The sequence below is a fragment of the Dioscorea cayenensis genome, chromosome 4, assembly GCF_009730915.1.
Source record: "Dioscorea cayenensis subsp. rotundata cultivar TDr96_F1 chromosome 4, TDr96_F1_v2_PseudoChromosome.rev07_lg8_w22 25.fasta, whole genome shotgun sequence".
Classification (NCBI taxonomy): Eukaryota; Viridiplantae; Streptophyta; class Magnoliopsida; order Dioscoreales; family Dioscoreaceae; genus Dioscorea; species Dioscorea cayenensis.
The window spans coordinates 2,828,613-2,967,498 of NC_052474.1; the positions used below are offsets into that span (position 1 = coordinate 2,828,613).

Genomic DNA, 138,886 nt, shown 5'->3' on the forward strand with positions numbered 1-138,886 from the left:
ATACATGAACAAAAGTGTAATTTTATTTTTAGCAATAATCATAATTTATTTTGGTCCGTTAAAATTAAAACTATATATATTTTTATATATAAATAGTTTAAGATTATTTGAACATAAATTTATCTTTAGTGGTTTTTGTGAGATCAAATCCATCTAAAATAATATCAAGATAGCTTAAAATGAGCTCATGTTAATATGAAAAAAATCAATTAAAAAAGCATGAAAATAGTCTAATAATCAGATCCTTCTTTGTAGGATATGGAACAGTATGGGCAGAAAAATCCAGCTACTGGTTATTTCTTGTTCTTATTTATTCATTTCTTTGTTGTGGTCCTTTCCAATCATCATGTTTCTTTTCGTCCCCTGGGAAGTACCCAATGGATAAAGACTTATCTCTATAATTATTGTTCTTAATTTTATTTATTTTTTGTTTAAAAAAAACCAAAAAGCTTTACCACATTGGCTGATTATCTAATTGGCTGATTATCTAAAGACAGACAAATATAATAATACACTAATTATAAAAATTTATTGATTATCTAAAAAGATATAAATTCAGTCATTTATCACATAAGATAAAATAATAAAAATTTTACCAGATACGTACCCTGAAAATTCTGAAAATTTTCAAAAATCAAATTGATTTAATAAATTATTCAACATGTAATTGTGGAGGGAAATGGATACAATACTTTCCAGGGGGCCGATCAGGGCCAACTAAAATACCATGAACAACATATACAATGAAATGTATTGTTGCAGAATTACAATATAAATGAGGTTTTCTATCTTATGACTTGCCCATCACTACTTTGTGAAAGTATTGCCACAGTAATACTATATTACACCTCATCAAATTTTTGTCAAAAAAATAAAAATAAAAAAATCTAATATATATATATATATCATGATTTGAGATTTATTGATAATTTCTACTGTTTTAAATCCTAAAAAGATAAGCTAGATTGTTTAACATGAGAAATTTGTTGCAGAGAAAATTTCTCTTTATTTTTACTCTTTGTCTTTCTCATATTGAATCTATATATTAATTAACTAATATATATAAAGCTCCTAGTAAACAAACTAATCACTGTAATTTAAATATCAAATTCTCATGTAACTATCTAATCTTATATTATTAGCTACACTCAAATAATTAAATCAGATTAGAGCAGGCCAGGTGAGATTTGTGACAAGGTTAACTGGAAAATTAAAGAAACATGACAAAAGAATTGAGATCAGTAGGATTTAACTCTTTGTACTTTTGTCTTTTCCATTCAATAAATCAGTGATTTATTTATTTTTTTTTAAAAAAAAATTTGAGATTAGTTCTAAGAGGACTAGATGTGATGGAGCATATATCTTTTAGTTAAGCAAAGATTAAAATAAATCAAATACACAATAAACAAAACTTTCTCTTATATTGAGGCAACAACTCATTGATATTTGTGTGCCATTAGCAGTAGCTTAATATTATTATTTGGCAAGTTTTTGTCTGTGCTTACACTTGATCAATAATTGAAGCATTTGTCTTCGTTCCCAAATTTCCATGCAAGAATCCACACAAGGACAAGATTCTTGATGAATAATATATTAGGTGTGTGTGTATAATATATTATCAAAGGAGGAAGCAATATGCATGTCTAAGCTATGATATTCCACAAACATTTTGTTTCATAAAAATTACATTTGCAACATAGTGAAATTTATTATGAAATGGTACTAAAGAATATATTATTCTTGATGTAACAAATTTAAACTAGGCTGACATAAACATTTAAAATCACAAGTAGATTTGAATCTATATATCACCAACATAAGTACGATTTTATCCCATGAATAAGTATTCAGAAAAAGAGATTGTCTCCAATTAAATTTAAATTGATCATAAACTAACAAGACTTAAATCATAATCTCTGACCAAAACACCCTTGAAAAAGGGGGAAAAATCCAATTAAAAGCATGGTTCAGTTTATGGATAATTTGTTCTCTAATTATGATTATTTTTTTTTTACAAATATATTATAAGCTTGTGTCCTCGTTTACAATTGAGGACATATTAATTATCACCACCGCTTCTAACAGGACATGAACTTATTATCTTTTAAATGTCTTATACCAACACCTTTCAAATTGGGGCTGTAGCTCGACTGCGAAACCTTTGGCTATTTGATTGATTTCATAAATGGTCACACACTGTTATATGCGAGATTTATAATTTCTCTGATTTTAATGTCATATCATTATAAAAGCCACACATAATCACACAAATAATACAGAGAATCTCAAACCCAAAACACGCAAAGAGAAGCAACAAAATCTGCAAAAATCTTAATGCATGAATCCAACCAAAAGAATCAAAGAAGTAATTTATAGTGTAGAAGATGACTGAATAAGGCATGGAGTCTCATGCATTATATATATACACACATAATGGTGACATCTATGACGTCCATGCATGGGCCATGCATCAAGACAACACGTACATTGAACACTAAATCTCCAACTCCAAGCATGCACGTATACGTCCCCACAATGTCTCTCAATGCTTCCAATGAATGGAATGGATATGATGATCAAGTAAAGAGAAAGGGAGAGGGATCTCTGGAGGCCATACCTATTCCCATGCAAGCACTAAATTTCAAGCTAATGATAAGTTGGTCCATACCAATGAACAGTGGGCACAAAAGTTAGTCTATTCCATGGCCGGCAACCAGATTGAATGCTTTGGATCCTTGGCCATCAATGTGAGGACATGTGGGAGATGTTTGTTATGAAATAGCAAGTGCACCCACTGCCCAAATAGTATTCCAATGTTGGGGACCCGGGTGGCAGGGTTCTATCAATGACACTTATTTGCAGAGCAGGAAAGATGCTCTTCATCACTGCTGTATTAATTTTGTCGGCCAATCTCTTCTACACCATTCTCCTACTTCTTATTAACTTTCAATTATTAAGCTTCTTCATTAACTAGAGATAATATCATATATCAGTCAATGCATACACCTTTGTTTTTTCTTTATAATTAATTTTTACCATCAGAGAAAAAAAATGGCTCCAATGAGATTGACCATGATTTAATAATAACTAGATTATCCAATTCTTCTTCAATTCATATCTAGGGACAAATTAATTGATGTTGCATGTCTTGTGGTATTATCGAGTTGGCATTGACTTGAAATAGTAGTTATTATTTATATTCAAGGTACAAGAGATCTAGCTAGCTACACGTGCAAAACAGTAATAAAGTTTGGTGTAGCTTGTTAGAGGAGCAAGAAGACATGAGAAATTATTTTGTTAATGAATCAAGATTAATGGTGGATCTGGCCTTAATTCATTGACCTAAGCTGGCAACAAAATAGCTAAATTAATTAAGCATTAAGCTGCCTCCCTTCTTTCAGGGAAGGACATTTAGAGTACCAAAATATGTACATTCACAGAAGAAATTCCTCTTGCTTCTCTTATAGGAGACATTAGGAGGGAAATAATCACAAGTATGGCTTTATTTTATGATCATTAATTAGCATTATTTGATGGTGAGGATTGAGGTCTTATTATTTGTTTTGAAGGGAACATGGGAGATTTCAGGATTGTCCTATGGAGATGCTACACTAGTCTGGAGATCTCCACATATTTTGAGTTTATTCATAATTTAATTCAAGGAAGCATCACAGCTAATTCAAGACTTGCATTATTTTGGTGGTTGATATATCATAGGATTGATTATTTCTTTATGTAATGCAATTTGTGGAGCTTAAAATATAAATAGTGGAGACAATGTCTGATGAGTCAGTAATTAAAGAATGGGTATGTAGTAGCATCAAGGAAACTCATTACTGAAATATAAATAAAAAGACATGATTTGTTCCAGTGCATGCATGGTGAATGGCTAGCTTTCACGTGACTTCTATCAGTGAATAGATCTGAATCTAGTTACAAGAAACAAAATAAAAAGACAGAAATTAAAAGGTGAGCTGAGCCAGATACATTTCATTGCAGTGAAGTTATGAGTTTATCTGTTTATCAAGCAACTGGAGTCCATGCTGTGTTTGCCATGCTTGCTTGCTGCAAGGGCTGCATGAGTGCATTATCTGTTTGTAGTGATCATAAATTTTAATCAAGTCTTCTCTTTTTCTTTATGTTGAAGACTTGAGGATGGTTAATGTAACATGTGTGTGTGTGTGTGTGTATAATAATGTAAGGTGCTTGCAAATCTTTAATTTGCTGCAATATAGACATTCAATTAAAAAATAGAATTTAAGAAAATATGATATATATATATATATATATTCATGTATTTCAAATAAATTCACATAAATGGTAATTTAAGTAAAATAAAAGAATAATGTTCTTATTAAAAAGAAATCACAAAAAGTCAAACTCTATCAATAAAAAGTCTTTCCAGTCATAAATATATATAGACCTTGATTAATTTTATTTTTTCTTCTTCGAACTCAAGTATCTCTCATTTTATTTGAAGTCAAATGATACTTTTGCTGTGTACAGTCATTCAAAATAAATATACAGTATGTAATCACGTTTACAATGGAAAATACAGTTAATTAGACAAATTAAAATTGTGAAACATGTTTTTTACAACATAAAGTACAAAATAATAAGAGTTGTACAACATAAAGTAGCTAGGTTTTTTTCCTAATATTTATTTTCTTGAGATATTTTCTCCCTAACATATTTCACAATGCCTTAAACTTCCAAATTAACAAGAGTTGAAGTTAATTAAGCCGACATAAACATAGACAAGTGGATCTAATCGCCTTGAATCAGGGACCACAAATTAAAAGAAATCCAACTCAAACCCCGGCCAGCTCCACATGACACACCACGTAAACTTGCCAACTACTCTGATAGAGTACAGGCTCCCCCACAAACCCTCTATAAAATGAGCTGTTTGAGCACCAACCAGAGAACTCATCACACACACAAACAAAGAAAGAAAGAAGGAGAGAAAGGAAAGAAAAGATAAGAAAAGCTAAAGAGATGGCATGGTCTGCTGAAAACGCCACAAAAGCATTCCTCAGGACCTTGAAAACTGTAAGTTGAAAGATCACACCAACATGTATGATCCCTCATATGCATTAATATTCTTTGATCAATTAATTAATTAATTAATGATTCTTAATATACATATAACAGGGAAACAATGCAATGGAGCCAGACGTGGCAGAGTTCATATCAGCAATGGCAGGAGGGAGTGGAGCTAGACTCATGGTGGATGTCTGTGCGGACAGAGCTGGCTCAACCACGCTAGCGCTCATCGCGGCAGCGCAGCAAACAGGTGGTAGAGTGGTATGCATAGTCCCCGGAGCTGATGAGCTAAACTCATCAGTGATATCTCTTGGAATGCAAGCAGAGAACGTGGAGCTGGTAATGGGGGATGGTAGAGAGTTGTTGATGGGGGAGTACCGTGGAGCTGACTTTGTGCTGGTGGACTGTGATTTGGCCGGACATGAACGGGTGTTCAGGGCGGCGCAGGCAGGGGCAATGGAAGCGTGTGGAGGGGTGGTGGTGGGATATAATGCTTTTCATAAGGAGATGTGTGGGAGTGGGAGTGGAAGTGGAAGTGGGTTGAGAGTGGAGCTGTTGCCGATTGGAGAGGGGTTGAGAGTGAGTAGAGTGCCGCCGGCGGCGAAGAGGAGTCAGTGGGTGGTGCGTGTTGATGAGTGCACCGGAGAGGAGCATGTGTTCAGGGTCAGGTCTCCACGTAGGAAGTGGATTGAGGCTTGATTAATGGTATCATGTTGTATTATTATTATTATTAGTAGTAGTAGTAGTAGTAGTAGTAGTAGTAGTAGTGTATAAAGAGAGAAAGAGGCTGTGTTTGTTGGTATAACTTGGTAGAGAATTAAAGAGGAAGAGATGGTGGGTTGTCATAACTTGTATATTGATTTGGAGCTTGTTTTAACATGATTAAGTCTTAGTTGTCAGCTTTCTTTTTTTCTTTTTTTTTAAATAAAAAAATAGTGTGGACGAATTTTGCATAATGAGATATTAGCGATAATTGAGGTTATTTGGAGGCTTGATAGAGATGTTTCTTTCTTTGTTTGTTTTTTTAATAAAAATGGATAAAGTATAATTTATTAAAAAAATTGGAAAAAACTAGAAAACAGATAAATAAAGGAAAAAAATAGCATATCACAACTTTAATATAAAAAAAAACTAGAAATGATAAAATTAAAGATGTTTGCCATTCTTCTTCCTAAACATTATTATATATTATTATTATTAGTTAGTAAAAAATTGTAATCAATCGGTAAAATTTTCTTTTAAAAAAGGGGGAAAAAAATTTATAATACATGTAATAATAATAAAAATAAAAGTGATTATAAATCCACTCGTGCTGCTAAATCCTATATTGGTCATCATATTCACGAGGTTATCGATATTAATCTCAACATTAAAGTTAAAAAATTCAAGGCTTTATTTGACAATATAGATCAAATTCTTTAATTTGGTCCTCTTCTTATAAGAAACTGTGGATTTGTTTTTTCTCTCTCCTCGTCTTTTCTGCTCTTCGATTTCGATTTGTTTTCCTCATTCGCGGTGAGGAAAACAGTCTTTTTATTTTTATCTTAGTCTGACATCTTTAATTTATCTTGAGTGATTCTCTATTACCTTCTCTCTTTTTCTAATAAATATGTGATTTATTCACTTTATTCAAAAAAGAAAAAAGAAAAGAAACTGTGGATGCCTGGAGAAAAAATATGCAATCAATTTTTCTCATAATCTAGATTGGTGGAAAAGAGTTATAATTAATCATTCGATTATTTTTTATTTTTATTTCAGTCAAATATTCTAAATAAATAATAGCATGAAAGAAGAGTTCACATGGGTATAAAACTAGTACAACAGTGTCGTTGATTTTTTTTGCCTTTGCCTTGTGATACACATAACAGTATGGTCAAATTTTGGATAAGAAAATGATAAGATAGGATTAATTGTTTGTTTTTCATTCTTCATTGACGGCTAAAACAGTTGTATTTTTTTCCAAATGATAATCGGAGATGGATTAGTGGTTTTTTTATGTTCAATAATTTAGATTTGCATCCCAAACTTTAAAAGTCCAATTATTTAGGATTTTATTTTGGGTAAAAGAAGAGATTGCATTTTTTTTAAAAAGAAAGAAAGACATATATTATAAAAATTTGAAAAATTATAATAGAATTTCACTCTTGTATAATTCTAGAAATCTATGTTTTGTAGATAAAATTGTTTTTTTAAAATATTTTATATATAATAAATATTATTGAATATAGAGATTATATATATATATATATATTTGAAAAGGTGATCTCTGATCAATCACTTCAAATAAAAAAAGAGTACAACAACCCCACCAATCTGGTGAAAAAAATAAAAAATAAGCAACAAAAAAATCAATAGTTGTGATATATCTATAACAACAAACACAAATTAAAAAAACAAGGTTCTTCTGAGACAATTTCAAAAATCGCCCTAGCATGCACGTTGTCCTTGATATTTTGAATAATAATGATATCTGATATATTTTCGTGATATATTTATAATATTAAAATTTTTAAACATAAACATTGGTTTTTTTTACTAATAGCTCTCCATTAACCCTGTTTTGTTCATATACATCACATGACAAAAGTTGATAAGAGTAAAAATTTGCATGAAATGTAACGGATCACAAAGGGCCGTTCTGATCTGTCAGGTTTATCATAAATCATCATAATGGCAGGCTTTTTATCTAATAAATGCATCCCTTTTGGAAGATGAAAAGGTTATCTCTATTGGCTCTAGAATCACTCCACATATGTATATACACACATCAAGAGGCTAAAAACCCTTCATTTGCATAAACCAATTGTTTTAGTCATTGTTATTAATATTTGAATTTGATGAATTATATTCCACTTATATTTATGTTTGCTTTGAATTTCACGAATTATATCCCACTTATTGTGTTTATGACCATTGTTTATCATGGTAAAAATCTTTCCACTTCTACTCCCACTCTGCAGGTTTCTATATTTCTCCTTCTTCCATTCTTTCTTCAAATGTGTGCTTTCTTAAAAATGTTTGATCAAGTGACTAATCTTAACTCTAAACACAATTTAAAATGATATTCATGCATGCATAGACGAAATTAATCCACAATGCATACACAAAGAAGCAATAGTAAACATGAAAAATAACTGCATCATAGTTTCCTTCGCTGTATCAACAACCATTAGCTCCTCCATTGCATTTCTCTTGTTCTTTTGTCTGTCTGGTAATTCAACCGCTGGTAGTTAGAATGACCTTTTCAGTCTTTTATTTTGAATCTGTCCCATTGTGAAATTTTGAATTTGCATCTTTTGAGAAAATTCACAAAATAAATACATGCAAACTTGGACATTTTATTCTTAATTACATAAACTAGAAGCACAAAGTTATCTATTAATGGCACAGAGGAAGAGACCTCCATCTATTTGAAGAGTTAACATTGTTTTATACTTGACTGGTTTCCTCTCATCCCAGAGCTTGAATTTCAAGTAACACAATAAAGTAGCAGCAAAAATCTTCATTTGTCTGTAAGCAAACTCTTTTCCTAAGCATACACGAGGACCAGCCTGTCCACAAACAAACAATAGTTTTGTTAAGTATTAAAACATCCAATTTCCTTTTCTCAAATCAAGTTCAAATTCATATACTTCTTGCCACACAACAAACCTGAAAAGCTGTGAATTTGAAAGGATTCTCAGGTTCAAAAACTCCATCTTCATTGAGCCATCTCTCTGGCCTGAAAACCTCTGCATCCTCACCCCAAAGAAACTTCATCCTCCCCATAGCATAAGGCTGATAAATAATCATATCCCCTTCTCTCACATCAAAACCATCAGGCAATGTGTCATCCTTGCTACATAACTTTGGATCCTGTTAAGCATTTAACATTCAAATAACTTTAATTTGTTTCTTAAAAACAACATTCACATATCTGATACTATAAAAATTTTACCAGTGGGACTGCAGGGTATAGTCTGAGCGTTTCAGTTAGTGCTGCATGTAGATACTGCATTTTATTGAGAACTTCTTCAGTTAAACTTAATGAGAATTCACCAATTGGCACCTTGTCTCTCATGTTAGTAGCTTGTATCACTTCTTCTGCAACTTTCTCTTGTACATCAGGATGCTTGCATAGCATGTATAAGAACCATGACAAAGTCCCTGCAGTTGTGTCTCTGCCAGCAATCATGAAGTTCAGTATTATGTCTCGCAGATATCGGTTGTTCATGTTCACTGGATCCTTCTCCTTTTCGATCAAAAATCTCGATAAGATATCTTCTTTCTTCATCTGCAATACCAAGTAATATGATTGATTAAAAAGTTCAAGCAACGAGTTTGATGCATGTTCTTCATTTCGATTTGGCTTACAAAATCATCTTGATCTTCAGCAAGTTGCTTTAGCTTGGTGTCAATCAACTTGTATACAAAATCATCAATAATTTTAATGTTCTTCTTCATCATGGCCTCCGCACCAACATTCAGATACCTCTTGACCTTCCAAGTAACATCAAAGAAACGACGTGTGACTTGGATGCTAGAATCATCAAAAGCTTTAGCAAAAGCTTTTCCTTCCTCACTTGTTCCAGAGAGTGTCTTCAATTCCACTCCAAACCCAACTTTAAAGATAGAATCTAACGTTGTTTTCATTAATAAATCCTGGCATATATAACAATTAAAGCACACATAAAAAGTAAAAACATAAACCATAATTCAAAAACTAATTAAACACCAGTTACTTGAAAAACACATCCAGAGAGATACGCACAGAGTATCCATGCATCCATCCATTCTACTTACTTGGATATCAATCATTTGATTCAAAGTGGCAGCCTCTGAAACAAGTTGGCAAAGCATAGAAGCATTGGTTTTGAACACAACACTGCTGTAATCTCTCAAAACTTTAGTGGAGAACTCATAACTAGCCATCTTTCTCTGGTGACGCCACTTCTCACCATCCACAGCAAAAATCCCATCACCAAGTAAATCCTTCATCACATCATAGAAAGAATATCCCTGCAACGTAGTACTTAACAGTGTCATCAATGTTAAATAAAACATCAATCTCTAGAGGAACCACTGGATGATCCCTGACCTTGCCATAGTTGGTGAAGTTGGTCTTAAGGATGTACTCAACGTTGGAGGGGTCAACGATGTAGACATAGTTGATGGAGGGAGTGAGCATCCTGAAGGTTTTGTGGCGGCGGGAGATGTCGGCCATGAAATCAACAAGTCTAGGAAGGTTAAGTAGCTGGTGAAAGATGGTTCCAGCCACAGGAGGATAATTTCTCTTCTTGTTCTTGTTCTGGTTTTTCAACAGTGATGGAATAATTGGAAACCATTGAAGCAGATTGAGGACATAGAGAAGGAGAAGAAGAGAAGATGCTGCAGCCGCAGCTTGGAGGAATTCCATGGCCGGCGCTGTGAACGGTGAAATCCTCACGAATGGTTGGTTGGTTTCAGTAGTACGGTTAACGAAGCAATTGCTTTAGGTGTTAATATTTTATAAAGCGTCATTTTAAATTTTTTTAATAATAATTTTAATTTTTAGAGTTTATTTTTAAATTTTTTAATAATAATTTACTTTTAAAGTCTCATCTTTAAATTTTTTAATAATAATTTTATAAACTAAAAAAAGTTTTGAAAAACTGCCAATAATTATTATAATACAAAATATTTTAATTTAATATTTAATATAATCTTAACTAACTTTAAAATTTAAAATAAGATATTAAATATTTTTATTTTGATACTTAATCAACCACATATCTTCGTTAACTAACTTTTACAAAATTCAATTTTGATCTTCTATAATGGGTTTTTCACATGTATTTATTTCTCCAAAATTAATATAATATTTATTTTTTTAAATTATAAATAAGAGTTTTTATAGTTTTTATATTATTACATTTTTACTTTAGATTTATCTCTTCATGGAGAAACAAAAACAAACATGTATTTAATAAAACATAAATAAAATTTAACTTTATTAAATAAATTAGAGGATTTATTCTAAAATTCCGTTTTAGGTCTCTGGTTACCTTAAACCGCCATAGTTGGCTTCTTGTTCTGCAAGAGTTTTTTTTAAAAAAAAACTATTTGAACACGCACGAACCTCTACAAAACAAGTGAAGATGAATAGATCACTCTTTTGCACATAAGCTTTCTCACACATTACTACAATTCATACTTTAAAAATATGTGATCACATTTATCCTTTTTTTTTTTAATAAAAAAAGTGGCAAGCGGCACATGAGTTGGTTGCAACATCACCTATGAGTTAATTTCCCTAACGAAGATTCGAACCCTCACCATTTCACACACCACATGAGAGATTTATTTTGGTGCAGCTAACCATTTGAACAAAGTGGCTTTGACCAACTCTTGCCCTTCTTTCTTCCATAGTTTGTTGCTTTGTTTTTACTTATTTGATTAATTAATTAAGTTATTTTTCATGATAAAGAAAAAAAAATCAGGCTTGTCGCTTTCAGAATAAGTATATAAAACATTGGTAAACTATCTTGATTAATCAATGGAGCCATTTTTGTGGACTATGGATACATGTTTGAAATTTCAACTGATTTAATTATTTATATAACAAATATACCTCAAAATCGAATCTTGAATTAGTCTGATAATGTATGTACACTATGGTTAAAAATAAAGTTCACTTCTTTTAAACTTTTATTTATGTATCATAATTGATAATTGAATAAATATTAACCTACCATCAAAACACAACTCAATTTAATTTATTCTATATTATATCTGGGTCAAATTTATTTATAATTTTTTAATTAAAATCTTTTGGTTATTTTGGCTTATTAACTCACATGAGAGTTATTTATGTCTAAGAAATAGAAATCTAGCTTGCCTTTAATTATCATAAATATAATATATTTTATTTATTATTTATTATTTATTTAAATTAAATGGTATATATATTATATTTGACTTATCACATATAATTCAAGGTGTCACCTCTGCAATCACTTCTCTTCTAGTGGTTTATTTGATCTGAAAAATATAGTCAGGTTTTATTTATCATATAAGTGATTACCCCTAAATATCACGTTGGTTTAAGCGCTTACATACAATATAAATAATAAGATATAATATTTTTTAATTTAAAAAAATAAAAAAATTGTCCATGTTCCTCGTTAAAAAAACAATTTGTCACATGCATATAACTCAACTCATGACACATGATATTATTTTTTTTTAAAAAAATAATAATTTAAAATTAAAAAAATATAAAATTAGTTAACGAGTTATTCATGTATACATAAAAAACAAAAATCACATGCGCCATTGCGCATCACCGCTACAATAGTGATTTAGTGTTTCATTATTTTTCTTTATCAAAACGCGAGAGTTTGATGATCAAATTTGTATTTATCCAATTATATTTCCAAAAATAATTTTTATATAAATTTTTAATATAATTTTTTAAGATGAATAAATCATATTTATTGAAAATAAAAGGAGAACAATACAATGATACATTGATACAACTAGCTAAGGTAATTTATACAAGATAGAAGACAAACTGAGATAGGAGAAAATTAAAACAGAAAAATAAATCAGAAGTCAACTAGGGATGAATGTGAAAAAAACAAAAAAACTAGAATTCGACACAAACAACAGACTATTGCAACAAACAAATAGGACTGAACAAGATTGGACGAAACCGACAACTATTAAGTGATTGATTCAGGAGGATTAATGTGAGTAATTCCCAGGAGTTGAGCACAAAAGAAATGTGAAATCAAGACTTCTTTGTATCGTCAGAAAAGACTCTTCTAGCTTGGTCCCTTTAATGATCTAGAACATATTTTTCTAGGCAGTAAACATATAATCAATTTTGCATATAAACGAAAGATGTGATAATGCTATATATGAGAAAATGTTGTTATTCCGTTCGAGCTATATATTCCACTAAATCACTTGAAATAAAGAAGTTTTCTCAAATCATGAGAAGTAAAAACCCTATTTGAGCCCCTAAGAGATTAAGATCTCCCTAAGGATGGTCGGAATGGTTGGGACATTGAATAAAACGGAGTAGTGTGTCCAAATCCTTGTTGTGAATGGGACAATTTAATAGCAAACGGTCTATTGTTTCCATTAATGTATGGCATAAAACTCAAGTAGTTGTGGAAATTTTGTTACATCCTTATTTTGCCAAGTTGTCCATAGTTAGTATATTTTTTTGTCCAAGGGTAGTTGGCATAAGATTTTAATTTTAAAGGGGCAATGCACTTTGTAGAAATTGTTTGCTAAATGGGCCCCTAACTCCTAAGACCATTGTCTTTCAAAAAATAGTAAAAGAATTACAAGAAGTTCATTTTTTTCTTCCAACCCCAAGTCTTGGAGTCTGCGCCTTCAATAATCATTGTTAAGAGACATCCTTGAAGGTCAAGAGGATTAACGTCGATGATGGTGTCGGTTGATGTGAAAAAAATCAACTACGGTGAGCTACGTGCTTTGCCATTTGTGGAATAGAAAGGGCCAGGCATCCCTTAGCATTTGTTCATCAAGCCATCTATCTAGCCAGAACAAGGTAGATATATCCTTCTTTAGCTTAATATCAACGCCCAAAGGAAAGCCTTTTGACATTGAAGTATGCCTTTATAAAAGAACGATTCTTCTGTTCGGTGAAGTATGGAATAACAATTCTATGCTACGAAGCCAATCGTAATTGAATGAGATCACAAGAGACCAACAAGAGATGTTGATTTTGGAAAGCTTCCACCACAATTTGCTAAGATTTGCATTTCAAGCATGTAGAATCTGTATCATTCCATAAAAAGTCCCTACGAGTTTTATAAATTTCTTAGATCACCCATTTTGGAAGCTCAAACGGTGGGAATAGTGGAGAGTATTGAATTAATTAACAACCACCTAGAGTTTTCAAGAGGCTAGTCGGGCTTAACTAGCCTTGGTGATAGTAATATCTACCTGAAAATGAAATGGGAACATCGATCACTAAAGTGACCAAGAGTTGATGGTTTAAGGGTGAAAATGTCTGCTAAGTTTGATAACCTTCCACATTTTGTGGCTTTCATTTATAGGGAAGTGATCTGAAGTGAGGAAGTGGGGGAAGTGCTACTTCCCTAAAATGGAGAGGAGTGATTTCACTTCAAGTATTTATGATGTTCATTTATCATAAAGTGAGAATAAAATTAGAGAATTTATGTGTTTGGTGAAGTTCTATGAGTTCAAAAAGGACTTCGGGAGTGAAAGTAAATGAGTTTTTTTATAGATTGACTCACTTCCCTCCACTTTAGTAAAAAAAAATATACTGGGTTTAGTTCAAAATCCATTTCAGTCGGAAGTGAAGAAAGTGTCACTTCAACACAAATGAACACAAAAAAATAAGAAAAATCATACAACTTCTCCCACTTCCTCCAAAATGAACGCCCCTTGAGGAGTAGATACAGTTGTTGCTATAATAATTTAGGGAAAAACCTTTAATTTAATGGTTTCAATAATCTTTCTAAAAGGATAAATGGATGCAAGGGCCTCGCTAACCAAAGCCACGAGTTAGATTGGACCAAAGTGAATTCTCTTCCAACGAAAACCCCCGCCGCCCATCTCCCCTTTCACTGCTTCGTCCTCCCAAATCCGACATCCGACGTCGTTTCACGCTCGCGTTCTTCCCTTCCCGCTCGGAATTGGGACAATCAATGGCGAGCATACGCAGCGCTCTTCTTGTGAGGCAGTTCATTCGTGCGTCCCCCTTCGTGGGGCTTGCCCAGAGGTCTTCCATTCGGCTGGTTCAACCCCAAGTTGGGGCTTTGAGGATCAGGTGCGCGGCCTCCAATGCCGGAGATGGAGAAAAGAAGGTCTCTGCTCGCCTGGCGCTGATGCAGCAGTTGCTTCAGGGAGCTGAAGAGAGGGCACTCTCAGCTGGCTCCGAGCCGACCCCCAAGATCACCCTTGGTATTTAACTCCTTGTCTTTGAATTCATTGGATTCGATTCGGTGTCTTTTGGTTGGCTTTACTTTTGTCAAATATTTGTTCTGAGTTTTACTGCAATGAGACTTTTTTATGATCATAAGTAGGAAAAAAGATTGTTTGTGTTTTTTTGGTCTGTATTATTGCAGAAAGAGAGGATGGAGAGGATTATACAAATTTATGCTCTATATTTACACTAGTGTACATTGATAAATGGATAAATTGAGGAAAGAAAATGGCTTGTTATTTGTTCTTGTGAATTTGTTGTTTATGTGGGTTAATGAGTATGAAGATTTATAGAAGTGATGAACTACTGTTGTGCCTCTTCATTGGAATACATGGGAAGGATCCTGTGAATTGTTTTCAGTTTGGATTTTCCTATTAGATTTGGACAAATTTTCAATTCTTACTTTCCTTGGTATTGATTTTCAGTCACATATATGGTCCATTTAGATTTTATTGGTTATGGATAGTCAGCTATTTGATTTTTCAAACTTATAATTTTAGGGTTTTACATAACTTTTGGGTTATACTCTATGCTTGTTGAGAACATGCTGGTGAGAACTGTTTACTTTGCAGACCATGTTACTGTCAGCTTTGCGAGAAGTGGAGGACCTGGGGGGCAGAATGTGAACAAAGGTTTGTTAATGCTGTTCTATTTCATTGTGTTTTCTTCCTCTTTGTTGAATAATAGGACAATAGCTACAAAAGATATATTCCTGAATTAGCAATCTATGTTCTAGAGTTCATCAAACTAACTTGCTAATTCTTGGGCTTTTTGGAACAAGTGACTGTAAATGGCTTGCTAAATGGTGGTGTTTGTTGTTGTTCTATGGCCTCTGATAGTGGTTTACATCTAAAATCTTTATTTATGCAGTATATTGAAGTTTCTTTTCCTTCTCTAATAAGCTATGCTATAGTTTCTATTATGATTTGGATTGTGGAATTTTCTTTCACTAGAAAACAGATCCTTCAGAGTATTGCTATAATTCCCATTTCTGTTGCAGTGAACACTAAAGTGGACATGCGCTTCAATGTCAAAAATGCACATTGGCTCAGTGAAAGAGTGAGGGAGAGAATATTCCAAATGGTGATGGATTTATCAAACCTTTTAGTTGTTTCTGTTTCTTATAACTGTACTATTGATTCCGTTTTTCTAAGCAAAGGACCTTGAAATATTCATTTTTCTTTAACTTGTTTTAGTCCTCTTCTAAATTTCTTGACTACTTACCTGCAGGAAAAGAATCGTATCAACAAAGATGGGGAGATTGTCATTTCTTCAACCAAGACTCGAACTCAGAAGTTAACTTTCATTCCTTCTCCTTGTTTCTAGTCATGTTCTTTGTAATTGACAAAGCATGAGGCTATGTTCTGTTATTCTTCAGGGGTAATATTGAAGATGCTCTCGAGAAACTGCAGGTACAGTTGGGAATGATTTTTTTAAATTAGTTGTTCCAATCAATCAGATATGAATTGTTTGAATTAATTTATTTTATTTTTATGACGAGATCACTCCAATTTCCTTTCACTATTAACTTTTTTAATAGGCTATTATTGATGCTGCTTCGTATGTCCCACCTCCACCTTCAGAAGAGCAAAAGAAGAGGATCCAGAAATTGTTTGTTCAATTTGTCACTGTGCATTTCTTAGCTCATCTAATATTATCCATTGCTAATGATAACAAGCTTGAACATGTAGTAGATCCACAAGTGTTTCACTGGTGTTGCATTTGCATTATAATGCCTTTTGTGATTTAGTAATGACTGTGTAACCTTTGATGATTGAAGGGCTGCTATCGAAGAACAGAAGAGAATGCAGAACAAGAAAGCTCTCTCACAGAAGAAATCGATCAGGAGAAACAGAGACAGTTGGGACTGATCATCAGGTGAATCCATGATCACATAGCATGGCTTGAGCTCATAAAATCCTCTGATGTTTCTTTTGTTTCATTTATATTCTGAAGTTTCGACCATATGGTTTTAACATCCACTTAAACTACTCTTGAGAATTTTTCGAGAAAGATTAATATAAGATACCATCTATCAATCCCCTGCAGTTGCGTTGTCGACAATCTACAGCACTGCTATCATGCTGAAAGCTCTTTCATTTTAAGGTAAATGTACTTTAGCACCTGAAGTGAGTTTCATATATGGAGCCAACTGATATTTACACTGGAAAACGTATATATGTCTCCAGCAGGTTTGTCTTGACACATGCTGACAACTATTGTTATCTGTTGTGCCCATCTCCAGTTAGCACATTAAGTATATTGTGTTTATGTTCATGAAAGTTGTTTCTTGACTAATACTTTCCCTTTTTTGAATTGAAGGGAGAAAATTATACAGACTTATTTAGCATTCAAACTGGTTGAAATTATACAGTCATGTTTGATCTGGAATTCTGACAGTTGTAGCCTTCCTTGTGTGTTTGTTCACACTTTTTTGTTTAAACTCCAATCTAAACTTCTTTCTTAAGTTTACCAAATCTAATGTCGTGATGCTTACTGCTTTGTTTTCAAATACGCGTGCCTGTCAAGCAATCAAAATTGTTCTGCATTCTCGAATGTCTTTCTGATTCTAAAATAAATTTTCAAGAGTCAGGTTCTCTTAAGTCATTTTCTCACCGTTACAGACATCAACAACAACACAGAAAAAAAAAACCCCTTAAAAAAACAATTTGAAATCTAATCTTTATATATATATATATATAAAAGCAAAATTACATAATTTACATCAAATATCAAAATAATAATAATCATCATAATCAACGCGGTTTCACCGCCGGAAAACATGGAGCTCGCCGGTGGCACGATCAACACGTTTAATCCACCGACCACAACCACCCTGCAAACCCGGCCCTTTGCCAACACCAACATGAAGAATCTCCAACCCACCACCAATCGGCAAAAACGCAGTTCTCACCACCCTTGTCCCCCGCCCCATCATCCTCACAGCACCACCGTCCTTCCCGCCGGCGCTCTTGCAAACAACGACCATCCCTCTCAGCCCCGGCCTCGCACCACCCAACACCCTCGCCGCATCCCTTCTCCTCATATCCACCACCATAAAGTCCACACCTTCCAACTCCCTCACCCTCTCCTCCCCCTCCCCAACAACAACCTCCGCCGGTGCTACTCCGGCGTGCTCCATCGCCTGCTCGTATTCAACCCTTGTTCTCTCATCCGACACCATGCATACCCTCTTCCCACCAGTCTCCACGGCCGCTGTTGCAAGCCCAAGACTCGTAGCCACACCAGCACTCCACGCCTCAACTATGAACTCTGCACGCCATCCTCCGGCCATGGCCGAGACCATCTCAACCACGTTGCTATCCTCTATCTCTATCTCTCCATCGGCCAACGCCTTCACGGCTCCTATGTACGCCTTGGACGCCATCTCCGGACACCAGACAAGCTTCATTTGATCTTCTCTTTGGTTTTCTTCGTAGTGGGGGATTGGTAGGCTTATGCGGTGTTTTCTGTTGCTATATATAGACAAAAACAAGGTCCATGTGGTTGACTTTGGCACACCAAAAAGAAAACTATTAGATATATCAATGTTGCATTTACATTTTATACCATCAAACACATCCAATCTTTTGTTTTTTTTTTTTTATTAAGTTTATAAATTATAATATGGTCATCTAAAATGGTAAAGTTTGATAATGGGTTGTTATTTGTCCTGCATATATGGATGGATGGGGAAAGAGCTCAGAGAGCTGATTTTATTGATAAGAAAAAAAGTTTTACAATATTTAAGGATTACAAACCCAAATTAAAAGAACAGACAAAAAGAAAAACAGCTGAAAAAGCAAAAACTAGAAATAAAAACCATTTACAGAGAATGTTTTCATGATTAGGACATTGGTCAAGTAAGCTCCTTGCTTGCGTTCAAGGGTGATGTATTAATGAAGAGAGAGAGAGGGAAAAAAGGACATATATTGGAAGGCAGGTATAAGAAGGTAAAGGTGATGCCGTACTTATCTTTTTGAAGTTCGCCAACAGTTTTGTTCAGGTCAACGCTTCCGACCAACCAGAAGCAAATGATAGAACTTGTTTAGTGTGATATAGATCATCAAACTTCTTATTTAAATATTGTGTTTATTTTCAACTCTTGGGGTTTTTAGTCCATCTATTCGTACATAAACACATATACACAAGTTAATATCTTAAGTCATCCGCACAATTCAAACCAAAATAACCAAAAATATCAATCTTTTAGCCGCCAAAGATGGGGATGTAGAAGATCTAATAATGTTTTCTTTTCAGCAGCCCCAATGCTTGACTTCTTTCATACATACAAAAATGTGCTCTTTGGCCATATCCACTGTATTAGGATGAGACTAACGTGATAATCCAATAATCAACTAATAGTCAATGGTGGCCACTGATAAAAGTGGGGGACAAGCTAGCCTCATCCTTGTATCATTTGATGCTTAGTTAGATTACAAAAACAAGACCTTTTGTGATATTCAGCACTCATTGACATTGTTTAATAGTCTTAAAAAAAATAATATACCCTTAATTAAATAGATAAAGCTATCTTCTGCTTAATTTGCTCTATAGGTCACCCCTTGCGTGGTCCATCATAAAAAGCAATCCACTTGGGCGCAAGGTTGAGTTCTAATTAAAAGGTTTCATTTGTTTAATATAAGATTAGCTAGATGATAAACACTTAGATTGGCAGCAAGTAGGGTTGGTTATTAATTAATCAGGAATTCTCATGTGTCAATTTGAGCAACTTGCTTTTATATATAATGAACTTTGAGTAACTCTATTTTGTCTCATCTCTCAAGGGCTCCATGGACCATGACTTAGTCCGAGAGTACGTCCTCTGGGATGTGACTTGATTTCATATTTTTAACCACCTAAGACAAAAAAATGCAAGTCTTTTTCAGAGTTTGTTATCATTTCTCACAGCTTTATACTATCTATTAATCAACATATACATCCATTGTCCAAACAAAATTGTTTAAAAAACAATATAAAAACATTTTTTCTTCATGCTTATTGTATAAAAGATCATGACAGTTGACCTTGTCTTAGATAACTTTTGTCATGAAACTACATGAAAATTTCATTTATATCTTGCCTTAATATCATTTGATTATTTGAAGATTTATATATATATATCAAAATAAATCAACTTGTCCGAAAGTCCAGCAGAGAGAATTGAAATTTTCATGCTTGCCTTAGATATATATATATATATATACATACATACGGAGACACGCCCACCGGATAAGTACGGGCTTATATTCACCCCCCTTTTCCATAATTTTTTTTTCTATTTTTTTTCCTTGCCAGTTAAGTAAACATCTCAATTTAGGCAACTTAAATGCTTTCAATGCAAGTTAAATGAGATGAGCAGCCAGGTCACGGTCTTTATCACCACCAAGTCACCAATTTGATCCATTTAAGATTCCATTCATTTTCTCATATTTTCTAGTGCAATATATATATACATATACATATATCAACTATCAAGTCATAGTCTTTATTATATATATATATATATATATTTATATTTATATTTATATATTTGCACTAAGGACACAGACGCATCACGCATGTCACAATTACAATGAAGCTGGTTTGGTGTCCGGAGATGGCGGCCAAGGCCTACATAGACGCCGTGAAGGCGCTGGCGGATGGGGACATGGAGGGCAAGGACGTGGCCGAGTTGGTCTCGGGTATGGCCGGTGGTTGGCGCGCGGAGTTCATAGTCGAGGCATGGAGTGCTGGAGTCTCTACAAGTCTCGGGCTGGCCACCGTGGCAACGCACACTGGTGGGAAGCGTGTGTGCATGGTGTTGGACGAGAGAGCACAGGCTGAGTACGAGCAGGCGATGGAGCACGCCGGAGTATCGCCGGCGGAGGTTGTAGTTGGGGAGGGGGAGGAAAGGGTGAAGGAGTTGGAAGGGGTGGACTTCATGGTGGTGGATATGAGGAGAAGAGATGCCGCGCGGGTGCTGCGCGGTGTGAGGCCGGGACCGAGAGGGATGGTGGTCGTGTGCACGAGAGCTGTCGGGAAGGACGGCGGCGCTGCATGGATGATGGGGAGAGGGACAAGGGTGGTGAGAGCTGCGTTCTTGCCCATTGGTGGTGGGCTAGAGATTCTTCATGTTGGTGTTGGCAATGGACCTGGGTTGCAGGGTAGTTGTGGTGGCCGGTGGATCAAGTGTGTTGATCATGATACCGGGGAACTCCATGTTTTCCGGCGGTGAAACTGGCTTTTGTTTGTTTGTTTTGTTAGTTGTTGTTGTTGTTGGTTTTTTCTTAGTGATGTGATATGACTTTTTAGATAGTAAGTGGAACTGATTGCATGACAACAGTGTCGGTCACTAGACAATGGGTTAAAGTTGCTTACCATTATAATCTAATCTACCTAATTTTAGCATATGGATGGAAGAAGTGAATGAAATATTTGGCATGCTATCAGCCTCAGATATATAGTCTCATATATGATGAGCATATTCATTTTTAGTTTTGTGGTCAGTGATGACTTTACTGTACGTTCTATCTTTTTCAATCACTGCTTCTTTTCTACTTGTTTGCTTTTTTCTGTGGCTGCTTAATTATTAAGACTACTCATCTCCTTTTGCTGAAGAATCTCCTTGATATCTATCATCTACAACATCAACAAGGATTATATTTTGTTTAGCATAAAGCTAGTAAAGCAATATCAAGGAAAAAGATTTAATTACAAGAAAACTTCAAATGTTAATTTTGTGATGAACATTATTTAACCAAACTATTGTGAAACAAATATATCCACCATGTTAAACAAGACACTCTTGACAAACTAGAGTAAACCATATATATATATATATATATATATATATTCAATTTTTCAGCAAGCGATGAAGCTAACCAAGGAGTATTCGAGGAGAAAGCAAAATACCTGCAGAAAGGCTTTTCCAATCCCTTTCCCTTTCAATAGATTCTCTATTTTCGGTTTTGTGTGATGCATCTTGGGACTGACAATTAATTCTTTTGTGGACTAGCTAGGTTTCATCCTTGTTGTTGGGAACAAACACATTGTTCTTGCAGGTGGTTATATTGTCAGACATATGTTAATCAAGTTTACAAGTTGAAGTGACAGCAATTGGTGCAGTGTTGGAAGTTTGCAAACAGAAGAATTTAAATCCTGATCAAGTCTTATATGACTTTCCGGCGGTGATTGATTTAATAAAAAAGAATGACCTCCGACTATCTTGGTAATTCCGTGAGAAGCCATAGAAAACCCAGAGGCTAGTTGATTGCAACCCGACTATGGTTTTTGAAAATATTACCTGAGATCTCAATAGTGTTGCAGATGCTTTTTGCATCGTTTGGTAAGAGAAACCCAGGGCGTTACTTTTGTATCATAAGGGGTTCAATCTACCATGTTGGCTAATGGAGACGGTGTTTGAAGCATGGCTTTCATTTGACTGAGGGGTGTGTGTGTGTGTGTGTGTGTGTTTTTTGTTTTTTGTTAAAAAAAAAAAAAACAAGAGTAAATATGCAACTTTTGATTATGCACATATTTACCTGAATATATGTATTTGGTTTTCATTATTTAATTTAGGATTTTATGACGGGCCAAATCCACATAAAACGGTATAATAACCTCAGATGGATATATATATATATATATATATATATATATATGTGCAATTCTTTGTTCAATAATGCACAAACAGGAAATTATACTTCTAACAATAAAGTGAAGGCATTCATCAAATGTTTAAAAAGGTGAGCCAAAATGATAATCAATGATGAAATGAATCGGATTCTAAACAAAAGCAGGCTAATGAGACCCGTTGGCACTTCCATGCATGCTACCATTTTACACGGCGAGCCATCGTGTCCAAAGCAATTGGGATATTTCAATCACTTAATTAATCAGAAGCACTCCAAGCAATCTAAAGCACACAAATAAGGATTGAAGCAATGAAGAAGAGCACGCTGAATCACATTCATTTTTTTTTTTTAACAAAAAAAACACGAAGGTCAATTTATTGAATAAAAAAGAAAAGCAACAAAGAAGAGAGAGAGAATGTTTTATTTTAATTGAAGTGATTTAACCATATTTAAAAAAGAAAAAAAGAAGAAGAAGAACAATAAATCACCACACCCCTCAAGACAAACAACGAAAAAAAAAGCTTACTATCTATAACAAAAGATTTCATAATCCATTTAGGAAAATTCCTGCTTTAGTGAAATAAAGAGATATTGTGCAGGCTGGACCTGTGCATAGCAAATTTGAAAGCGGCACCAATTCTGCATCTGGGAATCGTGTATATCCTAGGATTGCCAGCTAAAATGAGGAGATTATAAATAGTATTGATCCAATGATTAGATCTCCAATCATTTAGATAGTATCCAGAGTTAATAGCAGTTAGGAGATCATGACAAGAGATGAAGATATGCTGAACTGAAAGATTATTATTGCTAAGTCTGGTAAGAGTTGATGCTAAAGCATTTGTTTCTGCATCCATTTTAGAAGAAGTCAGAAATGCATTCGGCCAAAATGATACTAATAATGAAAAATAATTTACTTGGTAACTTAGGATTAGGACTACAAGTCCGCATCCACAACAAAAAACCCGTTATTAGTTATTATCACTATATCTAATAGAACTTAAACTCAAAACTCTTAAATCTTCAAACTAATATCTTATGCGGTGAGACCAATGCTACTAAATTATTAACTTTTTCACAAATAAAACATTCATCATTAAAAATAAAAAATAAGCAAATCTCAATTAATCAAATATATCAACTTTGTTTTTAAATAATATGGACAAGCCCCAATACACAGACACATAATCCATTATACCTCAACGAGAGAGGTGAACTCTAGACCTAGAAATCAAGTGGTTTTTATGAGCATTAATTACACACACATACTGAGTTGGTTAATATATATATAATTGGGGGGTATATGTGAAAAGAAACAGATCCAAGAAAACGCAGCGGGATTGAAATGGCATCCTCCTACCTATGCGCTCGGGTTCCTCCGCCGCAACCCCGCTCCTCTCCTTCCTTCACTCGCCCAACCTCTTTCTCCTTCACCTCTCTAACCCTTCCCCATCTTCTCCCCCCCTCCACGTCTCTACTCCCATCTCCTTCTCCTTCTCCTCTCTTAGATGGCACCAACAATGGCGGGAGCAATCGCAACAACAACAACAACAACAACAATGGTTGGCTGTGGTCGTGGTGGAATCCTGATGACTGGTGGAATCCTGAAGAAGAAGAAGAAGAAGAAGAAGAAGAAGAAGAAGAAGAATCTTCGCTATTTCCGTCATCAGCAACGCTGCTCACCTTCCTTTGTTTGCTCTATATCTCGATCATCCCAGCACCGGCCCTAGCTAGGGCTATTTGGGAGGTGAAGGGCGGCAAGTGGACAAGACTCGTCCCGGATCCTTCTGGCTCCGATTTCTTGGTTGTCGAAAACGATGGCAGCCATTCTTCGTCCTACTTGGCTCTCCAGGCCTGGTGGCGGAGTTGTTGTGAGGTTGTCTCGAGGCTGTTGCTGCCCGAAGGGTATCCCCACAGCGTCAGCGACGACTACCTCGAGTACTCTCTATGGAGAGGCGTTCAGGGAGTCGCCAGCCAAGTCAGTGGCGTTCTCTCCACCCAGGTATATTTGAATCCCGTAATCCGTATTGATGAATGATTCCTCTCTCTATTTTCTTGTGATTCATTATATCTCAAGAATTGGGTTTAATGTATCTTATAGCTCAATTACATATCTAAAGCAGGGCATTCTTGAATGTGTGTGTTTGCGTTCTAAGAAATGGCATGCTCTTTGTTAGGCTCTTCTTTATGCTGTTGGATTGGGAAAAGGAGCAATTCCAACAGCAGCCGCTGTCAATTGGGTGCTCAAGGATGGAATTGGGTATCTCAGCAAGATAATGTTGTCAAAATTTGGTCGTCATTTTGATGTTAATCCTAAGGGATGGAGGCTGCTCGCAGATCTTCTCGAAAATGTAGCTTACGGGCTTGAGATCTTGACTCCTGCTTTTCCTCATCTGTTTGTTTTCATTGGAGCTGCAGCCGGTGCTGGTCGGTCTGCATCGTCTCTGATTCAGGTATGGGCGCTTGAACCTCTGCATATTTATAGCATTGTTAATGTCCATTTGGCTATCCTTGATGTAAGAATTCAGTTTAATTACTTTTTTCCCTGTCCTGTAAACTTATATGATTCTGATGACCTTGTAACAAGATTTCACATTCATTCTTCTCAAAGTAGTCTGATGATCTTCTTGCACTATTAACCGCAGAGATTCTAGAGAATATTCTTTGAATTGTAATCTATCAAAGTCGGCTTTTTTCATTTCTCTTATTTAAAAAATGGATGAAGGTCTTTATATGTATTAGCCCTCAACTTGCACTACCTCAAACCATTTGCAATCAATTGACTAGGTCTATATTGTTTATTTGGTAAGTTTCCATAACCATCAAATCAAACTCTATTTACCATACCAAGTGGCTTTGGATCTACTCCAAAGTCTCCAATTAAAATGTGTCCTTTTGTTCCTATAGGCTGCTACAAGGAGCTGTTTTTATGCAGGCTTTGCAGTGCAGAGGAATTTTGCAGAGGTGAGAAATGAATTACATTGAGGTCTTTTATTTCTATCTGATTAATAAAATTCACCATCAGTTTTATATTTAGCACTATGCAATAAATGCCTAAGTAAAGTGGGTTTCTCCACAAATTATTGCCTTGCATCTTTGCAGGTTATTGCAAAAGGTGAAGCTCAAGGAATGATTAGCAAGTTCCTTGGAATAATGCTTGGAATAGCCTTAGCTAATTATATCGGTTCCTCTGTACCATTAGCTATGGCTTCCTTTGTAGCAGTCTCTGGAATTCACATGTACTGCAATTTTAAATCCTATCAGTCAATTCAATTGAGGACACTAAATCCATATCGTGCAAGTAATTTCTATCACCCCTGTTCCCTTTGCATTAATTTGTGATCGCATACTTTCTTTATAGTTTAATATAGTGGGAACCAATGACATTGCTGCCAATGTAACAATAACTCATTCAATTTAAAAGCTTTTGCCTACATTAGAATAAAAATTGACAAATCCAGTTTCTCATGTACATCTGTACCTAATGAAACACTCAGCAGAGAGCAACCTTTTTTGAATATTGTTGGAATCTGTTTGTCATTTTTTATGTTATGCTTTTCAATTAAGTAGCCCTTGTAAATCGTCTTTCCTAACTATTAAACAGGTTTGGTTTTCAGCGAATATTTATTGACCGGGCAGGTTCCTTTGATCAAAGAAGTTAATGATGAAGAACCACTCTTCCCAGCTTTTGCTGCTTTTAACATTAAGCCACACAATGTAAGCAGTATTATCTTTTCTGCTGTATATATGAGAATTTGTGGGAGGCCACTGTTCTTATATGAGCTATTTCTATCTAGGCTTCATGTTATTTTGTAATCTTCAAGTGCCAATATTATTCATGTGAACTGTTGGGTGCTTATGCTAAAGAATGTCTAACAGCCTTCACATCCATTTCGTTGTATAAATCATGACCTTAATTCAGTCCAGAGAAATACCTACTTTGAGAATTTGAAAATGCACTTCCTTTTTGGGTTGGAGCTGATGATTTCTATTACCTTCTTACTGGTTTTATCTGCAGGGACAATCGCAAATTCTTTCTTCAGAAGCAAAAGATGCTGCTTCTGAGATTTGCCGCAGGCTGCAACTTGGTTGCAAGCTCAGTGAAGTTGTTAACAACAAAGAGGATTTTTTTGCTATGTTTGATCTGTTCAAAGATGAAGGGTATCTTCTTGCAGTGGAGAAAGGAAAATTTTGTGTGAGTTTTGCCTGTGTATTTCTTTGCTCATGTTAGATGGAACATAAAATTTCACTCTAGCTCATCTTTTGGCGGGTTTTCCTTTTCAGGTGATGCTCAAGGAAAGTTCATCTCCATTAGACATGATCAAATCCTTGTTTCACGTCAGTTATCTGTATTGGCTAGAGAGAAATATGTGGTTTGAATCAAGAGGCATTGCAGATGAATGCCGTCCCGGAGGTAGGTTGGAGATATCCTTAGATTATGTGAGAAGGGAATTCAATCACATCCAACGAGATGGCTCCGAACGTGGCTGGGCTACGGATGGGTTAATCGCAAGGCCACTACCAAACAGGATACGCTTGGGCCATGCTACAACAATGAAAACAATCTGACAATATATTCAGCTCTCTTTTGTGCTATTGTGAACATACCCACTCTCATTGTCAATTGTATTTCAAAGTAACAAAGACAGTAGTCCCTCATATGATGATTGATGAGATATCCAAAAATGCATTAGTCTTTTGTTATGGTTACTTGCTTGGCTTCTGAGAAAAAAACAAAAACAGACACAGGATGGAACAAGAACTGAAGAGCCTGTGGTCAGAGACCAGAGAGTTGAGCCTGGGATCATCCATTGATCGTCTGGACTCAGCTCCGTCTCCTCTCCATTTCCTAAGAGACTACGTCTCCGCTAACAAGCCCTGCATCATCTCAAGCTCCGCCACTCGTCATTGGCCGGCCATCTCCAACGCTCTCTGGTCCAACGACGCCTATCTCCGCCACACCGTTGCTTCCACCACTGTCTCCGTCCACCTCACCCCTCACGGCCGCGCAGACTCTGTCGTTCCCCTCCCCAACAAGAGCCTATGCTTCGCCTCCGCCTGTGTGCGCCCAATGCCCTTCTCGGACGCGCTGGATCTCATCACTTCCAGCGGCTCGCCCACTTCCCCTGTCGTAGCCTATGCGCAACAGCAAAACAACTGCTTTCACGAAGAGTACTCAGCGCTGGCTTCGGACGTGGATCCTCACATCCCGTGGGCAACCGAGGCTCTCGGCTGCCTTCCCGAAGCCGTCAATCTCTGGATCGGTAATGGCCGGTCCGAGACCTCCTTCCACAAGGACCACTACGAGAACATCTACGCTGTGATCACTGGAGAGAAACACTTTCTGCTCCTCCCTCCAACTGAACTCCATCGTCTATATGTCCGACCTTACCCCGCTGCCAGCTATTCATCCTTATCTCCGGTGTGTTCTCAGGCATGCCCTCCAATTGTTTGTTGAATTGCGCTTCTAAGAGACTTAATTATTTAGTGTATAACAGATAACAGATGGGCTGAGACTGGAATTGGAGCAGCCTGAGAGATTAGTGCCTTGGTGCAGCGTCGACCCTTACCCTCCTACCAATGAAGCCATGGATGAGCAAATGTCAGCCTTTCCTCTCTACTTCCAGGGGCCGAAGCCGTTCCAATGCACTATCAAGGCTGGAGAAATTCTATACCTGTGAGTGAACCCTACCTACCTTTATCATAGATTCATACTTATATATGAAATTGCTCTTCTTTTGATCACTGTTGGTTTGCTCATTGTGAGAACGCAGGCCTAGCATGTGGTTTCATCACGTAAGCCAAACTCCAGACCATAATGGCCGCACCATTGCTGTCAACTACTGTGAGTGTACCCTTTAATTTGCACATTGTTTTGGGATTTTGAGATTTGTTTTTGGTTTGATTTGATTGGTGATTTGCATGACAGGGTATGATATGCAGTTTGATATCAAGTACGCATACTTCAATTTTTTGTGTTCCATTGAATACCCTCCAACTTCAGAGGAGATGAAGAACCATGATGCTCATTCACCAGCTTCTGATCCTTGAGCGTTTTTGATGTTCATCATTTCATGGATCAAAATTTGCATTGAAGATCAAACAACATGGTTTTGGAAAAATCATTTTGGTTGTGTTGGTTTTTTTTTTTTAATCTCTTGGGTTTTGATTTCATCATTTAAGCCCATGCTCTTTGAGTTGGTTTTCAATTCTATCCCGAACTTGTTATATCTTCATCAATTTTGTCCTATGCCAGTTCCCACTAGTTATATACAAATATGTTATGAGAAATAAAATAAAAACAAATAAAAGAAAAACAAGTAACGTGGGTGTAAGATGTTTCAATGTTAAATTTTAAAAATAAAGTTAATTTACCGTTGCTTGTGGCTTTAAGAAAATTTAAAAAAAAAGGAAAATAATAGAAGATTCGGTAGATTTTTTTTTGGGTGGTTTTGTGTAATCTCTAAGATTGACCAAGTGCAATGACATCATACCTGATTTGAAACCATTAGTTTTTAAGCAGTGGCGAACCATAGTAGATTTTTTTGGAGGTCAAAGTCCCCCTAAAAAATTGAAAATTGTTTTACTTAATACATTTGTACGTGTATTAGTGTATATATATGTGTGTATATATATGCAAATACACCAAAATGTCCACGGTTGGGGAAAAGTAAATAATTGAAAAGACAGATAAATGAGCATGGTTGGTTTCGTGTTTTATAAATTTTTTGTGATGATGCTAATAAAAATCAGATTGAATGACTGGGATTGATTGAGTTACTATTATGATCACGATGTTTGATGGTTGGTATTTAGTTGGATCACTAAAATTGATTTATTGTTACGAACACAATGCCTGACGGTTGGGATTGATTAGTTCATATCAAAATATTGTACATCACATTTTTTACTGTATCACTGTTTATAATATTGTATATCCCTAATAGAAATTGGGTTATTTTCCACTATACTACTATTCATAATATTCACTATATTACTATTTATAGTAATATACATCCCATTTTGCACTATTTAAAAAATTGCTGAAATAATTATGCTTTAATATTGTGCATGATCATTGTTCACATAAAGAGATGTTTAACAGGGAATGGATTGAAATCCAACTGTTGTGCATGAATGTATGTAGAATTCAATTATATGGGAATACCGCTATATATATATATATATATATTATGTATATATTTATATTTAAAATTTAAAATTAATTTTTTTCTCTCTCCAATGTTTTATATTATATTTACAGTTGAACCCTTAAGACTCAATGTTTAACTCTGCCACTGTTTCAGAGCATCACAAAATAGCATTGTTATTAAACCTGGACCTGTTGATATGATGATTCCATACTTAAATTAGTCCGAATTTTTTTAATTAGATTATTTATGTAATTAACTCGCTTTGACTCAAGCTTGACTAGCTTTGACCAGGTCAAACCCAGTGAACTGATCGGGTTTCTATAACCTAGCAGGATCAATATATATATTTTTTAAATGTCGTTTTCATCCTTTTATTTTATTTTTATTTTTTTAATAAATTGAAGGGTATATATATAATTTTTGTCAAGTTTGAGATTTTTTTTTCTTTTCTACTATTTTCAAATAAAAGGGATTAACAATTGTTTTTTTATTTTTTTCATCAAATTATTTATTTGATAACTAATAATTCAGGTATATTATTATATATCATTATATAATTACAAATAATTTATAATTTTAAAAATAATATTTTAAAATATTTGTATTAACCCAACCCAATGATCTGAAGATTGAACCAAGTGACCCAAAACCCAGATCCCAGGTCGGATCTGATGACTATGTAAAATATTGATGGTCGTCGTCCTTTTACTTTCGATGGTATAACGTGAATAGTGGCACTGACTCATCGGCCATCCCTATCCATTATAAAAGTATCTATTGTTGCCTAGGATATATAGATATAGATATATAGATATATACTATATATCTGGCAAACATCCAATCCAACATCCTCTGGCTCTGTCCCAGTGCTCCACAACCGTGAGTTCCTGTAAAAATCCACAAATGGACCTACATGTGGATTCCATGAGTGCAAAATTAATCTCAACTGCAGCATTGAACACGGCATGGGACCATGTTTATTATTCCCATTCCATGGCTATAACCATGCATACAAGGGGAGATTTTTTCCTTCCCTTTGGACACTCCCTCAAATTATATGATGTCGGACACACTTGGTTTTCCACTCACTCTCAATATCATAATTATATCTATTATTATAAATTTATATTTATAATTATCAAAACCAATGCACTTTTGCACAACTCCAACTCCACCATGGATTCTCTTTTCCTCTACTTTCATCTGCTCCTTTTCCGGCCTTTTCTCCGGCCGTCCACCACCATTGCCTCGTCTCATCATCTCTGCTGTCAAGACCGTAGAGAAACCCAAAACCCAAAACCAACCTCAACCTCAGACCCAACCAAAACAATCAGATAGGAAAGAAACAAGCATAACTACCACCAAGACCAGCAAACAACCTCCACCACCATCCCCTTCACTGGCAGCCACCTTCTGCAACGCTTTAGATGATATCATAAACAACTTCATTGACCCACCTCTCCTTCGACCCTCCGTCGACCCCCGGAACGTCCTCTTCGACAACTTCGCCCCCGTCTCCGAGCTCCCCCCGTCCCCATGCCCCATCATTCACGGCCGTATACCACCTTGTCTCGCCGGCGGCGTCTACATCCGCAACGGCCCCAACCCTCAATATCTCCCTCGCGGTCCTCACCATCTCTTCGACGGCGACGGCATGCTCCACTCCCTCCTCCTCCCCTCCTCCTCCTCCTCCTCCTCTTCACCACCTCTTCTCTCCTCCCGCTTTGTCCGCACCTACAAGTATCTCACCGAGCTCCAAGCCGGCTCTCCCGTCCTTCCCAACGTCTTCTCCGGCTTCCACGGCTATGCCGGTGTTGCGCGCGGTGCCGTCACTGCCGCCAGCTTCCTCACTGGTCAAATGAGCGTGACTCAGGGAACTGGCTTAGCTAACACCAGTCTAAGCTTCTTCGCCGGCCGTCTCTACGCTCTCGGTGAGTCAGACCTCCCTTACTCCCTCCACCTTTCCACCACTGATGGCGACATCTCCACTCTCGGCCGTGAAGACTTCTCCGGCAAACTCTTCATGGGCATGACCGCTCATCCCAAGAAAGATCCTACCACCGGCGAGCTCTTCGCCTTCCGTTACGGCCCCATCCCTCCATTCCTCACCTACTTCCGGTTCGACAAGGACGGCAACAAGCTCGCCGACGTTCCCATCTTCTCCGTTCGTGAGCCGTCCTTCCTCCACGACTTCGCCATCACCGAGAACTACGCTATATTCCCTGACATCCAAATAGTAATGAAACCCATGGACATGTTGCTACGAGGAGGAGCTCCGGTCGGCTCCAACCGTGCTAAAGTCCCACGTCTTGGTCTCCTCCCGAGATACTCAACGTCGGACTCCGACATGCGGTGGTTCGAGGTTCCCGGCTTCAACATAATACACGCGCTGAACGCTTGGGAGGAGGACGACGGCGACACGGTGGTGCTAGTAGCTGCTAACGTGCTTTCCATCGAGCACGCTCTCGATCGCATGGACCTCGTCCACACCTGCGTCGAGCTTGTGCGCATCGACCTGAGAACCGGGGACGTCTCCCGGAAGCCACTGGCCGTCGACAACCTCGAATTCGGTGTCATCCACCCTGGCTATATCGGCAAGAAGAACCGCTATGGTTACCTCGGCATCGGCCACCCCATGCCTAAGATCTCAGGGGTCGTCAAACTAGACTTCTCCCTCGCCGGCACCGGAGACTGCGTGGTGGCCAAGAGGGAGTTCGGCCAGGGTTGTTACGGTGGCGAGCCGTTCTTCGTGCCGGAGCACGAGGCCGAGGAAGGAGAAGAGGATGATGGGTATTTGGTCTCGTATGTGCACAATGAGATCAGTGGGGAGTCGAGCTTCTTGGTGATGGATGCCCGGTCGCCGGAGCTGGAGATCGTGGCGGAGGTGCAGCTCCCTGTCCGTGTTCCTTATGGCTTTCATGGCCTCTTCGTCACCGCCGGCGAGCTCCGCTCGCAGCATCCCCCTCAAAAATACACATGAATAAGTAAATAAATAAATATTATTATTTTTAAAATACAAAATTGTCACATTCACGGATAGGCTACTTAATTATTACTTATTAGGACACTTTTTCAAAATCATGTTGATTGCTTTTATTGGTTATATATACCACTTTAAGTGCTTGTTTATATATGGATTATTTATATGTACTATATATATATATATATAAGAAAGTGATATGACAGGGAAGAGAAAATATTTCTGTATGGTGGAGATAAAACCTTATCAACCATCTCTACAAAAACCCTAATTTTAATTCAGTTTAAACTTTAGCTTTTATCTAGTTAAAAATGGTACTCTCTCCGTTATTTTTTATTTATCACAAATTTATGTGTTTTTTTATTTACTATTTTTTAACATCAAAAAATATTTATTATTTTTTTTTAAAAAAAATTACTTTTAACATTTTATTTAATTTTTTTTTGAAATTAAATATGAGAGAGGAATATGAAGATATAAATTAGAGGTATTTTTTTGAAAGATAACTAATTTTGTATAAAATTTTATAAAATAATTAAATTTTTTAATAAATAAAATTAAGTTAATCACAACAAATAAAAAACGAAGAAAGTAATTGATATATATATATATATATATATATATATATAATTAGCAGGTTATACAGGATTCCATTATTAAGTTAGGTGACGCGTAGAGTTAATCAAGCAACCGTAAGTGGCACCACCATTAATAAATGATAATGGCATAGATACAAAAGACATGCAAAAACAAATTGTTCCGTACCTTTTTTTTTTTTAATTAAAAAACGATAAGTGCTATCTATTTAAGAAATTATCAAAGTAACAAATAGGTATAAAAATATACTAGTTATAGTAGTTTATAAATAATATATAAATAATATTTGACCCAAGTGTATAATGTATGAACAGTATATAAACTATCAAAATTAAACAACCATTTAAATTAACATCAAGATAAACTATCAAAATTTATTTTTTTTTAAAAAAAAATTAGGTGGTAGTAGGTGGACATGAAATAACACATAAATGAAACACAACAATTAGAAAGCACAAAACACAAGGTTACAACCATAGAAAAGTAGAAAAAAAAACATGAGAGGTAAGACGCAACAACTAGAAGGTGCGATTAAACGGACATGAAATAACACATAAATAAGACATAACAATTAGAAAACACAAAAAAAAAAACTATAACCACATAAAATTGAAAAAAAAAACATGAGAAATAAGATAAAACTACTAGAAACCATGAAAATTGATCATTTATTCTTGTCATTGTTCTCAGCAGCTGTGGAGGGACAGAAAAAAAAACTGAAGGACTCCATTGTTACCATTCGTTACAGCTTGGAGTTAATAAAGTCCTTAAGTGTAGGAGTCTAGTGGGGCTTTTTATTTCGGGGAGGGCTAAGGTCAAACCGCAGGTTAGGGTGTTTGCGCCTTTATTGGGGGCTTGAAGAGGCCTATTCCTCGCTTTTTTTAGTTGTGTTGTATTTTCTATTTCCCTGTTTGTTTCTGGTTCCTTTATTGTTACCATGCCTAGTGGTATGTTGTCTGCTGTTATTTTGTCTATAATGTCTCTGGCGTGGGGTTTGTTAATATTTACTTTCGGAGAGTAGAGGTTGTTATATGATGTAGGCTTATAAGACATCTGACATCCGACATCCGTATTAATAAAAAATGAGTAGAATGATCTAATTACTGTTAATTAAAGTTTGAATTCCATCTAAACACCTAATTTTGGAGTCCCCCAACAATCAATTTTTTTTTTAATTAAAAGACGATAAGTGCTATCTATTTAAGAAATTATCAAAGTAACAAATAGGTATAAAAATATACTAGTTATAGTAGTTTATAAACAATATATAAATAATATTTGACCCAAGTGTATAATGTATGAACAGTATATAAACTATATTTTTCAGGTGTTAGATGTATATTTTGATGTATGTATATCTTATATATATATGTGTACATACATACATGTAGTTGTATATGTATATTTGTTTGTTCTATAAGTATGACCCAAAAGGGATCATATATAGTTATTCTGACTAAATACATATCCATCTTCTATCAGTTGACAACCATTCACATTTGTCAGGGGTGATAAATACTTAATATAAAATACATTAATTATAATTGAGCTTTGATCAAGTTCAAAATTATATAATTGATATATATATATATTGGATTATCTAATTATACAAAATTCCATTATTAAGTCAAGTGACAAGTGGAGTTAATCAAACAACACAAGTGGCACCACCATTTATGAATGATTATGACATAATACACAAAAGAGACACGCGAAAGCAAATGTTGTGTTTATAACCAGTGCAAATAATTAAATAAACCATAAAAACATGGTTTTGTATGGTTCTCAATAATCTAAGAAACCAATAAGACAGTGAAATGAAAGACTTACATTGTGATTGTTCGACAAATTACCAATTGTGATTAGACACATTAAAAAAACATGACATCTTACTTGAAATATAATTTGATTTTTTTTCTCACGTCTTGTTTGATTGCACCCTTATTTAAAGAAAGTGTCATCATTTTGAAATTTGGTCTCCGATTTTTTCAAAAAAAAACACACTACATGAGAGACCCAATATAAATAAATTAAAAGATCGTTGGCGTCTTATTTAATTTGTGAAATATGCTTAAATTCTCTTCTTTTTAATACCAAAAAAATTATTCTTGTAAAGCAAACTAAATCCCATTCAGCTAATATCATTCTTGAATGGCTAGATAACCACTTTTTTCCCAGTAAGTATAGATAGTGATCATTTGGAGATTTATTAATTTTTAACATGCAATTTTTTTAAAAAAATATGATTAGAATTAGTTTGTTTACACACAGGCCGGCCGATGTGAACCTCTGGAAAACCCCGCCAATGAACCCCATAACTCATATTCTCTCTTGTTATTATACAAACTCAGTAGTAGTAAAAATCAACATATGGATTCAAGGACACATACTAGAGACATAACTAAAGTCCGAGCAATTGGACGGAGTCTTCAATGTTGCAAGGATACCCAATTAAATTCAATTTTAAAAAACTTAAATATGTTTAGTCCTTATAAAGTGATAAGATCTGAGGGTCCATTTACATATATATATATATATATATATTATTTTTGTTCATGCGAGAAGAAGCTCATCCTATATAAATCAAGGAAGAAGCAAGAAACTAATCCATTCTTTACATCCACCCTTTACCCTTCTTCTCTTCTTATCAAAATGATGAAAAAGATTCAGTTCCTGCAAGCACTTAGCATTTTCCTCCTGCTACTAATGTGTTCAGCAGTTGAAACAACAAGGCCTATTGCTAGAATTCATGCAGGTGATCTAGTCTCCAAGATCATTTCTCATGACAAAATTACAACCAAAATGGTCTCCCAGGTACTCTTTCAGAGCATCATAATTTCCAATTTACATAGTCTAAGACAGTAAAAGTTAATCATAAAGAAATACTCGTACTGATGAACTCTTTGGGTTATCATATCATGTGCAGGTGGGTGCAGAAGAAGAGCTTAAAGAAAAGCACATCGACTACATATACAGTGAACATCCATGACAACTGCAAAAGCTATGTTCTGCTACGCTACGCATCTATGTAACAAATCACTCAAATCTTGTTAAACGCTTGAGTTATGTAACAATGTTCAATTCAATCTTGAATTGGATGACAAACACGAAAGCCACAGTCAACCGTTGGTTACGAATACGATGCCAGTAATTTTCAGAATAAAATACCTTAAAATTCCAAGCATACATAAAGAGATCATCTCTTTTAAATTTATTATTTATTTATTTGAGAAACTGTTCCATAATCATTAAAGCATTCTTCTTATTCTATAAATACAACAGTTCTCCCACACACAACAAGGTAGAACCAAATTACATAGTAAGGCCAGTTTCGATCTTCACTTGCCAGCAGGCGTTGTTTTGGGTGCTGCAACCTGTGCAAAATAATTTAAATTAAAAAATAAATAAAAGGTAGACAAATCAATCAAACAAGAATAAAAGAAAACACAAAGAAAAAAAAAAAAAACAACAACAAAGACCTTGGCTGTGTCCTTTGGCTTCTGCTCAACCTTCTTCGCAGCTGCTTTGGTTGCTGATGGCTTCGCTTGCTGAACTTTCGCTGCTGTTGCTGGTGTCGTGGGGTTGGCGCCCTGAGGTTTCGTGGCCTTCAGAGATGCCATTGCTCAAGAACTCAAGTCGATACTCAATTGCAGTATACACTTTGCAAGGCTGGTTATTTATAGTTTCTTTGTGAAGAACAGAACAAGTGACAAGTTGGTGAGTGGAGAATGCAAATAATGTTGAGGAACATAAAAAAAGCAGGTTATTCGTATTAAAACACTAGCAAATCAAATGCTTCTGAATCTCTTCCTTTATGATGTCCTCAAATACACGTAAACATTCACTATCGCTGTATGCTACTGTTAAATATCATAATAATCCATCACAACTCATGTGGTTCATTCCATGGCCTAGGAAATGCAATAGAGGGGCCGGAGAAAATGTTTGCTTTCTTTATCAAGGGCGGATCATCACTTGAAGGTTCAGAGGCGCATTTAGCATAAGGAATCACGGCCGCGGTCTGTCTCTCTCTGTAGCGGGCCCAAGTTACCATGTAGAGGCCAGAAATGATCAAAAGACCCCCAATAATGCTGCTAGCACACAAAAATATCAGTTCTGGATTGAACAGACATCCACAAACAAAAGCCTGAAGCTTTAGCCCATGATTGGACTAGGTGGTCCCTAAATAAGTGCACACAATCCAATACAGCATGTAATCACTTGAAATGTGTACTGTTTCATATCAGTATCAAAGCATCACAAGCAACTTGGAATTAGAATAATATAAAACCAAAAAAATACTCAAAATTTGTTCTCATAGAATTCTAATATAGCCTTATCCTGCACGTTCTAAATTTTATCTTTGCCAAGAAAGATAAATTTTCACAATATTATCATAACTAAAATATTCGTTGCAAGTCACTGCCAATCCAATAAAGCATCTATTCACTTGAAAGGTATATTGTATCACCTTCATAACAGGTGTCAAAGCATTCACAAGCAAAGCCGGAATCAAAATAATATAAATCAACGAAAATTCTCAAAATTCGCTCTCATAGAATTCTAATATAGCCTCCTCATCTGCACATTCTATTTTGAATTTTTGCTAAAAGAGAACAATTTATGACAATATATCATAATTGAAATATTCATTACAAGTCACTATCAATCACTAGCCTAGGAGAATATAATTCCACAAAAATTAATATTAATAACTAGACTTTGGTTCTAATGAGAAAACACATTGTTACTTCTGTAGTTCGCAACTCTATAAAAGTATACACACAAAGGTCATTGAATCTAGGGTAATGCATAATAAGGTGCCTAGCTTAAGTGAGAAACAATATATTTTCAGATGTCACCAGAAAATTTTGTCTAAGACATATATGAATACCATAAAATTCCTAAAAAGAGAATAATAAAGGCATCTTGTGGGCATAAGGTGAAGATTAAATATGTGAAGTTGTAACAGACCTTCCAAGATAAATGGGACTTCCAAGGAATATTCTTGACAATATGGCAGCCACAGCAGGTTGGAGAGGCATGTACAGAGCCACTAGTGCAGGTCCAAGCATCTTATTCGACCATGTCAGCAGCCCATAATTAAGTGCAGAAGCAGCAATACCCTGACAAAGGGAATAAAAATATTTTTTAATGAAGTGCATTCTGCAGTTCACAGATTAGGCAAGCAAAGCTTCATTCAAGATTGTGGAACAAGCTCCACTTTTGTATACTTGTTCCTTCTGCTCTTTCACCAGAAGATAAAGAAGCTAACTGGTGCGGTTTATCATTTACTTGATGTTGAGATTTGTGCACCACCAATATGTTTAACATTGCAAACTATGCTAATAGTCCGAGATTGTTCTTATGTATTAAAAATTCCTTTTACCGAGGCTAACAGCTTGAGATTGAGTCTCAAGTAAAAATATTTGTTTACTAAGTGACGCATTGCAATTAACAGATTATGCGAACAAAGCTTTATCCAAAATTGTAGAACAAGCTCCACTTGTGTTTTTTTGATCCCTTCTGCTCTTTCACCAGTAGCTCAAGAAACTAACTGCTGCAGTTTATCATTTCCGTGAGGTTGAGATTTGAGCACCACCAATTTGTTTGAAATTGCAAACTATGCTAATAGTCCAAGGTTGTTCTTATCTATTAAAAATTTCTTTTACTAAGGCTACTAGCTTAAGATTTGAGTCTTATGTAAAATATGCTTGCATCGGGACGAGCAATGCAAGAACAAATTCTCTTTTTAAATGAGAAATTCTAAATAAACTATATTGTAATAAAAAAAATCTACAACAAGACAAATGCACTGACCCAGCATTTATTATCAACTTTGTATGTGAAAAAGGATACGTGCTTTGGTAACTTACAGCATATAGCACAGCAATTATTTCAGATTGAGTCAGAGTCCAATCAGTGTAATCATTGGTCGCAAAAAATCCGCATAATATCATCAAGGTAACACCAAAAAAGTATGAGTATGCCGTCAAAGACAAACTGGCAGGATATTTTGATAGAACTGGAGCCTGAAATGTTAAACGTCATTTGATAAAATACAAGAAAACATCAAGCAACTGAAAACTTAAAGATTCCAAAATTTATTTCATTAACAATTCAAACCCTACAAATAATGCCATTAACAGTAACACATACACTTCAAAGACAATATTATGGTTTCTTGATGATTAACGGCAAAAGGTTATAATACAAAGTAGTCATACGAATAAGCTAAGGCATTGGTGTTCAAAGTGTTTGAAATTTGACATGAAGCCTTATAGTAATCCCATCATCGAAAACCTAACACTAGGTCTACAAAATTTATAATATATACAGCCCAAATTTAGGATTGGGGCCGAGTCAGTCAACCACAAGAATAACCAGTCAATTAACTAGGATAACCTGTCGTATCTTGTAGAAAACACTTCAAATTTAAAGAGAACTACTGTCAAGAAAACAACTTTGATTGTACCAACAAGTATCAGATAAACTTAACATCAATAAATGCATATTTGAGTAGATTAAATTAGTGGTTGAAAACTTGAAATAGGTCAACTGTAGAAAAGCTAAAATATTCACAAGCTCATTTGCAAATTACTGATACTAAAAATGAATCCAACTCAACCTTAAGAGTTTACCTTTGACAATTATATGCCTACCTAGCTACTATAGTTTGGGTTGAACTTTTAAAAATTTCTGACATTGGATTACAGGAGACACAAACCCTATCAAATCAACCCAAGTAGTGTGAGTCAAACATGATTCACTTCCAAACACACAGTTTGGCATGGATTGGATACTCAGACCCATTTCAGCAAGGAAACTACAGCTTTGCATATCTGGATTTTCCCAAACATTCAGAGAGCCAAATTCAGGCAATTCAAAGCATCAATTTTTTATTTGCATAAAAGTACATTATTTTTACTTAATAAATTGTATAAAAATATTTCATTACCATTTATTTCAATTGAACAGCTAAATGCCAAATACAATACTGCTACCAGGAATCATTGCTGACAGAAAAGAAAGCATTGATTTGAATGAAAAATGGCCCCTATAAAGATTTAACTCATGTATTTTTAAACAATGTTTCTATAAACCTAATAAAATACAATTTGCACCTTCCAATACCTGTAAAGCAAGATAAGTAGCCATGCACATGCAATTGCCAATTAAGCACAAAACACCAATATGCCACTTTTCAAGTCCAAACTCCATCAAACTAGACGCTAACCATCCAGCTGGCTCAGGCTGAGACTTTGCACTTATATCACTTAATGGGTCAAAAGCCATGCTGCCAATAACAGCTGGGCCTCTGTACAAGGCCATTAAAAGGGCACCTGAAACACAGATAAAAGTGCCTCCAATTTTCGCTCGACCTTCACTTGTCAGCAAGGTAACTGTTTCAGCACTGCATCCATCAACTTTTCAGAATAACAGAATACAGTTGGAAAGAATCAGAAGAGATCAGAAAAAATTAACAAACAAGAAACTCACCCCATTATTGCAGCCAATAAAAATGTAAATACTGGAATTGCAGGTTGAAAAGCTGCAGCATAAGTGGGAGTTGTATAACTAAGACCAATAAGAAACAAAAGCTGATTGCCAAAGATCCTACCACAACAAAGTCCTTCTGTAAATTATACAACTCAAAGTACACATAAATTACAAGTTTATAATCAGTGACGAGGAAATGGGAATTAGGAACTTCAAAAAGGCATATTCAGATCTTACCCAGTTAGTCCAAGAATGAAAAATGACACAAGTAGGCGAGGAGTAAGTGGAACACGGACTTTTCTGCCAAACATCAAATATGCCTATGAGAAGGTCTCTAAAGCAGAACCAAATTAACTGGTACATAAAAATGGTTAAACCAGTACATAAAAAGGGTAAAGCATTGTCCTAGCGTAAGTTTCAGAATAATACATGAGAACACAAAAATAAATATGATTAAGACATATAAATAAAGAAGACTACACATGTGCGTAGAAGGCATTCTATCAGGACTGAATCATGTTTTTAAAGATTGATTTTAGTAAAGGTCTCTGTTGATGAATTTATAAAAAAAAAAAAGATTTTATCATAATATGAATTTCCTTCGTCTCCAACAATATTTTCAAGTTAACTACCCTGCTCATCATCAAATTTTATCCTCAAAAGGCCAATAGAAGAAGTTCCACAAGAGGAAAAATAAAGGGGCAATTTTGAGCTATAATCCGCCATTTACTCATAGAGCAGCCCCATCTGGAATAGTAAGCAGAATCACAATAGAATCATTATGCCTTACAAGATGAAAGCACCTTGCCAGGAACAGAACTCCTAATTCAAGTCCATCACAATCTCCAACAACTCCAACAGATTGTCCTAATCTCTCTTTATAAGCTAATCGTGCACAATATCAATTTACTCTACCAACAAAAGTAATCCCCACGGAAACCTTTCCTTGACAAGACAGAACACTAAAAATCCAATCTTTTCCTAAAAATTCAGGAGAAATAAAACAACAGCATCTCGTCTTATCAAGACAAGGAATTGCGCTTGCGATTCATACATCAATTGAACACGAGGTAACAACGGATCCAAACAAACAGAAAAGAAAAGAAAATACAAATCAAAAAGAAAGAAGAGAACAGAAAGGAGATACCTATCGTAGAAGAACGCAAGTGGAGCGAGAATAGAGAGGGCAAGGATGTCCCGAAAGACACAGAAGACCAACTGGTTCATCCCCACATTCAACGCCAACTTTGTGATCACATGGTAGCCGGCACTTATCACCTGCCCCAACACCATCGCTCCATGAGCCCTCTTGATGAGATCCCCAGCCATTGCCGTCCTCCTCCTCCTCTCTCTCTCTCTCTCCTCACGATTTATTTTCTTAACCCCAAATGAAGAAGGCGAAACGTTTCTTATAAAATAATTAAACAAAAGTAGTGGAGTTCTCTTTGGTCTTTGCTTGCACTTGCAGGGTACGTGGCGGGACGACCAACCGGTGGATGTAAAATGGACATATGGCTCGCCCTACGATGTAAACCATGTCGTCTCTTGTGATCAAGTTCGTATCTCTTATAATAATCAATTAATTTATCTATCAATACCAAGGGGTAGTTTTATTATTATTATTTTTTAACATTAACATCATCTATATTTGAAAAAAATAAAATAAAATATCCACAATTTTAACAACCCATCTTATTATTCAATTAACAATGCTTTTAACTAATCACATTTTTAGTCTATTTCACATCATATTCATGTTTAAGATGTTCATATCTTCACAGTTCAAACCTCAACAAAAAAAATAAAAAATTCAAACCTCAACTCATACAATGTGAGGGCACATTCATATTGAATTGAGATATTTACTTTCACACCAGTACATATTCTGACAGTAGTTTATTCATTTTGTTAAAAAAAAAAACCTATCAGTGCTTTTGATCCAAAAATTAATGAACCTTACATTACACAGACACAAAATGATATATGGTTTGAGCGGCAAAACGAGTTTGCATAATGCTTTGATCATAAACACAGCTTATCATATAGGGTTAAATTTCCAAAATGGTTTTAATTTGGTCAGGTGAATGCCTCATCAATGACTTGGGGTCAGGGTAACCATTTTTAGGATCCATGATTGCTTGGTAGAAGAGGTCATAAGCTTCTGCTAATGCCCTCGCAACCCGGACACACGCATCCGAACGCAACTTGGGGACTTGCAGCTGATCAAACTCGGGGAGGAAACCTCCGGTTCCAGTCACTAGTCCAAAGAAATTCCTTAAGCACTCTGCAACTGCTGGAGGTGACAAGTCATCTATCTCCGCTAACAGCCTGTGTTCATCTTCAGCAGTAGGATTTTGAATGTAGGAGATCTTGCTTAGCAAACCGCATCTCCTAAGGATGCCATTGACTTCTTTCTCAGCGAGATCACTGATGTGAGTTTTGATCGTTGAGTTTAAGTTGTTTGCGTAGTTTGTGGCAACTTCATGCCCTAGTAATGGTTGTTGAATTGCTGATAAGCAGTTGACAAGGTAAATTTTTGATGAAGATTCAGCACTCTGCATTCAGTAAGGTTAGAGAACATTAAACATTGTCATAAAGAAGATAACTTAGAGATATGAAATTAGTCCACTGGAAGAAAATCATTACAAGAAAATGAGCTCTAGGCAAAGAATGGAACAACTAGGTAGAATTTCCTGATGTAAGGCACGACAGTGCAAACTTATTTTATCTAAGTGTACTGAATATCACAATGAACAGTATTCCTAGCCTTGCCTACACTCAGTACAGACAACAAGATAACTACTTCTTACATATGAAATATATATAATTATTTTAAATGATTTGTCAGTATTTACTCAAAAATTTCCATTTTATATAAACTCAAATGGATAAAAAGTAAGTTTAAATGACATCAATTTTGGTGTTAGGGAGGCTGGCTTTATGATGTCAATCACAACTTAGATTTCCATTTTAAATACTGGAAACAAACAGGTAGGCATCACACCAATGAAACCTACCAACCATAGCCTTACTATGTACACTTTGTACATGAATATGTATTTGCTCATTCTTTGTATCTACTATCTTCAGTATGAAATCAACAATCAGGGCTTAAAAAAATAAAGAACTTGTCTAGAACTTTTGGGAATATATAATCTTCAACTTGACAGCCAAACCTGGCGAGGATCTGAAATAAAATATGGCGTGGATTGTGCAATTTCATTTCCATTTACCCTAACTATTAATTGATGAAATTACTGCATCGCAACTGTAGTGCAGACAGATGTAACAAACCTGAGGTGAGATGGATGTTTTTCTGGACAGAATTGCATCAACTGATAAAGATTCTCTATTGCCAGAGCTTACGTCTGAATTTGTCCTGCTCCTCCTTGAAAGTGTTCCTTTAGACTTATGTGCTTCTGCTGCTTTTTCACACATCTACAAGGAAAGCATATTAACCAAACCTGAAGATACATAATAAATAGTTATACCGAACAGAAATTCCCTCAAACTTGAAAACTAGTTTGGTGAAGACCAGTGTAACCATAGTTATTAGGAAGAGAAATCAAGTACTTAAGGATCTAAATGTCATGAAGGGTGAGCTGGTTAATAATGATTTAATAGAAAAATAACTGGAACCTAAATTAAATTTGGCTGGGGAAAAGAGACTCTTCAAATGTGCATAAACACATCTTTCTAGTACTCCAAATTCTTTAAATTTATGTGAACGATAATAATACAACTATTCAGCCACTAAATGTAAATTTTGGCATAGAAACATAAAAGTATTGAAGGGCAAACCTGAATCATAGGATCAAGCAAAGCAGATAATACTGGATCAAAATCAGGTTTATTTCCAGAAGCAGGGAACATCATGCTGTTGTAAGTCTCAATCAGCTCAAGTAACAAAGAGACTCCTTCCCTTACAGCTGGTGGAGGGGATAGATCAACAGAAACTAGGGGAGGATATCTTAAGAGCTTATCCCCACGAGTCTTCAAAATATTAAAGAAGGTCTGTTGAGCAGCATCCTTTAGTAGCCAAAGTGTATTACAGAGAGCTGTTTCTCTCCCCAGCAAATCTGAAATCTACAAGCACATGAATAATTAAAAGGGAAACAAAAAACAAATATGGCAGGCAGCAGATAGAAACTTACAGTATAACAATAGAACTCCAAAGTGTTGCTAAGTTTGTAGGAAATTATAAGACTAGGTTGAGACTGTAAAACTTGCTCCACTCTGATTTTAAAAGGTCGGCATGCACCTTCAAATATTCTATCAAGAACAAAGGTCGTGCCAGGTTCTGTTTTTGCCAAATCACTTTCAGAGCCCTTGGAAAAGTGTTGAGCAGTGGGCCCAGTTTCAGTTATTGCATCAGGTTCGAGTAACGCAAGTACAAGTTCTCTTTCTGATGCCAAAGCCTTCTCAGGAAGCAAAACATGAAAAATTAACTTCAATACAATATAACAATAATTGTACCAAGCAGAAGCAAAGGCACTGACCTGATGTAGCCAACCCAACATATCTCCCACATAGCGCAAGGGGTCATGAGCATGGACTTCAATTGGTCTGGGAAGCCCTCCAGGTCCCCCTCGAGTCAGAGCACTTATAAATCGTCTAAACAATGCATGATGCCTCATATTTGCCACCTGCACAATCAACAAAATTATGTGCATCCACCATCATATGTACAAGATCAATCAGTCAGATAATGAATGCACAATACCTCTTCTGCACAGTATTTGAAAAGAACAGGCCTTTCTTTAAGGCATCGAACTGCTGTCTTCAAAAGATCATCGACTTCAGGATTATCACTATCACCCAACTTCTTGCACTCTCCTTGCACCCACCTTAAATCACAGAAGTCCTTAAATATATCAAGCCTCATGAATTTTTTAAAAAAAATCACAACAGAGGGAGTAATCGATTAATTGGTGCAGCTCCAACATAAAAATACTAAATCTTTCTAACCCAGAAAAATTTTTAGAGTAAAAAAATGAACACCAGCAAGAAGTTTGCTACCACACATGATATGAACAGACTACCAAAACTGATTTCGTTGCCTTTAATACTGACAGCTTATGCTTTGTAATCCATTTTGCATCCATCCCTATACGGGTTTTGTCCACTAGAATAACCAATTTATACAAATAATCATCCTTTCATCTCTCCTGAATTTTTGAACCATATGGAATCTGAGACACACATTAGCAGAGCCTATCAACATGTCATAAATGAGCCAATCTTTATGAAGCAGATACATGTTATAAACATATAAACAACAAAATTAAACAATTTTATCAGACATATCACCTGCAGAGTCTCTCATAGGCTCCTTCCTGGTATACAGACATCATGTCCATAAGCTCCAGACCAGCACGCTGTGGAATAAATAAAGTTCAAGAAAGAAGCACCATCAGATTTATATTTCAAGATAAGTAAAGTCATTCCCACATACAATTCACTTTATTATTCACATCTTCCTTTAAAAGCGATAGCATTGTAAGAACTCATATTCTAAAGACACACCACATTACAACATTGCCAACATCATACAAGCCTTTTTTTCTCCTTCATATTTGGTGATGAGAGTGATGATGAGTGTACAATGGTTAACTTTCTCGTTTTATGGCTTAACCAGCGAATGCAGGCTCACTTGAGCTAAACCACTTCTGTGATGAAACAAAACAAATATCAAAAAGAATAAAAGCAAACTACCTGGTGGTGCGTCCTCAGCAGTACTTTGCAGTTGGCATGAATTTCTTGAACATGTGCAAGTGCTTTGAAGAAATTTTCATTCAATTCTTCTTCTCTTAGTGCATTTATCTGAAACAGAGCACAATACAGAATTGGATCATTCAATTAGCATCTTGTGCTAAACATCCAATAAAAAGAAAATATTAACAATAAGAAAGATCTGTAAATCATACTAGAATACCTCTTCATTAGTCAGCTGGTAATCACGAAGAAAACAAGACACAATTTCTTGCCTTTGCGTAGTAATCTCAAGTTCCTGTTGTAGTCTCTCAGTGGTACTGATGATATCCCCTGTGGTTTCACTACAACTGCTTAATGCCTTTGCGATCCTGTAATTAAAATACTGCCCCATGCTTAGATATGAGGATTCAAAATGTTTATATCCGCACAACACCGAATTTATAATGGTAGAATAAATTTATGCAAATTGATGCAAATTCAACATCATCATTATCATCATCAACAACAACAGTAATAAAAAAATACTTGCCAGGGTAGAGTTCACATGCTAACCTGTGAAAATTAAGAAATAAATATGCACAAAACATAGTTTCACAAGCAATCGTGTGACCTGAGGAAAAATCAAGCAACTATGACAGGTATAAATCAAGTTATAATGCGCGAATCATACTGTCACGGACAGCTAAACAAAGAATTTCTCAAGTGAACTAACAAAAAAATCCAAGCCACTGCATATAGGTGAATCTTCAATCACTATTTAAAAAGAAATGAAAGATTGATCATAAGAACAAATCAAAGAAGGAACTACCCGTGTAGATCTATTTCCAAAGGATAAAGCATAAGGAAAAAAACTGCGCTATTTCCAAACCCCTTCAACCAGAGATTCAGATTCAGCTGTGAATCAAGTTAAACCATTGATTTGCGAAGGATGCCACAGTGGATATCTAGCGGCAATTCGCAAGAAAACACACAACTTTGGCCCAAAAAAAAGTAGATAAGCATATAAATCAACACCAAAATCATAACCCACAATACCCATAACGCTCAAAAGAAGAAGAAAAAGAAAAATGACTCACTGATCGCAGCATTCTGTAAGCGCATTCACCTCCTCCTCAACTCTATCCAGCGCCTGAAACACAATTATCAAAGAAAGGAACATAAAACCCTAGATTAAAGACAAAAGCCATTCAGAGGAGATGAAAGAAGGGAAGGCGGCAAGAAACCTGTTGAGCAGGAAGGGACGCGAGGAGGAAGGTGTGGTTGATGGCGAGGGCACGCTCCTCGATTGAGGACTTGAGGTTACGGCGAGATTGCGGGTTGTTGTCGCCGTAGAATGTGGAGAGCGCCGCCAGCGAGTCGAGCAGATCAGGGCTGTCTGTCCGTGTCTCTAGCACCTTCTTGAGCTTCCGCGAGAGCCCCGGCGCCAGCGTCGCCATTGTTCTTCTCTTCTCTAGCTCTGATCCTCTCGCGATGGATCTCTTCAGAGATCCCTCTTCCTCGCCGGGGTTGATCTTCGATTCTTGAAGTTCTTGTCTCTTGATTTGTTTTACAGGGAACCGTGACGAAGTCGTTTCCCACATTACATTGCCTTATATTACTATTTATTTTAATAAATTCTCATAGATAATATGAATATTTATACACAAGCCATTTTAAAAATATATGTCATATGTATATATATACTAAAAAAAATTTAGTACCAGAAGATGTAAAGAGTTTATTTCTAATTCTAAATTTTCTTTTTTTCTTTTGCTTTTTTATGTAAAACCCACTTTCAAAATAAAAATTACAATAAAATAAATTTATTTTTTTTATTTTTAATTTTTTTGATCAAAATGAACAAGTCACATTATAGATGTACAAAATTATAGAACTAATATTTTAACATATATGTACGCTTGCTCTACGTGACTTGAGATTTAAATTTGTCTAATGCCAATATACCAAGACGTCATTAGCAATAAATTTATCTTTAAAAAAAAATTATAAACACTTCAAACCTCACACATATATATAGTAAGACATTAATTTTCATAAAAATAAAATAAAAATATTATTTATTTATTTATTTAGAGAAAACTCTCTTATCAATTTATTATTTATAGAAATGTTTGACCCAATGAAGCTGGTGTGGCCACACCCACAGCAAGAAGCCCACAAGGCCACAAACCCAGCTCGCTGCAGTCTTCACCTCTGCGGTTCCAGGCCCCTGTTCCTCTCTCTCTCTCTCCACGTCTCCTTATCCACAGGCACAACACCGCTCATCCGGTGCGCGCACGCCCTCTCCTCCTTGGGGCAAAACAGCAAACACAAGAAGCGCACGCTGGATGGCATGCCTGGCGCCGCAGCTCAAGTGTCCTCCAGCCACCGACTCCCATCTCAGGCTATGCCACATCTCCTCCCTTCATTTCGGTATCCTTTCTCCTCTTGGTTATCTCCTTCTCTTTCATGGTTGCCTGGCTATCTTTGGCTTTCATATTAATAGAATCTAAGTTTCGTCATTCATAGGCCAAGATTAGGAGAAGTGGAATTCTCACATGTTGTGTCTGGATTTTCGCTCTCAAAACAATGTGTTTGCCTACTAACTAAAATTGATTCCCCATTGGCACCTGATTTTTGGCATTTGCCTCTAGACATCTGGTTGAGAATTGCCTGGCAAAAAAAAGGGAAATTTTGTTAAAGATTGCTGTTTTGGAATATTAGTTCTTGTCGATTCTGTCCATATGGTTTTGTTCAAGGTTTACCAATCTGGAATCACTCACTGTCTTTTTTTTTTTAGCTGGTGGTGACAATGGCCAAATGCCACACTTTTTTAATTCATTGGCTGCATAAGAAACATATTCTTGCTTTAGTTCTTTACGTCCAGGCTCCTTAAAATGCTGCCTTTGTCTTTTATTGTTTTGTGATGTATTCCTCGTCTTTTTTGTTTTAAGTACATGCCCAACTCAGCATGATTTGGGAAATGTCTTTTGATATATATATATATATATATATATGGGTTGATTGGAATTTGCCCCAAAATTATAGTCATCATGACCATCATTGTTACTTTCCTCAATTCAGTTCAATTTAATGACCTTCTTGTCAAAGCAAACTATGACGTTGTTTGTAAAGACACTTAAGCGGCACCTTTGTTAATGTGTTTGGCAATGTGTGTAGTTTGTCAGATTTTGATTTGCCAATACTCGCTATTTATTTGGATTTTGTATTCATGCAGTGAAATCGAAGGACCATGTTTGTGTTCGCAAGAATTGCATATTATCCTCAATGACTGCTGTGGTTGATGTTGACAAGCTCCAAATTCCTTCACTGGAAACTCATTCGACCTCACTTACTGCTGTGAGACCCTTGACTTATGTTGGGGCTATTGGTCCACCACCAAAGGTCATATTTATTTTCCTTGTATGTAAGTGGACTTGTAGAGATGCTTTATCTAGATCGCTGATTACAGATCATAGAAGACAAAATGGAGTTATAACCTATGCTTTAATTGTTGATTGCTCTTCAATATTTTACATCAGTAAAAACTGGTTTGACAAGCACCAATTGTCATACATTTTCTATCTTCCCATTTGTGTGAACCTCAAATTACAAGATTGTTTAGTCAGTTTTTTGTGATTTAGTGTACTTGTTGGCTTCAACTACATAAAGATATGATTTGACATCAGACAGATCTTGAAAAGTACTTCTATTAGTTTTTGTCAAATTTGTCAAAAATTTTTAGTAGCCAATATGTTTTTTTTCACTTCATTTGACAAACCATATTCCAGCCAGAGACGAACTTCCAAACTCAGGAACTGTCATTCCAAGTGTGTAATAATTTTATTGAAGTTCTTAATTATTTTTATTCATCCCTTCTTTGAAGAAATGAATATCTAATGTAGTCATAGAACTTTAAAGATGTTGATTTGAATGAGGAGAACATTTGTTGTGAGATGATATATTTTTTGGTTATTGTTTGTGTCTCACGGCATGATTTAATAATATCTCGGTCACCAGAGTTTGGGCACTTTCTTATATGACGATTTGCTTCAATTAAGAGATCGAACTTCTTAGCATAAATTAAATTCATAAGTATTCCCCTCCTTTATTTGTTCATTCAGAGGACTTCTGATGCAACACTGGCCACAGAGAAGCTGCTCAAAGATGAGGAGGCGGTAATAGCAGCAGCTGCAGCTGAAGCAGTTGCTCTTGCGAGAGCAGCACTTGAAGTTGCAAAAAGATGCTGCTCAGATCATCGGTACTAACGTAGTAGTCACATTAGAAAAGACTCAGGGTCTTCCAGCTGAGTCAAACCTTCTTCTGCGTGAGATGGTCAAACTGAGTGAACTAGAGGAGGCAGCCAAAGTTGATCACTCTCCTACATTTGAAGAAGAATCAAATGAAGATCTTAGCACTCAAGTTATGACGAAGTCAGATCTCTCTGATTTAACTCAAACCAAACTTGAAGATAATCCTCTGGATTTTCCTGAGAAAATAGCTGTGAGATCTGGGCGTCAATCTGAGAGAAGAGCTAGAAGAGCAAGAGCGACAACAAGGGCTACTGCTACTGTTCTTTCCATGAAGTCGGGCTCCTCTAGTCGTAGGAAACGCCCTCCTGTCCAGGATGTTGATTATACTGATCCATTACGTTATTTGAGGGGGACAACAAGCATTTCAAGGCTTCTCACAGCTAATGAAGAGCTAGAGTTGTCAAAAGCAATTCAGGTGAGCCTTTGTTCTTTGTCATAAATATTATCAAGGGCATTTTACTGCCTCAGAGGACTTGCCATCCCATGTTTGAGTTGCATGATTCCCTTCGTGGTTATTTTCCCTGGCTCTTGAACTTGTTATCGCTTACATTTTTGGCTAGAATTTGTGGTAGAAGATTACATTGGAGATAACTGTATCATGATTGTCGTTGGATAATAAATGTAATTTATATGCCTATTCCAGTCTTATTCTCAAATAAACTAGACAACCTAGCATTGCTACTATGCTAGATGCAAACTGAACATGCAACCCCAAATACAGAAGTTTATATCCCTTGAACTTGTTATCAGAGGGTGTATTAGGGTGATAGTCCCACATCATATAAGTCTGGGTTTTAATCCTATTAACTTAAGCTTTTGAGTTGCATTGGGGCTAGGTAATATTTGTTCAATTTGCATCAAACAATCATTTTGCTCTTGCTTCTAAATGTTCCTTGTGGTCACTCATTTTTAACTTTGCACTACCTGGTTCAAACATCATGTATTTAGAATCTTATGGCATTCCATCTTGCGCATGCACTTCTTTTGTTGCTTGTATTTATATATATATTTTTTTAATTTAGATATTATCATACATCCATCAGTTTTGGTTTCATGCAAGCGCATATTTTCCTAGACGGGAAGTTCCCAAATCTTGGTTGTAAGATGAAAATCTGATGTAATTGCAAGTGTCAAGAACCTCTTAATCTAAGCATCCTGCGCCCACTATTTTAGCCCTTTCACAGGGAGATGGATGATGATGCATGTGATGCAGGAGCTGTTGAAACTAGAAAATCTTCATGAGGAGCTTGTTGAACGCAATGGTGGACAACCCACTTTCGCTCAATGGGCAGCAGCAGCTGGAATAGACCAAAGGACACTGAGAAAGCGCTTAAGCTATGGTGCTGTTTGCAAGGATAAGATGATCAAAAGCAACATAAGACTGGTTATTTCTATTGCTAAAAATTATCAGGGTGCTGGGATGAACCTGCAAGATCTTGTTCAGGTACAACGATATGCTACCAGTTGAATTTCTGCTGTTTGTTTATTTCTTTTCCTGAGAAAAGGAGAAAGAGAAAAAGAGAACATACACAGTTACCACTTTTACTTCCATTGCTCTCATACATATCTTTAATCTTGTTGACAGGAAGGATGTCGAGGCCTTGTAAAAGGAGCTGAAAAATTCGATGCATCGAAAGGGTTCAAGTTTTCAACCTATGCACATTGGTGGATCAAGCAAGCGGTTCGCAAGTCTCTCTCAGACCAGTCTAGGACAATCCGTTTACCTGTAAGTAATTAATTGGCTATACACTATATAATTAAACTACCCAAAAAACTATATACTATATCTTGTTATTATTTGAGAATTAGTTATGATGATATTTGCTTAAAGAATGGAACTCAAAAGAAAAGAAAATAGTCATAGTAATTGGTGCTGTTAAACTGGTTCCTTAAACTTCCTAGTAGCTTCTGAAGTTCTAAGTATGCTTTTTTGAATATATTGATAAATTTCTTGGTACAACTTTATTTCTCATGATACAATGTCGTGTGAAACAGGCCAGAATTGTATAGTCTAATGTGAATGTATATGACAGCAGTCTCTAATCACTTTTATTAAGTGCTTCTTTATCATAACACCGTTCCTCTTTTTCGCTCACATTTGTCTCTGATGCTTGTTCTTTTTCATACAACAACCAGGTTTCCAGATTTAACTTTCTTGTGGGCCTAAAGAAATCTGAAATATCTTATATTTTTATTTATGAATCAGCTAGAAAACTTACATTAAAAGCTAGAAAACATGCATTATATTGAGATCATTATCTAAACACTGAAAATCTTTCTGATGTTGATGCTTTTCAAACTGAACAGTTTCATATGGTTGAGGCTACCTACCGAGTAAAAGAAGCTAAAAAGCAACTCTATAGTGAAAATGGAAGATATCCCGACACTCAAGAAATTGTGCAAGCAACAGGTTTGTCAATGAAGAGACTCACAGCAGTGATGCTAACTCCTAAAGCACCAAGGTCCCTAGACCAGAAAGTCGGGTTTAACCAGAATCTAAAACTTTCGGTCTGTCCTCTCTTGTATTGTGGTTTTCCAGAGGATTTAAAACTTCTTCTTTCTTGCCATTCTTATTGAAGTTTCCTGACATCGTCCTTTCTTGCAGGAAGTGATCGCAGATCCTGATGCTGAGTCATCGGAAGAAATATTAATGAAGGAATTCATGAAGCAGGATCTGAATAAAGTGCTCAATAGTTTAAACCCGAGGGAAAAACAAGTAATTAGATGGAGATTTGGCCTGGAAGATGGAAGAATGAAAACATTACAAGAAATTGGAGAATTGATGGGTATTAGCAGGGAAAGAGTGAGGCAAATTGAATCCTGCGCTTTCCGAAAGCTGAAGAATAAGAAGAGAATTAAGCATCTGAAGCAATACGTAGTATCATGACATCCATCTAATATGAAATTTGGAGCCGTAGGAATATGCAAGGCTTTTCTCTCTTCTTTCCAATTTGTTCCTTTGCAGTTAATCTATTTCTGCTGTGCTATATGCTCCTACTGGGGACCTGTAAAATCTGTTTGTGCAGCGGATTGAAATTCTTTCAACAAGTGAAAAGTTGCAGGAGTCAATGATGAGCCTCCTCTTTAAACATTGATTTATGTTCCTTTCTTGATTATTTATTGCCTGAATAACAGTCATTGGTTGATTGCATAATCATACATTCTTAATTTGCGGCCATGCATCTTTGCTGTGGAAAAGTGCAGTCAATATCAGGTAAAATCTCAATAGTAAAATTTGTTAAAAGAGTCTATGCTAGTAATTCTCATTTTGACGATATCTCTGTATTTATACAGGAATTTGATTGTGAACGCAGGAGGAGGTATGCAGGATTCATTCATCTGCAAGCAGCCAAAGCTAATTGTTTCCGGGCACTTGTAATGTCCCATTATCTATTTCTAGTTTCATCTCGATCACTGAAACAGTTGATATCGCCATTTTCCCGCTACATGCTATCTACCTTGGACTCAATCTGCGCAGAGCCAAGTAGGCGATGAGTCGATATCCGACCAGCATGAGAGCCATGATGCCGACATCCATCCAAACATCGGTGAACCCCACAGACTTGATCGCTGGGTAATCTGCCACCCTGCAAGTGGTCCCATCCGGGCATTGGTAGCGATCATTTTCATCAAACTGGACATTGAGAAGGAGCTTGTAGCAGTAGTAGCTGTAGCTCAAAGTACTTGAGCCACACAATGAATGATGGTATTTGTTGAACATAGTAGCCACCGGCCACGAGGAAAATGAGGGTGGTGACAGAGGCGAGTGTGGTGGCCTGTTTGACATCCATGAGAATTGCACCAACAGCCAAGCCAAGGCTCTGTGCGACAAGCACAGAGTACAGGACAACGATGAGCGAGAGGACAAAGGTGGCAGGATCGGCCTTAAGGCCACCCATCCAGTAGATGATCACGACAAATGCCGTGGGAAGACCGAGCTCCATCGGGAGGTCTCCAGCCGTGCGGGCAAGGAAGTATGATGAAAGACGGTACATGCCCGAGGACCGCTCTTTGATGAGCATGGAACGTTCTTGTGGGAAGGTGAATACGGCATTGTAGAGTGGGTAGAAGCCCCAGAACACAGAGAAGAAGAAGAGAAGAGATACCTGCAGAGAAAGTGAAAACTAGTTGGTTATATAAGAGGCTTGTTACTTATATGAGTAGTGTAATGTCATGATACTGAATTACATACCCTGTCTTGGATGTGGGATTGAGGGGTGTGCCACCAGAGGAGGCCACCAAGAGAGGCCACACTGATAACCTGGAATATCCTAAGATTGTTGAATGAATCATATCTTCTCTCCTTCAGCCCTCTTCTCAGTAGCACAGTGAATTGTTCCCACCAATTTGTGCACCATTCTTCCTTTCTCCTCTTCTTCTTCTTCTTCTCTGCATTACTCAAAACACTACTATTGCTGTTGTTCCTGTTGTCATTTATGGATAAGAGCTCTTCTTTCAATTTGTTTGATATGTTCTTATTATAAGCAGAGATGAGCTTCTCTTTCACTGATTTCCGGCATTCGAGCTCAACGCCATTCTCGACTGGTTGTTCCGAGTCCGGTGGAATACCTGCCATGATTCTTCAACAATGAAGATATTGACAATGCACACTCAATACTAAATTGCTTAATTATATAGACACACACATACTTACCATTAGCAAGATCAAGCAGTAATTCAGCAGGGTTGACAGAGACAGGGAAAGAAAAACCAATGGATGAAAAGTAGTCAAGAACTAAAGAACCCTGACCATAATATATAGGACTTCCTTCAGAAAGCACCACAAGCTTGTCAAACATGTTGTATATCCGGTTAGACGGTTGGTGAATGGTGACAACCACAGTCCGGCCACCGTCCACAGCAAGCCCCCGGAGAATTCTCATAATGCGCAAGGCCGTTGTTGAGTCCAAACCAGAGGTTGGTTCATCAACAAGAAGCAAACTTGGGTTCACCAGCATCTCCAATCCAATGCTGACCCGCTTACGTTCCCCGCCGGACAACCCACGGAACAACGGCCCACCGATCATGCTCTGTGCCACCCGGTCCAGCCCCAGCTGCTCCATAACACTCCTCGCTTGACTCACTTTCTCAGCCTTAGTCAAAGAACCAGGCAAGCGAAGCAATGCAGTGAAAACAAGTGTTTCAGTGACTGTAAGATGTGGGTAGAGAACATCATGTTGTGTGACAAATCCAGTCCTGCGCTTAACACTGCCGGAAAATGGCTGGCCATTGTACGTGATCTTGCCTGAAAGTTTGCCAGTTAGCCTACCACCAAGAGCTGTAAGTAGAGTGGTCTTACCACTCCCTGAAGGCCCAAGCATAGCCAGCATCTCCCCAGGTGACACCACCCCACTTATCCCATTAAGTATACTTTTCTCATTCACGTTCTTTTGCCCACCTCCATAGCAACTACTCAGCCACCCTTCTTCCCCAACTCTCACCTTGTATACCACCTCCTCAAACTGTCAACCAAGTTCACCATTCATTAACCATGCATACATACATACATACATATATACATCAAAAGAGAGAGAGAGAGAGAGGAGAAGGAGAAGTGGGAAATAAATGTATACTACCTTGAGAGTGAGAGGAAAGGAGAGAGGAGAGTTAGAGTCTGGCTTCATGTGAGACATGGGGGAGAAGAGAAGTGGCTTTTGGATGTAGTCTTTGTTTGGTGGATGTGGAGAGAAATGAGAGATGGGAACAAGTATATATAGATATAGATGAGAATGACTAGTATCATCAGTATGTCTATCTTTTTCTTTCTTTCTTTTTTTTTGTACAATTAAGTGGGTGGTGGCCCTTAACTCTTGCTCTCTTAGCACTCATGTAAAGATTTACCAACATATTAATTACACTGGTTAAATACCTTTTCTTGTGCTCTTTCTTTTTCATCTGTCATTGAAGATTCAGTGATGTTTTATCTTTATCATTATTATCATTATTAGCAAATGTATACTAAAATATTCAAGTTGTGGTTTTTTTCTTCTGTTTTTGGGGGTTTTTTTCTGGTGCTGAAATGATTGTGCTCATCTTTTTTTTTCTTTTTTTTTATTGCCACGTTAACTGGTTTTGGTGAAAAATAATGCTGTAACACAGTGAGTGAATTATTTGGTTAAAGTTTTAATAATAATAAAAAAATGGGGGATTTAGTGTTATTTAGTTGTGTCTTATGGGTTAAGTGCCATGTGGGTCGGTGAGGCTAAACTGTCCCAGGATGCTACGAAGACTTAGGGAGTTTATTATATCTCTCTTAAATCATGATAAACTTCTTAATTAAGTAATTTAAGTCAAGGTGGTGAACGTCTCCCACATGCTATCATCTTTTATTAATTAGAGAAAGAAATAGGTCCTTTTTTTTTATTCCATATGCACCCACTCTCTACAGTTTACGAACCCCCTAAACCCAGAGGGAGCGTGTGAAATGAAATGTCATTTATACCCTTTTATTGATCTTTTTAAAAACTTATTAAATTATGTATAAACTAGTTGATAAATAAATATTTATAACAAAAAACTATTCATAATAATCAAGTAATAACTCACAGTAAAATACGGAAAAAAAACGAGGGCTTCAAATCTGCTCACGTATTACATGTTTATTATTACTGTTTATGTACAATATATTATAAAATTTTATTGTTTATAAGTGAAACTTCTGAAAAAACAATTTTTTTTTTAAATTACATATTTATCTATATATGGTCATTAAATTACTGTAATTAATACATCTCTATAGTACTTTATTCTTTTTAAAGTGGTGATTGTTTTTGTCAATATAAATAAATAAATATTTATAAACTATGAATGGCAAAAATAGTTGGATTTAAAGCATGATTAGCTAAACCAAGATATGGGCAAAGGAGCAATATCAAGAATTCATAGGAGAATATATGTTAAAAGAAAAAGAAGAAGAAGAAAAGGAACTTGGAGAAAACATACAAAGCATATGAATGTCTTTTTATCATCATCAACTAAATTATTTTGATTTGATTTGTTACGTGAATGTTAGCAAAGGAGGTCAAGCGCAAAAAGGGGAGAGAATAATATCAATGAAAGAAGCAAAGAAAATCAAATCTCAGAGTTAAAGAGAAAGCATATATTTGTTCTTGTTCTTTCTCTGTTCTCTGAACAGGGAAAAGGAGAAAGAGAAAGCTAGGAAGGGAACAAAGAGAGGACTAAAAAAAATATAAATATAAATAAAAACGAAATAAAATAAAATAAATAAATAAAGTCCTCTGTTCTTATATTAATTCTCTCAAGTCAATTGATTCTCAAAAAAAGAAAACAATTTCCGTTTCCAAACTTTAGCTTCTTCTGTTCATCATATGATTTCAATAGTAGTAAGATAACATTATATCTATATCTATATCTATATCTATATTTATATTTATATAAAGAAGAGCATCAAGCACAAAAACAGAGTCTTACTTTAAAGAAAACAGGATGATATCTTTTCGTATCATTTCGTTAGTCTTAGCTACTATTAAATATAATCACAAGCTTCCCTCGAGACATGAACCACTATTTCTAACTTGCCAGCAAGATTCTGTTGGTCTTACTCCAATGCCTGTTTTTTCTTTTTCTTTTTATTTATTTATTTATTTATTTATTTTCTTTCTTTTAAGGTTTAGGGTTTCAGAAACTTTAACAGATATCTGCTGTATTTGTAGAAAATTCTAGAATTTCTTCGCAGTATTTGTAGAAGTCTTCCTGCCGACAATAAAACTTTACAAAACAAAAAAGAGGTTTTTTTTTCTTTTTTTTTTAGCATAAATTCTTCATAAGGTTTGTCAAAAAGTTTAAAATAACAATTTAATCATGTGTAAAGAATAAAAAATCAAACCATTTGAAAACAAGAGAATGAGATAATACCTACAATATGATACCATATGGTATTCATGGTTTTCCATTCTCCTCCCTACTCTATTCAAAGATTCAGAATTGGAATCCCTACCTGTGGTTTATATATATATATATAAATGACAAACATTATATATATCAAGAACATACGCATATACCGAAAATTTGGACAATAAATACGGACCCACAAATGATGACATATTATTACTACTAATGTTTCAACGAGTTTTAAACTCAAAATCTTTGAATGTTTCACCCTAGTTTTTCCTATAAAACCAAATACTCCATAATTAAATAAAAAATTAATAAATAAAATAAATAAATAAGAGAGAAAAGGTACGTGGGCAAATATTTCAGAATTATATACAATTACAAAGTAATCACTGAGTCTTGTTTTGTGCAAAACAAAACAAACAAAAAAATTCTTAAAAAGGTTTAGGAGTTTATGCATAAAAATATAGAGGAAATGCTTTGGTTCTGTTTGAAGGGGTGATCCATGCATCTTTCACTAACTTTGTCAGACTTATCTTCTTTTTTTTAAGCTTCTTGGCTTCCCAGATAAAGAGAGAGAGAGAGAGAGAAAGAACATATTGTTTGCATGATTAGTTCCAAAGCTGGCCTTTTCTTTTCAGTTGAAATCTTGAAAGTAAGCAGGAATAAGGATTCTGTAGATCTTCTGACACAAAGGGAAAAATACAATAACAATAATTTCACATCTCTCTGTACTTAATACATATGTCTAAAAGTAAGAACTACACACTGATGTAATAATAGCAAATATATATGCATTTTAGAGAAAAGGGATTTGCATGCTATGTGGAGCCCAAGAAACAATTTGGTAGCAGAAATAATTAAAGCAGTAATTACTAGTTATGTGGGGTTAATTAGCATCACAAGTTAACAAAAAAACAATCAACATGCACCAGGCTCTAGAGATTCCAATTTCAGTTGGTGAGATAAGAGAATTAATTAGCCTTTAGCTCAGTTGGAGGCAACCTAATTATAAATGTCATCCCACCATCATCTCTTCCAGCAAAAACATTTAACAAAAGGTGATTCCACTTGGCTGTTAAATTAAGCAAAAACCTAATTGGAAGTCACTAATGATTGAACCCCTAAACAAATATTTAAATTAAGGATGTTGCAAAAGGGCTAACTACTCAATGATCAAGAAGTATGTGTATATTTAAATTAAGGATGTTGCAAAAGACTAACTACTCACTTAATGGAACTGAGTGGAATGACATGGGCCATGGCAAAACCCACTTGCTTTTTTTTTCCTTGCTAGATTGTGATCCTTGTTCTTCTTCTTTTTTGTTCTCTTTTTCTTTTCTTTTCTTTTTTTGTTGTTGTTGTTGTTGTTGTTGAAATGAAAAAAAGTACAAGTCAGGTTGGTGTAGCTCCTCTCCCTTGGTCACCATTAATCCCATCTCATCACTCATCATGCAATCTCTTGTTGACACTTGATGCTGGTTTGTAACCCAGGAGAACATGATGAGATGATTAAACAAACACATCTTAGCTTTCAGGCCAGTTATTTATGTTGATATGTTTCATCTTTAAGCTAAACTTTATCTCAATTTGCACAAAGAGTGGGGGAGCATTGCCTTTTGTTGGAGCTCTGATGAGTGTCTCATGGCCACTAATTGCATCTGATGTGGCCCCTTTTATCACTTCATCCATCTCCACCAGTCCTCCTCCCCTTCAGTGGGAAGAGATGTGGACATTGCTGTTAAACAAACAAACAAACAAACAAATCACAAGAGAGCTAAATCAAATCTATTATCTCTATCTAAAAGTAAATAATATATAGAGAAAGTTGGTTTTACTTAAAACATACTCAGGCATTTGGAACATGAGTAGGATGAAGTGGTGATGGAGTAGTTCTAAGATTCCATGGAGATGTGAAGAGCATGAGGCACTTGAATTAGTGGAAGAAGATGGAGACTATCTTATCTCTTCCCTTGAAGGTGTTGCTCTCATCATTTTTGTCTTGACTTTGAGCTGAGTTGTTTGTGCTCAATCAGTCCTTCCACTTCCACAAGAACATCTCAATAGGACTCTTTCCCTTTCCTATGATCACAATCTTCTCCTCTTGGTCATGATTCAACTATTATTGCATTGTAATGGTCTTGTCTGAGGTAATCTGATTCGACACCTCATCTTTGGATGTGTAGTTTTTTGCAGAGACACGTTTGGTTAATATTGCTTTTGGTACCATGTTTGAACAGTCTTAGTCCCCTCCTCTTAAGTGAGAGCTCCTGCACACTCCTGCTCAGTGTTGTGGCCACTGGCCATCCTGAAAAATTCCCTGTTATATAACAAATATAAATAAAAAAATATATATCTTTTTAAGAGTGGTTACCTTCATGTCTGATTCACCAAACTTGCCAATGAGGGCCTTCAGTTCAAGTAGCATGCTTACATAATTTTCTCGTCAGCCAAGTATGTTTGTGTCTGAGTGCGTGCTTGCAACCTGTTGAGCGTTTAAACAGCTAGTCATTACACAGGGTAGTATGTCTTATTTTCCGGATGCTCACTAGTAATTGAAAAGAGTAAAGCAAACAATTCAATAACTTTTCCAAAAAAACAATAGATGAAGCTAGTTTGAATTTGCAAAGAAATGAAAGCATTGAAAAACCAAGGGTGGGGCAGAAATCTACACCACCAGAATTCAACAAGTTGCGATGGTTTATAATAGTGAGATAATAATCCATATAATAACAAGACTGCAAAGAAGCAAGTGGAAAAATAAAATGGAAGATATCATTAACTGTTGAGGGATGACATGAGTGGTATGAAGTCAACAGCACACTATCACTAAAAACAAAACCTAACCAGTTTCGATGAACCATATCATAAGCATGTCATTGTTCATATTGCATTTCCTGTCAGGATAAACCAGACAACCCATATAAATCCTCTAGTCATACATTGAATAGACAAACAAATCAGAGTGAGAACTGAGAAGAGACTCAAAAAAATTGCGTAACAGATATTCAACACTGCTGCAGGCAAGATATTCAAGAGGCATTATCATTGCATCATAAGAAAAGAGAGAACATGAAAGGGATATGCAAGATAGATCTGAACAAAAGATCTCTCAAGTGCACAAACGATATACATGTGGTAAAGCCCAATATAATGGAAAGGAAGCAAAGGCAGCAATGACTATAGTTGTCAATTTAGTTGCTTTGATGAAACCAGCATCCTTTCAAACCAAAAAAGGAATGGCACAATATACAACTTTTATGCAAAAATCCTGGCTTTATCAACATCCATATCCCCCTTGTGGCAATTCTCATCTACACCGCCAGCTTTTGGAGGAAAAGAAAATTGTCAGGAAAATCATGAAAATTAAATTGTGCTCATCTAACTATCACAATTTTACAGAAACTACAGCTTGATCAGAATAGAAGCTCTCATTAAAGATATATATATATATATATATATTTTTTTTCTGAAAGAAATATAGATAAATATGATGTAATTGCTGGAATAGGGGTATTCTGCATTTTAATTCCATAATAAAACAAGTAGAAGAAAGACCCTAAAAGGATATATGAGCATTTTGTTAAGTCATCTAAAAAAATGAACCCAACAATATCCAATTTAACAAACACTAATTTGACTGTATCTACTTTTTTTATGTTTTGAATAATATCATCAATGTTAAATTGGACATCGGTTGATGATATCTTTCTTTGCAGCCATAACCTCAGCAAAAGCCATTTGCAGTGCTTCCTTTGCAACATTATAAATTTCTCCAGATGTTGACCCCTCCCTTGCATATTTCATGGCATCACGACAAAGCTCATTGTATCTCACAGATTCGTCTAATACAAAACCACTCTTGGCATCTCTTGTCCAGCGTTTCAAGATATAATATTCTGGAAGAACACGCACATCAACGGTTAAGAAGACTCTCAATATATGCCTACATAAAATGCCAGATGTCTCAAACTTGCAACAACTGCAACTTGTTCGCTTTTCAGAGAAATCATAGCTGACAGTGCATGGTGCATGCGCATCTTCATCTCTTGTAACTCTATATTTGCTAACCATAGCATCCTCAATTTTATCAACATAGTAACCCAAAGATTCAACAAATTCCTCCTGAAATATATCAAATATTGTCCTTGTGTAGATTTCCGCAACTTGTTTTAACATGTTTGATGGGGTCTTCAGGAGTGGTCTTGTATATTGTGTAGCCAGATCTTCTAAAGCTTCCCTTTCATACCAACCTGCCATTGCTTGTTCAAACAGAGAGATAAAGACAAGTAAGTTTGTCTTTGAATTAAAGTATTTCTCAAAGAACTTGTTCAAGCTTTCTGGCCTGTGAACAACTGAGATTTCAGCCGTAAAAGTATCCTTAAGGTACACCGGCACCCATTTTTGCCGCAGGCTATATAAGAACTGCAACCATGAGTTCTCTCCCATGTCATACTTATCAAGGATAGACTTCCAACTTGCTTCAAATATTTCAACTGTTTCAGAATTATCGACACATTTTTCGAATTCTTCTTCAAAGGTGGCATGCACTGCATATAGGTTGGAGAGCTTTTCCTTGCATTTATTTAGAATATGCCTCTTGCAAATGCAGTGACGGGTCTCAGGGAACATCTTTGCAATGGCTGCTCCTATAGCCTCCTGTTGGTCAGTAATAAGTGAAACTGGAGGTCTCCCCCCACACATAGCCAGAAGCCAGTTCTCAAACAGCCAAACATATGATGCCTCAGTCTCATCAGTCATCAAGGCACATCCAAAAATGACAGACTGCAGATGATGGTTTACACCAGTGAACATGGCAAACGGTATCATGTTTTTGTTCCTTCTGTATGACATGTCAAGGGTAACAACGTCGCCAAAACAATAATAAGCCATTTTAGCTTTTGCATCCGCCCAGAATATATTCAAAAGGCAGTTATTTTTGTCCAGTTGAAATGCATAAGAGAATGTCGGGTTTTCACTTTGCATCCTCTTGAAATACTCCAAAAGACCCTGAGACTCTTCTACTCCGAAAGCATATTGGCGCACCTCTTTTGTATCAGTCCTGAGGTCTTGATCATTTGGAGGTGGATTACTAAATCCGGTGACTGGTTCAACAAGCTGGGGCTTTAAATTAGCTGGGGTAGCTGACTTATCACGATTAACAGTTCCACTTTTTGCAAGAACAACCACTTCACTCTGAGATTGGATGTAATGGACTTTGCTTGGAGCAACAGCCAGATCATGAGTATGCTCTGTGACAAGCTTAGAAACAACCCATTTGTCATAGTCCTTTTTAATTACTTCAAACATTGCTTTGCAACCCTCTCTTGTGGGTGTTCGAGATCTCTTTTTCTTGTTCTCATCATAACTTTCCTCAAATGGAGTAAAACCCTCCTTTGTACATACAAACCGCCGCATAACAAAAGAATCATCACGCGTAGAACGGCGAGAGAGCCTAATACGGACATCAAAACCAACACGACTGGCATATGCATAATAGAATGTCTGAGCTGCTTCATGTGAATGAAACTCCATGCCAAGAAATGGTTCGATGCCGGCATATTCCTCAGGTGCAATATACCGCACCCTACTCGGAGCCTCCACCAGATGGTTATGGTCTTTAACAAGCTTAGAGACAACCCACCTGCCATAATACTTTTGAATCACCTCAATCATCGCATTACAACCTTCCCTTATGGTTGCCCGCTTTCTCTTCTTCTTGCCATCATCAAAGTTTCCTTTTTTCATATGGAAGCCCTCTTTGGAACACACAAAACGTCGCATAATGATAGATTCATCATTCCTAGACCGACGAGACTTACTGATACGCACTGAAAACCCCACACGACTGGCATATGCCATATAGAAGGACTTGGCCGACTCCTCCGATTCAAACTCCATGCCTACAAATGGTTCAGGATTTTCAGCATTCTGCTGATGGGGCACAAAAAGGCCACCTTCTTCTGCCAAATGACTGCTAACCTCCAACCCCATATGCTGCTCCATGTTGTCATCATTAAGGTCCACATTGTTATCTCTCGTTGATCCTTCATCTTCACTCGACGAACTCTCCATGGATTACAACTTCTACTCCAAAATTACCACTTTTCAACTCTCCTGCAATAATCCAGTCATAAAAACCATTAACAATTCAAAACCACATCTTTTTCATCCAAAACCAATTCAACCATCAAATTTTCACACATACCCAAAACAACAACAACAATAACAACAAAAGAACACAAACACACAATTCATAGATAAACAAAATGAAATCGAGCAAAAACTCCAACTTTTCAACCAACCACTTTAAATTACACAAAGAAAAATCGAAATTGAGAAGCCAGGGACAATAAATGCTACCTTTCAGCTTCGTTTCTGAATTCAAAGAAGAAGAAAGGGCTATATCTCTCACGATCTCTTCTCGAGAAGGCGTTGGTCCGGCCTAAGCTATGGTGGATCGGAGGAACACCGGAATCGATCGCGCGTTTGGGAATTGATATCAGCTACCTCGCGGCTGAGCCCTAGCTTAACTGGGACTCCTCCATCCATCTCTCATCTTCGGATGGGGATATCAAATCTCAGCCGTCCATTATCTTGGCTCGCATCCAATTCGTTCGTTTTCATTCGGGTTCGGTGAGGTTCGTTGTATTCCACTGGACCTGGCTCGAACCAAACCACATCATTGCTTCTCTGATTTAATTAATTTAGACTTAATTGTTGTACAAGTTTTCCTGTAATTGTGTATTTTTTGTCCTTTCTAGTCCTTGCAATATTTTTAGGTACAATTAAGTCTTTTATATTTAATCGAAGCGACCCAATTCCCCTAAATATGAAGACTTAATTATACCTAAAAATATTAAAATGATTAAAAAGGCAGAAAATACACAATTATAGGGACATATATGATAATTAAACTATTAATTTATAACCAATTAAAAACGTTTGTTGTGATATATTTTACTCTTATATTTTTTTTTATAAAAAAATCAATATATTATGATTTTAAGTAAGTGTTGTTTTTTTAATGCACATGTTAAATTTGGAAATAATTATTGTTCTTGCATCCACATTAGACCATTTTCTAATTTAAATGATTAAAATGATAAAAATAATAATTTCTTTTCCTAAAAACAGTTTCTAGTGACCAAAGAAAGTTTGTTATTTTAAATTAAAATTTTAACTCATAATTTCTATTATTTTGGATATATAAGTGAAATAGTAATATATGCACTAACATGCTCACAAACGTGTATCCAACAACAAAATAAAAAGGCCGTTTATAACACAAATGAGAACAACATATATAACACAAAACAATACCAAATGATTGAGTTACAACATTAATATTTATATTATTTAATATTTAAATATCTAATAAATATCACAAAATTTTTATTATATTTTGTTAAAATTTAAATTTAACCATTTTTTTTTAAACAAAGATGATTTAATCTTTCACAAATAAGTGAAAAAAAACAAAATTATGTTGTGCGTTATATTTCAAATTCCCGCATATCAAATGTAAGAGACTGTTTGTGTTTCTAATTAATAAGCCAATCCTTGAAGCAGCTGTGTGAACCATTCCAGCAAAGCTATTTGAAGGAAGACCTGTAATGAAAACTCATATGCTCCGCTGCGTTTCTTTGATTAAAAAAAAAATAGTATACATGGTTCTATGATATGAGATTAACTCAAATTCAACGCAAGATAAACATAATCTATCTCAAGCGCACAATGTAGAATGAACAATAATACATGGTGGCACAAAGGTTAGAGATTCAGGCAAGGTGTAAAAATTAAAATTTCACACCTGAGAAATTGAGGTAAAATGAACTAATTCAGCTACCAAGGTGGATGATCTTCTTCCCTGCTTTTCGGTGGCTCCGGCTTCCACCCAGGTTTCTCGTCCCAGAACATGTCATAATATATGTGACCCGGGTCACGGGACAGCACACAACACCATATTCCGACGTATCTCTTCACGCGATTTCTAAACTTCTCCTCTTTTTCCTGATCATAGTTCATGAATGCAGTTCAGAGAGATTAGGGGGGCAAGATGTTTTATAACATACAAATGCACGCAAGGAAGAGAGAGATTGCCTTGTCGGTAAATCCCGCAAAAGCATCCTCCATTGATGAAAATTGTATGACTTTGACATCCTTGTATGAGGAGAACACTTGTAGTAACTGCAACATAAAGACCAATGAAGAGCTGAGTTATTCTATGTTTGCATTTTGCGATCAATTTAGACCTTAAGGAGAAAGTCCAGGAAAAGGCCAAGAGCCAAACAAAACCATTAACCACTAAATTACTCAGAGAACTGCTAATAGAAACACAAAGGTAACCAATATAATACAGTAAAAATATAGCTAAAAAACATATAAAAGATCAAATAAAATCAGGAATGGATGATTATGAACAACAATGTACCTTTTCTTGCTTGCTTTGTTTAGGAAAAGTAATTACACCAGGTTGAGTGGTTTCATTGTCCATGTTGCATTTTACTGATTGTCCATCACACAGTTGAACTTCAAGCACCGACTCCTTAACCTGAAAATCTTAATATATTTGTTTATTATATAATTAAAGTGAAAAACAACGTTTAAGGATCAAGAAGGACTGTATAACGTCACCTGGCTGGACACTAATGGGTTATTAAAAAAGGAGTACTCTCTAAAATCAATTTCTGGGCCAAATTCATCTTCAGGAAGTTCCTTCAGCATGACATGTACCTGCATAGTTGCAAGTCTTCAAGTCATGACAAAAGATGAGACAGCAAACTTAAGCAGCAGCAAAAGTAATAAAATTGATATGCTACAGATGTTTGGAAAATTTACAATTAGGTTTTTTTCATCAGGAATGTATAGCACTTATACTTCACCCTCTCAAGATACGTTTTAAACATATCAATTGATGAAATTTATTACCTCTGTCTGCATTACCCAATTATAAATTCAAAGTTGCATTACAGTTAAATAAAAAAGAGACATGAGTCGATATAAAAGGATTTGGTTCATAGAATCAATGACAAGCAGGCAAAGAGAGATTAAAAAAAAACACAAAAAAAAAAACAACCAAAACTTTGTGTTTTTTTAAAAAAGAACTATATATATAGGCAATTTTTTATAAACAGTGAAATTCAAGTGCTTGTGTAAAGTCAAATTTTGCAGTAAAATTTGATAAATTATAATAACACCATATGATCAACAGTGAGCATACTTCAAAAACATGGTCCATAGGGCAGAGGAAAGGCTGCCTAGTTATCGTCCCTTCCATAATTCCAGGATGTCCAAACCACATTCTATCAAACCTGCACCATATTGGAGGCATTACCTAAAATAAATGAAGAACGTTTGGTTATGAGCATTGATAATCACAAAAGATAAGATATCTGAAAATAAAAGATTTGAATGATCCACATACAAAAGAAAAAAAATAAAAAATCCTTTGTGCTACACAGTAATTCTTAGAAATTGTATAACACCTAATAAGCAGTATGTCTTTTGTATTATAAGAAATGTGCAGGTGAGCGGGTGGGTGTGTGAGTGTGAATCATGATTCCCAGTTTAGCTTCTTCTGAATAAGAAAGCAGTCAACGTCTCACTCACCAGCGTCCGGTTCAACAGCGAAGCAATAGCAAGTGCAGTCCTTATATTCTTCAACTGGAAGGTTTATAACAAGAGAGTAACTAGGTTATGATGACTAAAATCAATTAGTGAGACAGGATAATATAGGAATAAAACCAAATTCAATCATTGTTTACCTGGTAGTTGACTAAAGAAAAGTGAGATTCGAGTGTATGTGCACCATCCAGCAACAAGCTCTTGGGAATTCTTGGCTTGAATGACAGGAACCCCCTGCAAAATAAATTAAATAAGGAAGAAGGCAACATTGCAAGCAAGGAATCTGTAAATAATAAACAGAGAGGGAACAATAATTAAACTCATAAAGGAACCTACGACTCCAGCATTTACAGATATGGCAAGGTAATTTTTACATGTGCAGGGAGAACCTGCATAATGGTAAGCTTAATAGTAGTACATGCATTAAAGCCTCTAGCTCTAGCTCTTGCTCTTGTTCTTGCTCTGTATATTCTATCCAACTCTATTACTAACCAGAATATCTATAAATCTCGTGTTCCAAAAGGACACTCTTTGACCTTGTGCATAGCAATATATTCTGTCGATCCAGTCATTTGCGATTACCAGTCATTTTAAAAAAGCAAAAGCTTATAGAAGAATCTGCACATGCCCTCAATTATCCTCAAGAAAAAAAAATTTTGTTCTACACTTCCAATAAATAATCAGAGTGTGACACAATACTATAGATATTTTGATAAGATGTGGCTTAAAAAGATGTCAGGTTTGTACAACACCATATCATACCCATCAAAAATAAAATCCAAATACCTGGTGAATCATAATATTCTGGTGGATCATAAAAAGCCATGGCTTCTCGTAATCTATGTCGTTTTCCCTCAGTACCAGCATATTGAAAGGTGGTATGCACTGCATATGGCTCCAGACTAAGTTGTGCATACATGGCCTTCAAATTTCACATACAATTAAAGACACATGAGAACCAATCAAAAACTATCCAGAGATGGATAAAAATATCAAGGGTTAATCACAGTGCAGAGATAAATAAAGTATTGAATTAAATAAGTGCAAAGAAAGCCAGAAGAAGCACTACCTGGACAAAATATGTGTGACCACTGCAGAATATACTTGCCGGCAAAATGCCCAGTTTGAGTCTCCCATCATAAGCATATACAAGTCCTTTTCCCCCTTCAACAGATGGGCCTAAAACTCTATGCACAAGTTCATTAAAGACATGTTGGTCCCATATTTTTTCATCAGCTAAGAGCACCTCCTTCCACTCTTTAGCCAGTTTTTTAGAAGTTTCAGTGGGGCGCCAATGAAAAATCCCAATATTGTAAGCACCACTGACTGCCAGATTTGCAGGAATAGGACTAAATAAGCTGTTGATATTATTGTTTCAAAACTGAGAGAACACATTGAAAAGAACACCATCGTGATCAAACAACTTTTATTGATCATGTGTTTAGATTCTTTAGAATGCCTCAAAAAGTCATGCTTGTTGTAAACAAAGAACACGGAGAACAAAAATATCATCATGGGCAATAACATGGGAAAAAAACAGAGAAAGAATTTGTGCACATTTGTGATATTACAGACCCAGTATCCACGAAATTGTCAGCATTCCTACTAGATTATATGGTTATTTGAATAATTAATCTTCAACTGGTTGTTCTTAGCTTAGGCATATAGTTTAATTTTCTAAATAAGACAAATATGCACCATCATGTCTCCAGGAAAACTAAGATGTCAAGAGCTTGAAAACCTGCACCACATACCTCCTCTGAACAATATTAAAAAAAGGATAGAAATGCATCATGAGTTGCATCAGACCCATATCACATATCTATTAGATGATACCAATATATCCCACAACTACACTGAGATGCAAATCTAGCAATGATCTGATATAAGCAAACTAAGAAACAGACTTAAAGGTACTCGTGTGTGCTGTCTGCCCATAGGATTCTTTTACAATAGATGCCATCATTCATAGGTATAAACTTTGGATCTTCCGATTACCACGAATTATAGAGGAGAAAAATTTTTAATTTAAATATTTACCCTTTAAATCATGATAATCTTGCCAAAACAAAAGCTGAGTTAATAGCTTAAAGCTTAGAAACAAGCAGCATTTCAAAAACAAAATAAGACCCAGCAGAACCTTACCTTGCTGCCACAAATCTAAACTGTCATCGGTAACTGTTGGTACCACTTGATCACTTGATGTCAGAACATCTGCTTCAGGAAAACGAGCAAGATAGGGAAGTGGATTCTGTTTTAAAGCCAAAATTCACTATTAAAAAACTGATTGATTGCTATTACCAAAAAGATAATATCCATTGTCTATGGGGAGCTCACACCATTGAGTGAAAGTATATTTTATCGCATTAAATGCTAGATGATCAGATCAATAACAAGGCTTCCTAAGTAAAACCAAAGACGAGGGTATTGGTACACTGCAAATAACCAGAAATAAATATGTCTAAGTTCAAGTCCCTGCAGGCGTCATCTACAGCTAGCTGTCACAAGCTTGAATGGTTTCCTTGAAAAAATAAGAAATTTTGCACGAGCTTAATAGCCTAGGCTTTACACAGTGAAATAGGGCCCCCAATATGTCAGCAACTATCCTATGGAAAAGTACCTGATACAGGAAACAACTCAACTTTTTTTTCCTTGAAATCTAATATGTACTCAATGATTAGGTATCAGATACCTAAAGTAAGCATAATCTTTGATTAGTCAGAATGCATAGACATTAACACCTTAAATGTTCTCTTTTCTGAGAATTTTCTTTTGAAGTTCTTGATTTTCTTTGTTTTCCCCCATGTAGAGGACAAGCATTCTCCTCCACCACAAGATAAATGTTGTACCATGAACTTCAACAAACCTTTGTTTTGATAGTATACATATCAAGTGATACCTTGCCAAAAGATTAGCTATGTGAACAAGTGAGGCCTACCTTTAGCCAAACCATGTCTGTATCGCACATAAGCAGCTCATAGCCAAAGGGAAGCAGGGCATTTATCAGAAGAACTTTTTCTCTCCCCATCTTATGAAATGTAGGTGATCCCCAGCCAACATCCATTGTATTCATATTACTGCCCATGTCAAAGACAGGAACTCCTTTCCAATAAAGGGCCTCCAAAAGTTTGGAGTCCATTGCTCCTGTTTTTGGATTAGTGCCATTTTTAGTTGAACCAAAAGGTCTAGTATCTAAGATAAATCATAGGAGGAACATTTTACAGGGAGGAAAGCACACTTCCAAAAAGGATAAGAAATTACCAACAAGAAGGTTAAAGACATTGAGTTCTGTCAAGTGTCTAACCCAGTTTAAGATAAAGTCCATGAATGCAAAGTTCCCAAAAGTAATGATGATGACATTATCTTTTGCACGGTACTCAACCATCTCCTTTGTTAGCTGAAAGACCTTTGGATCTGGCATCTTCTTGTCAACCGGAACTTCCCATATAGCTTTTGTTAATATGTTTTGAGGTTTTTGTGCTGCATGAGAAGAATGATTTGTAGTGGTATGGGGAGTTGGTTCAGAGGCTGAACTTCCATTCTGGGATATCTCGCCAACTGCATCGAAGAACATCAACATTGGATATAAGTTTCACCCAGCCAAGCCATTTACGAATCAGACACTAGAGATATGATGGTAACTGATAAGAAAGATTAACAGAGAACACTCGTCGCAACATATGTTCAAATCACCAATTAATTTTCTCTTGATATAGGAACTTAAGGTACCAAGAAGGTTAATGAACTTTGAAGTACTACTCCGATGGGATCAGAAATATTACATAATAAACCCTCCATGTCGATAACCATAGAAACAACTGGATGGTAGTGGTGCCCAAAGGACACAACAAACAAAAGCATCTAAAATTTTATCACGATTATCAAGTCAAAATTAAAATTTTAACACATGGATGAGCAATATCTTAACTATCATATCCTAAGCATGTTCTATCCATCGATCTATCAATCAATCAGATAAACAAGAGTTACTATTCACCAAATCAAAACCAATCCTGATCTCCCCCACGCATTCGTGCTTCAATTATTAAACGACAGTCATAATGCACTTATTTAACAAGCAATTGCCCATCAAAGTCTATGAAACAGCTTGCCATGGATCCCAAACACTACAAATCACTTCCACAAATCAATGACGAATGAATTCACACATCCAAGGGAGAACAAAACAAGAAAAACAAAATATAAAATCAAGTAATAAATCAGTAAAATTCACCATGGAGAAGAGAAGACGGAGGAGATGGGGAGTGTGTGTAGCCAGCGACAGGGAAGGAGAACTTCACGCCAGAGTTCAAGTTAGAGAAGATGACGATCGCGGAGAAGACGGCCCCCGCCAAAACGGCCACGTAGATGGACATCAATAGCGGCTTCCCGCCCGATCCCTCACGGGAGGCGCACCACCCCGCCATCCTCACCGAAACCCTAGCCTCTCCGATCCCTCACCCCCACGCTCTGCTCACCAAGGTCAGCGAAACCACAAGCGTGGACTTGGATTGCCGGACGAGGAGCACATGGAGCTGCGAAATGATACGAGATCGCCAACCAAACTCACTCGAGGACTATAAGACTTTTGGAATTTTTTATATGTTATCATTTCCATTTTTTTTATATAATAATTGTTTATTTTAATCTTAAACTAGTGTTTTTTTTTTAAGTATTTATTGAAATTTCTGCCCTCACTGTTTTTAAGTATTTAATCATTTCCATTTATATGTTGGTCCGTGAGGGCATTTCTGCCCTCACTGTTTTTGTTATGTTTCAGTTTGTTCTTTGCCTTTTGTACCACTTCTTGTGGATCTCTATGTATCTTTTATTCTGATTCTAATATATATGGTTTATCCACTTTTTCAATTTCATTAAACTTGATATATTAATTTAATGATTTAATGAGTAAATCTCAATCTCCATCCTAATCATTCTATTATTACTCCTTTTCATCGTATGTGTGCACTTCCAAAAGCTTTTCCATGTAACAAATTATTTGTTTATATACTTTAATTTAAATATTAATTTTTTTAAAATTTAATCTTAGTAATTTATTTGAATGCATTGTTATTTATCATTATTATCTTAAATGCACAACCTTTTAAGAAGAAGAAGAGAAAAATTAACAAAATGAAAAAATATATATATATATTTATAAAAAAAATAATTTGAATTATTTTAAATGATTAAGTGGGCATTTATAAAAGAATAAAGGAAGTGGTGCCTTATCATTACTCGTTGAATATGAAAGCATTTAATAAAATATTTTTATTTATGAATTGTGCAGAGTACGTTTAACTTTAAAAAGCACTGACCATTTTTGGGTTTTTTTTTCACTAAATGAGAATTTGATCAACTCCTCACGTAGCATTAATTGAGGTAAAAAAAAACTTTAAAAAATTCAATCAATATACGTAAAAGGACAAACAAGCTAATAAATTGGAATTTTATGGTACTTGAAAAAAAATAATAAAATTTACCAGGAAAATAAACGAGCATGTAAAATAAAAAAATAAAAATAAAAATATGGTAGAAACTATAATTTTAAAAAGATAGTTAAATGTTTTAAGGAGATATGTAGATAAGTATTAATGTTTTGAGTGTGATTTTTTAGATTTTCTTTTTTTTACTTGTATACCTCTGTAAAATTGTGTAATTGTGTATACATGAAAAAAAAAATTATAAAAAGACATACCTCGCCCATATGTATGTTTTCAAATAAAATCAAATGTTTTGTGTGTATTTTAAAAAAAATTGCCATACATACTCCTCTATCTACATACTCCATTAATATATAAATATATATATTTTAATAAATGGTTAAAAAAAACTGTCCATGTATACTCTTAAAATTTTTTATTTCATTAAATTAAAGATTTTTCATATATGCCTCTTAAAAGATTAATCTCATTTTTTCTTTATTATAGTTAAATCCTATAAAAATTTCAAATGGTGATTCATTCAATACTTTTTGCATATGCCCCTAAAAACATTCAAGCTAATTTTACTGATTATATTAAAAAAAATTAACATTACCGAGCATATAGCTTAGGTATTAAAACAAATTTAATTTTTATAATTATAAAAAATTGTGTATCTGGGTGTGTGTGTGTGTGTTTATATATGCAAAGAAATTGAATTTTATAGATACACATGTTGTTTGGATTTATTGAGAAATATGTATACAAGAAAGCGAATTTTCTGAATTATATAGGTTTAAAAAAATTAGAATTTATATTTTTATTAAGAAGTGCATTAAATATTACTAATCCAAGAATAAAGACTTCACTTTCCATTTGATTCTTTTAAAATCACAAAACTCTCCGGAATTATAGAAGTGCTCATATTGATGGTGATTGATGATCAGTGGTCACGTTCATTGTAATATAATATACGTTCTTTTAATTAATATTAAAATTCATCGCAATCGTATAATAAACCATGGCACAGTATTAACATTAATGCACAATTTGCCAACATACACTCATACAAGCACTCAAAAGACTTATCAATGTTATCATAACTAAATTGAAAACTACATTTACAATGACTCCCAATCCAAACCTTCATTTAATTTAATTTTATTTTTATTTTTTTGTACAAATAGATAACAAATATCCCTTATTTAAATAGTGTTAAAAAAATAGACATGTGAAATGATAAACCGTGGCTCAACAATCTTTTAAAAACTTATAATAGAATAATGAAGATATGTCTTTGTGCGTCAAAAATTGACATATTAAAAATTATAATTTTAAAATATTAAATTTATTTTACTATGTAATTCTGGAGGGTTGAAGAATGTAACTTTTTTATAAACAATTCATACTTTAAATTAGTGTATAACACTTCATTTCAATAAATAATTATATAACCGGGTTTTAAACTTGTCTCTGCCTACTCACAATTAAAGTGAGAACAATAAATCACTCTGCAATGAAGGTTCTTAGGTTCTTCCTTCAATTTGTTATTTTCCCTATAATAATAATAATAATAATAATAATAATAATACAAACAAAATATTAAATAATAATTTCAAAAATGTATCAAGCTTAAAAAGGCATCACGTGAGAACCACGTGAGATTTAATTTTGGAAAGGGGAAAAATCTAAAACTCTGTGAAAATTAAACGGATTACGTCGCGCGTGCCAGGAACGCTCAAAGAAGACGAAGAAGAAGAAGCCGCCATGAGAGCTCCTCAAGCTCTGATGCTGCGATCCTCCTCTCCGATCGCCGCTTTCTTTCGGCGCCCTTCTACTTCTTTTCTCCCCGTCGTCTCCTCTCGTTTCGCCAACTCAATTTCATCGTCTTCATTCCAGGGTTTCTTGAACCCCATTCGTTTTTCACCTGCTACGAAGCTCGATCTCAAATCCGTTTCTTTATCTGAACCTGGACATGGATTCGGAGTGTCTCCGGCACGGAGGTTGTGTAGCGTGCGGGCATCGCCGGTGTCCGATTCGGGGTCCATCGACATGCCCTTGATGCAGTCCATGGAGAAGAAGGTCTTTCTTCTGACAGTCTCTTCTTTGATTTATTGTTGATTTATATTGGTTCTGTGTTTTATTGAAGTTTTTGAAGAGGTTCCACACTAATTGACATTAGTCTTAGTTTGATGAATAGATTGTTCTATTGAGACTAGCTGCAATTCTCTTACTAAGATGGAAAAATGGTAGCTTGAGTGATTTGGTGATGTATCTTTCGAACAGAGCTTGATTGGGTGATGCCAAAAACTCATATTAGGAGGCCGGATAGAAAAAAATTGATTGGTGAACTCATCGGAATGTTGTAAACTCTTAAGTGTTCCTTTGATGTCCTAGTGACCTTTTTGGTTTGTAAGTGTGAACAATTGAATAGACAGGGAAGTGCTTGTCTTTAGGTCTTCCAGGCGCTCCTAGTGAGCTACTGTTTATCCCTGGGAAGCTCATCATGTAACTTGCGCTAGTAAAATACAAATTTGGACATGATTGCATTGCCTATTTTTGCTTTCCTTGACTTTCTTGGGATACCTTATGTAGTATTATTAGTCTGTGGTATGATTGGATGACCATAAGATTTAATTCTTATATGAATAGTCCTAGCCATGTGATCTTTTGGTCAAACTATGTAAGATATGTAGCAAGCATCTTTCAGATACACGCATTCCTAACCTGTCAACCTCCTTCCTTTAAATGCTTGATACTTTAATATAATCTCCATGATCCTTTGCAAATTTCCCGATTTCCCTTCTTATCTGTCCATTTTTTGGATCCCTCATGAATGAACTCTGTAGATCTGACAATTAATGACAATAATTGTTTGTTTATGTACAGGTTATTTGCTTTTAAATAAATAATATATTGCTAAGTGCTTTATTACATTTTTTTTTGTGGTCAATAAATATGAAATGAAGTTTGCATGTGACTTTAATTTATGTGGTTACTTCTTTCTAAATTTTCATTGTGTGATTGAGTTTTATTCTTTGATAGTACCGCTTTTATGTTTCATTTGTTGTTATTCATAGGCATGAGAGTGTTTTTTTCCCTCTATTTATAAGGTATTTTACTGGTATTCAAAACCTTTGTCAAAAAAATTAGTCAGCATTTTATCCACCATTCTTCCCTAAAGTTTTCTAATCATTATTTGAATTCATCAAACCTGACCACTATTCCTCTTATTTTATTTTATTTTATTTTTTTTACAAACTCTCTCGTTTCAAACTGAATAATGTTTCATACAGTTTTTTCACTTTAAAAAGTGATGGTCTGTTGAAATGATTTCTTTGACTTATTTTAAATTTTTAATTAACCTGTTAAAGTAACTCCTCTTCTTTTTTTTTAATGATTCTTTACTCAACTCAGGCAGCCAGCCTGATGCTAAGTTGCTAACCGTTGCCAGCTGATATTTTGTAAAGTTACAGTGGTCTTGATAGCTACCACAGCCTATATAGATTGAATATAGATCCCTTAATCTTGTTCACTGTTGCTAAATGCTTTGTATAATGCTTCTTCACCTAGTAACCACTCACAATAACTGATTTAAATCCCTTCACTTTTTTTGTTTGATGTGCATAAATTTTTTCAGGAGGCAGTTGCTTCAAGTCATATTAGCTTTCAGAGTCATCGCTAATATACTTATTCCACTTAATGCTTTGATATTCCTCTTGCTTTCTATCATCAACATTTGTATATGTTTTTGCATGGTGGCTCTTTCAAAAAAGTTTTTTTTTTATTTGTTCCTTCTCTATTAGAACTCATCAATGTCTACCAGATTTGTATGCTTAGGAAATGTGCAAAACATGGATGCATTTTGATTGATCTAATAGAAGATTACTATGTTCATGCATTTCTTGCAATTCACATAATTTTCATTCTTGTTAATTTACGAGTTCATTCTTGATATGAAGAACAGATTAAAGAGCATCTGAATGCGGATTCGGTCACTGTCAAAGATGCATATGGAGATGGTCGGCATGTGAGGTCAGCTTCTATTTTTACTATAAACAACTGTATGAAAAGCTTATTTTAATTGTGGTTTTATACTCTCATTTCTGTGCAGCATATCTTGCATTATATGTGAGATATGTTGGTATATTCTATTATGCCTTTATTTTTATGCATGTGCTACATTATTCTTCTTTTGATCAGTTTTAATCTTAGGTAAACATGAAAACTTTTTCTTAACACTGATGTTCTTTCTTGTTCTGGGGACATGCATGCTGTAGCTGATTGGTCTAGTGAATTGATTAATCAAATGGAGTAAAGAAAAGAAATAAATGCAGTATTATAAAGTGGAGTAAGTAAGGCAATTAGTGTATATCATACTTCCCAGTTGTATAGAATTGCGCACATGAGTGGCCTATGAGGGAATGAGAATAAAACACTGGTTATGATTGATGATATTGGTTGGTGATGTGGCACTGGTATCTTTAGGTTTTTTTGGTGGGGGTGTGTGTGTGTGTGGGGGATGGGGGGGGACTATTTTTGTTTTTAATGTATAAAGATGTGATACTAGCATTAGTGGACAGATTAATTAATGATTTGTATAAAATTGATAATTGCTGGAGCCTGGATGGTTGTGATTTGATATGTAGGAGTTTTATTATGGTTTACTATCCAAATTACTGACAGAAAGTGATAATTATTAAGGACAAAGAAGATATTTGGCATAACCTTATATCATATTATTTGATATTTATTATTTAGTCTTCCTTTGATGTATGAAATTATGAAATGGCATGGAATGTTGTATGGGATAATTTCTTGGTTGCTCTCAGCAGGAATTTTGAAATGATATAGACTTTGCCTTGTTTTGTTCAAAAAGGCATGAAGATAGCCTTTATCACTCTTTGTTTTGTCACTCAAAACAATTTATATATATTCGTATTTTCAACAGAATCATTCACTTAAATTTAGGAGTGATTTGGTAGCTTTGAAATGATCACTGTTTTTTTTTTTGGCAGAGTTATTCGTGGAACATTATTTAATTAGATCGTTTGGCCTTTCTTTATTATGTAATGCATGCTCAACCTGTGAAGAATGTTAAGATCATTGCACTTTCATTCATTTACCATCATTTTGGTTTAATATATAATTTTCACTTCAAAGTGTTGGCGCTCTCACAGAAGCACCTCCTGATGAGTTTGGGATCAAAGCACAAAAGAATTTGGGTTGAAAAATATGATTTGTCTTGGCCTATTTTCTCATGTCTGCTAACATGTATAAAGGCATTCAACTCAATAGGTCTGGTTTGAGGCCTACCTGTGTCTACTATTGCTTATTCAAATGAAGGCCTGGCTCAAGCAGACCTTGAACCCATCAGTTCCAAATCTAGCATGTTTGTTGGTATTCTTTTGTCCTGGATTGCTTTTATTCATCTTTTGGGGAATTGTGCCTGGGCCTGGCTGCCCAAGTATTGGGGATTTGGTCTGATTTCTTTGACCTGGGTTTCTTTGGTTCGCTATTAAATCATGTCAGGGCATAGTGGTTATAAGCCTGTTGGACCCATGGACCTATTCTTAATATTAACCTTCTGAGCTATTACTGTTTCTATCACCTGGATGATACTCTGCTTTCTGAAGAAAGATTTTGGAAAGGCTTACATGGATGACAACAATTATTTCCAATTTTCCATATTATGTCTACTGCTTTTTTGTTTCACTTATTGGCGCCATGTCATCTCTGTTACTTTATGTTTACTGCTTGATTACCATATGCATCCAGGAATAATTTTATATAGATAGGTCTGATAACAATCTTCTGATCACCATTCTCTTTCTCTATGGATTCTATTTCAGAATCCTTCACCTCCTAATTCACCTAGTTATTTGACATGAAATCTTTGCTATGGTGAGTTGGTGCTTCAAATGAAATTATAAAATCACATCCCTGCTATAAGTGACAAACTCATTACTGTAATTAGTGAAATGAATCCAAGTGGGTTGAGTCTCTTGAAGGAAGGTTCATACATCCCCACTTGATCCATGCAACATGTCTGCATTGGACCAGTATGCATTCTATAACTTGTGGAAAGGGATAACTGGTGTTATTTTCTCAAACCTCTCTATGCAGACCATTGTGAGCTAATTTTATGAAGGCATTGCGCACCTAATACCATTGTCCTGTGATGAACAAATTCTCTCTCTTGCCATTTTTTGGGTATAAACTTAAGTTGAACAAAGGCAAATTTGTCTGGATGCAGCTCTTCTCAACATAGTGTTGCCATTAACCATATCTTAGCTTTTCAAATAGATCACGCCCTTATTAAGCAATTTTTTGTTACCCCTTAGACCTATGCAATGAAGAACTCATAATGTGGGCACCGACTTTAAGTTTGCATAGAACAATTGCAACACTTCAAAATGTTTGAGATGGAACAAGTGGGTGGGGATATCATAATGATGAGTGTAGGACTTTAATGTTTTTCTACTAATTTGTTCCATCGTCAGAGAAAAAATTATTAATAACCCACTGAACTTTATACATCTGCCTGTAGATTTTTTTTGTGGGAAAAGAACTGAACCACTATCATTGTCGAGTAGTATTTTTTTACTTTAGTTTACCATCTTTGGCCATATATTCAAGCTGCACGTCTTCTATGCTATCTTTTGAAGTTCTTTTTGGTTCCTCCATATTATTTTCACTTTTATCTTTCTAAGTTCATGAAATAAAGACTTACCATCAAACTTCATCTTCAAGTCCCCATTCTAGTACAACATTTTAGAATCCTTTTAGCCAGTTCATTCTTCTCGGAAATGCTCTCGGGCCTATTTTGAAACAGATATGAAGCTTTGGAATTAATTGTCAAAAAAGGGGGCCTATTTGTTGGTGTAAAGTTAGTTTCTTTTATGCTTTATCATGTTAATGTTGTCATTCGTGCTTGTTGATGTTGGTAGCCTTTGTCTTGTACATCTTGCATTCTTGATCAGCATTAGTTTTAGAGCAGGTCTCATAGACATTTTCTTTCACATTTAGAAAGATGAAACATGTGGGCCCCCTATACTAAATTCCTTCATCTGAGCCTGTTTGTATCTCTATCCTTGGGGAGATTTATGGTCAAACTAGACATTAAGTGATCAGGTCTTCTTTATGGGCCATTACTCTTTAATTACCTTTTTATGCATTTTTAGTGAGCCCATGGGTGTGCGCCTTTTCTATTTATTGAAAAACTTTGTAGCACCATTTAAAGAAAATTAAAGGTCTTGTTATCAAATCGTTCAGATGTGATTTGAAACCTAGTTTCAACAAAGTGAAATAGTTTGAAGCATGTGCTCTTGATTTTGAATTTGTTTAGGGTTTTCTGATATGCAGCAATATAAAGATTTATACTTCAGTATCTGTTCTGTTTGATCTGAAGACTGTCAGGATTCATAGAAACCTGCACTAATGCAAAGCCATTGCTTGGTTGCCTTGACAAACATGGTACCGTTAAGAGATTCATGATTCATCCTGCTCATGGCTTGACAGTCAATCTCTGGAAATGCGTGTGCTATTCCTTTTAGGCATTCATTGTGTGGATATTGTGGAATTGGCCTTTTTTGAAATTTCATTTATCATGTAAGGCTACTGTGTTTACTTCTCTCCTTTTTCACCTTGCAGCATTGATGTCATTTCAACAGCCTTCGAGGGACAATCGTCCGTAAATAGGCAGAGAATGGTGTACAAAGCAATCTGGGAGGAGCTTCAGAGCACGGTCCATGCCGTTGACCAAATGACCACCAGAACCCCCGCAGAAGCTGCAGAAAACCAGTAATAAATTTTTGGCTGAGGTACCATGAAATCTGAGTGTAACTTCCTCTGCACCATGCACTTCACATTTTACTATATTTTTTTTTTTATGCGAGAATTCCACCGAACAGACTTTTGATGCCACAGGCACAGATCAGTGGGCTTTCTTATGTGCTCTTAATCATTTTCTCAACTTTTTATCAAACTTTATCCTAGTCCTCTCTCAGCGAGTTCAACATCAATGCTTTCTAATATCCAGACTTAGCTTTCTTTCCAAAAGGTACATGCCCCCAGTAGTCAAAAGACATACACCTTTACTTTCATGCAATCCTCCTTGTAGATTTTGGAAACAATCCTCATTTACTGATATCCACCCAGAGTGCTTCTGTGCATCAGACTCTGTTAACTTTTCTTTGTTATCCAGCATGCTTATTATCTCAAAATCACTCTCAGTTATGTGCTGCTTCTAATTTCTTATACGCACTAATTATCCTTGGTAAATCATATCATCTGTTCTGCAGACTATGACAGGCAGAACTTCTCATCAGTTGAGCATTAATCCAAGCTACAGGTATACCACCTAAAAATCTTACTGACATGTTGGCATTTAGTTTGGGTCATTAGATCACCGAACTTTTTAGTCTCTTGTTCACCAAATTGTTGAGAAAGAAGTGGTAAATGATAACAAGCAAATGATCTCTGCTTTCACAGGTGTCCTTTTCAGTTTGTTTGGTGGGGGGGACTTTTTAAATTTTTTTATGATGCTATGCATCAGCTTCCACAATTGTTCATTTGAGCAGCAATCTATCTTATTCCATCTAAAGCCCTAATCAAGGAGTGGAAGTGGGGTGCAGGGCTTTTCTATCACTTCCTTTGAAGAAGAGATTACTTGTGTGCCTCTTTTTGTTGTGTTTGATCCTTCTCCTTCTCATCCTCTTCTCTGCCAACTTTGGATAACCATTCATTTTTCAAAGTTTCAGAGGAGTGAAATTATAGACACTTAAAAACACATGTTAATGTTTGCAAATCCCATTTATGAGTTTGACTTTATTATTATTATTTTTTTCCGAACAAGTGATTCAAGGAATGGTTGACTTTGTCAAACAGAGAATGGTATTAAGCTTTTGCCAAAACAAGCCATTGACAACGCTTTGTTGCCAAACGTACCGTGTTGTATTGCATTAGCAGCAACACACGCCCCACCCATTACTTTATTTCTAAATTCAATTCTCTTTTGCCCAAAGTTTTCTTCCCTGCAAAATAATCAATACCAAGATTTTTTGAACAAAAAAAGTAAAGTTGATGCGGTATGAGGCCCATGTTCATGACTTTGCCAGGAAGGTGTACAATTAGAAAAAACAAGTGTGTTTTCTGCTCCTCTTTCTTTCTTCCTTTCATTTTTTTTTAAATTTATGCATCTTTGTGTACTAGAGTTTAGGTGTGTTTTTTTAATATATATTTATATATAATAAAATAAAAAAGAGGAAGAAGAAGATGAAGCAATCCCTTTCATTATTCAAAAATAGCATAGACGCAAGCTACCTCCACTCTATCATATCTATCCACAAAGACACTAATGACCATCTAAAAAGTAAGGAGGAAAAAGCAAACGACGACACCTCACCTTTTTCAATTATTTCACGCATGTACAGCAGATAATAATCAATTTATGACATTATCCTTCCCAATTATTTCATAATTCGAAAATTTTCTACCATCTCACAGAGAGAACTTAATTAAAAAAAGAAACCAAAAAGAACAAAACCCATGTTCCTCTTCTTCAACCTGTATATTTATCTATGTCTTGAGTACCTTCATCTCCTCCATGCATGTCTTCAAATCATGGAGCTCCTCTAATGGTGGACCTGTGACCAATGGAGTTGTGCCTCTTTGATGGTCCTGAAGGAGGTATGGGGATGCCCCTTGGCAAAAAGTTAAAGGTTGGCAATCTTTGCATCCTAAATGACAGCTTCTTTTCATCAGTCTCAGCATTGCATGAAAAGGAGAAAATAGTAAGATTGATGATGATCATGAAGATGAAAAACAGGACTAAGAAAGAAGAATATTTCATGGCCATGGAGACTGAAAAAGCTGACAAAAACCAACCAGACTTGTTTATGAGAAAAGATTCATTTGTTTATGATGTAGCTAGCATGCTATCCTTTATATAAGTGCATGGCTCTGAGAAGTAAAGTGTGCACTTATATAAGAGTTTACTTTTTCTTTGATTTGACTTGGCTAACCAACTCTTATATACATAATAACACTGTTTTCCCTACTCTTTTCAACACCTACCTCTTGTTTTTTTCTTATTTGTTAGGCATTAGACACCTACCTAATAATTTCCCAGCTGAAACTGAAACTGAAACATTATATTGGTTCTCATACCATGTTTAAAAAGTATTGCTTCTCTTTATAGACCTTTTATTGTGGATTTCTCCCAACCAAAACAATCTTTTTCATGGCAAATTGCAAGACGAGTTGGGAATTTTGAAAAACAGAGTCTTTGCTTCATCTCTGTCACTTTGCAAATAAATATCTAGAGCAGTTACTAATGCATGGAATCTAATCACTGAGTGACTGTTACACCCTTCTACCCATAACTTGCAGCAGTTACTTACCAAAAGATGGCTGAGCATTTAAGGAACTTAATTCTCTGTTCTTGGGGTCAGAGATTGTGACATAACATTGATCTCATATCTGGTTTCATGCTCACTGGTTTAGAAAATGAGAATATTTGTTTCATTCCTGACCTAACTCAACAGTATCCTTATATATATATATATATATACACTTCTTTTAATTATTGTTTATCAAGAAAGTCATACATGAAAAATGATGGGAAACTTGTATGTTTTTGCTGATATTTCTGATTTCTTAGCAGTAGCAGTAGGGTGATTTAAGATGATGTGTGCCTTTTTAACAGTTAATGATGCTGAAGCTATGTCATGCATGCGTGCATGCATGCAAAGTTTGCAGTGCATGTCAGAGTTGGTTAAAATTTGAAACTCTTAAATCAAACCACTGGATTTCATTCAAGAGTAATTGGGGCTTTAATTAGAAACAAATTGTTCATTTTGCTTTCTGTTTTTGGGGGAAAATATATACCAAAATATGATTAATGAAACCGGAAAAGTAATGTTACCTTTTTTTTTTAATATATAGAAAGAAAACGTGTACAATATATATATATATATATATATGCTTTTAGGAAGAAAAAAAAAAAGTGCATTAGATTTGCATGATTTTTAAGTGCATGAACTTCGGAAAAAAAAGGATGAGATATATAAAAGCATTTTTTTAATGTAAAACAAGAGCAACATATGTGATATATATATATATATATAAACAATTGATTTTTGGAGTTCCATGTAAGTGATTCTAAGGAACTGATGATTAAGTCTGGTTGGCTATAGCTAAGATCCACTTCATCTCCGTTCTGCTATGTCACTTGGATGGACGTTAGATGATGGTGCCGCATGTTTCTTAATTGCTTTTTTGTTTTTATTTTTTTAATTATATTTTTTAATTTTTCACTTCTACAAGATTATTAACTTTTGCTTTTTTTTATATGCTTGTTTTTATTTTTATGAAGTAGTAGTTTAAAAAAAAAAAAATTCAGTGTTGTACAAGTAATGATAAGTCTAAAATCATATATATATGATTTCTATAATTTGTAAAATGAAAAACTCCAACAAAGTATGCTCGCATGAACATCAAAATGATTTTTTTTTCCCCTTAATTTTATTTTATCTCTCATTTATTCTCTACAAACGTGGTCAAAGAACAAAAATTCAACAAAAATGGGCTTGTGATCAAGAAAGGCCCATGGCTCAAATGGGCCCGGTTGTACAGCTACGAGTCCATTGACATATTAATCCAAATTAATGGAGTGAAAACAAGATAGGTGAATTTTTTTAAAAAAAAATTTATTTATTTTTATTTTTATTTTTATTTTTTTTTTGAGAATAATACAAAAGGCATTGAAATGAAGGAGAATACAAAAATCAAATAAGCATATGAATGTATTATAATATTCACATGTGATGTGTGTGTTAAAAGAGGTCCCCCATTTTCCATCTTATCTCTCTATCGCACATTGGAGACAATACACAACGTCTTTCTCTTAAGGCATGCCCTGTAGCCACGTCATCACTTCAATCAAACCACACATCAACAATCACCTTAGCATGAATGAGCCATCTTCACCATTGGCCAAACTTCACCATCATATTTTCACCACCCAAAATAAAAGATAAAAATAAATAAATAAATAAATCATCATCATCAAACACTCAACATCCATCTCATTGGTCTATAAATTCAAATAAATCATTTTGATACAAAACAAAGTTATAGTCTCAAATAGTATTCAAGATTTAGATCCAAGGTCTTGGCATAACATCCACTAAACATAAGAATCTAGTTTGTATGGACATGGATAAACATGAGAGATAGAGAGAAGGATATATAGAGAGAGTGTGAGTTTTAATTTAATGTTTAAGTGCTGGCCCACATGTCAGCTGTTTGGCAAGCTTGAGGCAGTAGCACTGAAGCTCACAGCTCACAGCTCACCATTGATGGAGACCTTGGTTTCAGGCTCTAATGGTAATGGGTGGTAGAGAAAGAAGACCTAAGCTAAACCAACACACTTGACACAACACAATTACTCTTCTCTTTCTCAACCAAACATCATCATTGATTCATTTTCACAAGCAGTCATATGAGAAAATAAAAAAAAGGACATAAAAATACATGGACGTAGTGAGTGGTACCATACTCTGTTTTTCTGTTTCTCTGTTTCTTGAAGATAAGCAGGTAGTCAATTTCACAGTTTTGAATTCAGTACAGCAATACTTATTGAAAACAGGAAAAAGAGAAGAGAAAGATACAAAGTTATTAATTATCATAATCTTTATTCTAAATGAAAATGAATTTCTTCATGTCTATCAAAGTTTGAGAGAAGTGGCCTTTGCAACGTTCCCCCATGAACATTCTCTAGTTTGAAGGTTTTATTTATCCCTTCATGTGTCTTTCTCCTTGTGAAGAACTTGTTTCTCTTTCCTATAAATTCAATACCATATATATATATATATATATATAGAGATTAATATATGTTTTTGATAAGTATTAAATTAAGTATATAGCCTCATGTTTTGAGGGAGAAGGAAATGGGCAAGCCATTGAGAGGGAGAGCAAAAGGACCAAACTGAATTCCTGCTTCAGAACCAGACAAAGACCACCTGAAAGAAAGGACAGAGAGACAGAGAATCACTGAAAAGATTTATTACCATTCTTTAACAATTAAAAACATGCTCTCATTTTCACAAAATTAACATCATTGTGGTTAAAAACTGAAGCTATGGTATTTACCTGTATCTGGTTGTGAGGTGGTGCAGTAGGACAAGCATCTCCAGCTTTGCAAGCTCATTTCCAGGGCAAGAATGGGTCCCATTCCCAAATGGCATGAAAGTGTTAGCCTTTGGAGACCTCTGCAGTACAATAGAGGAATTCAAGTGCATCTCTTGGACCACAAATGATTTCAACACCTATTTATCTATCTATCTATCTATATAAATGTATATATACATAAAGATATTATATATGATGTATACACACACGCACAAATAGTTCTTACCTCAAATCTAGAGGGATCAAACTTCTCAGGCTCTGGGAAGTTGTCTGGGCTATGGTGAATGTTTCTAAACAATGGCAATACTTTCCATCCTTTCGGTATGAGATATCCTGTTATACATGTTAGTATAATACGGTATAATTCAGTATTCAGTAAAATTCGGTATTCAGTATTAGATATTAAGTGAGTAGTAGTAATTAACCTTCAAAATTCACATCCTCCACAGCTTCTCTGAAAGTGAAGGATAAGATAGAAGCAACTCTCATGGTCTCTTGGATCACCCTTGAAGTCATTGGCATCAATTTAGTGTCATCCCAATTCAAGTACTTGTCCCCATCTATCTCTTTACTCCTCATTATCTCCTCTTGTTCTTCCTGTGCATTCCGCGTATTATTTGGACCAGATTCAACCCAAAAACTTAAACTAATAATAATAATAAATAATAGTAAAATTACTTACTGTGACCGCTTGTAAAACACTAGGATTTTCACCCAAGTACTTAACAATCCAAGTGAGTACACTCGCCGTTGTATCCCTTGCGGCGAAGATAACACCGATGATATTATCAGTTATTTGTTCATCAGTAAGTGCTTCTTTAGCTTCCATGAAAGAGCCAAGCAAGTCATTGAACTCAACCAGCTTCTTCCTTCTTGATGCTAGTATTTTACTCACAATCCTTTCAAGCTCTTTCCTTGCTTTCATTGCCTTGTGAAAGAGAGTGCCAGGGAGATTAATAGGCATGGAATTATAACCTTTCTCCAATCTATAATAACACTCTTTCAATTCCTCTATGTGCTCAATCTCATCCTTTCCAAATATTGACAACAGTGCCACATTGAAAGCATACTACAAACCCAATAAAATTAATTAATAAATAAATAAAACATAGACCACAAAACAATGAAAAATATCTTTGAAGTTTGAAGAAGAAGAAGAAGAAGAAGAAGAAGAGGAAGAAGTAAAAAATTCAAAACTAGTACAAAGTGCTCACCGTCTTCATCTCCTGAAAAGTATTAATTCTCCGGCCATCCCAAGCCCGGAGAGTCCTCACAGCAACAGCCTCAATATCAGCAACAGTCCTTCTGATAGCACTAGGCATGAAAGCTCTAAGAACCAACCTTCTCAAACGAGCATGATAATCACCTTGCTGAAAAAATATAGCCTGACGTCCGAGCATTCTCTCTTTGCTCGCCGGAAACGTTGGCTTAAACAAGTGTGCTCTAGTCACCAGCACAAACTTCGCTGCTTCCGGGCTTGAAACCATCACACATGGACATCCCAATATGTGTGTTTTGAATATGGATCCATACCTATATATATATATATATATATATATAAACATGAAATCAACCTTTTATTAATAATTTCAAACACTATATAACATGTAAATATGCATGGAACAAAGCAAAGCATGCATTGCAATGTTATATATTCAAACCTCTTCTGTTTGAGAGCAAAGAAAGTGTTGGGGTTCTTGGAATAAAGTTGGAAGGTTTCTCCTATGTAAGGCCAGCCCATAGAACCAGGTGGAAGTACTGGTTTTTTCCGGTCAGCCGGTCGAGTTTTTAAGAGTATAGAGTAAGTGAAGTAAGCAAGGGATAACAAAACTAGGAGTAACATGAGGATGAAGATGATCACAGTGGCAATGGGACTCATTGTCACCATTGCACACTGCTCTTTTGGCAATGAGAGATGAAGGTGGAGGTTGCGGAGGGGGGGAATGGAGGTATTTATAATGAGTGGAATGAAGAGGAAAACACACACACACACACTGATGATATTAATTAATATACAAAATTGATTAGTGTGAGTGACTAACAGGAGAAATATAAATATTGGATCGGCACGTGGCAGTGGTACGTGGCATTGAGAGGCTGTTGTTGTTGACCATGATGATGTTCTTAGCATAAGAAAAACATTTACTAATGAATTCCAACTCAAGTGTTGTTTGTCATGTTACGCAATAGCTAGGATCGATGTATTTTTATTTATTATATATATATATATGAGTTTGTGTTTTGTTGGTAAATGAGATTTTGATAAATTATTATTATTATTATTATTATTATTATTATTATTATGAAGGAAGTCTGATTGGGTTTTTGTAAAAGATTTGACATGCTTATAGTTAGGACTAAGCAACAGGGTTAATTAGTGGTATTTATTGAGGGGGTTTTAATTGAGAATAAATTAACACCTGATTGTCTTGTCACCATTTGAGTAATGGTATGCTTAATGACATCGTTCCTGCTTCTTAATAATTAGATTTTTATAGTTAGATGCAAGTAATAACAAAAGTATAATATATTTTTTTATAAAAACAATGATAAAAGTCATTTTTCCCTGTGTTGTTATTGGATAATTTTTTATATTTTTTTAATTGAATATCTATATATATTTTTTTAAAAAAATTATTAAAATTTTTAGATAAAATAACATATAAAATTTGAAAGACCTATTTGTACTATATCATTTATGTCATTGACTTCTTTTAAATGGGAGCAATATCTGTCACCTATTTGTAATATATATATATATATAAACTCTAAATATAAATATATACATATAAGTTTAAATTTATTATGAGTAGTTGTAACAAATCTTTATATACAAAAGTCAATACAGAGAAACAAAGACAATGATGTATTCCAACCATACTGAAATTTCAAACAAAAGAAAGCATTCTCAAAGTACATTAAAAATATATTAAAAAAATTAATCATGATAGTAATGTTGCATAACCAATACCATAATTAGAACCGTAAAATTTGACAACTCTGAATTAAAGGAAGAAATAATAAGCATAATAACTATTAAAAAAAAGATTAATTAAGTTAAGAATGTGGAAATTTGATCCCAAAAAGGGGGATAGGGTGAGAGCCGAGAGGGAACTCCACGGATCTTGGGGAGTAGTATTATAAATGTGTCTCTTAAACATTGATTGAATTCCATGTGGGGAAGCCATGATTCGTTAAGAGTAATGCCACACGTTCAAGTTTCATTCAAGACAGCTCACTGCATTAAACACTAATCCCATCACAACAAACCCACTTCTCTTTGCATTTTCATTGGATCAAACGTGATTCCACTTTTTGCCACTTTAACCTCTACTTTACTTGCCAAGTGTCCCTTCTCCTCCCCTTCTTTCTCATCATCTATCTACTCTAAAAGTCCATCCTACCTTACCATTTTTCTTTAAATTATAAAACAATTTATATAATTAAGTATTTAATTTTGGTAAATGTGGACGTTTGTCACTTTTTGATATATGTGGACGAGTCAATCTTTCAATGAAGAAAAAAAAATGAAATACCATTTTGTTAAAGTGTTTATATATATATCGTAAAAAAACATATATATATTTATATATATATACCATTTATAAAGGTAGAAGACAGAGTTGATATTTGATTGAGATTAAAATACAATAGATTTTAAGTGTTTTAGAAATTGGTGATTGAATTTGTTTTAATCACACTTTTTAAAATAATTAATATAGATATTATTTCTGTTTGATTAAATTTGTCAAGGAAAATGAATCTCGAACATGTGAGTTATAAGCTTTTATTCCATTTGTTAAAAAGAAAAAGAAATGGGGAGATGAGAAGGAACTAAATAACTTTTATTAATCACATGCTAATATATTGGAATCTATTAGTATATTGTACTATATTGAAAGATGAACAATCACTTATAATGGAATAGACTTCTCACACTCTCATGGGTTGGTAAACACACCCACACTAGAAATTAACACCAAACTACCATAACATGACACAGCTTTAATAAAGTCATAGATCATATAAATCAGGTTTTACTGAAACTCAAATTAACTACTATTCCAATTCAAATTAATTTTTGAATAACTAAATAAACATGATCTTCTGTTTATCATGAACTCCAACAAATAATTGTGGAGATTCATACTTGGAGAGAACGTTTACAGTAGCTTAGTCCTTAACTATGTGAATATTTTTTATTTTAAAAAAACTAATAGAATGAAAAATAAGAATAATTTTATTAATATGATGTTTTATATAAAAAAAAATGTATATATGTATTTATGTAATTTCATAGCGATACTTATATATATGTATAGCGAGAGACAGAGAGATTATAATCTTAACTCTAATAATATGTAACTAGTTTTCTATTGTATTTTCATTTTGGACAAATAAATTTTCACAAGTTATTTTACTTCTTTTAAAAATTTATTGACAAGTTGTGTTTAATGACAATGCAAGTATATTATTGGAAGTCTGGAATTATAAAATTATGTGTAAAATTATTAAATTATTAAATTTCTATTAAAGCTATAATAGAAATCACTTTTAAAAAATAATTATGTTTGGATTGATTTTTGGTAATATAAGCATATGTATTTCTTTTTATTGGTGTTATAGTGTATAAAGTGGTATTCAATGCTACATTTTTTATATGACAAAATCGATTACTTGCAAAACTAGAATGCTTTGTATTTTTCCATCATTTGTTTGAACATTGAAAGGATTTATCATAATTTCACTTCTAGAATTCAATAATCATATTATTACATTATTTTTATCTACTAAAAAAAGATAATTCTAAAGATTCAACGTTTGAAAAAAATGTTGTGGTTAAACCAATTTAGTCCGTGAACTTTTTTATTTTTTCAAAAATCTGATTAGATACAACATAATTAAAGAAGTGATGTAAAAAATAGTAATTTAATTTTTTTTTGTATATTTTAAAATGCTTATCAATTAATTTATAAGATGGTGCAAGTGTTTTAAAGAAATTACAAAATGACTATAAGATTGTTGAATTTTCACTACAACTTACTATCATAAAAATCACTTTCTAAAGAAATAAGTCATTTTTGGATTGGATTTTGTACCATAAGCATAAGGATTTCTCATTAATTGGATTGATATTCAATGGTAGGGACTTTCTTTTTCTTTTAATGTCAAAACTGATTACTTGTAAAATTAGAGTGTCACATGTTTTCAACCATTAGTTTGAAAATTAAGTACATTTTATAATAATTCATTTTTAGAATTCACTAATCGTATATAGTATTATATTAAATTTTTCTCTAAAATAATACGTTGTCACATTTAGATCAAACACAATGCTTACTAGATATAAACAGGCAAAAACTTTGACCATGTCTATCAATCAACTACAATTAATAGTACATTACATGATGCACACACTTGATAGCTCAATTAATGTTCATTATCTAAATTCCCTTGCTCTTAGGCTACCTTGATTAATTCAACATATATGAAGCTCTAGAGTCAAAAAACAATCAAGAGATTAATGGAATATTCCAAGTTCTGTGGTTTAATCGTAATTAAATAGTGTGAACACAAACAAAGTACTCTAGAAATAAAACATAGAGATTATTAAAGTATATATATGTATCATTAGATATTTTTGGTTTGTTGGGATAAATTAAATTGTGGTTTCTTGGCCACAAAAATGATCACAATCATTCTTGAAAGAGCCACCTATTAGTATTATTAGTGCAAAGTCTTCCAAGTTAGCCCAAAATCAATGAGAATCATCCACCTCATTAGACAACCAAATCATGCAAAAACTTAAATAACAAGATGCAAATCTCATCCCCTAGCTAATCATGGATGCAAGTCAGAAGTTCTTTGTGTATGCGTGTTCCATGACACATCTCTTCAATATATATATACAAATATATCCATATTTCTACATATTTGTTTTTGTAAAAAAAATAGTAATAATAAATAGTTACGGAAGTGCCATCACTTCTTAGAGGGCATATGATATATAATGTGCTTCTTGTTATCAAAGCAACATGTACAAACAAAAGATATATATATATATATATATAATTACTAAGACAAAGAAAAAGATGAGTGGAACAATTCTACAATAGAAAAAAGAGATCTTTATCATTCAAAAGTTATAAGTGTTTGGATTTCAATGCAAAAAGTCAAATTGATATATATATATGCCAAATTAAATGGTGCATGCATCTAAAAGTATGGTAACTTATTTGATTGTTCATGTAATTATTTAGACAAAGAAAAGAAAAAACCAAATGAAGGATTAGGAGAACATTTCTACATTGGAAAAGGAAAGTTTTATCATTCAAAAGTTTGTGTTTGGATTTCAATGCCAAAAAGTCAAATTGATGACTCTGATCAATTAGATGACATGTCCTAAAAGGTCCTAAAACAATTCTACCTTGAAATTTTCAAATTAACTTTTTTTTTATTATTTTAGTTTTATGAGACACGTGTAATCTTTGATCCTCAACTATTTGTCATAATTGGTCAATAATCATTATATATAAGTAACAATGTCAACTCATATGAATGATTTCATTTGTTTCCATCTCCTGTTAAAGTTTGACTATGTGCATTTATAGATTTTAGCCGTCTTATTTATTATTTTATCTACATCTCATGATTCTCATCTATATCAAAATTCAGCTATTCCTTAATTATAAACAACATATTAAAATCAGGCTCAAACACCTATGTAAAAATTGCTTTCTTGATTGAATTCTCATGTAGCTATGCATGACAATATATAATACAGGATATTTGAATACAAGGAAACAGATCCTATAATTGGGAATGACCAAATCAAAGGAATGTTCTATAATTGGATTGATTTGCTGAATTTTGATTGATGCCCAAATCTTTTCAATCATTTCCATGAATTGTGGGAAATGATTCATTTGCTTTAACACGCCCCCTCAAACTTGGCATCCTCTGGGTGACAAGTTTGTACCGTAGAAGCTGAAATCGTTGCTTGGATAAGCCTTTGGTAAAAATATCAGCAATTTGATCAATAGATGGGACAAAGCGCACATGATGAGTACCACCAGCAACACGTTCTCTGATGAAGTGATAATCTAGCTCGATATGTTTGGTACGAGCATGAAAAACAGGATTAGTAGCCAAATACGTTGCACTAATATTGTCACAATAAAGGATAGTAGGGGTCTGCAAAGCAAAGCCAAGCTCACGCAGCAAGTGTTGAACCCAGATTGTATCAGCACATGTTGTAGCAAGTGAGCGATATTCAGATTCAGTACTAGACTTGGAAACCGTTGGCTGCTTCTTGGCACTCCAAGAAACAAGGTTTGGTCCAAGATAAACACAGAAACCGGTGGTAGATCGGCGAGTATCTGGACAACCGGCCCAATCTGCATCACAATAGGCATGCAATTGCAAAGGAGAAGAACTACGCTGAATCTGAATACCAAAGTCAAGAGTACTCTTGAGATAACGTAAAATACGTTTAGCAGCAAGTAGATGTGGTTGGCGAGGTGTATGCATAAACTGTGCTGCATGATGAACTGCATAGGAGATGTCTGGTCTAGTAAGAGTAAGATACTGGAGTGCGCCAATCATATGCCGGTATTCTGTGGGATCAGAGAGTAACACCCCAGAAGTGGATGAAAGTTGGGATTTTGTAGAGATAGGAGTAGAACATGGTTTGCAATCAACCATATTGGAACGACGCAATAAATCTAACGTATACTTACATTGAGAGAGATGAAGGCCTGCAGGAGTATAGGTAGCCTCAAGACCAAGAAAAAAATGCAATGGTCCTAAGTCCTTGATTTCAAATTCGATCCCAAGTTCTTGGATAAAGGTAGTTATAAGAGAAGTGTTGTTGCCAGTAAGGATGATATCGTCAACATATAATAACAAGAGCATCATCTGAGCACCGTGACGAAATATAAACAATGAGGGATCAGCCTGACTGCATTGAAAACCATAGTGAAGTAGAAAAGAACTAAACCGATGAAACCAAGCCCGTGGAGCTTGTTTAAGCCCGTAGATAGCACGATGGAGTTTGCAAACATGTGAAGGACAGCGAGAATCAACGAAGCCCGGTGGTTGTTGCATGAAAACAGTTTCAGAGAGAATACCATGGAGGAATGCATTTTTGACATCAAGCTGGCGAATCGACCAAGCACGAGAAATAGCAATGCTAAGCACAGTGCGAATGGTAACTGGTTTAATGACAGGGCTAAATGTGTCACCATAATCGAGTCCAGGTTGTTGATGAAATCCCTTAGCCACAAGGCGGGCTTTGTAACGTTCGATAGAACCATCAGAGCAACATTTGATTTTAAACACCCACTTGCAACCAACAATATTGCAGCCCTCTGGGGGAGGAACCAAAGTCCAAGTCTGATTTTTAAGAAGAGCATTAAACTCATCAGTCATCGCCGATCGCCACTCAGGAAATTTAACAGCAGTAGAAAAACAAGTGGGTTCTGATTGAGATGAAGATAAAATAGCAGCAAGTGCACTGGGAAGAGGATGCCGAGTGGTAAATAGACTGGCGGGCACCTTGACTTTCCGGGTGCCGTCTTGCATTCTGGTAACCATAGAGTGGCTAGATTGGGTAATTGATGCAGGAACACTTACTGAATCAACAAGAGTAGAGTCATCACTATTTGGTGACAGAGTTATTAATGGACTGGAAATGTCCTTGTCCTGTGGTGCCTCCTGAATGGGGTGAGGGATGCCACTGTCCAGTGGTGGTGAGAGAGAAGGGGCACATCCGGTGATAGAAGTAATAGGTGGTGATCGCCGAGTATACACCTTAAGAATGCCAGATTGCCGCGGGTGCGTAGGAGGAATAGGGGGTGGAGCCGGAGGAGCGGTCGGCAAGCCATCAAGAAGGGCCAACACAGTGGAGTTGAAATCCTGTGATGATGGAGTAGTTGCACAGACTTGGAAAGGAGTCGTCGTACCCACAATAGGCCGATTATCAACCGGCCTAGAGCAAAGAGTAGCAGCCGTAAGAACTGGTATAAGAGCCCAGGTTGATGGCGGAGAGGAGGCATCTTGAGGTGGGCGACGTGAAGAAGAAACATTATAGGGAAAGGTTGTTTCATCGAACTGAACATGCCGCGAAGTATAGAGCCGTCCGGAGGATTTATCCAAGCATCTGTAGCCTTTACAGCGAGCGTCGAACCCTAGAAAAACACACTCAATTGATCTTGGATGAAGTTTGTTAGCAGCATACTGTCCCATGAATGGGTAACAAGCACATCCAAAAATGCGTATGTTCGCATAGGTGGGTGTGGTGTGAAATAATAGTTGAAATGGAGACTGCCATTGAAGGACAACAGTAGGAAGCCGATTGATGAGATAGACTGCATGAAGAGCTGCTTCAACCCATAGGGAAAGGGGTAATGTTACAGTAGAAAGCAAGGTGCGTGTCATGTCAGCAATATGTCGGTGTTTGCGCTCAGCTCGCCCATTCTGCTCAGGTGTGTGGGGGCAAGAAAAACGTTGATGAATTCCTTTCCTAGCACACAGATCCGAAAAGGATTTGTTGACATACTCAGTACCACCATCGCTTTGTAATATTTTAGGAGAGGAAGAAAACTGGGTTTCAACAAGAGCAAGAAAATTTTGAAAATGATTGAACACCTCTGATTTATGTCGCATGGGATAAATCCAAGAGTACCTTGAAAAGTCATCAGTGAAGAGAACATAATAACGATAACTAGTAGTAGAAGAGACTGGAGACATCCAAACATCATAATGAATTAAAGCAAAAGGCACAGAAGCTTTAGTCTCATTTGTTGAAAAGGGTGCTCGAGTTGATTTGCTCAAGACACAAGTTTTACATAATTCAGATTGCAACAAGATAGGGGAGGAACCCAAAAGATTGTTATTAGCTAATGTAGACAAGACACGCAAGGATGGATGGCCTAAGCGATGATGCCAGAGGGTAGATGAGACTCTGGAGGTGGTAAGGGCCTGAGGAGAGGTGGTGATGGCCAAGGGAAAAAGGCCATGCTCACAGCGGCCCTGAAATAATGGAGATCCGGAATGTAAGTCATTAATAGAAAAAACCCAAGGATAAAAGGTAAAACTCACAGAGTTATCTTTGGTAAATTTGGCCACAGAGAGAAGGTTTTTGCGCATAGAAGGGATGTGCAGAACATTGGAAAGGTGAAAGGAGCCAGAAGAAGTAGGTAGAGAAATTGAACCTGTGTGCTATATAGGAAGAAACTCACCATTACCAAGCATGACCTGATCAGATCCATCATATGCAGACTTAGGATTAAGGGAACGAGCATCGCCCGTCATGTGGTGAGTAGCGCCAGTATCAGGGTACCAGGTTGTATCAGGAATTTCAGAGAGTTGCATACCAGCAAAGGAATGGCTTAGATCAAACTCTGAAGTGGTGTGACGGCGATAACATGTAACAGCAGAGTGGCCGAGTTTATTACAAATTTGGCATTGAATTTTGGTAGAACCTTGTGTAGGATTGGCTCCCCGAGGAGGAGGACCCAAGATGCTAAGGTCAGGAGAGGGACGAGCATACTTGTATTGATTAGAGTTGGGAAAACCACGTCCACGACCAACACGACCAGAACGAGCACCATGATTTCCACGACCACCACGCGTGCTATGACCCCGTGAAGAAGTAGTAGTAAAAAGAGCAGTAGGCGAAGCAATAGAGGGAGCATTAGCAAGATTAGTTTGAGTTTCAAAAGATAGGAGACGAGCACGGAAATCAGAGAAGAGAGGAAGCGGGGGAAAGTTTAAAAGAGCGGTAACAAGCATGGCATAGTCAGGACCAAGACCGCGTAGAACAGAGGACACAAGATCATCATTGGTAACCGGACAATTGATGGCTGCAAGAGAATCAGCAAGATGCTTGGCATTTTGTAGGTATTCAGATATGGTTTTAGTACCTTTGGAGATAGAAAGAAGTTGAAAGCGATAATGTGTGGCATTGGCTAGAGATTGTTGATTGTAATTTTGTTGAAGGCAATGCCAAATTTCTTGAGAGGAGGAAAGACCAACGACAGTGGAGAGTACAGATTCAGAGAGAGTAGCATTGAGAAGGGAAACAAGTAATTGGTCTATCTGAAACCAAGCCGCGTAGGCTGGATTGGGAATGACAGAGTGGGCATCGTCAGAGGAAAGATGAGGGAGAGGGGGAGACGAGGAACCGTCAATGAAACGCCACAAATTTTGGCTAATGAGAAATGGTTGAACTTGGCTTTTCCAAAGGAGATAATTGGTCTCAGTAAGTTTAATGGAGACAAAGTGAGAGATGTTGGGGATGGTGACGTGAGGAAGAAGAGAGGAGGATAGATTGTCGCCAGTGAGTGAAGTAGAGAGAATAGGAGCAGTCGTCGTTACTTGGGAGGAGGCTGTAGCTTTAGAGAAGTTGTCCATCACGAGGCCGAGAAAAAGACAAGGCAACAAGGAAGAGATGAAGCCTAGGATCAATGGTCGTCTGATACCATGTAAAAATTGCTTTCTTGATTGAATTCTCATGTAGCTATGCATGACAATATATAATACAGGATATTTGAATACAAGGAAACAGATCCTATAATTGGGAATGACCAAATCAAAGGAATGTTCTATAATTGGATTGATTTGCTGAATTTTGATTGATGCCCAAATCTTTTCAATCATTTCCATGAATTGTGGGAAATGATTCATTTGCTTTAACAACCTATATAGCATATCGTCATAATTATGGGAAAACATACAAAATAAGATATATTCCTATAAATTATTCTATACATGTATACTCAAAAAATACAAAATTCTTTGTTGTTTAAATATACCCTGACTGCCATACGACATCTATCATAAACCAACTTAATCAACCCTTGCATAGTTGCATGCACGTATAATATATAAATGGCGCATGTATATACATACGTCATACGTGCATTGCATGCATTGTGAACTCTGATTACTGTTACTTCATGATTAATTTGTAGCATTGAAGTTTAATAAAGTTAAGTTTGTGAATACACACAACACACTGTGTGCTTGGAGGCTCAGGCCGGCGCGGCTTCACGTTTGGTGTGCCATTGAGCCAGTGGGCGGCGCCGACTAGTTTACCATTTGAGTTGGGTTTGGTAATTGGTTGGTATCCTACCATGCATGCATGCATGCATGCCTGCCGGTTTTTCTTTATTTCAAACCATCATCAGAGTATGTGCATGCAAATCAAAATCAAAATCAACTTTTACAACTTAAAACCTTTATCTTGTCTAGCGGTTTTTTTCTTCTTCTTCTTAGCTTAGGCTTTCTTTGCCAAAAAAATAAAATAAAATAAAATAAAATAAAATAAATCAAAATAAACTTTTACAGCTAAAAGCTAGTTTATGTGACAATTCATGATTGTCAAGAAGTTTTGACAATTTTCTCGTGTGAGAACATTCGAATTTATTCTGAATTTATGATTATTGTTAGTAATATATTTATGTGGTGCATTAGCTGTCATATTATTCTAGATATTATCTTAGCTAAATGGGCCCGATTTAATTAATGCTTAGCTTTTGGTTGGTTACCTAGATATCTCAATTATCAATTCTGCGAGTCTTGAAATTGTAACTTTAATACCATGTGATGTTGATGTATTTTTGTGCTAAAAAACTCTAATTTGCTTTTTTTTTTTTTAAAAAAAATATTAAGTTATTGCAATAGTCATTAAAAGAAAAGCACACAAATAGAACATGATTAAAAATAAAAAAAGTAAAAAGAAATTTATTAAACAAAATATGTCATTTAGTGAACATGTTAGACTTCCAACAATATTTGTCCTCCATTGGTTCCATGTAGAACCAAAAAGGAACAGCCAAAGCTTGGAATGTTTATATATATATATATTCCTAGTAGCTTCTGTTGATGTTCTTTTTTATTTATTTTGCAAAATAAACAAATGAAAGATGGAAGTTGTCTCTCTGGCTAGCAATTTCTAACTAAGTGGATGATATGATGCCATCAATTAAGCTTGTCTTATGAACTGAAAGACAACTAAACAAATGCATGATCACCTTCATAATCTAATGCTAATGGAGCAATTAAGTCCATGTCACATCAATGAAATAAAGATTATACACACACACAAAGGAGTATGAGAAATTAAAAGATTTGGATTTCCTTTTGGAGATCATTCCTTAGCTGTCCACAAGAGAGTACTTTGAAGGAGTACTTGCCATCCAGCTATACAATCTCTTGTGGGTTTGCAATGTGGCCAATAACTTATATAATCAATGTTTGTTTCATTGGTTTTTATTAAGTGCTTTTATTAATGGCAGGACAACATGTATCTTTGGATGAGCTTTCAATTAAATTTCCAAGGCCTGTTGGTAAGGGGCTGGAATTAGCACCCCATTGGAGCCTTGCATTTCAGAATGAGACATGAAACCCATCTATTTATTATCATTATTATCATCATCATCATTATCGTTATTATTATATGGTCCCTCAAAACCTATGTGACTTGTTTTATTGTTTATATAATTCATCATCAAATTATATTTTTCATTGGTGTGTCCGCGCAATTCCCATCTTTCAAGTATCTGATTCGCAGTGTTTTTTTGTTCATAAAAAAATTTATTTTAGTGATGATGTCATGAATGATCTTTGCTCACAGATATTTGTATGTTGATCACAGTTATCATTAGAAAAATTATGTTTTTGAGTTTTCTTCTGTGTATGATCACTATCAAAATTTTATTTACTTTTAAAATAAAAATTTATAAAAATATAATAGTAATGGTGCTTAATGAAAGTAAGACAAAGTGAAAAGAGTCTCATCTAGAAGAACATATGATGATACAAGATGGTGTTTTCATGCCTATTAGGTTTGTTACATGACAAGCAGACTAAGATAGGCCAATTAATGGCTATAATCTATGTTCCACCTCACCCTGCTACCCATCTTATACACACCCAATTCAGGCCTAGTACAATGATTTATCAAACTCTTTGTCATGCATGATTCTTCCATCAATCAATCATAAATAAATATATATAGATATATAGATACATTGATATATATTTGTTAGTCAATTTCCATCCATCAATCAATCATACATTCAGAAAATAATCACAAGATAGAATTTATCTTTCTATCAATTGTCAACTTAAATTTAAACTTAAAATATAATTAGTGAACCATTTTTATTTATACATATGACTTGTGAAAGTGGAGTACATGGTGCTTTCCACCTTTTCATGCTTTACAGTTAAGATGTCCCTGTTTTAAACCAAGTGTTTGGGTCCAAGAGTTTGTCTTAATCTAAGATTTTCTTCTTCTTTTTTTTAAATAAATAAACAAATTAGTGGATAATTGGTTTATTATTGATATTATCATTCTGATGATAAACCTCCCTTAGTTGTTTGTTGCCAAAAGTAATTAATTTGTTTTAGATGGATGATTGTTTGAGATGGATTTGATTAGATTTTGTTTAGACTTTCATTCACATCCATGCTCTTGACTTGATAACCAATCTCATGACTAGTTTAGTTTTATAAGTAATTATAATTAATTCTATGATAATTGACTTTCCTTCTCACTTGTACATTTCATCAATCATGTGTAACTATTGTCTACTGTATTGAGGCCAAATATATATATATAATATTTTGTAAACAAGGATTCTCCCAAAAACAACATGACAAATGAGACAAGACAAAAATAAAACACCTTATTCACATGAGTCCATACATTATATATATATATATATATATAGGTTTAATGAAATAGGGAGTGAAAATAAATATCACTTCTACCAATGTTTTAAAATTTTTATTTAATTTAAATTAAAACACTAGAATTTTTTTAAATCATTTTTCAAGTATGTGATGATTGTTTAAATAAATGGGATTTTTTTACAATATTTTGTACCAAAATTGAACTTGTACTACACCATTCATTTCATGGTAATGGGCCAGGACCCGGCCCAGTATCTCCAGCTTCGTTATTTGGGCCTTTATTATGGGCCGAATCCAACTTGGAATGCAAGCTAAGTTCAGATAGAAGGTAAAGAACCATAAACGTAAAAACGGTGAGTTTTGGAAACACGAGATCGAAGACAAGCTGGAGCTAGGGTTTGCCCATCTTCGAAGATCGCCGCCGATGGCGTCCGACGGATTGAGCTCCGGTGCGGCGTCCTCCTCCTCCTCTAGCGCCTCCTCTTCGTCCTCGTCGGCTGGCGATTCCTATATCGGTAGCTTGATTAGCCTCACCTCCAAGTCCGATATCCGCTACGAGGGCATCCTGGCCTCCATCAGCCCCCAGGACTCCACGATCGCTCTCCAAAATGGTTTTTTTCCCCTTCTTTTTCATCTTCATTGTATCTTTGATCTTCATCTTAGGTCTCCCTTCATTGTTGCTTTCCATTTCTTTGTAGGATTTTTTTTTTCTTTTAATCATTAATTTAGGGATGCTTTGAATTTTATTGCTATTGCATTGTTCTTAGTTGGATGATTTATGCTTGCAATGTTGCAGTGAGGTCGTTTGGAACAGAAGGACGAAGGAAGGATGGACCTCAGGTCCCGCCAATTGACAAGGTTTATGAATATATTCTCTTCAGAGGAAGCGATATCAAGGTATGTGGAACGATATGCGCCAAGTTCTCTTTACCTTGGCTAGAAATTTAACTGAAGCTTATGTGATTGAAAACCTCAGTTTTTTTGTTTTGTTTTGTTAAGTTCATTCTCTCATACATTCAATGCCTTTTACTGTTTATTTGGTTTCCATTGTTTGCCAAAGTATCTATTCTCATTATATTGCGAATGCCTTTGAATTTGTTTAATGGTAAGTGTGCATGACTGATGCTAGTGTTCTAGGACATTTTCAATGGGCATACTCTTCCAGCGTAGACAACTGCTACATTAATCCTTGACAAATATATTTTTCTGCCTGAAAGGCTTATGCTTTCCATGTAACTCTATTGGCATTGAATTAGTCAAATATGAAAGTGTCTGTTTGGCCATCTCGCCTGACTTTGAGTGGGTATAGTGCTTTTGATGACTTGTGGAAGTCTAAAAATTTAACTGCCTTAAAATGTCGGGTTAATTTGTTTGGTCTGAAGAATCTGAATACTATCATCTAAAATTAATTACCCTCGTTCTTCTTCCAAGGATTGAAATCATGAGTGAACAATAAGATGTGTGTTCAGAGTTCTTAGTTTCTTCCAGAACTAGCAAAATTAGGCAACTGCTACATAGTTCGCGCGCATTGTGAACCCTAAACTGCATGATTTAGTTTTGGTGGTAGAATTTTAAAAATAAAAACAATGGTTTTATGGATGATTTTAAACAAGGTTATCCTTAAAAACTATCAGATCGAGGTAATAAATTATGGAATGTGCTTCAAAACTCAATCTATAAAAGTGTGCATAACTTGTAGCTCAACATTTGATAAACAAATTTCTTACATAATAGGTTTTGAATTAACATTTGTCAATTTCATGTATTGAAAACTTTTGAATTTAGGTATTAAGTTTGAGGTATGACGGATTAGATGGGGTTAGCTTCTGCTGAGTTGAGGTATTTGGTTACTCGGTTTGTAGGTGGCAACATTTTTTATTTTTTATTTTTTATTTTTTTTATTTTTTTTTTGTGGGGGTAGGGTAGTTGATTGTTACTTTAGTCACTAATGCATAAAATTGTTCTGGTTCCTATGCAACTGTGTTTGACAATTCTCACCACTCGTATTTAGTATTTTGGCCATTTTGCATTCTTTAACACTTACTGTAATCCCTGACATTTTCAATTACTCTTGCCAATTTGTATTTCTGTCAATGCACTTATACATTCTTTATCTAGTTATTTTATATAGAAGCTCATTTTCTATGTGGTAATTCACTTTTAGTTTTCTTTCTCCTCTTGGTTGCTTTAACATTTACTATTCAATCATTTCACTTATCACCTTTTAGTTTCAAATATATTAAATTCCATAATATTTGCCTATTCCAAAACAACACAAATATGATGATCATTGTGTCCAGAAGATTTATAGTGTTCTTACCTCTTCTAGTCACCAATTGTGACATTGTTATACTGATTCTCTTTTGGACCTCAACGCTGGTAAATGTCCTAGTTTGACAAACTGTGGTAATAGCATATTCTATATGGATATTCTTACGGCCGCATACAATGCTTTGTAATTACAAATTATTGTGATACCAAAGAAATTTGAATTACTTTCAATTGGAAAATAAGAAGTGTTATTCAATCAGACTGGCGTCTATAATTCTTTAGTGTTGAGCAAGTGGTTGATTCCATGTCTGTCTGTGTTTTTTGTTTCAAATGCTTTTCATATTAATGTACAGTGGGTAGCATGCATGCACTGTTTCTTTTATCAAATGGCTCCCTGATATGGCTTTAACTTTAGGATCTGCAAGTTAAGTCGTCTCCTGTTCATTCAAAGCCTCAGGCATACAGTGACCCAGCTATAATTCAGGTATTCGCTGTAATAACTGCCTTATGTTTCAGTAGATTTTTTACTTTTTATCAATTTCTGTTAATTTGTCATTGTTGATATGGTTTTCATGCCCTCTTTATTTCTTACGCAGTCACACTATTCTTATGCACCTGCTTCTACTGGTTCAGCTACAGTCGGAGGTAGAACATTTAGTGGTCCAAGTGCTCATTCTGGAAACTCTGCTGGTGGCATGAGTACAATTCCAGATGCATCATCTTTATACAGAACTGCAGCCCATCTCCCTTCACCTACTTCTACAGATATAAATGGTGTTTCTTTGTCTGCTCCTGCATATTGGCAAGAATATGCTGGTGCAACAGGGGCCTTAGGTCATTCCCAACAACAATCTGTTCCTTCTCCAATCTCTTCGGTGCCGCTGCATAATGAGTTGCAGTATGGTAAGGGTCTTGCACCCTCCAGCATGCCTCAGCTTCCACAGCAAGCTCACGGTTTGACCTTTAACTCTAGCACGACTCCTCTGTTGGTACCCGCTAATTCTTCTGACTTGTCATCATCAACCAGCAATGCTTCCTTGTTAACTCACCCCTTGTCTCATTCTTCTTTGTCTTTGCCATCTCATTTGCAACCATTATCTTCATTTGCTTCACCTGATCAAGAGTTAAATATTAATATGAAATCCTATTCCTGGCAGACCATCACCTCTGTTAAACCCTCTCGACCCTTCTCTGCCATATCCATCTTCAATGATGAGCAATACTTCTGGTCCATTGCCATCATTCTCTTCCATTCCAGATGTACTGGTAACTTCTACACCAATGTTGATCCCTGAGCCTAAAAATATGAAGCCTTCACAACCAACTTCATTAAACGCATCCCCCTATTTGCTGTCTCAAGCACCATTGTTGCCGCTACCGCAGTCTACTGAGCAGGTAACTGCTGTGTTCTTATTTTCATAAAATGCCTCCCATCATTTTTGCCAAATCCTTGCCTGTGTGGAGTTCTCTTTTGTTTGATGGGTATTAGGGCTTTGACCATGGGTAGTGTATGGAATGAAAATAGAAATGTAAGACAGAGTCATTGAGTTAGGCATAATTGGGCTAACTCAACTTTCCATTTTTTAAGTGAAATGCAAGTCATTCTAATTATTTTAAGCAGAGGCAGCAAGGGATGGAAAATGACATTAACTTAACATTTTGAACTTTACACCAATTTTTAGCCATTCTTGGTATTATTGATGGTTATAAAGTGCTTACTTGGAGGCTGTTGAAACAAGCCAAGAAATTCTCTTCACTTAAGGTTGTGTGTGTATACAAGCATTTTTACCTCCTTTTATACCCTTTTCTTCTACCTTGTACAAATGCACATTGTTCGTTAGTCAACATATGAACTTGCTGTTCTCGACCTAGAGAGTTATGATCAGCTCTGAGCTTCTTGTGATTTCCTTGAATAATTTCTCCTTATTTGACTTGGAGGCAGTTTCTGTGAAGCTCTTCATTTGACAAAGTACCATGCTTCTGCAATTTCTTTTTAGCATCTTCTTCTTCTACGAAATTGAAGGATGCTTGGAGATGTTTGTGGCGACTAATCTATAGCATTTCATTGACTAAATGCTTTATTTCTAAAATAATATCCCTATTTGTTTTCATTCTCAGCTTCAACATGGTGCTACCCATTTCACTGAGGAATTTGATTTTGATGCCATGAACGAAAAGTTCAAAAAAGACGAAGTTTGGGGGTCGCTTGGAAAAGGTGAAAGGAAGTGGCTCAACTAGAGATGGAACAGTAGATGATCCAACCTGTGGCAATCTGGAGTTTGAAGAGGGTTTTGGCCATCGTCCTCAGTATGACAGCAAAGTAAGTCATGGAATGCCTCATCCTCTCTGTATTTTTTGGTGCTCTTCTGGTGACCCTTATTATGGCTGTTATGATGGGAGGGTGGCCATTGTTTCCTCATTTGTTGAACTGTGCTACCAATGTTAGACAGGTGTGTTTCATGTCTTAGATTGGCCAAGATATTGTGCTTCCTATTACCGTCTTTTCCCTGGATAGAGGATATTAGAAGACTAGAGTAGTATGACTCCTAGGACAAGCTGGTACTATTTTCACGCCCAGAGCATGACTTATGCCCTTTGTGGGTCACTCCATTAATCAATTTTTGGATCCTTGCCTGGTATGGTTTTGCCTTGGCATGGTAAGGAATAGAACCTTTATTATGTTTACAAATCATGAACACTGAGCTTACAGCTTGTTGGATTGTAAGATAGTGTTTTTTTTTTATTATTCTCAAGGGTCTCAGGCCACCTTGTTGATGCTAAACAACTTCTAGGAGTTTGATTGTCACAGCTATTATGGTAACATGGTGGTGGCATTTTGCAGAAACTTTTTTTTTGAATTTAATGGGAAGTATTTGACCTGGAGAGAATCTCATTTAATTATAAATGCTGACAATTGAATTCAATCTGAGTAGTTATTTGGTTTTAAGGGTAATTGACGGTGCTTTGCTTCTTACAGCATGTTTATAACAAGGATGACTTTTTTGACACACTTTCCTGCAATTCACTTAATCGTGGTGCATGGAATGGGCGTGCAAAATACTCTGAGCGCATGAGAGTTGACACAGAGGTTCGGAGATTCTGGTTCTCTATTTGGTTATTGTAGGACACCTGTTGTTTTCCTGGTTGCTGAGACCTTTTTGTTTTTTTGTTTTTTGCAATTGCAGACGTTCGGTAATTTTCAGCAGAGACCACCTATGGATAGTGGGTATGCTGGTGCCCCTCCTGAGGCAAATTTCCGGGGATATTATAACCGAGGAAGAGGTTATGGCTATTATGGTGGAAGAGGTGACGGGTATTATGGTGGAAGAGGTCGTGGTGTTTACCGACCCATGTAATATTTCTCTTTTTGAGACACTGACCAGAGGTATGTCTTCTTGAGGACAATAGCTTTTTGTTGGGCCCTGAGATGTAAATGTTGCTGCCTGGTATATTATTCTTCAGGTGCAAAATGATCCGTGTGATCACGAGAGCCAGTTCTTACCCTAAACATATACATGAATACTGTATTTTAGGAACGGTGTTCATTAGTGTGTTCATTAGTGTTTAACTTGCGCACTCTTGTAAAACCCACGAGAATTTTTATCCACATATGTTTAAAAGCTTTTCTAATGTTTCATCGCTCTTACTTATAATAGTGTACAATCGAGGCATACAACTATAAGCTGTACTTAAATTTGTCCTACAAACCTTCCCTTCTTCTTCTTCATTTCACCTTTCTCCTGAGCACCTCCGCCACAGACAGAGCAGTACAGTAAGCAATGGCCTGAACAGTAACCATGGGATTCACACCAAGCGCCGTTGGGAAGACACTGGTATCAGCCACATACAGTCCCTGAACTTCCCAAGTCTCTCCCTTTGGGTCCACCGCTGAAGTCTCCGGCCTCACACCCATCCTACAACTTCCCATTTGGTGCGCCGAGCACACTGGCGTCCTCAGACCCGTCACCCTTTTCCTTCCCATCCTCCTCACAAACCTCTCAAACTCATGAGAGCTTGCCGTCCTCAAATCCAGCTTCTCTCCCTCTTTATGGACCGTCCCTATTTCCGTCGCCCCGGCCGCTGCTATTATCCTCATCATCTTCTCCACCCCTTTCTTCAAATTCCTCTCATCATGACCCATCCATCCTATACCTGATGGATCCTGACTCATCCACCTCTCCTTCCCCTCTATCCCTCGCCAACGTAAACAGATGTGCTGTCCTTGCAAACCTGGTCATCCTCCATTTGAAGTCCTCCCCTGACAGCCACGGCGTCACCACCGAGAACAACCCCGGGTGCAAAGACGGTGTCTGTATGATCGCCCCGTACCCATCCCGCACCACAGTATGCATAGCCGTCATGATCGCCCCTTCATAACTGTTCTTATCCACGTCCCATCTCGCCTCTTTCTCCGGGAAGTACCCCCACCCCATCACCACTGGATGCAAGTGCAAGTGCTTCCCTATATTCTTGTTCCTCAACCCACTCTTCTTCAGCAACACCGGAGTGTTCAATGCCCCACACGCCACCACCGTCACCTTGGCCTCCACCATACACTTCTCCTTCTCCCCTGACCACCCATTCTCGAACTCAAACACCACTCCTGTTGCCACCTTCTTCTCCCTTCCCCTGTTCTCGTAGATCACTCTTATGGCCTTGCTCCCTGGGATTATAACTCCATTCCCAGATTCAACCATGTCCACCAGCCATGTCTCTAACGTCCCCTTTTTCCTACCATCCTTGCAACCAAAACAGCACCACCCACAGTGGTGATCGGAAGGTGCGTTTCTCGGTATATTCTTTACTGGATATCCGAGTTCCTTGCACCCTCGTCGGAGTACGGCATTGTTTAGGCTCTCTTCCTCTACGTCCGGGTGCACTCCCATGCGCTTACACACCACATCCAGGGCGTGCTCGTAGGCCTCACTGCCGAACAGCTCAAGCCCAAGCTTCTCCCGCCACTCACCCATCACTTTATCCGGAGTTCGGATTGACGCCGACCAGTTGATGGCTGAACCACCTCCTACGGTGGAACCGGCGAGGATTGTGACCCCCATGTCGGCCGTAGCGAGGAGGCCATTCCTCTCATACATCTGGTCCAGCGAAGGACCTTCTATGAGACTGAGCTTGTTCCTGGCATGATAGTGACCTTTCTCGAGGACAACGACCTTGTAGCCGGCTTGAGCTAGGACACCGGCGACGACTCCTCCGCCGGAGCCGGAGCCGACGACCACGACGTCACAGCGGATGGTTGGGAGTGGGTTGGGCCGGGATGTGATGGAAAGCCTGGCTTGGGCCAAAGCTTTGGAAAGCGTCTCTATTGGGCTGTCTAAGTGGACTAAAGTTCTGTGTAGTGGACCTAGCCCATCAACTTGGGCTTGCTCGCTTTCATTGCTTTGTTTGACCCGGTCAACGTGATCTGGATCGGGCCCACAGTAACCAATCGCCTTCCAAGTAGGATTCTCGTTGTTCTCATCCAGCTGTTACACCATTCAATGATATTTACTATATAATGAAATACACTCCCAAGATCATAAAACAAACAAAATAAATAAACCTGCCAACCTGCATTTCATATATCTATATATAATTACTAGAAAATTTATCATCATCAACTCAAAGTAATATATATATACACAGGAGAATTCATCAATTACGGATGTTCTATACATTCATAGAACATCCGTAGTTAAAGATAAAAATAAAGATAAAAAGAGATATTTGTAAATAGATATATAAATAGTATCATAAATAGTATTTAAAATCATGTCCTTTATGTCCTTATATCCAAAACAGGTAATTGAGTTAGTTTTTATTTTATGTTGAAATAACTATGCATCCCACTTTGTGTTATATAACGGTTTATAATTCTGTTTATTCTAATTTTACAGCTGATAACACTGTTTACAATACTGTTTAATAATATTGTGTAAATTTACTATTGCATTCAATGTTTATAAAGATGAATAATTTACAATTATTAGATTTAGATCCAATAGTTAAAAAATGATTGAATGCTAGACATCCCTAGAATTCAATTCTATATATATATATATATATGTGTGCGCGCGCGCGCAAGACGAATGGAAAATTTTGTGGTGACTTTACTGAGATGATAACCTTTGAAAGTAGGCCAGATTATATATATGTGTCTAAATTACAACGACGACTTTCAATTGACCAGGTTTTAATTAAGTTGAGGGTCCGATATTTAAGTCATTGTCTTTTGCCATGGTGTCGTGTTGCTGCTTTCATAGTTCATGGATTTCAAGTGGGAGTGTTTGTCGGTAATCTGGAAGTCATCTTTCTGTGTATAAGAAATAAATGTCACAGATAAACTTAGCCCTCAAACTTGATTGCATATCTCAAAATTTCATGAGCCTCTTGTCATAAACAATCTCTGATTAATAACAAGCTTGTTTTTCCTATTACTGTCAATAAGATTTTATTTAGACTATTTATTAATGTCTTGTTTTTATTTTTAGTAACTGAAAAAAGTGAATTGACCCTTTGGTTTGCCAGCAAACTCAAACTTCTATCTTAAGTGTCTTTCACGCATTTTCTAGTTGCCAAGATAATCTATATTTATATTTATGTATATATAACTACCAATCTATAATATCATAATTTTTTATTTTATTTTTTTTAAATAAAATGGATAAATCACAAATTTATTAAAATAAGAAGAGTACGGAGAAATACAGCGATCTGAGATAACAAGAAGAACTAAAAATAAAAACGGTATGAAATCCTCACTAGAGATGGGAGAACAACAAACAAAACAATAAAAAAAGTAGAGAGTGACCGTTATGAGTAGAGTTTTGTATCATTATTTTTATTTTATTAATTTAATTATTCAAAAGTCAATAAAATTAAACTTGTAAAATATGAAATCACACGTATCTTGGATTATCATATTCAGCCAATTTTACCATACATAGGCTTATGATCAACAGACTCAAAAAAACAAAAGGTATATAATTTATCCACACGTACGTATCAAAAAACTTTAAGAAAAGAGGAATAATAAGCATAATATAAATTACCTGAGTGAAATGGGCAAGCATCACAATGAACTTCACACCCACAAAGAGCTGCCTTAAGAGATAAATGTAACTGGATGACCAAGACTTCATGATCTCCTCTCTTCTCCTTAATTCCAGTTGGGAAAACTTATGGAAGTAAGGGAACCTACTTGACATGCTCTTATAGCCACAAAGTATCAAAGTCCCATACCAAGTTGACAGCAACCACAGTCCCAACCTCAGCAAACCTAGCATCACATGCTGCAACTTCCCAGATAAATACACTCCAACCTGCTCACATTAAAACAGTCTCCAATCATATACATACAAACATTAATTAAGTACTCATGAACACTTGCATGCAACCATATGGATAGATAGATACTCACTACTTCTGGAGTGCCAAGCATGGAAGCAGAAGTGGAGAAGAAGGTTTGGAGACTGGTACTATAATTTGCAGAGTTGAGCTGAATGGAGGGTAAGAAGGTGTCACTAATGGCAATGAGAGACTCCATCTCTCTAGCAGTAAGTTTGTTTACTGGAGGAGCTTGAGATACTCCATTGCTGAACCTTAAGGCAGCTTCAAGGTCTACTGACATCTCATCTGTTGATAACCTGTTTGGCATCTTAGCAACATCCATAGCTTTGTTTAGAAGGATAGTTAGAAGAGTACACAAAGAAATAGACTATGTTTAGGGTTGTGTACTTAGAAGACTGAAATGGTATGTAAGGCTAGCAATATTGAAGTAGCTGCATGCGCATGTGTCTGTGTATATATAGAAATAGAAATTAATTAAGATAGTGTTTTTTATGGATGGTGTAAATATGAGAGTTTTTGACTGAATGGCAATGAGCAATGAGCAATGAGCAATGAGCAAAGGTTGGTGTGATGACTGCCAGAATATTAATGAGCTCTAACGCTCCATCCAACGCTTTGTCCTTTCTTCTACTCTCTGATCAATTGACTAGTTAGGTTTTGAGAGATTTGAAATCCATCTCTATTATATGGTTTCCTTTTAATTTGTTTGTGTACGCATGGTTCATGCACATGATTAGTTACAATTCATTTTTCCTGAAAAATGTCAAGTAAAAAGAATATATACAACTACAATGCAATAGATAGAACAAGTCGAGGAAGTATTGCTTCTTTGCTTACGTTGAAATAAACAACTAATTACGATAGATGAATCATTATTATTATTATTATTATTATTTTTAACAATGTATTATTATTGTTATTATTATTTGAATAAATGTGAACAAACCACGTATCTTAACTAAACCAAATAATTATTAGTATGTGTATTAATTTTTGTAGTTAGCCATTATTATTTTGTGAAATTAAATTCATTTCATATCCACTCAATCATTTTTTAAATAAAAATAAATTAAATTTATGTGGAGCGGAATTTAGTTTTATTTATAGATATCAATTATTGGTATTTTGTGATTGTCATTGAAACATTTAAATCGTTGATAGGGGAGGGACACCTAAAATTATAAACGTTAGTATTAATATTTTTTGCAATGAATAACTATTAATATTGATTTCATTATCATGTTAGATGATAATTCATGTCACAGAAACTTAATTTGTCCGATATTAAAACTTGAAGTTTATATATAAGAAATTGATGGTAGTTAGGTTTTCTTTTTTTAATAAATTTTGACAAGGGCCGGTAGGCAGGTACAAAGGGGCCGGCGCACTGTCATATCTTCATTTCAAATAAATATAAAACTAAATAAATTGAAAAATCCATCAATCGAAAATTTATTATGGTGTGAAATCATGCACACATACATTTATATATACACACACGTATATATATACATGTGCATATATATATTAAAGAATGCATTAAAGATCAGAGACAAAGCCAACTTGGCAATGAGAAGCAAATCACACCAACCTTTCATTTTGATATTCCCAACACTGGCATGCAAATAGTGATCATGTGCTATAATAAAACCATATATCTAAAATAATGTCACAGTACTGAGTACTTTTATTCCACTTTAAAACAACATATAAGGCTGCATGAATTCCAACACGGAGAGAGTCTCAGTATCAACACCGTCAAAGAAGCTCTATTTCACCATCACAAACCAATCACACACACACACTATATATACACACACACACACATGTCTATCTGACACATTCTTCAATTTTGGTCCACTGAATTCACTTCACAGGGACCAGTCATAGTATAATTCAATTATTGATCACTTTCTATATATTTAATTTAGTAAAAATTGCTAAAAAAACCCTCTAAATTTGCAATATTACCAAAAACACCCCGTTAGTTTTGTTATCACATGACCTCTTTTTAAAGCTCATATTTTAAACACGAAAGCATGTAGCGGATGTCGATGGAGTGATTTTTCAAATTTTATGAGCGAAAAAATGCTTGCGTGGGGAGTCGTGCGTGCCGATTTTTTCGGTATGAGGAGGAAGTGGGGGTTCAGTGAGGGTAATCCCACGAGGCAATTCTTGGGCAGTTTACTTGTTTTTCTCGACTCGCGTCTTGACTTTTCCATTTCAGTGATCTCCGAAGTTGTCTCTCAGTATGCATCTACTGTAATTCTGACTTTTCCTTTTCAGGTATCTCGAAGGAGAAGTCCCACGCAAGTAGTTGGCGTTTCATCGGTTTCATGATCTAAAAGTATTGAGTATGGTTTTATGTTAACTATTCATTCTGAAAGAAAGATTTTTCGGTTTTGTTTTTGTGCTCTGTTTTTGTTGGAAGATATTGAAGTGCTGAGGGATTTCTCATTTGAGGGTTTTTGTTAGTCTGCGAGGCGATTTCTCGGCTAGGGTATTGTTTTGTTTTGCATTTTAGATGCATATACACTATCGAAAATAGTTTTTCGATTGTTATGATTTATGTAATAATATTTATAATGTACATTTCACTTTCGTTTGATATGGTTGCGGTTCTGAAATGAGGGTTTTACGTTTAAGAAATGAGATATTCTGGTTTAAAATTTTTGTTGTCTCTGTTTAATAAACTAGGTCTCTGTTTAACAATTGATATCTCTGTTTAGGCGGAAGGTTCTGGTTTAAAACCTTATATTTCCGCTTAAACATTTTGTGAATCTGCGTGTTGAATGTGTTGTTATTGTCTGAGGGCTTGTGGCTATGGCGGTCGAGCCTAGTTAATGGGCGATGCTATTTGACAGCGTAGTGGAGACCTTAGGTGAATTGAAAGATAACATGACCCCTCGACGTCTGGGAGATCATCAGAAGGACACCGTTTCTGACATTCGTTGGTGGAAGCCATATACCCGAGAGAGGGCCCTTATTAATTCTCATTGCAAAAGTACGATGGCGACGCTAATAGTCGAGGGATCGGGAAAGCACTGCTGAGTTTTCGAGGCCTCAAGATGTGGCCCTCGTTCTTGAGTACTGCGTTATGATGGCGGCCGATGCGTGTTTAAGAAGAATAAAACCCAGCTCTGACGTTCGAGGGATGTATTTATAAAAACCTACGAGAGCAGCAGAGACTCCAGTCAAGGCGCTCTTGTGCGACTTGTTCGACGAGGGGGAAGAAGAAAATTTTTGTCAAACTCGATGGTGTACCTCAGTGGTGCAATCCTCTTCCCAAATATATCATGCTCGGTTCGAGGCGGATGCGTTGATTATGTCGATGATCTACAGCCGTGGGCGATCTGCGTAGGCGCGGGCGGCGCACAAGTGGCTTATGGAGGACATTCCATGGCAGTTTGCTCGAGTCGCGAGATGAGATCTTGCAGGGGAAGACCACGACAGGGGTATATTAGAGGGTTGCTCGGTCGTGCTTACACGTACGGTTTCTAGGTGGCCGGAGCAGGGAAAAGAAAAGTCTGTTTCGTCGAGATCCCAAGAATCTTTGTCTACTGGTGAAAGTAGTTCTGGGAAGCAATGACGAGTGAAAACCAGTTGTCATCGCTCGAGAAGGAAGAGGTAATAAATCGTGAGACGATGTTTAACGAAGTCTTTAATGTTTAAACATATTATTCTAGCGTTTAACTTTATTATTCTGAGTTTAAAATTTGTTCATAAAGGTTTAAATATTTTGTTCTCCGTTTAAAATATATTCTATAATGTTTAAATATATAAAAACTCCGTTTAAATATAGTTTTTTATAGTTTTAAAAAGTGAATGATTTCATTGAAAATTGTTTGGTTTCATATGTTGAGTTCTTGAAAGTGTGGTTCAGAGCGAATCTTTGAAGAAGAAATATTTATTGAGAGGCCAATCGGCGGATGGATGTTATTGCTCAAAACCACTTGCTCGAAGGCGGGGATAAGAGGCGGCCCTACATTACTCTGGCCTCAGCGCCCGTTCTCCTACTTCCGACCCTGCAGCGCGCGCGCATTCCTCAGCCGAGAGGCCCTCCCCTACCCACGCCAGTTGCGACAACCCCCTACCCGCGATGATGGCGGTCCCCGATTGTGGCAGCCCTCCGTGAGTGGCGGCCCTAGCGAAGCGACATTAGGCGAAGATGCCACTACGACTCTTATGCGCGTGCGGAATATTGTTGGCCAGAGGTTTCCTCGGCAGTCGCTCGTCGTGTTGAGAGCCTTGGAAGGATGTTCGCGATCATTGCGCCCGTTCCTCGAAAAATGAAGCACCCAAAGGTGACGAGGCGTCGAAATTTGATGACGACGACGTCATCGAGGTGAGCCGTTTCAAGGCGGCCACATTCGAAGAGACTTGCGAAAAAGAGGAGAACAATACTTGCCTCTGTCTCCACGGTGATGATGAAGACAATAGCAACACCATCGGTGATCATCTGTTGTTAGTCTGATCACCGTTGATGACATGGCCATGCGGTGGAGGACATCATAGATGATGTGGCCGTTGCCGCGATTGAGAAGATCGTTTACTCTCTTGTTAGCGAAATCCCTGACCACAATGGAGCCAGCTGTAGGAGTGCGGCATCAAAGATGAACACAATCACTAAAGAACAAGAACAAGCTAAGGGTGTGTCTCCTGTTGATGTTGTTGCCAGTGGCACTGATTGGAAGATCGTTGAATGCATTGCCGTGGCCAAAGCGATGCTTTGCGTCAGTAGGACAGCAATCAGCAACAGAAGAAGCATGTAAGGGTATGTCTGCGGTTGATGTTGTCGTCGATCCTGATCGTTGTCGGGACACGATCCCACAACAACAACAACCATGTAAGGATGTGTGCTGCGGTTGATCTTTGTCGTCGTCGTCCCAGCGTGAAGCCGGACACAATCCCACAGACAACAACCATGTAAGGATGTGTCTGCGGTTGATCGTCGCCCGTCCCCAGTCGAAGGAGATCTTTGCGGTCTTTGAACACCGTCAAGGCTCAACGACAATCCCCTATGAAGATCCCGACCGAGGAACGAGAGAGATGATCAAGGTCAATCAACAATTGGACGAGACGGATCGGAAAGTCTTTATTCCGAAGAAGAAAAATTGGGTTGGCCAATCACGTCTTAACAAATACGAGCAGGAGTTGATGAGGCTCTTCCTCAACTGCCGTATGGACAGGTAAGTTTAAAGTTTTTATGATAGTGTTTAAATGTTTATATATTATCATTTAATTTATCTATTTAATGTTTAATTATTTATAATATCATTTGAAAATTGATAATATCATTTAAAGACTTACAATATGGTCTAATTATATATGTTATTATTTAACCTCGACCTTTGTGTCGTGTGGAAGAATAGCCATTTGTCGGCACTACAGCGGACAAATTATACACTACTTGAGGGGAAGGAGATGGTCCGAGATAATGTGATGGGCGCTTTCGTATGTATAATACAAAAGTCGGTGAGCAAAGTGCCGTATCCTTCGGCAGCGCCTCCATCACATGACACTGGCTTGTTTATGTCAGCGAGGAAGGCACATGAAACTACTATGGCTATGATCCAGAGATCTGGTGCTGTGACTTGCATGAAGTTCAAAGTGTCATCCTCCGATAATCATGAATGGCCACTTCTATGTCCTCGTCCTTGACAATGATAAACAAGAATACATGCATTATTCTTCACGTACGGCGAAGTGCGATAAAGGCCAGCTGGACATAGTAAGTTCTTTAATAAATTATGTCCGATTAATAGTGTTTGGTATTTAATCGGTATTCTAATCTCAACTTGCGTATTTCGACGGAATCTATTACGACATTTTGTGTCGATATGGAGTTCGATGAGTCGGCGACCTCAAAGTACCCACTAGTGCACGACATGGAAACCCCACGCCAAAAACAAGGAAGTGTCGATTGCGCCGTCTATGTCATGCGGTTTATCGAGCGAGTACTTTGGGGTGAAAAAGCTACGACTACCGATGACAGGGCGTTCCTTACACGAGATTAAAGTATGTTTCCGCATATTTAAGGAGGGAGGCGGGACGTGCGTGAGAAATAAGGGGGTCGTCGAGGCGGGTTAAATTTTGTTTTTCGAAGAGCAGGGACTTGTATATGTCAATGTCAATTTTGTTTTCGAATGTAAACCAAGACAAATTCAATTCATTGTTTTTGTTTTCGAAGAACATGACTTCTATATGTCAATGTAAATTTTGTTTGTTTTTCAATTGTAAAAGCGAGTTAAATTTCATTCGGTTTCATTTCATTGTTTAATTCTGATTAATCATTGTTTACATTTCAGTTTAATTGTTTAAATTTACCATCTCTAGTTTAAATATCGGGTTTAAAATATTTAAAATTACAGTTTCTCTATTTAAATTAACACTGTCTCTGTTTAAATAAATGATAACACTGTAAAGAATAAGAGTTTAAATATGAAAAGTTGCCACTCAATTCAGATTGTTTCTCTTTAGAAGTCGACTTATTTACGATGCCTAGTCGTGACAGTTTCATTGCAAGATCTCGATTGTGTCCGGATCCATGGCGGCGGTACTGATGTAACTTCAGCGGACATCAAGCGCTGGCGACTCGATCCTCTTTTCCTCTGGGGCGCGTCTGGCTGCCTTCTCGTCAGCGGTGTCGCAAAGCGAAGCTCACGATTTTTAAATGCGAAGGTTTGTCGTTAGTCGGGTATGGGGAATATAGCTTCCTTATCGCCCGATTTGTAATTATCGACGGTGAAGTAAAGCGCTAATAAATTGATGAGCGTTGGTGTGCATGCGCATTATTGCCGTATAGCGTGTTTGTAAGGGATACCGTAAACTTGCCCTTGCCGGCGTGAACAAGTTACGATGGCGAGATCTCTGAGTTGTTGCTGATTTGGATCGATCGCTCGTAACGATCATCGACACAACGACCAACGCGAAGATTTCGGCTATCCTCGACAATTATCTCTAACCCGAATGTATGTCCGAGCATAAAGTGAGGTCTCCCGTTTGTTACACTGCTCACGCCCCTTGCATAACATGCTGTCTTCGACTTGAACGACGACAAATAAGGTTAAACAAAGGCGATGATGGTTAAACAGATTGGTAAACTTGTTTTAAGCGAGTATGGTAAATATTTAAGCGATTAAATTAATATTTAAAAGTCGAGGGCAATTTTAATTAAACAAATATGGAAATGTTTAAAAGGGTAACACTAAATGTTAAGTGTAAATCAACATTCGCGAGACCTTATGGAGTCGACCATTTTCAGCATCGCGGTAAATGACGAGCTTCTTTGATCCAAGCATTGAGCGACTCCGCGACCTTTGAATACATCTCACCCCAACGATCACGTGCGAACGAGATAATCGACCATGTGCCATATCCGATTTATTAATCAACCGGTGATGGCCTTGGGTAATGTGGCTGCGGTTCATTCAGCGGTGTCATTGAATTCTTTAGGCGTGGATGCCCTACCGAATCGCGAAAAGCATATAAACCGAGCACTCCTCCCTCAATGCCTTCCCAAGTCCGACATTGGCTTTCATAAAATTAGCCTCCAAATATCGAAGACAGTATGCATGTGGCGAAGAAGGGAAGACTCTCGCAATTGTGTTCACAAGGCCCTCACGAAAGTAATTATCTCATTATAACTTGGATATGAACCAAGTCTAATTGGTGTCGGTCTCATTGTCGACTATACCGAAGGCGACGTGGAAAAAACCATTGTTTCCATCTTTCCTGCTGGCACCCAAGAGTGTAGCCCCGATACTTTCCAAGGAGGTGAGTACCATCAAGAAAGCTATGACGACCGCAAGCCCTCTTGAATCCCACAATACACCTGTTTGAAAGAAAAGAATGCACATTTAAAACGATCACCATCTCTTTCCACGATCGCAACGCTGCCGGGGTTTGTTTCAACCACCTTATCTACATACCAAAGCAACAAATCGTAGCTGGAGATGTCACTGCCGTCGAGGACCACCCGGGCATGCTCTTTTCCCAATCAAACCTGCTTGTATGGTATGTGGACACCATGTTCCCGGAACATGTCCTTCTGAATGTCGATGGCCTTGTACAAGGGTCGGTCCTTGAGCTTTTGAATCACTCATGCGTTTACCCATTTTTTGGACGCTTTCGCATTTGACGTCGATCCTATTCCACCACCGCAAGTGTGTGACGGGTTGATTGTCTTGATTTTGAAAGTATTTTTATTATACTCTTTTGATGCATGAAAGCGCCAATGACAACCATCGACAGCGGATTCCACAGTCACCCGATGTTTTTCGTTCTTTATGAATTTGAAGTCAAAATTCCGTTTGATTGCAAAATTTTGAAGTACGTCCCTGAAATATTCAACACCTTCAAAACATTGTCCGATATCCAACGACAGCACTTCAGAATGATCTGACGAGGAAGGAAGACATCCTATACCGTCAGGGTCACCATGGGGTTGAACGGGAGCCCTCGCAGAATCTGAATTCATGCCAACACTTCAGTTAAATGAAAAGATCAATATGTTATCATGAGAATAGGCTGCATTTAAGTGATAAAGTAAATATTTAAACGTTAAAATTAAATAGTTAAAGCAAAGTGAACAATTAACTTAAATGAATAGTATAAGATTTTTAACCCAGATGGTGACATACTTAATCAATAATGAACCTATACAATTGGATCAAATAAAAGAGAAAGAACTTCTAACGAGTAAAACTCGTTTTTCATTAGAGATTCGACAGATGGCACGTTATCTCGTCTCGACAACAAGACCAACTACTGCTAGCATTTGAAGATCGAGTCGCACGACACATCCATTGGAAGTCAACATCGTTTTCTATTGGACAAAACCGCTTTTATATCCATCGTATGTGATAAACTTCACTCTGACAGGGAAACTTGAGACCCCGATTGCTCACATATCTCGACTAACACCAACTCCCAAGAAGTCGAGTAGTGAACATTAGCACTCTTCCCTCCTGTTGTATCTAGCAATACCACAAAAACTCTCCATAATATATCGGCCAAAAACCAAATCATACAAACCAAATGAAAAGAAGAACGAAAAGAAGAAGAAAAAGAAGAAGATGTAAAGAACAAACAATGAATCGAAAAGCGAGTGCGATTGTACGCATAGAGGTTAGACTAGGCGTGATGTGATTGGGCGGTATTTTTCCTCCATCCCAAGGGCAAAAAAAGGAAATATATGTCACCTGTCATGAGGAAGCCATATTATCATCAGCTCGAATAAAAGTTCTCACTCTTTATTATGAGTCTCGCTTTAAAGCGTCGAGTTTTTTATGTTTAAACCGATACATATAGTGTTTAAAATAACGGTTAATTGTTTAAATAAATTCTATATCATTTAAATAATATGTAAATCGTTTAAATATAGTGATTTAACTGTTTTAAAATATATGTTATTGTTTAAATTAAATGTTTTTCACTCGACATCAGCGTTGAAGATGGGTACCTCCTGGGTCACTGTTTAAACATCTTTATGTATTTGCTTAAATACCGTTGTCATTGTTTAAAGAGTAAATCGATTATTGTTTAACTTTTTGTTTTGTTTACAATGCCCTTTTTTATTTCTCAAATTGTTTTTACTATATCTCTGTTTAAATATCACAAGTTATCACAAGTTGACACTCAAATAAGTTTGTCTGTTTAAAAAATTTAAACATTTACAATGGAGAATCTGATTAAATATCAGAAGTTCACACTCAAATAAGCTTGTTTCATTTAAAATAAAACATTTACAACATTTACAACGTCTTCTCGGACCTTGGACACTCGCGAGTCGACCCTCGTTCGTTTATTAAGATTTCGGTTTGACTCACCAAGCATCTGTACATTCGAATGCTTACGGCGGTTGCATAACATGCGCATCAACTTAAACCTGCACAACGTAGAACTCAACACATCAAAAAAGGTTAAGCAAACACATTCATAAAAACGTCTATTAATCAATGTGTCATGGTCTGACTTAAGCGAAGATCCTGAGAGTTAAACACATAAAGTAATATTTGTACACTAACGAAAGGTTCTTAAACGGTAAGAACAATTCTCAAGTGATAAATATCAACTCCGTCTTAAAGGATGTTTCATGATCTTCCTCCTCTAGAGAATCCTCCGTAATCACGCAATAAGTGAAAAACTTTCTTTTTCTTACCCAAGTCGAAATGCCCGGCTTAATTGCTTGCCCGTCGTCCATCTACTGGAGAATCCTCCGTATTCGAGGCGATTATGCGGGAATTTCACTGGGCAAGAAAGAATAGTTTAACTTATGGCGTGATTACTGGCGATGATTCTCAAGATGAGGAGGATCATGAGACATCACTTTAAGATAGAGTTGATCTTGAATTTTCGATCCGACTTCGATGAATATCATACACAAGAAGCGAGATGAGGAGGAGGAGGATGAGGGACGGCGAGGGAGTGGTTGTCCATGGGAAGGGTTCTTCCTTGTCATTTATGGTGTAAAAGTCCATCAGCGGGTTGACGCTTCAGTATCCGAGAAAAAGTGAAACGCATAAAGTGGACCGAGATTGATCGATCACAACGAGCGGGTATTCGGATATTTATATTCTTGCTGCATAAGAATTAATGTCAGCTCGTTAATTCTTGACTGCACGGATACTATAACTTCTGCCATCTTCCACCTTGCCAACACTTGATTCAGACGAAAAGATCGATATTTTTACTGTGAGACTTTGAGAATTTTCACGTTAATATGAATAGCTAAACATGTAAAGATAAATTTAAACGGAGACGACAATTATTAAACAAATTTGTAATATATTTAAACAGATAATAGCAAAGAGTTAAACAGTATTTAAAATATACAACTAGATAACCTTAAACGAGAAGAACTACCATAAGCGAGGAAGAACTTTACAACGAAATGAACTCGCTTTTCGGTGAGGATTCGACAATGGCACATCGTCTGTCTCGACAACAAGATCGACTACGACTCATTTTGAAGATGGAGTGCACTTGACCAATCCGATGGAAATCAACTTCATTTTCTGTTGGAGAAATCGATTTATATATTTCGGGTATGACAAACTTCACCCAGACTCGTTTCCTGAAACAGATTTACATCTATCATTACCACAAAAACCCTTCATAATAAACACCCGCACAATGGTCAAAATGATAGCAACGAAGAGATTCTCACCGTATTACGAAACCGGCAGAAACTGAAGTCGAACAAACCAAATGAGGAGAAATGAGGAGAAGAACAAGATGTAATGCAACTTCTATGCATTGTCTATCAGAAACCAAGCAAAAAGCCCTTGAAAAGGTTGGACATGATGTGATTTGATGCTTTTTTTCCCACCATTTTCAAGGGCAAAAATGGGATTTCACAACATGGACCCATTTGAAGTGAATGGTAGTGGGTAAAAGGGAAGTTAAACACAAACGGAAGGGTTGTCCAGGGTGTGTAAAAGTAAGAGGGAGTTTTTGGGAAATTTTGAAAATTACGATTGGTGAACAGTAATTTTCCCTTTAATTTATTATGTCCTTATATATATATATATATATATATGGTTTTTCTTGCATATGATTTGGTCTAGAGCTGCAATTAATTCATAATGACAAGTATTGATAGTCAACCTCATAAATCATTAGTGCCAACCCATTAATTTTGTTTTGAAAAGCTCTTTTGCTACCCTTAAATTTAAAGCACGTCCTTCGTCAAATATACGAGTGCACGTATTCCAATTATTATTATTTCCAACTTCCATCTAATTCATATTTATTTCTATTCCTTCAAGTTAATTAATAAATTGAACGAAAAATATTAATTTTGAAACCTATAATATTCTATAGTATGTATGAATAACATAAGTCCAAACCAGCGGGTGAGGAGCCCAGCGGTATTTTGGGTCCCCTCGTGTTGGGGAGGCGCGAGTTCGATTCCCATGAACCGCGCTCCCCGTTTTCCAGAAAGTGAGGACGTGGTGGCGATACTCCTGCCCCTTGTACGCCCCTGAAGGTTGGCGCTTATCGCCCTACCTCAAAAAAAAATTAAATAAATCATGCATGTTAACTTAGGCAATTTAGGGACCACTTGTATACCAACTGTGTGAGTTCAATTGTATTCTAGCTGGTGTATGATAAATATCTAATACCTCTATATATAAATAGTCATGTTGCTAGCAGGGGTTAGAGTCAGAAAATTTTATTAAATTTGTTTTTTTAGAGTAATTAAATTTGTTTTTTAAAAGACAACTAAAAAAACAAAGGAGGCAAATTAATAATAGAGTTTCATAAATATTTTTCTAATATATATATTAATAATATACATACTAATTTATAGAAAATCAAGTTGCTGAACAATAAATTTTACAATTTTTTTTAATTATTATATAGTCAATATATTAAAAATAAAAAGGTTAAAAAAATAAAATTTTACAAATATGGTTTTATAAGAATATAATTTTTTAGATTATATATATTAATTTGTAAAAAAGCCCACTGACCAAACAATAGACTTTTGCCCAAAAAAATTTTTATATAAATCAATTCGCAAATTATTAAAGAACAAACAAAAAATTTCACAGATTTTTTTTTCTAAATATATATATTATATGCATTAATATTATATATATATATAATTATTAATTAATTTAATTTAATAATTAAAAAAAAAGGACCCTCTCCTAGCTCGCTCCCTGGCGTCAAGGATTCTTTTAATTAAATAGTTCTGCAACTTGCCAAGGTGCCAACAACATTATCACCTCATCAATATGATTGTTTTATTTTTCTTATTTATTTATTTATTTATTTTGGTATATTTAATTGATCAACGTAACATTAAAATTGGGACTTTAAGGACCCTCTACCACAATTGATGCTCACCAATGCCTGCTTCTGTGTTTTGTTTCCTATTAACTCTTATTTATTTATTTTAAAGTCATTTGAGATGCTATTGTAGGAGATAAACATCTCTGAGGGAAAAAAACAGGTAAATTCTCAGGAGAAGAACACCTCTGAGGATAGCCTAGTTTGAGGATGATGATAATATATAAAAACGGAAGAAGAGTAGTAGGATATATATATATATATAAAAGTTCAAAGATTGTTTCAACTCAGGGTAGTAAACAAGCACTTTTAATTTGGGAATAAAATTCTATTGGGTTTTGGTTCATTAATTTGGAGAAGAAAAAAAAACCATTTAAAATTTCAAAACATATAAAAAAAAAATTCATTTTTGATCAAATTCAGTTAAACTATCATTAAAGAGTTTAAGTGAGTATACATAATTATAATTTTATTGTTCAGAAATAAAATTCAGTATATGTGTTTCTAGTATTTTTGTTTTTTAAAAAAAATTAATGATCAAAATGAAGGTGTGAGTGATCAATAATATGAACATCCACTTATAGTTGGGAGCTGAGCTAAAATGTGAGAGCAGCATACTTACTGATTGTTTCAGTTTTTATATAAAGGTAGATTAGATTAATTGATTGAGTGATTAATGTTTAAGGACTAGTGAGTAGTGAGTCAATTTTTGAAGGTACATCAAATCAAAGACATGCTGGCAAGCATTACATGCTTTGAGAAAGAAAGTCAAAAGGTTTCACAATTTCATGAGTAGTTGTCCGTTAAGAGTTGACAGAAAAGCATTATGTGTGTGTGTGTATATATATATAGAGAGAGAGAGAGAAAGAAACTGGGAAACTCTAAACAGCTAACAGAAAACCAAATGGATAGTGACTTAAGCTTGTTGATAATGAAGTACGGCTGTGTGTGGATATCATGATATTATTGGTTTAGCAACAACGCATGTGAGCATTTATTGTTTTAAGACCTTTTACTTAGTTTGATAAAATGATAATGAGATTAAACTACAAACAATAGCCAACAATTTCCTACCCAGAAGGAGACTGGATATGTTGCAAATTAAATGGAAGATAACTTGCGTGGTTATAGTGATGCCATTTGTTCTATGCCTGTGAGTTATACTGTTAGCCAATTCAATGCAAATTCAGAATCAATTCAACAATAGCAGGCTTGAATGAGCTCTTTTTCAAACTTAAGGGTCCATGTCATTTATTCATCAAATATTGGATAAATTGGATAAATCATCAATTTATTAAAAAAAGTTTTTCCATATATATACATAAAAGCAAAGAGTTTTTACACTGTCTACAACCAAAATGGGGCATAACTAATAGACAATATACATTAATACATATGATAAAAACACATCATCTTTTTTCAATCACAAGTTAACTTATATATCCTAAGCCACAACCAATTTTCACCAGTTGGCTAGTGGTTTGATCAACATTGCTACCATGTCTGCACTGTTTAACGTGCATTAGGGCTCGCTAACTCCGGGGCTGACATGCTTTTAAATCAGGATCATTCGGAAAAGCAGCGAGAGTAGAATCCATTGCCATTGCATGCTGGTCAACATGTCCTAACGTTCTCCCTCGCAGACGATAATCAGTCCCAGGACGTCGACAGACTTTTCTCAGTGGCACTATTTCCTACCAATAAATGGAGTGTCAGTTTTTAAGACCAGTTACATTAACACATGCAGTCAATCGGAGGGTGACGTCTATGGGAAACTCCCAACCATGCTATCAGAAGGTAAAAAGAAGTACATGGATAGCAAGAATACAACTAAGGAACATAACTTTCCTAGTTCAGCACGCTGCGTTCTTGCATATTCATCCAGCAACAACAACAATGGCACATCTAACAGAACATAAACAATGCGTTCTTATATTAATTATTATATGACATTGAACATAACTTTCTTAGTTCAGCACGCTGTGTTCTTGCATATTCATCCAGCAACAACAACAATGGCGCATCTAACTTTCCTAGTACTATTAATAAGATAAATTATATCCATATCTTACTGAAATCCCTTAAAATAGACAAAACTCATACTGGTATTGCTATGGAAACACAATCTGTAATATCTGTATCATATTACCGACATCAAGATAACCACCAAAAACAATCACAACTAAAAAGGTACCTCAGATTGATCATGATCATATCGGACCAAGAACCTACAACGGCATCCACGAACATCATGTCTTCGTCTTTGTGCATCAAGCACATGAGCATCAAAATAGAGGGCCTGTTCTTTACCTTCCTGATTGATTTCACATAATAATAATCATAACCAGAAAATGAAACAATTAAGAAAATAATAATATTTCAGATACTTAAACAATAATGTAAGATCTTCAAAATTTCTCCTCAGACAGTAAACTGTGTGATATGCCCCACTATCATTTTATTTTTCACTATAGTACTAGGCTACTAGCCATGAAATATATTCTAAAACCAAATAAAAACAATATTTTTAAAAACTATTTAATAGAGGCATCCGAATCCATATACATCTAAATACAAAAATTATCAGGAAAAAAAAGTCCTTTCATGCGCTCAATGCTAGTCTTTGCCTTTACCATACTCATATGTATTTATAAGAAATAGGTACATTGAAATTAAAAATCAATTTACGCCCATCATACCAACTCTCCATATGTTCCTTTCAGGGCTGACTATAATGTTACAGGGGAAATCATGAATGGTACTAATACTAAAGACCATGCTCTGATATTAGATTATCACATACTTGAAGCTGCCCAAACACTAGCTCAGAGAGAATCATCATAAAAGGCAGCACCTTCTTTTGCCAAGATAGAGGTCAAAAAACTTTTTTGCCCTCCACAAAAGGTTTTTTACCATGGAATATAAGAATTAATATATCCTATTAGACTACCAGCAACAAAAACACCCATAAGGATGCTAACAGAAAACAAACAATATGTGCTTCACAGGAGGCAAACTGGGTTATTCTCCTGCTTCAACATCTGGGCTTTTGCCGGAAAGCCAAAGAAAAAACCTAGAGGCGACAATTAAGTACAGTTTCTGACCATTCAGTCTAGGAAATGTGAATTGTGAGGATATGTAAGGGGTGCAGGTCGCAGAGCTAGTAGCTTATAAATATGCAAATGTTAAAGCAATACTTACATTGGCATATAACAGCAAGGATGTATCCAACCTAACTACAATGGAATAAAGGCTCAGCTTCAGTTGCCAATTTCACTCAAATCAAATTCTATAAAGTTTGACAAATGATAATCAAGCAGAGATGCACAATTAATTAATGAAAATATTGTCACATTGTCTTCCTGAAGACAAGGTTTTAGGTGTTGATGTAAGTAAACAGTGTTCAACAACATGATTTTGGATTGCAAAGGACAAAGAAAAATTAGGATGCATATGAGCACCAGCACTGAAAACATAGTACGAGATCTCCAGGAAGCACTACAACACATTCTGATGCTTCACAAGGAAGAGACCGCTGTCTCACACACTTGTGCACATTGACCCACTCATCTTCTTCGATACTAAAGCCCGAAAAATTAACTCGAACTTCCTGAAAACAAAGACCAATTTTTTTAAGGCAAAATCACACTTAACAGCTTCTATGATGGTGTAATTTTCCCTCTATACAGCTTTTAAAAAACAACCTAGAGAGAGAAATTATAACAGCAGATGCCAGAGAAGCCAGTGAAGCAAAGGCATTTATTACTTTTGCACCTGACAGAACATACTGTGAATACAAGAAAATTATGCACTCAAATGTGTATGGACTAACATGTACTGCATATCATAAATTGCAAACCAAGGACTCCATCAAGATCATTACCAGATCACCTGTTTCACCCACCCTAAGGCCAATAAATGCTGAAACATCATACCTGCAATATATATATATATATATATGTATGTATATTAATCTTCAGGTAAGAACAGAAAAATACCTGCAGCCCAATAATTGTCAAAGAAAAATCAGCATGTTTAATTAACAATCTAACCCCTAAAATTAAAACAATCTTGAGGTTAAAAAGTAGTGTAAGATATATGCCAAAATAAGACTAACATAAATGCCAATCTACAAATTGCAAATGGCAACAATTGCCACTTGTATCATCATAGCAAGTAATATAGACCAGGCACATGCTACCCATAAATGTTAGGGACTCCACCCTGGCTATGGTTGAACTCCAGGAACCAGCAACCCAATAGAATTTCATAGACAGAGACCCCATAAGTTGAATGGGCATAAGTTCATTGACGTCCCACAAACATAACACAACACATGACACATACAACTTGCACACACGGACAGACTGCTGCACCTTCTACAACAAAGAACAAACATGCATAACTACACCAAGAAACGACAAGTTACCTGCTCAAAAGATGAATTTAGCATAGGGGTGAAGAATCCAAGCATAAAGAGATTGGTGTTAAATTGTTCACTCAATAAAGCATGAGTCATGAATAAGGATATTTGTGTTAGTTCAACAAGATATATAAATCCTTCGAGTTATTTTGAATGTCAGTCTTAAACTGTATATGCTTAACCTTGAGAAATTGGTGGAAGAAAAAGATTACCCAGGACTTCAATTTCATGCAATATTGTATAGAACTTACGGACCTGATGTGCAAATCTTAACAAGAAGACTTGTAGATTAGAACTAAAATTGATTGTTACCATGCATTATCTCTGGCAGATTTTGCTTCAAACTCCATCTGCATGGTATCTGGAGAAATAAACCCTGCATTTCCACAATAGAAACGACACTGAGGATACTTAATGGACAGTCCCAAAACAATGCATTGTAAAATGACTTCAAGGACAAGAAACAAGAAAACATGCAAGAGGAAAGTGCCACAAGCAACTCAATCAAATTATATCTTGAAGTGAGAAAGGTGTGAACTATTTTAAGAAAAACAGAAAGAAATATGACTGTAATGTAATTTTGCATTTTAAGGATATAATGAAGCTAAAATTCTAAGGAATGATTTTAACAGGCACAAAAATCAAAATGCAATTTGAACGACCAAATTAATAATACATTGAAACCATTTCAAACAGAACCTGCATCAATAACCATAATATCCATCACATAGAATAATAATAAACAACTTCAGTATCTGATCAGTGATTACAAAAACAAATAAAAGACATAACAAATAAATGTTTAACTAAGCCTCAAAACTCGTGCTTGTTTTTACTAGGTCTACGACAACCATACAAACTAATAATTCAGAGTACACGGAGGATGCATGTCCGAAAAACAAAAAACCAAAATAAAACTACAAATAAATTACTGCACCAACCAAACATACATACAAGTGAGGAAATAAATAATGAAATCTACAAGCTGTGATAAGACAATAAAAAGTTACCTGATGGAAAAGAAAAGAAGTCAACTAAATTTGTAGAAGAAACTATATCATCCTGGGGAACAGGAGTGGTGCTTGATTTTTCAGGTGGCTTAATCAATTTGGTTCTTTGAGCATATCTCCTATTCTGAAACCAGTTCCACACCTAGAAAAATCAGAGTGTAAATAACTAGAATTGCAAATCTCATGATGCTGCAACTAACCAGAAAGTCAGTAACCTGTTTTGGCTGCACGACGTTCTTTCCAACTCGGTCCGCAGAAGCACTTCAAGTAAGAAAAAAAGAAAAAAGCATCATATAAGTACAAAAATATATTACTACCATTATAAATTCCACTCTACCTGAACTTTGCTGCAAGGGCGCATATAGCCTCTCGACTAGGAATTACATAGTTTAAGTCTTGCAACATGATTTCCATCTCAACAACCTTCAAGTGGAAAAATATTGAGTCGTATATTCTAAAAAAATCTAAAATACTAATATTGAGTTGAAGTGCATCAGAACCGAAGACATCATCTATGTAATGCAATTTAACCACAACAGATTACAAACTCTTGTTCTGATATAGAAATTGCATAGCAGTATTGTTTTTATTTAGAAGTTGAACATCTTGGTCACCGAGCAGTGCAATGACACTAATTTTCACTTGTTCAAACATTCCAAGATATGTTACTACAGAATTAACCAATAATTCTTAAAGGTGAGCCTTAGTGGAACAGTCTCATGACTCTCATCATCCATGTGTTTCATACCAAAAGAGAGTAAAAGTTGGTGCCATGGTCCTAGCATGGGTATTAAATTGGTAAAAAATATACAAAAACCAAAATCAATCATCTAAGGAGAAATCAAACAAAGAGAAGAGAAGAACTACGCGAACTAATTTCCAGTAAAAAGGACAAGAAATCAACAAAAATTGTGCCTTTATGCTTCTCAAGATTAGCATCGAGGTCGTGAGACAATACATGAAGTATAAATGATAAGTCCGAATCAAAGCTGATTTCTTTGTTAGAAAAATCATGCATAACACCAAATATGTGAATTCTATGATAATGCATGAAAACCCTAAAAAATTGGATGGTTGGTTTACCTCGCCGGAGGTGAAGCGGAAGACAGGACCTCCGCCATGCGGAAGCCGACCCATTGGAGTTCCAATCCTCAATGCCTGGCGAGAGAAAAAGAAAGACACAAAGATTAGGGTTTCTTTTGCTTTGAATTGGGGGAAGACGGAGAACACGAGGAGGAAAAACAAAAAGAAAAAAAAAAAGAGGGAAATTCATTTCTTTCCTTTATTTGAATTAAATAAAATAGAAATTGGAAAATAATGATCCTTTCTCTCCGAAAATATTACGAATAAAATAAATTATTATTTTTTATTTAGATGAGTAATTAAAATATAATGGATAAAAAATTGATAAAATTCTTCCTTTATCCTCTGATATCTTTCATTTAATCTGTTTTCTATTATTAATTATTTATTAATTTTTTTTAAAAGAGCTGTTTGTAATATCTTAGAAAAGGCTCATACTGGTATAAATTTTTATTAATAAATAAATAAATAACGAACATTACTAGGAAATAACTTTTAAAAATAATAAAAGTAATGATGTATTTTGCAACTTTAATTAAAAATTTATTATTATTATTTATAATATATTGTATATACACATAGTTTTTATGAAATGAATAATTCACAATTTATTAAATAAAATAATACAGAGAAATAATTATCTAGAAAAACAGAATAAAACAAAGGAAACAGACCAAAAACAAATTAATAGAAACTATATATCTAAGGAGTAAGAGGGGGACAAAATAAGTATCCGACAAATTGAAAACTAAGAGTCCATCCCAAACAGTAAGACACTCCAGAGCTTAAAAAAAACAATTGAACATTGTTAACTGTGCAATAACAAGGTCTGACTCATGTTGCTGAAAGGAGTAACTCAATCCACAAGAGATGTGTATGTTTGATGTGCCAAAGTTATTTTCAGATTTAGTATTCAAAAAATCTAGTGTTGGATCTAATCACTTGGGTAGCACTGTTTCAGTTTTTGAGTCACAAAAATTCATGAGAGTGCAAGGGTTTGAATCCTTCTCCATGTAGTATTGTTCATATAATATATACTCAGTCAATGTTGTTTAGTACTGTTTTACGACATCGGTACATGGATCATATATAGAAAAAATAATGATTTCACCCTTCTAAAATTGTATAGCAAGAGAATTTTCTTAAGAAGTCAGTAAGTTACTGTAACTTATATACCTTCGTAGCTGTCTATCCTATTTTGACATTTTTTTTTAAAAATTTGGCGTTTGTCACATATTAAAAAAAAAAATTCACCAGATGAGCACGTGAAAAATTTTGAAGATGATTGACAAAAATGCGTTTAAATAATAAATTTCAAATTTTCAGCCAATTGAAAACTTGAATTACATAGTGTATTAATTATATAATCTAATAATTTCTTTTATCGTTTTCTGTGCTTGAAAGATATTAATAGTTCATATTCCATTTTTTTATGGGTGTTTTGATTAATTATCAAAAAAAATTATTTTAATCAATTTATGATTTATTCACATTTAAATAAAAAAAAATTATCAAGAAAATTATAGTCATTTTAATTACCACGTAATTGAGAATTCATGACAGAATGAATACACATGCAACTATGCAAGAAATGATCAACATCGATCATGCATACATGAAGGCTTGCACAAGGACTTGAAGACCATACACAAGTTTGGTATTTCATGTCTCCTACTAAGCTTTCCATTAGAGCAAAGAAGATACCAAACCCTGACCATTTGATAAAGCTCACAATTCTCTACAAAGAGATCCCCTCGTCAAAAGGAACGAAGCAACTAACCACCTTAACCCCAACCCAACCCAACCCAACCCAACAACACTAACCATTACCCACCATGGCCAAGAATACCAAGCTCCCGCGCGGCGTAAGAACCACCAAACCATACATCTGGATCCTCGCCATCATCTGCGCATTGCTCGCCGTGGCCGTCATCCTCACCGGCATGGTCGTCTTCATCATCTACATCATCTACCAACCCAGACTCCCTTACCTCAAAGTCCCATACGCTCACCTCGACAAGCTCATATACGACCAGTCAGGCTCCCTTGACACTGAGCTAGCTATCACCATCGTCGCCGAGAACGGCAACGCGCGCGCTCACGCGAGCTTCTCTGACCTTGACTTCTTCATCAAGTTCCACGGGATCGAGATCGCCGAGCTCGTTGCTGACCCGTTTGAAGTTCAGAAAAACAGCTCGCTCGTACTCAACTACATGGTCCCGTCGGCGATGGTGCCGCTAGACGAGGGAGCCATGACGGCCATGGACGCTGCCCTGCGCAGCGACCGTATCCCCTTCGATCTTGTTGGCTCGGCCAAGATGCGCTGGCGCGTCGGCATTTTCCTTTCGGTTAAGTTCTGGAGTCATCTCTCCTGCCGCATCGTCTTCTCCTACGCCAACATGTCCAGTCTCGGTCTAGATTGCAGTTCCAAATCTCATTAATCCTGTATATATATATATATATATATGTACATATATATACACACCCTACAAAAGAAAAACTTTGCTAGATATTATGTTTTTCAATGTTTCATTTATTGTTATTCATTTTTAGAATAGTTCATCAATTTGAACTCCACGTGTCTTGTTGTTCTCTTCTCACGGTGCCACGTGCATGGACGGTTATAGCTCTTAGCTGTTTGCCTTTCAAGTGTCATACAAGTATACAAGAAAGGAAGAGAGAGAGAGAGAGAGAGAGAGGTGGAGATGGGGACTGGGTTTGATTTTTTGACGAGCACAATGGTGTTCTTAACGACGCCGTGCTCTCTAGCGAAACTTTTGGTCATCGTTGGAGTGCGCATCATGGCGGTGGTGGCGCTCACGTGGTTGCAGCTTCTGGGATCGGTTATCAACTTCCATGTTGATCTTTGTTGCCGTGTTATTGCTTTGGGTGTTGCTGTGGTGACGCTTCCTTTCCGGATCTTGACTACTTTGCAACGTGAGAGGGAAGTACGTGTTTGAATGGTGAGCTTTCTTCTGTTTCTTTTTGCTTTGTGATTTCTCTTTGATTGCATTGTGGGTTTCGTTTTGTTTTTACAGTTGGAGGTGCAAGTGAATGACATGAGAGTTCAGTTGGAGTGCCATGTATGGGAGAACAGGGGACTTGAAGAGAGATTAGAGAGGGCTATCAGAGAAAGAGAGCTTATTGAGACCTTGTTTGAGGAGATTGAAGAGGCTTATGAGAAAGCTATGGATAGAATTGATGTTCTAGAGAATCAGGTATGGGGAATTTTTGTTGAAGTACGTATAAGTTCATTTGTATTTGATAGTCTCTGTTGGAACTAGAACATTGTACCACTAATTAATTACCATGTATTTGTTACTGAATCATTTAAGGTCAAAAACATTAGCCTGAATTTAGAATAAATCTCTGAATTTTCTTTTCTAACAGTTGCAAAGCTTGAAACAAGAGAACCTTCGTCTTTGTGAACTACATGGAAAAGTTCTTTCAACTAAAAAAACAGAAGCTGATAGTGATGACAGTTTAAATACATGGAGCACTGGACTCAATCAGAAGCAAATGATGCCCAAAGTACATGGTGATCCATTGGGGAATTTAAGTGCCAAAATCAAACACAAAGAAGATGACTTAAATGTAGCTAATCTATGCCAATTTCCTTCCCAACTAGTTTCAAGAAATACAACCATTGACCATGTCCTGGAGCAGAGGAGGGTTGTGGCAATTCATCGAAGCCTCTTCAGCTCATTGTTATCACTTATGGTTGGAATAATCATATGGAAAGCTGAAAATCCATGCATGCCACTAGTGGCAGCACTCTTCACTGTGGTTGCTATGTCTCTAAAAAGTGTGGTTCAGTTCTTCTCAACCATAAGGAACAAGCCTGCTTCTGATGCTGTTGCATTACTAAGTATCAACTTGTTCATACTTGGCATCCTCACCTCACCATCACTACCTACTGTTGCTAAAGTTCTGACACCAAAGGCTATCAAGCTTGTTGATATTATGCTCATCTGGTTTGGTTTTTCCTCTTAATCCCTGTCATCAGTTTATTAACTGTATCATAATCAAACATTAGATCAGCGAGGTTGATGTCCAAAGTCTATATATGTGTATGGATCTAGTTGTGAGTTTGGATTTTCTAGTTAATGCAAAAGCTTTACTATTTACATCTTTAAATATCTTCCCTGTTTAATTACCCAACTTGCTGAAAACTGAAAAGAAAAAAAGCTCTGTATCAACTTTTACAGAATAGAAAGAATCCAACTAGTTCAATGGCTCATTATGAATGTTTGTGGAGGTGCTCATTGAGTTGCTTTTTTTTCTCCACTTGCTGTCCTCAATGTCTCTGTTTAGACTGTCATTGTCACATTAGTGGCTGGTAAAGTTTCCTAGATATCCTCAAACTTATCCTCAAACTACATTTCTTTCAATAGGCTAAATTTAGCAGCATCATGGGACTTACATTATTAACACTAGTTTTGATTAATTAACATAGGGACAACTCCTATGGCTTCTCCATTAATTACATAAGCTTTAGTAAAGAGCCATGAAAATAAAGAAGGGGTCCTTCATTGCAGTAGTAGAGGGCAATTGCATTAATGTTGATAATGAGAGCTCATCCAATACTCCCCCACTATCACATCTTAGTTATACAATCAAGAAAGGTTAACCATGTAAGAAAGTGAGCCATTCCTTTTCTTGTTTGGATTTTGCCGGATTAGATAAAGGGATTCCATTTGACTCATTATTTCCTTTGTTCTTTTAGTTTTAATGCGACTCCCAATAGCATCCCCCCCCGGTTTAAAAAAAATAATAATAGACCACATTCATTAAGATTTGGATTTTGCCGGATTAGATAAAGGGATTCCATTTGACTCATTATTTCCTTTGTTCTTTTAGTTTTTATGCGACTCCCTAATAGCATTCCCCGAGTTCCCCCGAGTTTAAAAAAATAATAATAATAATAGACCACATTCATTAAGAAAAATAATTAAGAGATACAACGATCCTTCCACTAGCTGTGGAAACAAAAAGCAAAAGGAAACAAAACAGGAGGAACAACGGGTCTTCTCATGACCCACATAGAACAGAAGAGCTACTCCTCACCACTAGCCTGACCCACCTCAATCGTGGAAGTGGCCTCCATCCCCGCAGAATGAGGTCCAGCAAACTCTAAACTACGCCTGATAGAGGAGATAGGATCATCCAACTTCACTCTCAAGCCATCTGGAGCTGCAGAGAACCAAGATAACATCAAATGAGCAGTCTTCTTCATGACAACAAGGGGTTTATCATATTTATCAGCAAAAATATAATCATTCCGCGTAAGCCAAATAGACCACACAAAAACCTTTAACAACCCAATCGCCAAACCCCCGCACTGCCGGGTCAGTAAGGCGCCTCCAAACTACTCCATGAAAGGCCCATCGACGTGGGAAGATCGTAATGAGAGGGAACCCGCTGATCAGTGACCAAACTTCCCGGGAGAACTGACACTTTAAGAACAGATGGTCAACCGATTCAGCATCCAAATGACACAAAACACAAGTGTCTGTCGGCAGTCTATTACATATTCGTTTAGCAAGATTTTCCAGAGAAAGAATCTTGTTTTTCCAAGCAATCCAGTCAAGAATGTTAACCTTCCTTGGGTAGGGGCCTTTCCAAAACGAGTTTGCAAAGGGGCAACGCAGTCCTCCATCATTCAACAGACAGTAGAAGGATTTGACAGAAAAGAACCCATTAGCCGTCAGACCCCAAACTTTTAAATCAGTATCACTTCCCGTCACCACGTTTAACCTAGAGCAAAACTGCTTCACCCCGGGGTAATTCGCGAACGGTGTTCTCCCAAGTAACGACGGCAACTCCCGAACCGTCCCGTTAGGCGAAGGAGACGCAAAGAATTCTTTTGGCCAAGTGTACATCGGCGCAACGCCATTTAACCATCTATCCTTCCAGGAGAGTGCCGTAGAACCGTCTTTGATCTGAACCGATATACATCCCCTAAAAGCAGGGAGACAACGGGAGACCCCAGACCAAAAGAAAGAGACTCTCCCATTTGGACCCCTGAACAAGTCCCAAGTAGTAACATTATAGTTAAAGCGAAGGATCTTGGTTCCCCCCAGTGTGAATCAGTCAGGATTTTCCATCTCCATTTCCCCATCAAGGCCAAGTTAAAGGATGATAGCTCCAAGATACCCCACCCTCCTTGCTCCTTTGCTCGACAGATATTACTCCAAGCCATAAGACGACAACCAGGGTGTTCAATGTTAGGACCAGACCAAAGAAAATCTCTTCTAATCCTATCAATTTCTTTGATCACCCACTTAGGTAACCGGTATAGAGACATCCAATATGTCGGCACCGCCAATAACACCGAATTGACAAGGGTGAGCCGTCCTCCAATAGATATATACGAAGAATTCCAGGAGGACAGACGCCCTTTGACTTTGGCAATCAAGCTTTCCCAGTCCTGGTTACGAGGTTTTCTACCCGAAACAGGTAAACCAAGATAGGTTACAGGGAGAAGACCCACCTCACAGTTGACCGTTTTAGCTTCGCTCATTTGAGGAAGTTGGTGCATATTCGTAGTATAAAGGCAAGTTTTGGAAAAGTTAGTTTCCAAGCCGGAAAGCCCTTCAAAAACCAGCAAAATCAACTTGATCACCCTAAGGTCTTCAGCTCCACCCACAGTCAAAACCAAAAGATCGTCCGCATAGTGCAGGTTGCGGACACAGCCCTGCTCACCCAAAGGCACCCCAATCAAAATTTTTGAGTTCAATGCATTGTTGAACATAGTGCACAACACATCTAAAACAAGCACAAAAAGCAAGGGCGACAGAGGTTCCCCCTGTCTCAACCCTCTTTGGTACCTAACATAACCACCAGGGGACCCGCTGATTAAGATAGAAGCTTTCGACGAGCTAAGAATAGAGGATATCCAACGTAACCAATTAGGTCCAAAATCCCTAACCTTCAGAAGCTCCAACAAGAAGTCCCAATCAACCGAGTCAAAAGCTTTCGCAAAGTCCACCTTGAGAATATGACCCTTCATTCTTCTTTTGTGTATGCTGAAAATTGTCTCCTCCACCATTGCAATATTATTCAGAATACACCTCTCTTTGAGGAAAGCAGATTGGGCGCGATCCACCAAGGAGTCCATCACCAAACTAAGCCTGGAAGCTAGAAGTTTACTAAGGATTTTCAAAGAGGAGTTAATAAGGCTTATGGGTCGATAATCCCCCGGATTGGACGGACTTAAGACCTTAGGAATAAGAGCAATACAGGCCCAATTAATTCGTTCTAAGTTCGCCGTCCCCGTGTAGAAGTCCTGACAAAGTTGCATGATGTCACCTTTGACAATCTCCCAATGGGACTTGAAGAAATGCATAGGAAAGCCATCCGGCCCTGGGGCTTTGTCACTTCCTAAGTCAAAAACTACTTTTTTCACTTCCTCCTAAGTAAAAGGCCATTCAAGGGAGGATAAGTCCACAAAGGATTTGTTCTTCAGAAGGTTACCGAGATCCACCTTGAAGCGAAAATTCCTTCTCTTACCAAAGAGATCCCTGAAGTGCTGTTCAAAGACACGACCAATGTCCCTGACATCAGTGAGTGGGCCAGAACCAACATTGATCGACAGGATAAAGTTAATGTTTTTCAGCCCATTTGCCACTGCATGAAAATACCTCGTATTTTCATCCCCCTCCTTCAGCCATTGTAACCAGGATCTCTGCTTCCAGTAAACTTCCTCTTGTCTGCAAATTTCCGCTAAATTCTCCGTAATACCACGCTCCTGGATAATTTCCTCAGGAGTAAGACACCTAGATTCTTTGATGACATCAATCGACTCTAGATCATGTAACAACACCAGTTTCTGCAGTTTAATAGAACCAAAACTCTCTTTCGACCATCTTCAGAGCTGATCCCTAAGCCAAGCCAATTTCTTGGACAATACGAAAGCACCACAACCATGGGGATTGGACCCAGCCCACCATCCGGATACCAGATCGGAGAATCTATCCACCGTCATCCAAACTTTCTCAAAACGGAACAATATAGGTTTAGCACAATGCATCCCCACCTCAAGCCTGATAGGAACATGGTCCGATCCAAGCCTCGGAAGACAGTTTTGGATCAACCTTGGGAAACGATCAACACAAGCCCTATTAACAATAAACCTATCCAACTTAACCTAAATAGGATTATCTTGCCCATTAGTCCAGGTAAATCTTCTCCTCATCGCCGGGGGTTTATAGAGACAAAGATCGTGCATCAAGGTGTTCGCTTCACGAAGATCTGCTAAGTTCGGGTTTCTGCCCCATTTGTCCTCAGGCGAAAATATGGCATTAA

At 36.1% G+C, this 138,886-nt stretch overlaps 21 protein-coding genes and 1 long non-coding RNA gene across 38 annotated transcripts; 12 read left to right on the top strand and 10 right to left on the bottom strand.

Annotated features, from left to right (window-relative positions):
• Positions 1 to 4,945: 4,945 nt before the first annotated feature.
• On the top strand, positions 4,946 to 6,028 carry LOC120259419. Its single transcript, XM_039267018.1, has 2 exons — positions 4,946 to 5,052; positions 5,155 to 6,028. Exons 1-2 carry the CDS (start codon positions 4,999 to 5,001, stop codon positions 5,743 to 5,745), a joined length of 645 nt encoding a protein of 214 aa, XP_039122952.1. The 5' UTR covers positions 4,946 to 4,998; the 3' UTR covers positions 5,746 to 6,028.
• A 2,221-nt stretch (positions 6,029 to 8,249) lies between these two features.
• Positions 8,250 to 10,482, bottom strand: LOC120259295 (cytochrome P450 704C1-like). Its single transcript, XM_039266876.1, has 6 exons — positions 10,124 to 10,482; positions 9,829 to 10,044; positions 9,400 to 9,687; positions 8,984 to 9,319; positions 8,698 to 8,901; positions 8,250 to 8,597 (listed from the first exon to the last, which is right to left on the bottom strand). The coding sequence occupies exons 1-6, from the start codon at positions 10,439 to 10,441 to the stop codon at positions 8,418 to 8,420; spliced, it is 1,542 nt and encodes a 513-aa protein (XP_039122810.1). The 5' UTR covers positions 10,442 to 10,482; the 3' UTR covers positions 8,250 to 8,417.
• Positions 10,483 to 14,555: 4,073 nt separating this feature from the next.
• LOC120259574 (peptidyl-tRNA hydrolase ICT1, mitochondrial) lies at positions 14,556 to 17,506 on the top strand. Of its 7 annotated transcripts, XR_005536144.1 has the most exons (10): positions 14,556 to 14,970; positions 15,565 to 15,624; positions 15,993 to 16,075; positions 16,223 to 16,287; positions 16,371 to 16,404; positions 16,533 to 16,603; positions 16,773 to 16,870; positions 17,042 to 17,098; positions 17,182 to 17,184; positions 17,315 to 17,386. XR_005536144.1 is itself a non-coding variant. In XM_039267208.1 (9 exons), exons 1-9 carry the CDS (start codon positions 14,715 to 14,717, stop codon positions 17,457 to 17,459), a joined length of 801 nt encoding a protein of 266 aa, XP_039123142.1. In that variant the 5' UTR covers positions 14,556 to 14,714; the 3' UTR covers positions 17,460 to 17,506. The 7 variants fall into 7 exon arrangements, 3 of the variants coding, with proteins under 3 accessions (XP_039123142.1, XP_039123143.1, XP_039123144.1); XR_005536143.1 differs by lacking the exon at positions 17,182 to 17,184 and having other exon boundaries at positions 17,315 to 17,395; XR_005536142.1 differs by lacking the exons at positions 17,182 to 17,184; positions 17,315 to 17,386 and adding an exon at positions 17,185 to 17,264.
• Positions 17,507 to 17,667: 161 nt separating this feature from the next.
• Positions 17,668 to 18,444, bottom strand: LOC120259576. The gene has a single exon (XM_039267211.1). It carries the CDS (start codon positions 18,402 to 18,404, stop codon positions 17,760 to 17,762), a length of 645 nt encoding a protein of 214 aa, XP_039123145.1. The 5' UTR covers positions 18,405 to 18,444; the 3' UTR covers positions 17,668 to 17,759.
• A 2,147-nt stretch (positions 18,445 to 20,591) lies between these two features.
• LOC120258258 lies at positions 20,592 to 21,209 on the top strand. Its single transcript, XM_039265612.1, has one exon. It carries the CDS (start codon positions 20,592 to 20,594, stop codon positions 21,207 to 21,209), a length of 618 nt encoding a protein of 205 aa, XP_039121546.1.
• Positions 21,210 to 23,938: 2,729 nt separating this feature from the next.
• LOC120257893 (protein root UVB sensitive 1, chloroplastic-like) lies at positions 23,939 to 27,191 on the top strand. The gene is made up of 7 exons (XM_039265185.1): positions 23,939 to 24,610; positions 24,786 to 25,061; positions 25,516 to 25,572; positions 25,711 to 25,909; positions 26,213 to 26,325; positions 26,627 to 26,803; positions 26,893 to 27,191. Exons 1-7 carry the CDS (start codon positions 23,954 to 23,956, stop codon positions 27,175 to 27,177), a joined length of 1,764 nt encoding a protein of 587 aa, XP_039121119.1. The 5' UTR covers positions 23,939 to 23,953; the 3' UTR covers positions 27,178 to 27,191.
• Positions 27,192 to 27,341: 150 nt separating this feature from the next.
• On the top strand, positions 27,342 to 28,838 carry LOC120258295 (bifunctional peptidase and (3S)-lysyl hydroxylase JMJD7). Its single transcript, XM_039265658.1, has 4 exons — positions 27,342 to 28,030; positions 28,107 to 28,285; positions 28,383 to 28,453; positions 28,538 to 28,838. Exons 1-4 carry the CDS (start codon positions 27,359 to 27,361, stop codon positions 28,657 to 28,659), a joined length of 1,044 nt encoding a protein of 347 aa, XP_039121592.1. The 5' UTR covers positions 27,342 to 27,358; the 3' UTR covers positions 28,660 to 28,838.
• Positions 28,839 to 30,793: 1,955 nt separating this feature from the next.
• LOC120259294 (9-cis-epoxycarotenoid dioxygenase NCED1, chloroplastic) lies at positions 30,794 to 32,865 on the top strand. The gene has a single exon (XM_039266875.1). The coding sequence runs from the start codon at positions 30,910 to 30,912 to the stop codon at positions 32,740 to 32,742; it is 1,833 nt and encodes a 610-aa protein (XP_039122809.1). The 5' UTR covers positions 30,794 to 30,909; the 3' UTR covers positions 32,743 to 32,865.
• Positions 32,866 to 35,918: 3,053 nt separating this feature from the next.
• On the top strand, positions 35,919 to 36,444 carry LOC120258942. Its single transcript, XR_005536041.1, has 2 exons — positions 35,919 to 36,153; positions 36,266 to 36,444. It is a non-coding gene; the product is annotated as an uncharacterized LOC120258942 (long non-coding RNA).
• A 667-nt stretch (positions 36,445 to 37,111) lies between these two features.
• LOC120258940 (WAT1-related protein At4g19185-like) lies at positions 37,112 to 42,201 on the bottom strand. 3 transcript variants are annotated; one of them, XM_039266423.1, is made up of 7 exons: positions 41,987 to 42,201; positions 41,077 to 41,139; positions 40,840 to 40,956; positions 40,474 to 40,753; positions 39,216 to 39,371; positions 38,314 to 38,465; positions 37,112 to 37,430 (listed from the first exon to the last, which is right to left on the bottom strand). In XM_039266423.1, the coding sequence occupies exons 1-7, from the start codon at positions 42,166 to 42,168 to the stop codon at positions 37,223 to 37,225; spliced, it is 1,158 nt and encodes a 385-aa protein (XP_039122357.1). In that variant the 5' UTR covers positions 42,169 to 42,201; the 3' UTR covers positions 37,112 to 37,222. The 3 variants fall into 3 exon arrangements, with proteins under 3 accessions (XP_039122357.1, XP_039122358.1, XP_039122359.1); XM_039266424.1 differs by having other exon boundaries at positions 40,840 to 40,975; positions 41,987 to 42,004; XM_039266425.1 differs by having other exon boundaries at positions 40,840 to 40,891; positions 41,987 to 42,002.
• Positions 42,202 to 42,681: 480 nt separating this feature from the next.
• LOC120259079 (conserved oligomeric Golgi complex subunit 6) lies at positions 42,682 to 48,115 on the bottom strand. Its single transcript, XM_039266617.1, has 11 exons — positions 47,778 to 48,115; positions 47,631 to 47,683; positions 46,775 to 46,922; positions 46,555 to 46,662; positions 46,150 to 46,217; positions 45,563 to 45,686; positions 45,339 to 45,485; positions 44,994 to 45,257; positions 44,641 to 44,925; positions 44,134 to 44,277; positions 42,682 to 43,394 (listed from the first exon to the last, which is right to left on the bottom strand). Exons 1-11 carry the CDS (start codon positions 47,988 to 47,990, stop codon positions 42,888 to 42,890), a joined length of 2,061 nt encoding a protein of 686 aa, XP_039122551.1. The 5' UTR covers positions 47,991 to 48,115; the 3' UTR covers positions 42,682 to 42,887.
• Positions 48,116 to 48,694: 579 nt separating this feature from the next.
• Positions 48,695 to 53,945, top strand: LOC120258333 (RNA polymerase sigma factor sigB). Its single transcript, XM_039265709.1, is given in 8 exon segments — positions 48,695 to 48,966; positions 49,772 to 49,938; positions 50,658 to 50,771; positions 50,773 to 51,261; positions 52,060 to 52,290; positions 52,432 to 52,572; positions 53,154 to 53,354; positions 53,452 to 53,945. Coding segments are annotated over 8 exon segments (1,710 nt in total). The 5' UTR covers positions 48,695 to 48,881; the 3' UTR covers positions 53,734 to 53,945.
• Positions 53,946 to 54,103: 158 nt separating this feature from the next.
• LOC120258332 (ABC transporter G family member 14-like) lies at positions 54,104 to 56,554 on the bottom strand. Its single transcript, XM_039265708.1, is given in 5 exon segments — positions 54,104 to 54,525; positions 54,527 to 54,952; positions 55,039 to 55,415; positions 55,501 to 56,308; positions 56,423 to 56,554. Coding segments are annotated over 5 exon segments (1,893 nt in total). The 5' UTR covers positions 56,480 to 56,554; the 3' UTR covers positions 54,104 to 54,300.
• A 3,501-nt stretch (positions 56,555 to 60,055) lies between these two features.
• On the bottom strand, positions 60,056 to 65,237 carry LOC120258553 (protein FAR1-RELATED SEQUENCE 5-like). Of its 3 annotated transcripts, none has more exons than XM_039266012.1 (5): positions 65,064 to 65,237; positions 61,834 to 64,817; positions 61,075 to 61,185; positions 60,550 to 61,008; positions 60,056 to 60,438 (listed from the first exon to the last, which is right to left on the bottom strand). In XM_039266012.1, the coding sequence occupies exon 2, from the start codon at positions 64,773 to 64,775 to the stop codon at positions 62,382 to 62,384; it is 2,394 nt and encodes a 797-aa protein (XP_039121946.1). In that variant the 5' UTR covers positions 64,776 to 64,817; positions 65,064 to 65,237; the 3' UTR covers positions 60,056 to 60,438; positions 60,550 to 61,008; positions 61,075 to 61,185; positions 61,834 to 62,381. The 3 variants fall into 3 exon arrangements, with proteins under 3 accessions (XP_039121946.1, XP_039121945.1, XP_039121944.1); XM_039266011.1 differs by having other exon boundaries at positions 61,548 to 64,817; XM_039266010.1 differs by having other exon boundaries at positions 61,075 to 64,817.
• Positions 65,238 to 66,312: 1,075 nt separating this feature from the next.
• On the bottom strand, positions 66,313 to 72,898 carry LOC120259007 (arabinosyltransferase XEG113). 2 transcript variants are annotated; one of them, XM_039266522.1, is made up of 13 exons: positions 72,562 to 72,898; positions 71,589 to 71,885; positions 71,266 to 71,471; positions 70,473 to 70,578; positions 69,397 to 69,653; positions 69,114 to 69,249; positions 68,468 to 68,562; positions 68,313 to 68,366; positions 67,924 to 68,037; positions 67,338 to 67,436; positions 67,135 to 67,254; positions 66,804 to 66,890; positions 66,313 to 66,713 (listed from the first exon to the last, which is right to left on the bottom strand). In XM_039266522.1, exons 1-13 carry the CDS (start codon positions 72,752 to 72,754, stop codon positions 66,546 to 66,548), a joined length of 1,932 nt encoding a protein of 643 aa, XP_039122456.1. In that variant the 5' UTR covers positions 72,755 to 72,898; the 3' UTR covers positions 66,313 to 66,545. The 2 variants fall into 2 exon arrangements, with proteins under 2 accessions (XP_039122456.1, XP_039122458.1); XM_039266524.1 differs by lacking the exon at positions 72,562 to 72,898 and having other exon boundaries at positions 71,632 to 71,695.
• Positions 72,899 to 75,444: 2,546 nt separating this feature from the next.
• LOC120259497 (protein BOLA4, chloroplastic/mitochondrial) lies at positions 75,445 to 82,265 on the top strand. 4 transcript variants are annotated; one of them, XR_005536125.1, is made up of 5 exons: positions 75,445 to 75,832; positions 77,718 to 77,785; positions 81,404 to 81,573; positions 82,054 to 82,103; positions 82,244 to 82,265. XR_005536125.1 is itself a non-coding variant. In XM_039267112.1 (4 exons), exons 1-3 carry the CDS (start codon positions 75,518 to 75,520, stop codon positions 81,555 to 81,557), a joined length of 537 nt encoding a protein of 178 aa, XP_039123046.1. In that variant the 5' UTR covers positions 75,445 to 75,517; the 3' UTR covers positions 81,558 to 81,573; positions 82,054 to 82,240. The 4 variants fall into 4 exon arrangements, 1 of the variants encoding a protein (XP_039123046.1); XR_005536126.1 differs by lacking the exon at positions 82,244 to 82,265 and adding an exon at positions 81,680 to 81,812 and having other exon boundaries at positions 82,054 to 82,242; XR_005536124.1 differs by lacking the exon at positions 82,244 to 82,265 and having other exon boundaries at positions 81,404 to 81,812; positions 82,054 to 82,240.
• Positions 82,266 to 86,336: 4,071 nt separating this feature from the next.
• Positions 86,337 to 88,892, bottom strand: LOC120257939 (abscisic acid 8'-hydroxylase CYP707A2). The gene is made up of 7 exons (XM_039265246.1): positions 88,606 to 88,892; positions 88,159 to 88,477; positions 87,627 to 88,013; positions 87,370 to 87,541; positions 87,171 to 87,277; positions 86,906 to 87,024; positions 86,337 to 86,775 (listed from the first exon to the last, which is right to left on the bottom strand). Exons 1-7 carry the CDS (start codon positions 88,830 to 88,832, stop codon positions 86,682 to 86,684), a joined length of 1,425 nt encoding a protein of 474 aa, XP_039121180.1. The 5' UTR covers positions 88,833 to 88,892; the 3' UTR covers positions 86,337 to 86,681.
• A 13,090-nt stretch (positions 88,893 to 101,982) lies between these two features.
• LOC120258223 (protein decapping 5) lies at positions 101,983 to 107,543 on the top strand. The gene is made up of 7 exons (XM_039265585.1): positions 101,983 to 102,258; positions 102,444 to 102,544; positions 104,334 to 104,402; positions 104,515 to 105,313; positions 106,037 to 106,238; positions 106,896 to 107,006; positions 107,104 to 107,543. Exons 1-4 carry the CDS (start codon positions 102,072 to 102,074, stop codon positions 105,211 to 105,213), a joined length of 1,056 nt encoding a protein of 351 aa, XP_039121519.1. The 5' UTR covers positions 101,983 to 102,071; the 3' UTR covers positions 105,214 to 105,313; positions 106,037 to 106,238; positions 106,896 to 107,006; positions 107,104 to 107,543.
• Positions 107,530 to 111,678, bottom strand: LOC120258222 (long-chain-alcohol oxidase FAO4A-like). The gene is given in 4 exon segments (XM_039265584.1): positions 107,530 to 108,056; positions 108,058 to 109,398; positions 110,965 to 111,234; positions 111,333 to 111,678. Coding segments are annotated over 4 exon segments (2,277 nt in total). The 5' UTR covers positions 111,585 to 111,678; the 3' UTR covers positions 107,530 to 107,642.
• A 13,691-nt stretch (positions 111,679 to 125,369) lies between these two features.
• Positions 125,370 to 130,749, bottom strand: LOC120259453 (protein SAWADEE HOMEODOMAIN HOMOLOG 2-like). 3 transcript variants are annotated; one of them, XM_039267058.1, is made up of 10 exons: positions 130,580 to 130,749; positions 129,834 to 129,919; positions 129,712 to 129,757; positions 129,497 to 129,638; positions 128,799 to 128,862; positions 127,947 to 127,998; positions 127,532 to 127,673; positions 127,265 to 127,301; positions 126,258 to 126,377; positions 125,623 to 125,757 (listed from the first exon to the last, which is right to left on the bottom strand). In XM_039267058.1, exons 1-10 carry the CDS (start codon positions 130,631 to 130,633, stop codon positions 125,751 to 125,753), a joined length of 750 nt encoding a protein of 249 aa, XP_039122992.1. In that variant the 5' UTR covers positions 130,634 to 130,749; the 3' UTR covers positions 125,623 to 125,750. The 3 variants fall into 3 exon arrangements, with proteins under 3 accessions (XP_039122991.1, XP_039122990.1, XP_039122992.1); XM_039267057.1 differs by lacking the exon at positions 127,265 to 127,301 and having other exon boundaries at positions 125,370 to 125,757; positions 126,258 to 126,381; positions 127,534 to 127,673; positions 130,580 to 130,746; XM_039267056.1 differs by lacking the exon at positions 127,265 to 127,301 and having other exon boundaries at positions 125,370 to 125,757; positions 127,530 to 127,673; positions 130,580 to 130,746.
• A 1,626-nt stretch (positions 130,750 to 132,375) lies between these two features.
• Positions 132,376 to 133,078, top strand: LOC120259401. Its single transcript, XM_039266994.1, has one exon. It carries the CDS (start codon positions 132,415 to 132,417, stop codon positions 133,018 to 133,020), a length of 606 nt encoding a protein of 201 aa, XP_039122928.1. The 5' UTR covers positions 132,376 to 132,414; the 3' UTR covers positions 133,021 to 133,078.
• A 182-nt stretch (positions 133,079 to 133,260) lies between these two features.
• On the top strand, positions 133,261 to 134,771 carry LOC120259257. Its single transcript, XM_039266831.1, has 3 exons — positions 133,261 to 133,527; positions 133,618 to 133,797; positions 133,970 to 134,771. Exons 1-3 carry the CDS (start codon positions 133,285 to 133,287, stop codon positions 134,570 to 134,572), a joined length of 1,026 nt encoding a protein of 341 aa, XP_039122765.1. The 5' UTR covers positions 133,261 to 133,284; the 3' UTR covers positions 134,573 to 134,771.
• The last annotated feature ends 4,115 nt before the right edge of the window (positions 134,772 to 138,886 follow it).

Coding starts and splice junctions, on each gene's coding strand:
- LOC120259079 (XM_039266617.1), bottom strand. CDS start 47,990: ATGGCGACGCTGGCGCCGGGGCTCTCGCGGAAGCTCAAGAAGGTGCTA. Junction 45,258..45,338: donor TGTTGGGTTGGCTACATCAG/GTCAGTGCCTTT, acceptor CTTCCTGAGAAG/GCTTTGGCATCAGAAAGAGA. Junction 43,395..44,133: donor AAACATCCATCTCACCTCAG/GTTTGTTACATC, acceptor TACTGAATGCAG/AGTGCTGAATCTTCATCAAA.
- LOC120259294 (XM_039266875.1), top strand. CDS start 30,910: ATGCACTTTTGCACAACTCCAACTCCACCATGGATTCTCTTTTCCTCT.
- LOC120259419 (XM_039267018.1), top strand. CDS start 4,999: ATGGCATGGTCTGCTGAAAACGCCACAAAAGCATTCCTCAGGACCTTG. Junction 5,053..5,154: donor TCCTCAGGACCTTGAAAACT/GTAAGTTGAAAG, acceptor TACATATAACAG/GGAAACAATGCAATGGAGCC.
- LOC120258553 (XM_039266012.1), bottom strand. CDS start 64,775: ATGGAGAGTTCGTCGAGTGAAGATGAAGGATCAACGAGAGATAACAAT.
- LOC120259295 (XM_039266876.1), bottom strand. CDS start 10,441: ATGGAATTCCTCCAAGCTGCGGCTGCAGCATCTTCTCTTCTTCTCCTT. Junction 9,320..9,399: donor CTGAAGATCAAGATGATTTT/GTAAGCCAAATC, acceptor TTGGTATTGCAG/ATGAAGAAAGAAGATATCTT. Junction 8,902..8,983: donor TATACCCTGCAGTCCCACTG/GTAAAATTTTTA, acceptor AATGCTTAACAG/GATCCAAAGTTATGTAGCAA.
- LOC120259257 (XM_039266831.1), top strand. CDS start 133,285: ATGGGGACTGGGTTTGATTTTTTGACGAGCACAATGGTGTTCTTAACG. Junction 133,528..133,617: donor CTTTGCAACGTGAGAGGGAA/GTACGTGTTTGA, acceptor TTGTTTTTACAG/TTGGAGGTGCAAGTGAATGA. Junction 133,798..133,969: donor TTGATGTTCTAGAGAATCAG/GTATGGGGAATT, acceptor CTTTTCTAACAG/TTGCAAAGCTTGAAACAAGA.
- LOC120257939 (XM_039265246.1), bottom strand. CDS start 88,832: ATGGTGACAATGAGTCCCATTGCCACTGTGATCATCTTCATCCTCATG. Junction 88,014..88,158: donor CTTTTCAGGAGATGAAGACG/GTGAGCACTTTG, acceptor TTGGGTTTGTAG/TATGCTTTCAATGTGGCACT. Junction 87,025..87,170: donor TTGATCCCTCTAGATTTGAG/GTAAGAACTATT, acceptor ATTGTACTGCAG/AGGTCTCCAAAGGCTAACAC.
- LOC120259007 (XM_039266522.1), bottom strand. CDS start 72,754: ATGGCGGGGTGGTGCGCCTCCCGTGAGGGATCGGGCGGGAAGCCGCTA. Junction 70,579..71,265: donor CAGACATGGTTTGGCTAAAG/GTAGGCCTCACT, acceptor GCTTTAAAACAG/AATCCACTTCCCTATCTTGC. Junction 67,437..67,923: donor CTATGGACCATGTTTTTGAA/GTATGCTCACTG, acceptor GCAACTATGCAG/GTACATGTCATGCTGAAGGA.
- LOC120259453 (XM_039267057.1), bottom strand. CDS start 130,633: ATGGGTCGGCTTCCGCATGGCGGAGGTCCTGTCTTCCGCTTCACCTCC. Junction 129,639..129,711: donor ACGTCGTGCAGCCAAAACAG/GTTACTGACTTT, acceptor TGATTTTTCTAG/GTGTGGAACTGGTTTCAGAA. Junction 127,999..128,798: donor TCTGCCAGAGATAATGCATG/GTAACAATCAAT, acceptor TATATATTGCAG/GTATGATGTTTCAGCATTTA.
- LOC120258223 (XM_039265585.1), top strand. CDS start 102,072: ATGGCGTCCGACGGATTGAGCTCCGGTGCGGCGTCCTCCTCCTCCTCT. Junction 102,545..104,333: donor TCAGAGGAAGCGATATCAAG/GTATGTGGAACG, acceptor CTTTAACTTTAG/GATCTGCAAGTTAAGTCGTC. Junction 104,403..104,514: donor GTGACCCAGCTATAATTCAG/GTATTCGCTGTA, acceptor TTTCTTACGCAG/TCACACTATTCTTATGCACC.
- LOC120258258 (XM_039265612.1), top strand. CDS start 20,592: ATGGCGGCCAAGGCCTACATAGACGCCGTGAAGGCGCTGGCGGATGGG.
- LOC120259574 (XM_039267208.1), top strand. CDS start 14,715: ATGGCGAGCATACGCAGCGCTCTTCTTGTGAGGCAGTTCATTCGTGCG. Junction 14,971..15,564: donor GACCCCCAAGATCACCCTTG/GTATTTAACTCC, acceptor TTTACTTTGCAG/ACCATGTTACTGTCAGCTTT. Junction 16,076..16,222: donor GGGAGAGAATATTCCAAATG/GTGATGGATTTA, acceptor ACTTACCTGCAG/GAAAAGAATCGTATCAACAA.
- LOC120258295 (XM_039265658.1), top strand. CDS start 27,359: ATGGAACAAGAACTGAAGAGCCTGTGGTCAGAGACCAGAGAGTTGAGC. Junction 28,031..28,106: donor GCTATTCATCCTTATCTCCG/GTGTGTTCTCAG, acceptor AGTGTATAACAG/ATAACAGATGGGCTGAGACT. Junction 28,454..28,537: donor CACCATTGCTGTCAACTACT/GTGAGTGTACCC, acceptor TTTGCATGACAG/GGTATGATATGCAGTTTGAT.
- LOC120259401 (XM_039266994.1), top strand. CDS start 132,415: ATGGCCAAGAATACCAAGCTCCCGCGCGGCGTAAGAACCACCAAACCA.
- LOC120257893 (XM_039265185.1), top strand. CDS start 23,954: ATGGCATCCTCCTACCTATGCGCTCGGGTTCCTCCGCCGCAACCCCGC. Junction 24,611..24,785: donor GTGGCGTTCTCTCCACCCAG/GTATATTTGAAT, acceptor GCTCTTTGTTAG/GCTCTTCTTTATGCTGTTGG. Junction 25,573..25,710: donor TGCAGAGGAATTTTGCAGAG/GTGAGAAATGAA, acceptor GCATCTTTGCAG/GTTATTGCAAAAGGTGAAGC.
- LOC120258940 (XM_039266423.1), bottom strand. CDS start 42,168: ATGGCTGGGGATCTCATCAAGAGGGCTCATGGAGCGATGGTGTTGGGG. Junction 40,957..41,076: donor TTCATTCTTGGACTAACTGG/GTAAGATCTGAA, acceptor TTGTTGTGGTAG/GATCTTTGGCAATCAGCTTT. Junction 38,466..39,215: donor TAATTGCTGTGCTATATGCT/GTAAGTTACCAA, acceptor TCCCTTTGTCAG/GGTATTGCTGCTTCTGCACT.
- LOC120259576 (XM_039267211.1), bottom strand. CDS start 18,404: ATGAAGCTTGTCTGGTGTCCGGAGATGGCGTCCAAGGCGTACATAGGA.
- LOC120259497 (XM_039267112.1), top strand. CDS start 75,518: ATGAGAGCTCCTCAAGCTCTGATGCTGCGATCCTCCTCTCCGATCGCC. Junction 75,833..77,717: donor TGCAGTCCATGGAGAAGAAG/GTCTTTCTTCTG, acceptor TATGAAGAACAG/ATTAAAGAGCATCTGAATGC. Junction 77,786..81,403: donor GGAGATGGTCGGCATGTGAG/GTCAGCTTCTAT, acceptor TTCACCTTGCAG/CATTGATGTCATTTCAACAG.